This window comes from Garra rufa, chromosome 5 (genome assembly GCF_049309525.1).
Source record: "Garra rufa chromosome 5, GarRuf1.0, whole genome shotgun sequence".
Taxonomy (NCBI): domain Eukaryota; kingdom Metazoa; phylum Chordata; class Actinopteri; order Cypriniformes; family Cyprinidae; genus Garra; species Garra rufa.
In genome coordinates this window covers 53,262,054-53,406,232 of record NC_133365.1, presented here as the reverse complement: position 1 = coordinate 53,406,232, position 144,179 = coordinate 53,262,054, and the positions used below count along the sequence as shown (strand labels likewise).

Here is a 144,179-nt window from a genome sequence, read left to right as displayed (position 1 = left end):
CTCACAAATCCTTGCATAAACACAGTGTAGAGAAAGTTTAAATAAGAGATTGACTGTGGAGTATAGAGAGCTTCATTGATTATAATGGAACTTTGTGAGATTGAGATGAATTAAGATAAGTGACAGCTTTTAATTATTTTAGTTTGTAAATAGTTTGTAAATGAGATTGATTTGATGCAACAGTCAAATAAACAAGAAGTTAATATTAAGTAATTCACTTTCCTATTCAAAAAGATTTTTATTTTTACAAATGACATACTTTTAATAAAGTTGGAAAAATGCCATTACAAAGGTAAAAACAAAACTCTCCTGTAAATCAATTTATGGAGTAAATATCACATGTAATGGGAAGGCTAATTTTTGATTATTGATTAGAAGGTGCTCCTGAATTTTTGACTATGCTCCTAAATTTCTTTAAGTTAGGAGCACAAGTGCTCCTAAAAAGAAAAGTATAAGCGTAAAGCCCTGCTAATAGTGAAAATTACTGATAGCTGCACAAATAAGGCTAAGCAAAAATCCCCATTTCTGTTGTCACACAGTACATACCGTCGTTCTGATAAACCCAGATTGCTTCACACTGAACGTTAGGAAACTGCATTTGTTCTCTCCATCATGTCCTCAATGATATCATCCATAATATCAGTAATATTCATTGCTGAGAGAGGCAGCATGGCTCAGTAACTGTGGGTCATTAAGCAGCTTTCTCAGTTATTAAGCAGTGGAGTGGAAGAAAGTGTTAAAATAACATTAAGTTAACTAGATTTTGATCGCCATAAACGGTCCTTTTCTTTTTCCCTTTACCCTTTTGTGTTTGTCCTAATCTGCAACTGGGGCTAAAAGTCGACAAACACTGACTTCTGCAATAGCTGGAGGCTTTATTGGAGTCTTATGATGCAACCCAAACTGCAAGTGCCCTGAGATTACAGAGACTACAAAGGACTCACAGACAGAATTAGCACACGACGAGAGCTGTATCATTGCACTGTTGTGCAACACTGCTCAATGCATCTGTATCTAATTAGGAGAAATAATCAAGTGCTTTACTGTGCTTATGCTACGGCTGTGTACGATTTATATACTCAAGTACTTTAAAATTGACAACGCATCATAATAAAGAAAGTAATTTGAGATTTGCTTTCCGTTAAAACTATTATACTTACCATAAATCATACAGCACTGTGTTGAAGTCTTGTTCCCCAAGATACTGGCTCCTGTTTGAAGCCGATATGATTTTTTTGTTTTACCATCTTAAAAATAAAGGCAGTGATGCCATAGAAGAACCATTTTTGGTTCCCCAAAGAATTGTTCCTAAAAGAACCATTTTGTAGAAAAGGTTCCATGGATGTTCAAGGTTCTTCGTGGAACCATCAATGCCAATAAAGAACGTTTATTTGTAAGAGTGTACTGCAGAACACAATAGGTGATATTTAGGATAATATTCAAGTTGCTTTCCATAAAACCACAGTGACAAGTAATTGTCCAGCTCCAAAAAGGACAAAAGTAGTCGTGTGTTTTGTGAAGCTCCCAGCTTTGACTTGTACCAAAGTCCTTTTAAGACAAGTCATGTCACTCGGCGGCCATCTTTGAAACGCCTCTCAGGCATACAAGTGCAGCTCCTACCTGTTTGAATGGGGAAACATCAAATTCTCCAAAACTGTTCGCCAAACTTACGATTAAATTTCATATTTGAAATCTCCAAAGAAGTCCAACAAGAACTGCCTCATAAATATAGTTCCTTGTGCTTTAATGGCGTTAAAAAACGCTTATTTTTCCGGCTAGATGAGCCAGTGCGCATGCTCAGTACTGAACGCACGTCTTCGAGCGCCGACTGTTTCTATAGCAACCGGGACTTCTAACTGCAGCTGCAGTGACCACTGACTTTACTAATCAACGATTGGCTCTTTCACTAAGAAGGCGGAGCTTCGCGGCCATGATGACCGTTTCATTTTTCCCCATTCAAAACTACACGAGTAACATGTCTTTGGTATTCTATAGTCTTTGCTTGTACATAATCGTTCCTGTTGGTATGTAAGTGCTATGACAAGTCTCAGATTAGCTTAATGCAGTACACGTAGCAAGGTTTAAGTATATACTAAACAAAAAGAAAATGGACAGATTCGAAAAAGAATAGAGCAAGCTTTTTTTTGTTAATTGTATAATAAATTAAAAGAAAAAAATAGATATAAAGAGAAGATATAAAAAGAATAGAGAAGGCTTTTTTTTTAGAGAAGGCTTTTTTTAGGAATAGAAATTGAATAGAGAGTGCAAAAGTAAGAGGGTCAAATAAAGATGGAAGATATGTGTTTTTAGCTGATTCTTGAAGAGTTTATATCACCAAGAGGGAACATTTTTTTTATATACTTTATTATGTCTTTTAAATAAAAAGGAGAACATATTCAATACATTTTTAAAAAAAATTAATTTTTCTTTAAAGACATACATTTTCTTTTTAAAGTTATTCCTCATTTTTTCCTCTCAATTTCTCATCCATTTTTTCCCTTTGTGGTAATACCCACCACCCACATAATCACAAAATTATTAAAAAAACAAAAAAAAACAAAATCAAACCTCATTTACATACATAGACATCATAAAAAAATACAATAAAAATCACATATTCATATCAAATTCCTTGTGATCCTCAATTCCATATAATTTCAATAATGTATATATATATATATATATATATATTTTTTTTTTTTTTTCTCTTTTCTTTTCTTTTTTAGCACCAACTAATAATAGTATTTAATCCCAGAAGAGAGGGAACATTTAAGGTAAAAGTCTCTGAAAGTGGTTTTGTGCCTCTTTGGGATGGCACAATAATGCGCAAGTCACTTGCAGAATGTAAGCTTCTAGAGGGCACACAAGTCTGAAGTAATGAATTTAGGTAAAGGGGTGCAGAGCCTGTGGTGGTTTTGTAATCAAACATTAATGCATTTAATTTTTCTGACACGTTTGAGTTTAATCCATGTATGACGATGTAAAACAGCATGTTGCGTCCACCCACTCGCTCACAAGTGTACCACATACACACATCTACACCTCAGTCCCCAAACACACACGCAGTGTCACACATACACACATGCAAGAATCGTGGACATTGTTACTGTTGCCAAGGCAGCACCAGAGATAGTCGACTGCGTCCAAACAAAGACGACTGCCTTGTTTCTATGGAGACGGAAGATTGCTCTTTACTCACCCCCTGCTGTCTGGATGGGAGGTTATGTGTGGAAGAGGTTAAAGGCAGTTTGTAAACGATAACTTAACAAAACATCTACTGTACGCAATCAAAACTATGTGTGCAATACCAGTAAATGTGTTACACAATGATTCAGAAACTGTCTTAGGGTGTTTAATGGCTGTTGTGCTTGAAATGAAAGGAGGAAGTGGTGGAATAATTGATCAGTAATACTGTAAACTGTTCCAAGTCTGATGGAGGAAACAGATTGTGTGTCTGTTTATGAGTGAGGTCATATTTAACAATACTAATACTAAACATGTCTTTTAACATATGTGACCCTGGACCAGTCTTAAGTCGCTGGGGTTTGTAGCAATAGCCAAAAATACATTGTATGGGTCAAAATTATTGATTTTTCTTTTATGTCAGAAATCATTAGGAAATTAAGTAAAGATCATGTTCCATGAAGATTTTTTGTAAAATATCTACTGTAAACCTATCAAAATGTAATTTTTGCTTAGTAATATGTATTGTTAAGAACTTAATTTGGAGAACTTTAAAGGTGATTTTCTCAGTATTTTGAGTTTTTGCACCCTTAGATTTCAGATTTTCAAATAGATGTATCTCGGCAAAATATTGTCCTATCCTTACAAACCATACATCAATAGAAAGCTTATTTATTGAGCTTTCATATGATGTATATATCTCAGTTTTGTCAAATTTAACCTTATGACTGGTTTTGTGGTCCAGGGTCACATATGTGACCTTGCATGATGTTTGAAGGAATCAGAGAATTGGATTACGATTAGGGTTCGGTGTTGAGAACCAGTTGCAAATGTTCAAGATTTGACAAGATTGTGACCCTGGACCACAAAACCAGTCTTAAGTAGCACGGGTATATTTGTAGAAATAACCAATACATCGTGTGGGTCAAAATTATCAATTTTTCTTTTATGCCGAAAATCATTAGGATATTAAATAAAGATCATATTCCATGAAGATATTTTGTTACTGTTCTACCGTAAATGTATCAAAACTTAATTTTTGATTAGTAATATGCATTGCTAAGAACTTTTTCCTCAGTTGATTTTCTCATCATTTAGATTTTTTTTGCACCCTTAGATTCCAGATTTTCAAATAGTTGCATCTGAGCCAAATGTTGTCTTATCCTAACAAACCATACATCAATGGAAAGCTCATTTATTATTATTACAGAGATCTCAGTTAAAAATAAATGACCCTTATGACTGGTTTTGTGGTTCATCAATCCCTGTGTGCTGATTTGTGTTCATGATATTTAGCTGCAACACCGTTTTGCAAAAAAGACAAAAAAAAAATATGTCTTCATTTTTTCTATACCTCATTGAAATCAAAACTGGGAATCATTAAAATGCAGAATTGAAATCAGAATTACAAATTTTTACTCCTATTTATGGTTCTAACTACGGATTCACTTAATGTTTCAGATTCAGTGTTTTTTGAGGAAGCACCAGTTGTTAATTGAAATGAATCAGTTGTGCTAATTACTACTGAAATGTTAAAATGCAGTGTTTCAGGTATTCACAAACTGAAGTATGCAGGGGATCAGTGAAAACCTAATTAATTTATAAAAAATATTTTTATTTTAAAAATATTTAAAATTTTAATTTAAAAAAAATTCTTACGAAAAACAGATTAAATATTTCTTTAGTTTACCTGCATTTTATTTAACATTTTGTATTTTAAGGGGATTTTATTGTACTAAATTATATGAAATAGTGGAATCCATGATGACCTGTTATCAACTTCAATGTAAGGCCTGAAAGTTAAATTCAACTTAAACTGTCATAAATTTTGATGCTTTGGAGCACAGAGCTAAGTTTGTTCTCTTTCTCTTAAAGAAAAACACTTGGCAGACTACTGCTTAAGTGAAAAAAGTGAAACTTAAAAAGAAAAAAGTTTTTGTAAGTCGCTTTGGATAAAGTGTCTGAAAAATGCACAAAAATACTTTTATTATTTTATAAATTTTATATAAACTGATATCTTGAAATATACTAAAATGTTTTTAAAATGGATTTATTTCATGCCAAGTATACTATTTACATATTATGTACTTAATAATAAATACCCTGCAATTGTACTTTTAGTATACTACATTGGTAAATTTGAAGTCTCAAACTAATTTTGTACTAGATGCACTTTAATTGTGTGAAAGTAGTGCTGAAGTCCAACTAAAGATATACTTAAGTATATTTGATTGTGCTAAAGTGGAACTATTGCAAGTATACTTTAGGTACACTTTAAATATTTAGTATTTAAAGACCAATATTATTTAAAGATCATACAATCCTCATCAATAGTGACTCCAATAGTACTCCAAATAAAGTTTAATTATATTTTTTATATCAGTAGGTCTTGAGCAATATGCTAGTACATATGTTAATAGACTTGAAATATACTTAGTATGAAATAAATGCATTTAAATCGATTACTTTTTTTTACTAGGGTTGTGATTTTGTTTGGGCGCAGTACCAAACGCCTCCACTAGATGAAATTTGCTTTCCATTCATTTCCAATGCAGTCATTTTTGTCTGCAAACAGTACAAGTATGACTACTTTATCATGACCTTTTTGGATCATGTCCATGATTGTGTGTGTGTCCACGTGTTTACATAGCGAGTGCCGAAACCTGTACAAAGTTTTGTGCCATTTTGATGAAGGAAAAAACCCAAATACTAATGTTTCAATCAAAAATGTAATATTTAACATGTAAAATAAACAGGTTCTGAATCATCAATATCAAACCTGCTTTGTTGATGAGCCTTTGGGTTACCATCAGCTATTCTCTGTAATAAATTCGTGCATGATGCATTGGCATGCAATGTGGTTGTGCACGCATTTTGGTTGGCAATGACGCAGAGAGCGAATGATACAGCAAAAAAATGCAGTAAATCATGGAGCCCCCGAGGACTTAGGAAATTGCATCTGAAAGGTAGTAGAAGAGAGAGAGAGAGATCTGTAGGCACCAGCTCATCCGCCTACTGCCAGTCTGTTAAATCAAAACATCTCTGCGATGATGTGCTGCGATGCTTTCAGTCCGCCAAATTTTTTGCAAGCAATGTGTTGACTCACTCTTCACTATAACGCTCTGTAAACAACACACAGTAATTCAGGTTGCGATGTGTTTTTAAACAAGAGCAAGTGGCATCTTTCATCTTGAAATGCTGCCAGTCATCTATGAATAGATTTACTACATTGCGTCCAGCCTACACTAGGACTTGTAATACATGTGCTGGTGAAAACGAACAATGAAGATGCCATGTCCATAAATAGGCATTTGGCAAATCACCACATTGAAGCTTACTTGAACCGTTCACTCGAATGACTCACAAAGGACTTTGTGAACTACCATTCACAAAGCAACACTTTATCCCTTTATCCACATCTCTGCTGTTATTCTGTACTTAAATGGCATGTACATAAACTATAATAGGGTAATCTATTCTGATTTAATGGGCATAAGAAAAGACTAAAGTTGATACAGTGTATAAAGACAATCGCGACCCATGCAAATGAAGGAGGATTATGAGTGACCCTAATGCTGCATAAACAGCTCTGTCACTAAATAAAGCTGTAAACGTCAAGTTAGTGTGTTTCTTTGGTTTGCAAGCAATGCTTTAAGCTGACGTCATCAAAATGCATACCGCAGTACAGCAGGTTTTCCACCCTTCCTTCCTCTTCCTGAAGTACAAGAAAACAAGATAATTTCTCAAAATAACACTCAACTGCACCACAGTTTAATGCCACTGTAAACACTGTCATTTTAAACTGGAGTGAATTGGACAAATTAGAGAACGGTAATTCTAAAGATATTAAAAATTGCAATAAATAATGCTTTGACACGAGTTTCAGTCCCAGGGAATCTATGAACTGATAAAATCTATCCAAAAAATGCAATATGAGTGGCTTTGGATACAAGTTTCTGCCTAATGCATTCATGTACACTACCAGTCATTAAGTTTGGAATAATTAAGATTTAAGAACAATTTAATTTTTTTCTGCTGCAGTTATTTGATTAAAAAATACAGTAAAAGCAGTTATATTGTGAATTATTATTACCGTTTAGATTTTTTTCCCATTTTAATATTTTTTTAAATGTCATTTCTGTGAATGCAGAGCATGATCCCTCAGAAATCATTATGATATGGTGCTCAGTTATCATAAATTATTATTTGTGCTTAAATACTACAGTGGTTTTCAATGTTGAAAATGTTTTTGCTAAGTACATTTTTTGTAAAAACAGTGACGTTTGCAAGTTCAAAAGTACAGCATTTATTTGAAGTAGAAATCTTTTGTAACATCACAAATGTCTTTACTGTCACTTTTGATTATTTTAATGCATTGTTGCTGAATAGAAGCATACATTCAGTTGAATTAAATAATAGATTTCTTCCTTTTTTTGTAAGTCTTGCATACCCCCAACTCAGTTTTTCTCACTGATAATAATCAGGAATGTTTCTTGAGCAGAAAGTCAGCATATTAGAATGATTTCTGAAGGTTCATGTGACACTGAAGACACGAGTAATGATGCTAAAAATTCAGCTTTGCATCACAGGAATACATTATATTTTAAAATATGTGACCCTGGATGCAAAACCAGCCATAAGGGTCAATCTTTTGAAATTTAGATTAATAAATAAGCTTTGATGTACGGTTTTGTTAGGATAGGACTATATTTGACAGAGAATCTGAGAAATCTGGTATCTTGCAGTGCAAAAAAAAAATCTAAATACTGAGAAAATCAACTTTAAAGTTTTCCAAATGAAGTTCTTAGCAATGCATATTACTAATTAAGTTTTCATATATTTACAGTAGGAAATGTACAAAATATCTTCATGATCTTCAGTCAATATCCTAATCATTTTTGCCATAAGGAAAAATAATAATTTTGACCCATACAATGTATTTTTAACTATTGCTATAAATTCCTTGTTCTGCCATGGAACTCTAGATGGCACAGAGTTATACAACTTGGCACAAGCTGATTGGTTCACGTTGCGTACACAACCCTTAAATGGCTGGTAGCATTCACTTTGGCATTTCGCAGTGCGTTTTCGAGGTTCCTCTGAAACGCTCCACCTTCACCAGCTCCACTGACTTGACTTTTTCAATAACATTATTCCAAACTTCTGACATGTAGTGGAAAGTGAAAGTCGTGATGTATTGTCAAGTATGGTGACCCATACTCGAAATTGGTGGTCTGTATAAAACCCAAGTGCACAAACACAGCAGTGAGAAGTGAACAAACACACACACACACACACACACACACACACACACACACACACACACCCGAAGCAGTGGGCAGCCATTTCTCCAGTGCCCAGGAAGCAATTGGGGGTTCGGTGCCTTGCTCAAGGGCACCTCAGTCATTATCTGTGGTGCAGATAACGGAACTCTTTGGAATGTAAATACAAATGCGTCAAATTGTTGCCTTGGTAACGCAAGAGTAGACAGCCCCTCTTCTACTGTTATTGTCGTTTTGGACGCGATATGTATGTTTGAGTTTTTTATTTTTTCCCGGCACTGTTTTGAACTTTTCTTAATGCCCTTCTCTGCAAGACACTGCGCTATAATTTTAAAAACTTTTCGTTTCTCTTTGCACCCTCCAGCTGTTGTTGAATTTTTCTTTCTGTCCAAATATCAATATTAGAGCAAATGTTTCATCCACAGACCAAAGTGTCTCAGCCATTTATATTTATATTTACCGTATCTGCTTACTAAGCATCCGCTTAGCCATAGACAGAGCCATAGAGAAACTGGTAGCCAGGCAACAGCGTGGTGACGTCATGCACACGCATTTTACCAGCCCGGTTCAGCACGGTTGTCTAACCGTGCCGAGAATTCCGGGCCGGTTTGTAATCGTTCTGTGCCGTACCAGGCTCAGGTGGAAACACAACTGGAACTGTACCCAACCGTTCTAAGAACGGTTCAGCCCGATAGTGGAAAAGCGGCTATAGTATTGAAGGTGTTCTTTCACAATCCCCACCTTCAATTCCTGCCTGTGCGGGAATCGAACCGGCGACCTTCAGGTTACAAGCCCAACTCTCTAACTATTAGGCCAAACAGATCTTTTTATCCATAAAGAGCATCATTACTTCAACTGTGAAACTTGTTACAATTTAAAAAAAATGATTAGGTAACCTCTTCACCTTCTCTCCGTCTCTTAGGTAACGGAGCTGAACGAGGCCCTTTCCAACGAGGAGAGGAACCTGCTCTCTGTGGCCTACAAGAACGTAGTGGGCGCACGGCGTTCCTCCTGGCGCGTCATCTCCAGCATAGAGCAGAAGACCTCCGCCGATGGCAATGAGAAGAAAATCGAGATGGTCCGCGCCTACCGCGAGAAAATCGAGAAGGAGCTGGAGGCCGTGTGCCAAGACGTGCTCAACCTCCTCGACAACTTCCTGATCAAGAACTGCAGCGAGACCCAGCACGAGAGCAAAGTCTTCTACCTGAAGATGAAGGGCGACTACTACCGTTACCTGGCGGAGGTAGCCACAGGCGAAAAGAGAGCCACGGTGGTGGAGTCTTCTGAGAAATCCTACAGCGAAGCCCATGAGATCAGCAAAGAGCACATGCAGCCTACGCATCCTATCCGCCTGGGTCTGGCGCTCAATTACTCTGTCTTCTACTACGAGATCCAGAACGCACCCGAGCAGGCCTGCCATCTGGCCAAGACGGCTTTCGACGACGCGATCGCCGAACTGGACACCCTGAACGAGGACTCCTACAAAGACTCCACGCTCATCATGCAGCTCCTGCGAGACAACTTGACGCTCTGGACGAGCGATCAACAAGACGACGAGGGAGGCGAAGGCAACAACTAAGCGTCGAAGAAGAAAAGAGAAGATCTTTGAGACCCTTTTCCTCTCAGCCGTAACATAAAACACGCGTGCTCACACAACAAAGAAAAACAAAAAAAGTATAAGTTACATGAAAAATTCACAAAGGGGGCATGATGGAACTGTGTCAGCCACGTTTGCTGATTGCAAAGCAGCGCAGTTTTCTTTATTTTCCACAAAATTACAATTGAGAGAAAAATGCTAGTTATAAAGAATGGTATGAATCAAAAAAAAAAAGAAAAATTACGAAGTAGCTTAAAAGGAATAAACTAAACCTCTCTTTCTGTGACGTTTACTCAACACTTTGAGGAAAAAGCTTGTCGGTACGTCATTCGTTTCTAAATGGCTGAAGGGTTATGCTAAAACCCACTGGCATAGGGACTGTTCTTGTAGTGAAATACGAAGTGGAGCTGCTTATATTAATTTACATTGTGAGTAAAGAGTACTTTAAAGCGTCAAGGGAGGGCTTAAATGACAAAAAAAGTCAAAACTTGAATGTTATCGCCTCGCAAAAGTAGGTATTTGCAAACAGGCTGCTCTGGGCGTAAATGGTCGTGTTCTTGTCTGATATACAGTACCTTCATAGGGATTCTGAATTGCACCCACTAATGTTTGAAAGTCGTTTATGTCAAACTGGTTATCTGTGCCATTTATGATACACACCGTTAGTATGCATCTCACCTCAAACTACACAAAACTACTGTATTACAGTAATGTTGATTAGGTGTGCAAAAATAACACAGTTATGACTTCCCTGGTACATGCATTGCCTTTGCAATGCAAAGCTAAAACCGTTTTCCAATCGTTATTATTATCATTATTACGGATACCGTTTCAAAAAGGCTGACCCACACTGTATGAGAAAATTAGATTTATTTTATTGCACTGAAGAGTAGTTTTAAATATTATTGATACAAAGGCGTGAAATAAATGTGCGAAAAGAAAGTAAAACTAAAATGCCCAATGCCTCAAAAAATAAGACGACCACTCTAACGCAATGGCTAATAACTTGGTTTGATACACTCAATTAATATTACTGGTACCATAGACTGTTTTTGTTATTTATTTTGAGTTTTTGACAGTGCACTGGCATCAAATTGCTTTGGTTCAATTTTTGTTTTAATTGTCATGAAATACACTTGCCTATTATACTGTTTCTCAGTGTAGGACGATTACAGCTCCAATATTCTTGATAATACAATATTGTGCATGCTGGTGATGTATTTATATACCATAGCTCGACTTTATTAACTTTAAAAACTGTAGATGTTATGTATTCATATGAACAAGAAACAAAAAGAATTTAATCGGATTATTTTCTATTTATTACTTTCTATTGGATTGTTTCAATCTGTTATGATTTTTTTCTTATGTATGTATTTTTTTTCCTTGCTGAAGTACGCTATACCAAAACAGAGTGTGTTTACCATGAATTAATCTGTTATGGATGTTGCTGTAGTGACATGCGATTCTTGTATTTGGTTTTTAATAAACAATAAAAGGAAGCAAAAAGACAAAAAAAGAGAAAGAAAACACCACTTCTGGTGTTTTGTCATGGTAAATTATGATTACATTGTAAAACAATTAATGTTGTTCTTAAAATGACTTTCCTTTTCTGTGCTTTCTTCTGTCAGGTTCTACTGTGAGATATTTAAGATTTGCTGTAAAATCAGTGTTTGTTTTTTTCTGCTCTGAATGTGTTTCTGTAAGGGATTCACTCATGGAACATGACCTATTCTTATGATTTCTGTTTTCTTTCTTTTTCCTTGCCTACTGGTATCTTAAATGTGAGTCATGTAGCGGTTGCACAAAAGAAACATAATAATAATAATCATAATTAAAAAAATAAAACATGACTGTGCTCTTCTAACCACCATTTCAGTGCTGTCGTACATGACTGAATCTATTCCTGTTGACATCTTCAGAGAAAACATTATGTACTTATTTAATAAATACAAGTCCAATGGCACAGTGGTTAGTCTAGTAGTGAGATATAGTGAACAACACTGTTTGAGCTCCTGTTTCCCCTCCCGTTCGGTGCCATCCCGTGCCATCTCCTAGATGGCTGAAGGCTGTCTCTGCTAATGCTTTGCTTAATGCTAGCATCTGCCACACAGTTAAAGCCAACAGCTCTGCTTTAGTTTAAAGTTCATTCGGGTGAAACTGGTTTTCTTTAAAGGTATAGTTCACCCAAAAATTAAAATTCTGTCAGGATTACTCACCAAACCTGTACGAATTTCTTTCTTCTTCTGAACACAAAGGAAGATATTTCGAAGAATGTAGGGAACTGTATAGTTTCTGGTCCCCACTGACTTCCATAGTATTTGTTTCCAATGTTACCCACATTTATTCAAAATATATCTCAAAAGTAGGGCTGCAACTAACGATTATTTTGATAATCGATTAGTTGGTCGATTATTTTTTCGATTAATCGAGTAGTTGGCTTAAAAATTCTATGAAAACACAGTGCTTAACAATTTACAACAATTCACCTGTCGTAATAAAGAAAAAAGATTTTTGAAGAAAAACACACTAACAAGCATAAAATAGTGTTTCTGCTATTTATTCTGGCGTGGCGGTGTTTAGTGTCCACACAGTAAGGGTTAAGCTGGCCGCAAAGCCCCAGCTAAAGTAATTACCAGTAAGGAGATATTCAAATTATTTATTAATAAACTAGTTTTTTCTGAGTCAGTGTCGCAAAGATGAAGTTGACGATCCTAACTCGCCATCTGCTCACTGGATGTGCTTTTAAAGCCTAAATGCATTTTTATGGATTAAGCCTATAGCTAATAAAATAGTTTTGTTTTCAATTTGAATTATTTCCTTTTATAGTAGTGAAGTAATAATTTAAAGTACATTTATTACTCTTACATTTATGAGCAAAAATGAAAAAAACTTGAGAAGGCTAAATTAATCTGTCTGCCGCTGGCCGCTTGGTCGTTACTTTAAAAAACAAAAACTTGAATTTCACAAACAAAACGTATTCCAAATATATTTCTAAATTAATTTTATAAACTAAAGAAAGGAAAATAAATGTAATTACTTTGCTATTAAAAACAGCAGCTGTGCAATGGGGAAGAGAAAGAGAACTCGGGCCAGTAATTCTGATGAGCTGTCGAGGTTGTTGGGAATCTTTGCAACCAATGTTTGTTTAATAGCCTTTTTAACACTTATTTAGGCTACTTTCTTATTTAAATGTATTATTTCATTGATTTATTTTAGCGTTTTGTAGGCTGCTTGTTCACCGACGGAATTGCTAAAATAAACAAGCACGTTTGTTAATAATGTTTGAGCCTCATTTATTTATATTTATTACACGGCTCTTTGGAATGCTTGATTCTGATTGGTCAGTTGAGACATTTGCAGGTTCGTTCTTTTCAAATAATCACGCTCCAAAGTAATAACGCATAGCCGGTACTACTTGTATGTTTAAAAGCCCTCCGTGCCAACAAAGATTACCGTTTGGCGCCATCTTGTGACAAACACTGGACAACCACAATTAACAATGGAAAATTTCGACATTAATCTATTTAAATTGTCTTACTAACGTACATAGTTTGAAGGTTAGTCACGTGGTACTATATCGTTTCGCGGAAGGATAAAAATGTTAATTTAAAACAAATATGCCAATAAAAGGTTTCAAATTCATATTCATGTCCAGTTTTTTTCCTTATGTGGCAAGTAGCCGTGTAATAAGCGGGATAATGTACAGGCAGCCGATAGTTATCGCAGTTATCACACTGTCGGGGCTTATTTCTGCGATAACTACCGGCTGCCTGTACATTATCCCTTACATAAAACACCGCAAAAAAATCTGCCACTGTCACAGCCCTACAGTTCCTCCATAAATACGTGCACTACGTGTTTTGTATTTAAATCTAAATGTAACATTCAACGACAGATGTTTCAGCACAATGAATGTTCTTGTGCTGAGTATTAATTGTCTCCCTGTCTGTGTTCTGTGTTCCAGTCTGACGCTCATTCAGTAAAGATTTAAACTTAACACAGACTGTCAGGACGGACTTTTATGCACAAATGGAAATGCTTGTGTGAATGTGTGACATTTACAGACAATGATATGACCGTAAACTGAAAGTTTTCATGCTGACGATGCAAACGGATCTTAAAGCGCCTTAGGGCAAGCCATTATGCTTTAAGCTTCAAGTTTAAAATAAGGAATTCTCATGTTTTTGGCAGCTTGAATCATGTAACTGTCCTGCAGCATCTCAGTCTGTTTCCTCCACTATTTTTAGATGCATTTTGTCTATAGAAATGCGACATTCAGTGCTGTAATTTGACATGATCCTCTGAAGTTGCAGTGCACTGTGGGCGGACCCGATTCATCGATAATGAGAATCGTCGTCAACGAATTTCATTATCCATAATAATCGATTTTATCGATTAGTTGTTGCAGCCCTACTCAAAAAGTTAACAGAATTTTAATTTTTGATTGAACTATCCTTTTAACTTCATCTTTTTTCAAAGATATTTGAGAAGATGGGTATATACTGTATAGAGAGGGAGATAATCACATTTTAATGTTATTGGGGTTGCAAAGTGGTGGAAAATGTATGGAAACCTAACAGTGTTTTTTGAAAACTTACAGAAAATTTTGGAAATTTTTTGTAGACTTTTGGAAAGTTTCTTCCATTTGCAAGCATAAATGTTAATAATCATTGAGCATGCAAACGGAAGCTATGACTCTAAGGAAGCATATACACAATGCCGTTCCAACTAAAAACATCACATTATTAATGCACTTTAGCCCTTCAATTACATAACAATGGCGTTTTGGGGGCCTGAAAATACAAACTATTGAAAACGGATTTCAAAGTGCACACTTTTGGAAACAATACCATTAGAATCTAGCACATGCATGTTTCCTGTTAGTCTATAGGCATGTGCTAGTTATTCGTTTCCGAGGATGAACAGGGATCGTTTTTACAACAAAACTTTTCCATTTTGTAGTATATTGTAACTGCAACAAACACGTTTGTACTGATGGGGCGTAGCTACCTTATCAAAATGCATTAATATGGAAGGTACACCAGTTTGAATATGCTAATGATACACTAATTAAATGCTTTCTTTTTTAAACTCTGACATTTACTCAATGCATTTGCAAGAATATCACTGAATGGCAATTTCTTACACATAACTTGCTTGATATGGCAACAAACGGTTTGTGACCCTTTACCACAACTAGATATTTTATACATTTCCTACCATAAATATACCAAAACCTAATTTTCTATTAGTAAATATGCATTGCTAATAACTTAATATGGACAACTTTAAAGGCAATTTTCTCAGTGTTTTGATTTTTTTGCACCCTCAGATTTCAGATTTTCAAATAGTTGTATCTCGACCAAGTATCGTCCTATCCTAACAAAGCATACATGAATGGAAAGCGCATACATGTATAAATCTAACTTTCAAAAAATTGACCCTTTTGACTGGGTTTGTGGTCCAGGGTCACAAATACTATTGAAATGGCACCCAGGATAGCCGTACACAAGTATGCACCTCCAACTCTAGTCAAGTAAGCAATCTGCCTGAGTAAGATGGAGTCAGTAGGACAGACGTAAGCATGCTGCACTGAATCCTATACAGCACAAGCAAATATTGATTCAGTGAGGGGTTGATGAGTTTGTGTGAACATTATACCATCAGGCAAAGACAGCGAATGGGAAATCAATGTTTACGAACAAAAGACGCAAGGCCAGCGAGTCTGGCAAAGCCCGCAAGTAGCATGAGGATGCTTTATCTCTTTTTTCTAAACCCCCATTACTAATCAGAATATGATCAGGAAAAGCAAGCTTTATGCATAGACCTTGCACTAACAAAGCTATCCCTTGCACACTTTAAGATAATTAGGGATGGAAAAAATGAAATAATGTCAGCTAATGATGAACTACTACCGTCCCTGCTGAAAACAGACTTAATTTTATTGCAATTACTTTTGATTTTGTGGGATTCGCCCATATACATAACAATTTGGTCTAAATTCCTAATTTTTAAACATCTTATACCAAAACAACTATCGTTTTTGTATGTTACAAAAATTCAAATAATCTCAGAAGTACTAGGATAAAAGTAGTTTGGGTCTATATATAGAGTGTTTTCACCATACGTCATCAATCTGGAAGTTAGCCATTGCGGTGGCACTGAACGTAAACAATGCCATTCAACCGACTGGAACTTGTGCATGGGCTTGGCGAAAAAACAAAGAAATAAAAGCAATTCACTATGTCGGGATAAGAAACAAAAGAAAGAATTGTCGTGTCATCAGTCCGCAACAAAGGAGGCAGAGAGTACAGATATTTACCACCTATTATAGAGCTCAACAATATGGACTATTCTTTGCATTCATGTTCTAAAATGTCATTTGTGTGGAAATATTGCATTATTATTATTATATTTAGTCTTTAAAAGGCCGTTGACAGAGGCCAGAAACACTGAAGACGGACATAATACTGTAGAAAATACTGTAGCAGGCAGATCAATCTCACTGTCATTAGCTGCATTTCCGTTACCCTTTAAATTGCGTAAATTGAAATTGCGAATTAAAAATACGCCTAATGAAAACGCGTCAATTGCGCAAAAACTCCCATATATTGCAAAAACGTTTTTACACTTGCATGAGGTGGTTTTTCAGGCAATTCAAAAAAGGAATCTTTCGTAAAACAGCAATGGAAACGTTTTTTTTCCCCGCATTTACAGGTCACATTCGATTAAATAAAGCCAAAATCCCACAAAAATCCACTGCCATGACTTATCGCGAGAGGAAAAAAATTAAGTTTCAGTCGCATAACATCAGTTAATGGAACGCCTTAATTTCGCAATACTTTTTAATCGACATTTATAAAATAAAATAAAATCTGTAATGGAAACACAGCTACTGATGCACAAAATATTGGAAGGAACTCATAAATAATGAACTGGGGGTAGGAGTTTGTATGAATGTATCTCTGTGGGGAACTGTCTGTTTTCAGAAAAGTTTACATGGCGTTTTCTTTTCATGTAGTATCTGTATAATGCATTATAAAACAGTGTTAATAAGTGCAATGCAGCTTTGTGTAAAGTAACGAATGAAACACTATCGCTGCTTAGCATTGAGCCCTGTATTAATTTAGTTTGTCAAAATATACGTCTTTTCTGCTTACCAAGTCCTCTAGATATTTTAGCTGCTTTCTCATATTATTTCCGTGGTTTAGACATAATAAATTAGTAGAAAACGTCTTCGGTAGTACATTAACCGTGCAATCCATGCTGCTATTTACATTTGAGTATGGCCACAATGGCGCGCATCGGGGTAATAACCAAAACATGAAGTAGGTGCAAACCCGATCAAAATAGCATGCATTACCTTTTAATATATAGGCTACAACTGATTTATTCAGAAAGGACAAGCGAGTCATGAAATCATTAATTCAGATCATTCTTTAAAAACAATTTGTTCTAATGAACAGTTATTCCCAGCAAATTCAGCTGCTCACCCTGTCTCACCCTTATATTTTGTAATATTTATTTTAGTTTAACTTTTGTCCTGACGAATTTTAAAAGAGTCCATACCTAGGACAAAACGACGCGTACTTACCGTTTCAATCACGTTCGTCTCACTACCGAAGGCAAACGCTCGTTAAACGCCAATGAATTCCACCTGACCTACTCCTCGAGCGTAACTTGATGGACCAATCAAAATGGCGCAGCGGCGAACGCGCCATCTAATTGGATCATAGTTGCCATGCGGTTGCCGTGTTTTTGAATGTAGTCAGTAGTATGTTTTCGGAATTTACAGTATATTTATAGCATAATGATTTGTGTTTAACATTACTTTAAGAGACATTTTAATCTACAATGTAAATGATACACCTCAAATGCGAAATTTGAAGCTGGTATGTCTATAAAAAATACTAGTCTAGATTCTATTATACACACATCAGAAACATCAATTGCAGAGGGATTAAACTATTTATGCCAGAACACAATTTCATGGGCAATGGTTTCTCCTCTGTTTCTTGAGCAAGTAAAATCTCAGTTTGTTGTAGGTGAATAAAATGACTAATGTGTGTGAACCCCCCCCAAAAAAACAGCATATGCTGGTTTGGTAGGTTGTGATGCTGGTTTTAGCTGGTTTATGCTAGTCCTTAGCTGGTTTATGCTGGTCCTTAGCTGGTTTATGCTGGTCCTTACTCCTTAGCTGGTTTATGCTGGTCCTTGACCAGCAACATGATAAGCTGAGGACGTGGATAAACCAGCTGGTCCTTAGCTGGTCACCAGCTAGGGACCAGCATAAAACAGCAAAGGACCAGTTTAAACCAGCATCCCAGCATCAAAACCTACCTAACCAGCATATGCTGTTTTTTTTTTTCAACAGGGCTGCAAGATGTCTGTTAAAGATCACTTGATCTGGAAAGCATCTGCTGTGTACAAACATCTTACAGACATCTGTAACATGTCAGTTTTACATACATTCTAAATTAAAAACATCTTAGAGATATCTCATAGACGTATATTTGACATCTGATTGGAAATGCCAATAGACGTATTGCAGATGAGCAATAAAATCTTGCAGATGTAAATGCAGACATCAAATAGACATCTTGGAGATGTACATTGGATGTACATGGGAAAGCATTTTAACCATTGTTTAAATCCCAGAATTCCCAAAATGCAACTCAAAGTATACATTTTTTGTGTATGTACAGTAACAGTTGAACCTCAGACAAATCCTAAAACAGTCAAGCCTAAAGTCCCTTGTTTGCTAATCTACACAGAAGCCTCTTGATGTACCATGTTGAAATATTGGTTCCTTAGTGCATGGTTTCCATAAAGCATCTCTCAAATGTGCATATGATGAAATATTGCTAATCCATGAGGGTTAGAGGGTTATAATAAGATCTAGCACTCAGTCCTTCAAAAATTTATTTTTATGTTCTCCTTTGGCCAATGCACAGTGCTTTCTCCGTATTTAATATAATAGATAAATTACTCCCATATTGCTTTTATAACAATTTGGCAGTTGTATTAATATTATTGAAATGAGAGTTAGTGAGATGGAGTCTTAAGGGAGCTGGCCTACTTCTGCATTTCAGCTGACAGTTTGCGTGCACACGCATCTGATTCCTCCAATCAAACCTTCACTACCCATATCGCTCATATCACTACCCATATGTGACCCTGGACCACAAAACCAGTCATAAGGTAAAATTTTACAAAACTGAGATGTATACATCATATGAAAGCTCAATAAATAAGCTTTCTATTGATGTATGGTTTGTTAGGATAGGACAATATTTGGCCGAGATACATCTATTTGAAAATCTGGAATCTGAGGGTGCAAAAAAATCAAAATACTGAGAAAATCACCTTTAAAATTGTCCAAATTAAGCTCTTAACAATGCATATTACTAATCAGAAATTACATTTTGATATATTTACAATAGGAATTTTACAAAAAATCTTAATGAAACATGATCTTTACTTAATTTCCTAATGATTTTTGGCATAAAAGAAAAAACAATAATTTTGACCCATACCATGTATTTTTGGCTATTGCTACAAATATACCCCAGCGACTTAAGACTGGTTTTGTGGTCCAGGGTCACATATAAGATCGGACTGTTCTTTGGCTCAGAAACTGACAGTTGGCAATATAAGGAATGAATGCATGCAAAGATGAAAGCGGCAATAGATGGGTAAGAATGTAAAGCTTTTCAGAAGATCAGTGAAACCTACAGAGCAAATAATGACAAACAATTTCCTTCAGCTTAATGCCACTGGTTTATGCCAATGATGCTATGTCAGGCCACTTAAACTACACAAGGACAAGGTCTCAGTTGTTTCCGCATATAAACCTGGTGGTATACAGTGCCTTGCAAAAGTATTCATACCCCTTCATCTTTGTCACATTTTGTTTTGTTGCAGCATTATGTTAAACTGCTTAAAATTTGTTTTCCCCCACATCAATTTACACTCCATACACCATAATAATGACAAAGCAAAAAACTGATTTTCAAATTTTACAAATTTATTAAAAATAAAACACTGAAATAAGTACATTGCATAAGTATTCATACCCTTAACTATGTACTAAGTACATAGTTGAAGCTCCTTTACAGCCTCAAGTCTTTTTGGGTATGATGTGATCTGCATTTGGCAATTATCTGCCATTCTTAGCCTCACCTTTTCACCTCTCAAGCTCTGTCAGCTTGGATGGGGGCTGGCAGACATTTTCTAGAGTCCTAGTTGTTCCAATCGTCTTCCATAATGGATAATGCTTCTTTCAACCTTCAATGCAGCACATTTTTTCTGAACTCTTCCCTAGATCATGGCCTTAACACAAGTCTGTCACTGAGCTCTACAGGCAGTTATCTTGACCTCAGGACTTGGTTTTTGCTCTGATATGCATTTTCAGCTGTTAGACCTTTTCTTAAAGGTGTGTGCCTTTCTAAATCAAACTCATTCAAATGAATTTGCCACAGTTTAACTCCACTCCAAGTGTAGTAACATCTAGAAGCAATATGAATGCTCCTGAGCTAAATTTCGAGTGTCCCAGAAAGGGTATGAACACTTATGCAATGGGATCAGTTTTTTTTTCTAATAAATTTGCAAAGTTGTTACAAACCTGTTTTGTGCTTTGTCATAATGGTGTATGAGATGTAGATTGATGTGGGGAAAAAAGTAATTTAAAGCAGTTTAACATAATGCTGCAACAAAACAAAATGTGAAAAAAATGAAGGGGTGTGAATACTTTTGCAAGGCACTGTATGAGCATTTTAACCTCAACTTAAATTCATCCAGACTTTGTAGCCTAAAATTTATCAAGATGCACAGACATTTTTATGCATGCATATTTGTACTGTACCTATCCGAACAAATGGGAAAATAATTAATTGCTTTTATAACGTGTCATCCTTTTAATATACAAAATGAACATAAAATGAATTAAAGTTGGTAAATCTAAAATTACATAAACAGCACATTGCACTTTCAGTGGTCTGTTCACTCCTGTACTAAAGCAATCCCTGTTCAATACAGCTCATCAGCAAGCAGTAGTTTAAAACACTTTACAGGGTTAAAATGTCTGTCATTTGCTCACCACAAATGTGCAAAGTATAATATTAACATGAGGACTTTCCTAACAATGCCGAAACTTGCATACAGATGCTATTTCAGTAGATGAAGCTTACATGCATGACTACACTATCAAATGGATTGTGCATAAAACATTTCAAACAATGTCTATTACTTATTAAAAGGGTTTCTACCAGATTCCATCTCATCCCTGCTATTTTAAGGCACCTCTTACAGTTACAGTCAATACCCATATTGATTTTATGTTTAAATTCATGAAAGATATGACAAAATTGTTTCCTGTTGTGTAAGATATATATGACTTGGCATCTCACTTATATAATAAGCAAGTCCTCTCAGAATTTGCATGTTTTGTCTGATTTTAAATCGTGGAATTCTTCAGAATTGATCAAATGTGGCAACATATAATAATCAATAATTGTGATCAGACAGATGCATGCCAGATAATACAGACCAGAGATGTTTATTCCCATTTCTATCATGAGGATATTCAGGCATACAGCTCATGATAGGAAAGCTTTTATTACAGTCATTTAAAACATTACATAATGCCTCGCAGTACAAAACCCAAAGAGACCAATCTGAAGACACTCCCTGCTGTTCTACTGGCTGAGATGACTGATGTAAGGAAACCATGTTGTTACGCTTCCTGCAGTTAAACAGCATGGTGATGTCTGGTGAAATCTATCTGTATGATAAAGTCAAAATTAAGCCTTTTTTCTCATTTTCGAATGAAATAGGATATCCTTAAATTTATCCATCAGGAATTGATGTAAAGAAGTTTTCCAAATGAGAATGGAGTCAGATTGTTTTTTTTTTTTGTTAAAAAGCTGCAATATTGCAACCTAAAACAATGGCTGAAAAGCTACAGTTTTGGACTAGCTAAAATGCACAAGGTGACATAATCAGAAACAAAGTTTCAGGCAATGTATTGCATTCTGATTAAAAATATGAAAACAAACATTATTTGACTGTGTCTGAATGTAAATCTTTGCTAGTGGTTTAAAACTGCACGCGCAAGCTTTTAAAGCTTTTGAAGAAATGTCATAGTCATTATTCACCTCAAAATCAAAAGAAAAAAGCCATTTTTTGATTAAACGCCATCCATATTAGGACATAATTAAACACATACAAATAATTCAAGTAAAACGAATGCAACCAGGATTTACATGTAAACGAAATTATAGATGTTCTTTAACATTTTGGTTATTAAAAAAGGCTTAATTCTTCTTTAATTTAGCATTGAAAGTTTTTGATTTATGGGTGAAAATATGAGCATGTTTTCTAAAGATTGGTTGTGATTTACAAGTAAAAGGAGGATAAGAAAGTGAGTAGACAAGGATGAAAAAGAGTGATGTAAAAAATGAGATGGGAATGCAATATGGCAATCCATCCTCCTCCTACCTGCAGTTTACAAAGACTAGAAGTATCAAGATATTAATATGAAACCTGCTGAAGAAAACAAACACAAAGTACCATTTGATCTGCCTGTGTGTGTGTGTGTGTGTGTGTGTGTGTGTGTGTGTGTGTGTGTGTGTGTGTGTGTGTGTGTGTGTGTGTGTGTGTGTGTATTGTAGTGCTCAGGGTTTCTTTGTTGTGCTGGCAGTCACTGCGCTCCCTGTGTTAACAGGGATGTTGATTTCAGAGCCCTGGATGGCAGGTTTGGGCAGAGGAGCTTCAATGGTCAGGACGCCCTCAGGAGACAGAGACGAGGTGATCTTCTCAGAGTCGACACCAGAGGGCAGACTGCAACACAAGACAATCACATCACATTCAGGAAATCACAGCTCCAGACAAAAGGTCACAAAAGGTCAGCTTTAGACAGGCATCACATCAAGTTTTAAATCTCTTTGACTCATCTAGAGAATATTTTTGCATGTATTTCTTTAGGTCTAAAACCTCTAAATTAAAATAAAACAAGAACTATTTGAGTATGTTCTACAAAAGATGCTATTCCAGTTTTTCTACTTTAATATTTCATGTTCAACCAAATGTGTAACGTGCTGTTTTGTTATTAAAAAATGTAGGTTTACTCACAATTTCTAAGTGAAATTTGTTTCTAAACTTAATTTTGTCATTAAGTATCTGCCATTACTTATACAGATTTTGCAATGAATGCAAAAAAAGCAAAAATGCCATTAAAGAAATGGTTTTTAAAAAATGCAATTAAATACAATTTTAGTTTTTCAACTTCAAAATTTCTAGTTTAATTCTAATTTTGTCATTAAAAAGTATCTGCCATCACTTACACAGATTTTGCAATGAATGCAAAAAAGGGAATGCAATTAAATACAATCTCAGTTTTTCCACATCAATATTTCTTTTAATTCTATTTTTGTCATTAAAGTATCTGCCATCACTTTTTTTGCAATGAATGCAAAAAAATGCAAATATGCTATTTTTAAAAAATATATAAAAAATGCTATTAAATACAATTTTTAAATTAAAGTTTTTCCACTTTAAAATTTCATTTAATTCTAATTTTAGTCATTAAATTATCTTAATTCAAAAAAAATCGAAAAATGCAATTTAAAGATTATAAAAAAATATAATTAAATAGTTTTAGTTTTTCAATTTTAAAATTTCTTGTTTAATTCAGTGTTTAACTGGCCATTTCCTTGTACTTGTGAAATGTACTAGCAATTTCTGAGTGAAAATTTATTTCAGTGCATTTTTTAAAAGTACCAGCTATCACTTACACAAAATGTTCAATGAATGCAAAAAAAATAAATAAACTTACATTTTTTCTACTTCTAAAATTTCTTGTTTAATTTAATGTGTCATTGGCCATTTCTTTGTACTTCTGAAATGTATTCATAATTTCTGAGTCTGCCATACACTCGCATAAAAATATTTTGGAAGTTCAATTCAATGCTCTTGAAACCGAAGAGAAATTGACCACAGGTCCACGGAGAGTTTCAGCTTTTTCTAAAACAGATGTGAAATGTTATGTGATGCATGAATCATTGTTAAGAGCCGTTATCTTCCCTCCATCCCACCCTCTTAGTATTCTCAGGACACTGTGACTCTTGATCCTCCCTATCAAGTGTGCTTCAACTGCAGATCTCTGAAGCATCTCAGTACTTACGTGTATTTCCTGGTGAAACATCTGGACACAAAGCCATGTTCATCCTTCCTCTCTTCATGCTTGCCTGCACGCATACAGATCAGATGTGAACAAACACATGGAAAAGAAAAAACACAAATGAAATATCAGATTTGTTAAAACAGCAATGAGTAAATTAAAGTGAGAAGCTTATATTTGCAGTTATAATCTGGTTATATTTGCAGTTGTGATTAGTTTCACACATCTTTGCAGCTGGTTGAGATAATAATAACAGTTAAGCACAACGTTGACTGATGTTTGCCTCTAATGTGTCATGTTTAGGTTTCCTCTCTCTCTTAACCACTTCTTGAATGTGTAACTCAACATTTAACCTCGCCGTCCTTTGACTCTAAACTCTGGCTGACACCCGGCCGGGTAACCCAGCACCTGCTCTGTTTGTTTAGACAACATGACTGAAACCTCAGAAGACCCTCATCATCTGATAGACGGCCACACAGTGATGGATGTGATATGAGTGTCATTAAAAGAGTGCAGTCTAGGGTGTATTACTTCACAATATCCACATGAAACACTCCCTGTTTCACCATTTCACTTCTGATCTATTGCAGTTCCAACTGATATAAAAGTAAAAATGTAAGATAGAAAAAAGATGATGTTATATATAAAATAGCACAAAGCCGAGAACTTATTGTAAGTCTCAAGCTCTGGGCTCTGCATTCTGCACAAGCTGTTTTAACTGCATTGTGCTCTGGTTATGTAACATCTCAGGAATTTGTCAGGAAAATCAGCTCCCACCCTACACAAGATAAAAGTTCTCCCAGCATATGCTTGTTATTCAGCAGCCTTTTGTTTACTTCACTCTCGACCACCTCACTTCCTTAGGAAAGCCCATATCTTCCACATAAAGAAAAACATGCTTTGGTATATCATAATTATGAAATAAGACGTTAAAATACTGACACTGAAAGTCAAAATTACAAGAAATCATAATTATGAGACAAAAAGTTGAAATTATAGCATACTAAGACATTATGAGATAAAACTCAATTAGGACAAAAATTTAAAATTATGAGGTAAAGACATAACTGACACAAAAGTCACAATTATGTGACATTTATGAGACAAAGTCGTCGTTATAAAATAAAAATTTAAAATACACAAAAAGACTAAATTATAATTATGAGATAAGTTAAAATACTGACACAAAAAGTCAAAATTATGAGCTGCTAATTCAAAATTATGAGATAAAAAGTTGAAATTATGACATACTGTCATTATGAGATAAAACTCAATTGTGACAAAAAAGTATTAAAATTATGAGGTAAGGAAGTCATACTGAAACAAAAAGCTAAAATGATGAGATATGAAGTCATAATTACAAGATAAAAAGTTAAAATACTGACACAAAAAGTCTAAATTATGATACTAAGTCATAATTATGAGATAAACGTTAAAGTATTAACAAAGCACAAAAAGTCAAAATTATAAGATACTAAGTCATAATTATGAGACAAAAAGTTGAAATTATGACTTACTGTCATTATGAGATAAAACTCAATTGTGAAAAAAAATTTAAATCATGAGGTAAAAGTCATAATTGACACAAATAGGCAAAATTATGAGATAAAAGTTAAAATACTAACACTATGAAATATGAAGTCATAATTATGACATAAAAGTTATTTTTTAAATGACGATATTTTAAATTAAATTCGTTATTTTAAATTATGATTTACTGTTATTATGAGATAAAATCATGAGGTAAAAGTCATAATTATGAGATAAAAAGTTAAAATACTGATACAAAAAGTCAATATTATGAGATACTAGGCCTAAATCATAATTATAAGATTAAGAGCTAAAATGATGACACACTAAGTAAGTCATCATTATGAGATAAAACTCAATTATGACAAATAGATAAAATCAAGTCATAATTGACAAAAAAATTATAAGAAGTTATGAAATAAAAATTATTGAATCATTATGAAATTATGAGATACTAAGTCATATCTACGAGATAAAGGAGTTAAAATATTCACTCAAAAAGTCAACATTATGAGATACTAAGTCATAGTTATGAGATATAAAATCGAATAAAAACTAAAGAAGTCAAAATGCTGACAGACTTGTCAAATTGTAATACTGTCATAATTAGAAGAAACTCAATTATGACAAAAAGTTATGAGATACAAAGTCATACTTTTGATATGAGTTGGTAATATGATAAAAGTCGAAATTCTAAGATAAAAAAGTTCTGAAACAAAGCTGAAGTTTTTACATGAAAAGTTTAAATTATAATGTGACATACTAAATTATAATTATGACATTAAAGGTCATGACAGTCAAATCTTACGTCATACTTATGAATTTTATTTCATAGTTTTGACTTTTTTTATTATAATTTAGATTGTTTTATATATATCTCATATAAATGTGTATGTCGTAATTATGATTTTTCTTATAGAGTAAAAATGGGCTTCCATTGCTCCTGGACATTTCCCTTCCAAAAAAAAAACAACAACAACTAAGCAAATCAGCTCTAATTTACTTCCTAAAAGTGAAATATGAACTTTTATAGTAGTTTTTAAAAACTACAGTTCCCGCAAAAAGAATCTGGACACTGTTTTATGCTATTAAACACATCAAGATCTGTTCTCCTCAGCAAAAGGTTTACTTTTCTGCATCGTTCGAAGTCTCATTGTGTTTGAATCAACTGGTGTTTTGGTGACTCTATGAATCAGTTCACACAAGTGTTAAGAATCGCTTTAACTAGCAACATCGTCCACTAACTAACCACAAACAAACAAAATAGTGACCATCTTCAACACTACATCTATTACTTTAGCATGTCAAACTGAACAAGCCTATTTTTGTGAAATGCATATTTCTTTACAATAAATAACACTTGTTTTTACTCTTGAATCGACTTCATTTTCTAAATGAAAATTCTTTTTGGTCTAAATGCTGAAATTATGAAGCAAAGTGCTTACCAGTGATCTCCACCACCCCATCTTTGGTCTTCACCGTCAGCTCCTCTGGGGAGAAGTGATTGACATCCAGGCTGATCTTCCAGGCGTCCCCCATCTGCTTTATCTCAGACATTCCTGAGCTCAACTGTCGGGAAAGGGCCCGGCCGTAAGTCGGGGGATGCATCATGGTTGCGGGGGGTGAGATGGGCATCTGGGCCATCGGGCTCTGCATTAAGGAGGCCATTTCTGGAAATCCGAAGGACCGAATGTATCCAGGCCAGTGTGTGCTGGGGAAGGTGGGCATCTCCTCGGACAGGGCCGGCATCCCGAAGGTTTGATCGAAGAGCCGGCTTCCCTGGTACCAGTCGCGGAAAGGGTCCCAGGACGGGCCGTGCATGAAGGTGAAGGGAATGCGTCTCTCGGCCATGGCTGAAGTTTGTTCTTGCTCTGAAAGTTTTCCAGCAAGTGCTGCGTCCTGTTTGGGAGAGCTGAGATTTATAAGAAAGCATAGCCGACACTCCCCTTTCCACACTAATGTGACGCCCCCTCCCATCCAGATATTTATAGAAGTGACTAGAATGTCTATTCACGGACGGCCTCGCATGAGAATGGAATCCAAGGCAAAGGCCTTCCCAAAGTCGGCACCGTTCCTTTCCTGGATGGTTGATTTTGACCAACTGTCTCACAAACACATTCTGTTGTCGTGACACAGCAGCAGAGGAATTCGGAGATCGTTGTAAAGCACACAGAGCGAGTCAGCAGAAACCCTTCTGATAACACAAGAATACAGCAGGTGACCAAACATATGTGTGCTAATTTACAGGAGGAACACACAGAACACTAAACAGACGGAGAAATGAAAATACAAACAGGGTTGCACTGGAAAACACTCAATTTTGTACTTTTTATGTAGTTATCTAGTCAACTTCAGTAGGAGTAGGAAGACTATATAATATTGATGAGAATAATAAATGTACTGTATAATCTGTTATATTTACAAAAATTCTAAATCATCATTAAAACTAAACAATTACGTTGAGTTAAAAAAATAAATCAACCAAAAACAAAATTACATAAACATAAATGACTCAATTAAAATATAGAAATAAAGATATAGAGAAACACCGAGCTAGAAAAAGCTAAAATACTAATAATAAAAAAACTTTTTGAAAAATCTTTATGAATATAATACAATATATATAACTTTTACAGTAATGTAGTAATGTTAAAAGTAACACATTTGTAAAAAAGAGTGCATTTTAGTAAATAAAACTTATATATATATATATATATATATACACAAACACAAATACATTCAATGTCTTAAAATAAACTACAACTAAACACTAGAACTAAATCTGAAATAAAAAAATTATTTAAGTGTTAAAAAACTAAATGACATAAATAGAAATGACAAAGACCTACAACAAAATTAGTTCTAGAAAGATCTAGAAATAGCAAAAAACTATATTATTTACTTTTTTTTTTTATTGTTAACTGAAATAACATAAAATGTTAAATAAATATTTGTGTACATTTCTTGTTAAAATCTTTTAAAAAGAGACAAACACAAATGTTATAAATAGAAATGACAAAAACCTACAACAAAATGACTTACAATTACAATAAAAACATAAAAATAAAAACTCAATTAAAATATTAATGAAATCTATAATAGTATATAATATAATAACAATGCAGACAAAAAGAGAAATACAGAAAGAGCTAGGAAAAAAAAACATTTTAAATCATACTTCTAAGGACGTCTTGAGAGCATTGTAATTATTGGTAACTAAAAATAAAACTATATATATATATTTAATAAATCAAAAAAACTACAAACTACATAAAATAAAAATTACAAAAAACTATATAAACATTAAAAAATGAATAAAAGTTATTAAAGTGAAAACAAAAAATGAACAAAAAAAAAATCAATTATACTAAAATATCTTACATTACAGTGAACTATAGAGTAATGGCATGAGTGTATTAGTAGAACAGCAATCAGATGTTTAATTAAATCCTACAATAGTGTGTCAGCAGTTTCAATTCAGCCCTGCGGCACGTTCTGCATTAAACACAAACTGTAAATCTCCCGACTGCATGAACACGTCAGCGTTGCAGTACATGAGCATGCTTTCAATCCTGAATCGTGTGCGACGGCTCGCAAAAAATGCATTCCTGGAGGCCAGACACTATAGCGCTAGCAACGCCAGGGTCATGGGTTCAAATTTGAGGAAATGCATGAGCTAAACTATAAAATGTAAACCTTTAATGCAATGCAAGTCACATAGGATTAAATCTCTGTTAGATGCATTCATGTAAGTACACTGATTGTGGACAGACTATACAATATCTGGAGCTAGATATGAAGATATCAGGATTAATAAACTGTTACGTCTTTCTAGCATAAAAAAGGAACAAATTTTCACTAAAATGACTTAATTTACACACTTTTATCCAGACTTACAAATGGATAAAAGTGGTTTTAGCAGCTTTTACAGAGTTTGAAATGTCCAGTAAATAAAATTCTGGAAGGAAGTAATGGAAGGCATTTTAGAAATGACTAGAAATGTCATTTGAGGCGCTGGTTTAATGCCATAGAACTAAAAATACAACTGATCCATTTCCCCAGGTGATCGGCTGGAGTTTGTGAAAGAGCAGGAACCTTCCAGACATAAGTCCAGATCACATGAGTGTTTACTACAGCATCATTAACGCCATCTACTGTTCAAGACATTCAAAGCTAAAGATATAATTATAGAATTGCATACTGCCATATTATATCTGCAGCATATTGTGTAAAAATAGTACAAAATGAGCACTGTACAATATGCCATGTGCTTTTAGTCCATTCTAAGCACTAAAAATGTGTTATTTAAATACCATTATAGTTTTAAAGTATAATGTTTTGAATTTTGAATTGTTTTATTTTTGAATTTTCATTTTAAGCTGATTTTAAGTCATTTTATGAGCTTTTGTCCTTTTTTTAAATTCTATTGAAGATTTATTTATATTTTTGTTCATTCATTATAGTTTCTATCAATGTTTTGAAGTAGCTTTGATTGCTTTTGATTGATTACTATTTAGAATTTATTTTTATTTCAGTTTTAGTTTTCATTTATTTTTATACTTCTCAAGTTTTAATGTTTTAAACTAGCTTTTTTATTTTTCATTTTAAGCAGATTTTTAGTAATTTCATGAGATTTTGTCATTTTATTGCTTTTGTTCTTTTTTAAAATATTACTATTGAAGATTATTTTTTATTTCAGTTTGTTTATTTATTTATTAGTTAAACGCTATAATGGTTTCTATTAATGTTTTGAATTAGCTTTTATTTTTTTAAGTATTACTATTTAGAATTTATTTTTATTTCAGTTTAAGTTTTCATTTATTTTTATACTTCTATAGTTTTATCAAAATTTTAAATTAGCTTTTACTTTTATATGTTAAATTTTTGATTTAATCTGATTTGTATTATTTTTATGAGCCTTTTGACATTTTCAGTTTTATTAGGATTTATTAATTTGATTTAAAAAAAAATTATTTATACACTATTTTCCTTTTTAATTATTGTTTTGAATTAGCATTTTTTTATAATTCCAGCTGATTTCTTTTGTGATTTTTCTGTAATACTCTTATGAACTTTGGTCTTTTTTTTCTTTTTTGGTTTCTATTGTTAGGATTAATTCATTTTTATTTCAGTTTTAGTTTTTTTTTTCAATTAGTAATTTCAGTGCTTCAAGGCAAAAACTCAAACTTCAGATTTCAAATGTAAAGTTTTTCATCTAATAATTCTACAAAAACATTTTAATAGTTGTAGGTAATGATAGCAACCCTGACAAGACAAGAAAAGAAACTCAAAATCAAGAACAGGCCATGACGACGATCCATTTGCACATACTTTTATTATGTGTTTAATTATGACTGGTCACTAAATCTACTGACTTTATACAGTTGGGAAGTTAGAGTCGTATCAACTCACATAATTAAAACAACAGGTGTCTGCAAAATCAAATAACACTGAAAAAGGAAGACTGATGCCGATTCCTGCATCATAAGGTTAAAGTTCACTATAATCCGGCTCCTTTATTAGCTCTTTCCAGAACTCACAGGAAGATTGAGAAAGAAGAAGAAATCACTGATAAAGGCCAGTTCAGTCTCCGTTTGAAGGAGGGAATGAGAGAACAAATAGTACAATAAATTATAATAAATATTTGCAAAATGCAAACTCATAAAACAACAATAAGTCTTCTCAGTTCTGCAGTTAAAGTCAACACGAAACACATTTTATTCCCAAAATGTGATGCATTTCAGAGTGCAACCGCTTTTGAAAAAATTATTAGGAATTAATTGGATGATGAAGTTTCTTTGTATGGCAGAAAAAAAGTTGTTTCAGAGGCAAAAAATAATGAAGACAATTCTTTGGAATAATGTGCATCGATTAATCATTCAAAATAAGACCAGAAGCATCTATTAAGAAAGAATCAAGTCTGGGTTCATCATGTTGACTTTAAAGTATGCAGGAGCTTGTCATTGCAAACGATCCAAAATGTGCTTCCAACAAACTTTGCAAACAGAAACTGGTGCAACTCCTTATAAAAAATTTTATCTCAGAGCTCAAAATGTATAAATAACAAAATTAATTTGCAACGAATAATAAATAAATAGCATCACATAAATAAGTCAGCGAATAAATAGAATAAATATGCTGAAAAAGAAGTGTGCGTGTATATTTTTGCAGCCTGGTTTCAGGAAAAAGTGCACCTACACTAGAGACGGGAGTTTAAAAACGACAGATCAGAACTGTACATGGTGCCTATATAACACAGAGCTCTATTTATATGCACTAAACACAGCCAAAATAGAAGTGGAATACTGTATATAATAAGAAAGATCACATCTCCAAAATGGACTGGCATTATAGGTGCATCAGATATGGATTTTCCCAAGAGATTGGAGAGTAAAGGACTGAAACCCAGAAACGCAGCCTCTCCTCTGCATCATGCCAAGCTTTTCCACATACAAAGCCTTTATATAATCCGCTATATAACTTGGAATATACAGTGCATAGTTTACAGCCAAAACTTGCAGCGTAAATATTCAAACAGAAACATCCCGACATACGGTCATTATAATACAACTTTTTGAAAAATTAAAAAAAAAAAAAATTAAATACTAAATGGGTGAATCTCACAAAAACGGTCAGTCTTTTTTTTTTTTTTACTCAAAATTAAAAAATAAAAATTATATTTGCATAATTTCATAATTTAAGCTACCAACTGTCAATAGCCTAATATATATTAAAAATCTCACAAAAACTGGCAGTCATATTTTTTTTAAACAAAACTGAAAAAAATTAAATTCTATTTGCATAATACAAGTAAATAAAAAGCATGATTTTTAAAATATTTTTACAATTATTATATTATTCAGTAAAACACATTTAAACCAGTTTAATCTTTAAATTAAATTGATTAAATTTTAGCAAAAAAAATGAATTATCAAAATGAAGTGAGGTCAGAAAAATAATCTTGTTTTCCCCTTAAATTACGCTATTTTTTTTTTTTTATTGCACATTTTGGCTTTTGTTTCTTGTATTTTGATTTAATCTCTATTTTAATTCATAATATATGTGACCCTGAACCACAAAACCAGTCATAAGGGTCACATTTTTCATAAAAAAAAAAAAAATGAAATTATGCATCACCTATAAATAAATAAATAAGCTTTCCATAATAAAAGTAAATAAAAAGCATGATTTTTATATTTAATATTTATATTTAAATATAAATATAAGTATATATCATTATATTATTCAATTTAATTCAATAAAACACATTTAAACCAGTTTAATCCGTAAATTAAATTGATCAAATTTTAGCAAATCAAAATGACGTTTGATATTAAGTCTTGTTTTTAAAATTAAGTGAGGTCAGAAAAATCATCTTGTTTTCCCCTTAAATCTCATTAATTTTTCTGACCCCAGTGGCAATGTTTCTGGTTTTAAGCATAAACTCACTTCATTTTGATATTTTTTTCATTAAACATTTTGCATTTAGTTTCTTTCAAGTAATTGTGATTTGATTTAACCTGTATTTTAATTAATAATATATGTGTCAATTTTATGAAATTGAGATTTATGCATTACCTATAAATAAATAAATAAATAAATAAGCTTTCCATAATAAAAGTAAATAAAAAGCATGATTTTTAAATATTTAAAAAATATTTAAATATTTGAAAACTGTCAGGAGCCTAAATACAACATTGCATAAATATTATTAAATTATGAAATATAAATAATTTATAACAATTAAATGTAGTAAAAATAACAAGCAATAAGAAAAATAACAGAAATACATTGCAAATAAATAAATACATAAATATTTGTTTACTAGGGGTTAATGGAAATACAATCATAAATTATTTGTACGACATTTAATTTCTTGTATGACCTTTAATTTTATGAGATTCACCCAAATCATAGGCTACTGTAAAACCGAATTGTTTGTTCTTGCTTTCATTCATCATGTTGAATGAAGTCTCTTGATTTGGAGCTTGTTTCAGTCTCCATCACATTAGTCTCTCATTGTTAACCCAGTTTTTTGGTTATTTTTGCAGTGTGGAAGAATTTTCAGGAAAAAGTGCTCATCTCATCTTTGTTCTTCAGGCCTTTTTGTCTTTAAATAGAGACACTGGATCTATTTGTAACATAGAATGCGTTTTCATCCAAAGATGCTGACAGCATCAGTATATCTGTGCATCAAAAGAGTGTGTGTGTCAGCATCTTAGTGTTTGACGTTTAGTCAGCAAAACAAGCAGCTCATTTTAATCTGTACAGACTGGCTGCGTTTTACTGTGTAACGTCAAATATATTGTTTGCAATTCATTTCCTAAAATGATTTTGTTCAAACTGCACTCAAATCCACTCTTCAGGACTGTTTGCATGTCATTTCTTGTTCAGACAGCGTAGTTTATAACTGGAGTATCTACATAATCTACCATAGTGATAACTTAAGCATGATTATTATTGTTTTAAAAGTCACCGTGAAAAGAGAGAACAGAAAAATAAATTGTATGCATTGTTTATGCAGCTTAAACTATATAAAACATGAGTGGATTTGAGTCAGATATACCAAAAAATTTAATACAATAATAATGATTTTCACTTCCTGACTGAACAAAGCCTACGTTAAAGGTGAAGTGTGTGATTTCTGCATCACCAAATATAACTCTAAAAATAATAAGCAATAATAATAATAATAATAATAATAATAATAATAATAATAATAATAATAATAATAATAATAGAAAGTCCCGAAATACACTGCAAAAAAAATTGTGTGTGTTTTCCAGTACAAATATCTAAACATTCTGAAATTAAGATAATTTACTTGAGGAAAAAAATAAATAAATAAAAAAATAATAACCATAATTTTTTACATAATACAAGAAAAAAAAATCAAGCACAAAAAGGTCGCAAAATAATAATGTTTTCCCTTAAATATAGTATTAAATATATTAAATAGAGTCAAGTTATATTCAGATACAATAATAAATAAATAAACAGCAAAACAAAAATCGGAAGTCTTATTTTCCAGTTTAATCCTTAAATTAAATTTGAGCACATCTAATTTTTCATTACATTTATTTGAGAAGCAAATAAAATGATCTTGGTCTTGTTTTCTTAAAAATGTATTCAAATGAATTAATGTCAAAAAATAATCTTGTCTTCCTCAAAAAATACATGCATTTTTCTGACCCCACTGGCAAATAATTTTTCAGGTTTTAAGCATTTTTTATTAAACATTTAGCATTTTGTTTATTTTATCCTTTCAAGTAATTGTATCTTGATTTATGTTTATAAATTTATGTTTATGACCCTGCACCACAAAAACAGTCATAAGGGTCATTTTTTGTGAAATTAAGATCTATGCATCACCTATAAATAAATAAATAAGCTTTTTTTGATGTATGGTTTGTTAGAATAGGACAATATTTGGCCGAGATACATACAACTATTTAAAAACCTGGAATCTGAGGGTGCAAAAAAAATCTAAATATTGAGAAAATCGCCTTTAAAGTTGTCCAAATGAAGTTCTCATCAATGCATATGACTAATTAAAATTAACTTGTGAAATATTTATGGTAGGAAATTGACAAAATGTCATTATGGAACATGATCTTTACTTAATATCGGAATGATTTTTGGCATAAATGCAAAAAAAAATTATAAATAATTTAAATAAATAAATAAGCAAGCTTTTCTGATGTATGGTTTGTTAGAATAGGACAATATTTGGCCGGGATACAACTATTTAAAAATAGTGCAAAAAAAAAAAATCTAAATATTGAGAAAATCGCCTTTAAAGTTGTCCAAATGAAGTTCTTATCAATGCATATGACTTATTAAAATTAACTTGTGAAATGTTTACGGTAGGAAATTGACAAAATATCATTATGGAACATGATCTTTACTTAATATCGGAATGATTTTTGGCAGAAAAGAAAAAAATATTATAAATAATTTAAATAAATAAATAAGCAAGCTTTTCTGATGTATGGTTTGTTAGAATAGGACAATATTTGGCCGAGATACAACTATTTAGAAATACGAAATCAGAGGGTGCAAAAAAAAAAATCTAAATATTGAGAAAATCACCTTTAGAGTTGTCCAAATGAAGTTCTTAGCAATGCATATGACTAATCAAAAATTAACTTTTGATATATTTACGGTAGGAAATGTACAAAATATCTTCATGGAACATGATCTTAATATCCAAATGGTTTTTGGCATAAAAGAAAAAAAATTGACCCATGCAATGTATTTTCGTCTATTGCTACAAATATACCTGTGCTACTTGAGACTTATTTGTACTGGAAAACAAGACAAAAATACTAAGTAAGAAAATAATCTTCTCACTTCACCTTTAACATATTATTTTTGTTCAGTTTTTCCATCCTAACACGTACATATGGAGCGTCCTGTCACATAACCCGCCGGAAACCCTGATACCCGCTGCACGTTATATAGTGGTTGTCTCCAGCACAGATCCTGCGGTAGAAAGGGAACGTGGGCGTCCTGCACGTCTGAGATGTTTCTTTCTCTTCCCCCTCCGTACCTTCATTGGGTCTCAGAATCCAGGGCTGTCGTAGCTGCTTTGGCTGTAGTAACTGTGCGCGGGACTCTGGCTTCTGGAGCGACTCCGGCTGCGGCTGCGACTGCGGCTGTAGCTGCTGTAACTGCTGTAGCTGTAGTAACTGCGACTGCGGCTGCGGCTGCGACTGGAGCTGCTGTAACTGCTGGCCGAGCTGGAGGAGGACGGGCTCGGCCGATAGTACGGGATGGGACGCTTTCGTGCGCTGCGGAAAAGATGGAAGAGAGAGATCATGTAATACAGATACATAATAGCATGAAGTAAAATATTCATAAGCACTTTCATACCACTTTGACCACTCGACAGCATCAAATATGCGCTGTGCCATCATTTGGTTTATAGTTTATAAAGTAATATGTTGCAATGTGAAGCAAAACTCATTTTTTTGAGGTATTTCGTTATAAACTATGGTCACTTTGGTATAATTACTTTAATTGTTTTGCATGGTATAGTTTCTTGCTGATTCAAAGTAGTCTAAGTAGTTTACCAGGTAAGATAATAAAATATATTATTTACAAAGATCTAGTTTCTATTAAGTTACATTGTTACTTTGTATTTCTATTTATTACAGTACTGTACTGTTAGATTTATTATAATTATTTACTTTATTTAGTTATATTTTTTATTTTATATTTATTATTTATTCATTTTTACATTTTGTAGACTGGTTTTGAGTAGAATTTCCTTTTTTTTACCCATTTATTTACTTATTTTTTAAATCTATTTATTTATTTATTTATTTTTAACCTTACTTTGATCATTTGTTTATTTTTTACATTGCTTGTGCGGTTTTGAGTAAAAGCATTGTTTATTTAGCAATTTATTTTTTATTTTAATTTATTCTTTTTTGGTTTTAAAAGTTTTTGAGAATAATTTTTTTACTCATTACTTATTTTAATTAAATTTGTATTGTTTTATTCAGATTTTTTATATTATTGTTTATTTTACCTTTTGCACAGTTTTGAGTATAATTATTATTAATCTATTCCCTCAGTCATTTATTTATATATATTTTTTAACATTTTTTTTAACCTTTTGTAAACAGTTTTTAGTTAAATTATTAATTATTTACTAATTTACTGACTCTTTTCAATTTAATCTGTAGTGTGTTATTTGATATTATTAATTTTTTTAATCAATTTTTCATTTATTTTTAATCTTATTTTTGATCATGCATTTACGTTTTACAATGTTTACAGTTTTGAGTAGAAGTATTGTTTATTTAGCCATTTATTTACTTATTTCATATTTTTTAATCAGTTTTAACAGTTTTTGAGTATAATTGCTTATTTACTCATGTTTTAATTACATTTGTATTTGTTTTATTCAGATTTTTTTATATTATTGTTTATTTTTATCTTTTGTACAGTTTTGACTATAATTATTATGTATCTGTTAACTCAGTAATTCATTTTTACTTTTTATTATTTTTAATCTTAAATTATTAAAGTTAAATTATTAATTATTTATTGACTCTTTCCAATTACATCCGTAGTGTGTTATTTGATAGTATTTATTTTGATCTATTTATTTATCTTATTTTTCATCATTTTTTTTACAATGTTTACAGTTTTGAGTAGAAGTATTGTTTATTTAGCCATTTATTTTCTTATTTTAATCTATTCATATTTATGTTAATCAGTTTTAACAGTTTTTTGAGTATAATTGTTTATTTACTCATTTTAATTAAATTTGTATTCATTTTATTCAGATTTTTATATTATTATTTATTTTTACCATTAGTACAGTTAAGTATAATTATGATTTATCTATTAACTCAGTAATTTATTTTGACTTTTTATTATTTTTAATCTTATTTATTTATTTTTACATTTTGTACACTGTTTTTGAGTTAAATGATTAATTATTTACTAATTTATTTACTTATTTTAATCCATTTGTTGTTATTTTAATCTGATATTTTTTTTTTCTTTTATTATATCTTATTTTTATAACGTCTTTTTTACTTTTTGTACACTGTTTTGGAGTTGAATAATTAATTATTTACTAATTTATTTACTTATTTTAATCCATTTTTATTTTTGTTTAATCTTATTTTTATTTATGATATCTTATTTTTATAATTAATTTATTTTTACACTTTGTACACTGTTTTGGAGTATAATTGTTGTTTATTTACTTATTTAATTTTTTTTTTTTTTTCTTCTGATTTTGTTAACCATTTTCCCCAAAACTTTTCCCAGACTTCTGGACCAGCTAGAAACCATACAAAACCAGCTACTATCAACAGCAGGTTTCAGTTTTAGCATAATCCAACAAAACACTGTAATCTCAGTTTGCATTTTAATAAATATATCATCATGTTGTGGTCAAAATGGTGGAAGTGCCAGTGTGCTGCAGCGATGATTAGTTTCTGTAAGAAAATGTCTGGAAAAGATTGAGCTTTGGTTAGTGAGTGTTAACCGCATCATTATCATGTAAACAGACTGTAAACGCACATACAAGCTCTACCTTGAAAAAGAAACATCTGTTCTTAGACTATGTTAGACACACACTCCAGTAGCGTTCAGCGATTACAAAGAGTGAATGTTAGCTGGATCTGTGTTCCAGGTTAGCAGAGACACTAAAGCTAAAGAGAGAGATATAATTTTGGCTGAATCCTCAAGTAACATCACATATACTGTAACTTAAGTGAAGCCAATCATCCTTTGTGAAATAACTGTACTTGCAGATAATATATCAATGGAACAAAACACTACATAAAAGTACTAAATATTAGTATACTAAATATTTCTTAATATTATTATTTCTTTTTACCTTTTGCACAATTTTGAGTATAATTATATTACATTTAAATATATTACATTTAAAGATGTTTTACATGTACTTAATTGCAACTTCATCATTGCAAATATGTAATTTATAAATATAGTGAAATACAAGTTTCAGTAGAAATGACATTAAAGTATATTTTAGTTAACAAAAAATTCTTGTCATATCAAATAAAATATTATGTGGAAAATATTTAGTTTGTATTAAGTTTATGTTTATTGTTTATATGTTTACGTATTTTAATCAACTTTTTATTTATTTTAATCTGATTTTAATTTTTTAAATCTTATTTTTATAATATAATATTTTTAATATAATATAATAGTTCTGTTAGTTAGTTTAATATAATATAATAGTTCTGTTTTTTTTTTGTTTTTTTTTGCTTTTACAATTTGAGTTAGTTTTTCTAATATTGAAGTTATAATATAATATAATATTTATATTAATCTTGTCAGTACATTTAGAAATATTTTTCAAAATATTGAGAAAATCACCTTTAAAGTTGACCAAATGACGTTCTTAGCATTGCATATTACTAATCAAAAATTAAGTTTTGATATATTTACGGTAGGAAATTTACAAAATATCTTCATGGAATATGATCTTAATAATTTAATGAATTTTGGCATAAAAGAAAAATCTATAATTTTGACCCATGCTATGCATTTTTGACTAATGCACTCTTAAGGTCAACTAACTACATTTATTATACATTTAAACTATAATATATTGTAATAAATTATGAATATAAAAAAAAAATACCACTGAAACATTGATAAAATGGTTACATCTAACAATAAGATACATATTTAGATTGAATTCATGCTTATTTGAGTATCACATTGTCAGCTTTGCAACAACAAAATCTATGAATTCATTCTCCTGTATTATTCAGATGAATAGCACTGTTTCTCAATGCTTTTTTAGTAAACAGTGAAGCCAATTTTTAGTAAAAATGTAACAATATTGGATGGATGTTTTCGCTCATCGCAGTGCATTCTGGCTCTCAGTGTCAGTGAACTGTGTGGGATTGTTAGTGTTAATCTGTAAAAAGGCCTGAAAGAAGTCGTTTAGTGGTGAGAATGACAAAAGCAGAGAAAAAAGGAGTGAGACGGAAGCTAAAGAGACACAGATATAGTTGTACTCTTGGGATGCTGAACGAGCTTCAGGAGGAAACCAGGGGGTCCTGATGCATGGCAACAGTTACCACGGTAACCTTGCCTGCAGATCAGCATCATTCCGGTGTGAAGTCGTCAAGAAAACCTTCATATAGGAGAGAATGAGTTCAAATCCTGACCAATCAGAGCAGAGGGAAATAGAAGATGATTGATAATTTGCATGAGTATAGAAAAAATCGGTTTAAAATGCATGTTCATTCTAGTACACAGTCCATACTGAAAACCTGAAAATTGTGAAAAAAGTGAGGACAAGCCAAATACTTCAGATTAGCTCAAAAAGCAACTTTTAACTCAAATTCTTATGCTGATAATATAACTTGTGATAAAAAGGTTTGGATTTTGTGTTAGAAAAATCAATAGCAGACCTTTTGAGTCCACTGTAGGTTAAAGTCTGGCTATTTTTTTTTTTTCTTTTTTGCAGTAGTTCTAAAATAAGTTACTATTGGTGAAAACACTTAAAGAATGAGTGCAGAAATCCTGCAATACAGAGACTGGCCTGTAGGTGTCAGTGTTTCTTTAATTTGCATGGTCAATGCCAAGGCTGTTAACTAAAATAAAAACAATTTAACCACTTTTAACTTATTTGGTAATTGAAATAAAGCTGAAATAAATGAACAAAGGTGAAAACTGGAAATAAACTAAAAATAAACTAATGTGGCAGTACTAAAGTACTAAAATGACTGAAATAAAGCAAATTAAAGCTACATTGCAAAAATGCTTTTCTTAAGAATTTTTAGAGACTGGAAACAAGACAAAAATTCTAAATCAAGAAAGATTTTCTAGACAAGTAAAAATAATTGTCTTGTTTTCAGAAAAAAACAAGTCAAAATTAAGCAAAATAATCTGCCAATGGGGTAAGAAAAAGAATCTTGTTTTCTGTTTGAAATAAGATTATTTTGTTTATCCCATTGGCAGATTACTTGTTTTGTTCTGAGCAAAAACCCACTTGATTTTCACTTTGACTAAATTCGACAAGACAACAATGTTTACTTGTCTAGAAAATACTTCTTGATTTAAGTATTTAAATATTCTGGCTGGAAACGAGACAAAGAAAATCTAAGTAAAAACAGCATCTTTTTCACAGTAAATAGAAATATTTTTTAAGAACAATAAAAAATGTAAATAACACAATTACTGAAACTGAAATTAAAATGAAGAATGAAAATATATCAAAATAAAAAATACATTCAAAATATAAATAAATACTAAAGCAACACTTATTTATACACTTAGATTTAATATATTTGCTATAGATTACATACCTATTAAAATAATTAATAAAATGCATTCAGATCAGGGTTTTTATAGTTAATTAAAACTAAAACGAATACCATTTAAAAAAAAAGCTGTTGTTTGAAATAAAATTAATGTTAATTTAAATAAAATATATAAAAGGCAATAAAATGCAACAATTATCACTTTCATTTAGTTTAACTTGTAGTACTAAAATAACTAAAACTAAATATAAACAGAAATGAATAAAAACTATATACATATATAACATTAAAAATTACAAAATAAAATACTAAAACAAAAAAAATACTAAAATGTTTAAATTAAAGTAAAAACAAAACATTAAAATAAATGTAATTCAAAATAGTAACTATAACAACACTAGTATTAATGACATATAGCACTGATTCAATTAATGTGTCAATTAATTAATTAGGGCTAAAACGACTGTCCTTTACTAGTGACTCAACTGCTGTAACGTCAAAAGCAACAGGCAGGAAGAATAACTATCAATTAATTCCATACTAAACTTCTGATCTACTATAGTATAATGAACTATTTGCTTGAAATATGCCTGAAAAAAGAAAACTGTGTAGATGGTGTAGGTATGATGACATCTACTGGCAGAAGCAACCTGCAGTCAGACCTGAAAATGAAGAAATGAGCATGCATTCCCATACAAAACAATAACTGCACAAACTGAACTGCACTTCAGATAGAAATGGACAAAACTACAGACCTGGTGATCCTGCGAGCTTCCATAAAGCTGGGCGAGTCTCTCCGTCTCTTGCGGATGGGAGAATAGCTGCGTGAGCGACGGCGAGCTCGTTCCGCATCCGAGTGATGAGGACTGTCTCTCTCCCTGCAGACACACAGACAGACACAAAGCATGCTGGGATTGAGCCGATTTGGCCTTGACAGTGTGAGGACGCTCTGTTGATCATGGCATGCATGTCCTTCAGCACTGCAAAAAATGCTTTTCTTACTAAGATTTTTTGTCCTGTTTCCAGCCAAAATATCTACAAATTCTTAAATCAAGAAGGATTTTCTAGATGAGTAAAAATTAATGTCTTATTTTCAGGAAAAAAAACAGTCAAAATTAAGTTTGTTTTTGCTTGAAACAAGCAAAATAATCTGCCAATGCGGTAAGAAAAATAATCTTGTTTTCTGTTTTTTTCTTACCCCATTGGCAGATTATTTTGCTTGTTCTAAGAAAAAATCACTGAATTTTGGCTTGTTTTTTCTGAAAACAAGAAAATGATTTTTATTCGTCTAGAAAATCCTTCTTGATCTAAGAATTTGTAGATATTTTGGCTGGAAACAAGACAAAAAAAATCTAAGTAATAAAAGCATTTTTTTTCAGTGAGATGACTGGATTTGTTTGATGGAGACTGTAGAAAGATCCCTTCAGGTGCATCTGACCTTCACTTATTTTAGGGACTTTTTAGGAAAGGTTTTGTTCTTGTTTTAAGCATAAAATATACTGAGGTTTATGAACGTCACTTGGTTTAAAAAATTGTAGGAAATCATTTTCGAACACAAGCAAAATAAAGTATAAATTCTTGTTTTCTAAAAAAACAAACAAACAAAAAAAAAGCTTTTTAGCATAACACAAAATTATATGCTAATGGGGTTTAGAAAAATAAGCGTCAAAGGGAAAACCTGATTATTTAACTTTTTTTTGTTTCAAGCAAAAATTAATTTAATTTGTAATGTTTTTTATTTCTATGAAATGCATCAAAATTGAGTTTATGCGTACACTGCAAACGTAGTATTTTTATCTTGTTTCTAGTCAAAATATTTTAAAATTCTTAAATTAAGATGCATTTAGAAAAGCAAAATGACATAAGATATTTAATATTGTTTTTAGCAAAATGCACTTAATGTAGTTTTTTCCCCCTGGAAGCACAGTAAAATGATCTGCCAGTGGGTTAAGAATTTTGTGTTTTACTTACCCCACTAGCAGATTTTATTTTAAGCAAACTGCACTTAATTAGGTTTTCCCCCTGGAAACAATACTAAATATCTTATGTCATTTTGCTTTTCTAAATGCATCTTAATTTAAGAATTTTTAGATATCTTGACTAGAAAGACAAAAATACTAAGTTAGATAAGCCTTTTTTGTGCAACACACACACACACACACACACACACACACAAAAAATTTGCCAATGGAGTCAAAAACTATTTTTCTAACCTCATTGGCACATATTTTTTCTTATTTTAGACAAAATCTCACGTTTGAGAAAATCTATCAAATTAAGTGAGTTTATGCGTTAAAACAAGAAAAAAAAACTGCCAAGGTCAGAAAAATAAAATCAGTCTAGTTCCCTTTGAATTAAGCTCTCTGGCACATATGTGACCCTGGACCACAAAACCAGTCTTAAGTCGCTGGGGTATATTTGTAGCAATAGCCAAAAATACATTGTATGGGTCAAAATTATTGATTTTTCTTTTATGTCAAAAATCATTAGGAAGTTAAGTAAAGATCATGTTCCATGAAGATTTTTTGTAAAATTCCTACTGTAAATATATCAAAATTTAATTTTTGATTAGTAATATGCATTGCTAAGAACCTAATTTGGACAACTTTAAAGGTGATTTTCTCAGTATTTTGACTTTTTGCACCATTAGATTCCAGATTTTCAAATAGATGTATATTGTCCTATCCTAACAAACCATATATCAATAGAAAGCTTATTTATTGAGCTTTCATATGATGTATATATCTCAGTTTTGTAAAATTTAACCTTATGACTGGTTTTGTGGTCCAGGGTCACATATTTCTTGTTTTAAACATAATCTTGTTTTCCGTTTGAAATATTTTTTTGCTTATCCTATTGGCAGACTATTTCGCTTGTTCTAAGCAAAAACTCACTTATTTTTTCTGAAAACAAGAAAATTATTTTCACTTGTCTAGAAAATTCTTCTTGATTTAAGAATTTGTAGATATCTGGGCTCAAAACAAGACAAAACAACATCTAAGTAAGAAAAGCATTTTTTGCAGAGAAGCCTATGTCCTGTATGATGTGTGTGTACCTGGAGTTGTTCTGTCGGACGTGTGGCGATTTGTTCTTGCTGGATCCGTGTTCTCTAGAATGAGCTCGAGACGATGATCTCCCGCTGCTCCAGGAGCTGCTGCGCTGTCGGGCCGTCCCGTGACTCTTGCTCTTCTTCTTTTTAGATGTGTGTTTGTGCCGACCCGGTGACACAGAGGAACTCCGGTGACGATTCTGTCTGCATCCGCGATGATGCCGCTTAGACGAATGAGATCCTTTTGTTCTATGTGAGAAATGTTTTTTAGCATTTGAGACTTAAAAGAGGAGAGAGTATAGCGCTATACACTAAAAGTTGTAAAAAAAAAAAAAAAATCATGCACACTGAAGCTAGGATAGGTGTGGTATGTGTTGGATATGGTTCATTATTAAATTTCCCCTTTATATAAATATATTTATATAACTACTATTGTGATTATATCATTATTATTTATTATTATTGTTAATAATAGTGATATTACTGTTGCTTTCATTAAAAAATATCATCACAAAATATTACCGTTACATCACAGTCTCTATTATTGTTATTATTACTATTATTATTTATATATCACCATCTTTAGTATTATTGTTGTTGTTATTATCATTATTATTATTATTACTGTTATTATTGATATTACTGTTACTGTCATCACAAAATATCATCGTTATCATCATCGACTATTTCAAATTATGGTTATTTCTATTATTTCTAAACATGCTAATACTACTTATAACATTACTATTATTCAGATTGTCATTTTTGCTCATTTTCATTTATTATCATTGCTGTTTTTGTTGTTGGTATTGTTTTTTGTTTGCACTCCAAAAAAAAAAAAAAAAAAAGTTGAGCAGTTCAGATAATTTGATGTTAAAGGATTAGTTCACTTTCATAACAACAATGCACAGATAATGTACTCACCCCCTTGTCATCCAAGATCTTCATGTCTTTCTTTCCTCAGTCGTAAAGAAATTGTGTTTCTTTGAGGAAAACATTTCAGGATTTCTCTCTATATAATGGATGTGGATGGCGCCCTGAAGTTTGAACGTCCAAAATGCAGCTTAAATGCAGCTTCAAAAGGCTCTAAACGATCCCAGTCGAGGAGGAAGAGTCTTATCTAGCGAAACGATCGGTTATTTTCAAAACAAATTGACAATTTATATACTTTTTAACCTCAAATGCTCGTTTTGTCTCATCTCATGCAAAGTGTGTGTGATTCAGGTAAATACAGTTAGGGTACGTCTAAAAACTCCCATCTCGTTTATGTCTTCAATGTCAAAATTGTCTTAAATGTTGTTTGTACCTTTTTTTGTAAAAGGAGTTTCTTTGTATGTTCACTCTGTAAACACTATGTTGGTACTTTTGCAGCGATCTAAGGCGATTTTGAAGTTAGGGAAGAAAACGAGATGGGACTTTTTAGACGTACCCTAACTGCATTTACCCGAATCACACAGAGTTCGCATGAGCTGCGCAGAGATGAGACAAGACGAGCATTTGAGGTTAAAAAGTATATAAATTGTTAATTTGTTTCGAAAATAACCGATCGTTTCGCTAGATAAGACCCTTCCTCCTCGACTGGGATCGTTTAGAGCCTTTTGAAGCTGCATTTAAACTGCATTTCGGAAGTTCAAACTTCAGGGCGCCATCCATATCGATTATAAAGAGAGAAATACTGAAATGTTTTCCTAAAAAAAAACATAATTTCTTTACGACTGAGGAAAGAAAGACATGAACATCTTGGATGACAAGGGGGTGAGTACATTATCTGTGCATTGTTGTTATGAAAGTGAACTAATCCTTTAATGGTGCAGAAAATTCAGCTTTGATCACAGGAATAAATCACATTTTAACATTTATTGTACATTTTAAAGTGTAATAAAATTTCAGAATTTTTACTGTATTTTAGATCAAATAAACCTTAGGATTAGCCTTAGTGAGCAGAAGAGACTTCTTTCAAAAACATAAAAATAATAATTCTTATATAACTTCTGAGCAGTAGTGCATGGGTCAAAGAAGAAAAAGGGTTTAATCAAGTGTTTTAATGCTTTAAATTGTTGTTGTTGTTTTTTTTTTCAAATAAAATATTTAAATGTTTTCTATTTCATTTAAATGCATCTTTGTTTTTGTTTCTCTGAGCAAAAAATAAATATCATACATTTTTCCCAAATTTACACTAAAATGTCAGGCATATTTACAACAAAAGTTATGACATATTAAAAAGACAAATTACTTTCACCCCAAATTAGTTGTAATTCTACATTTTTAAAATGTGCCACTATCCTAGGTTTTGCCCATTTGTCAGTAAGAATTTTTATACTCATTTAAGGCGAGACACTGCAGGTGAATAGGGTAAAAAACAAACAAACTAATAGTTATCCCCTTACTTACCCAGTTAATTGATAACACTGATAATTGCAAACATTTTTTTGTATTACAAGGTTTCTGAAATGTTAGGTTTAAATATGCAAATGAGGCATTATTTAATGAAATATGCGCTAATTTGCATACATTTCTAGAACAAAAATCTAAACACTAAATGAAGTCAGTTTCAAAATTCTTGTTTAATTTTTTTTGACATATTAGAGTCAAAAGTTTTTACAGAGGGAATTTTGGGTCATGATATAATTCAGAAAATACTTAGAACAGACAGGAAACACTATATTTTTTAACCATTTTTGGGGGAATAAAATCAAGCGAATTATATATGAACAAATCCCTCTGTAAAAACCTTCCGAATATAGACATTAATAAAAAAGTAAAGTTTGGTGTGTAAGTGTTACTGAAGTGGAGATTTCTGGCTCAGTGTAGAAGAAAAATCTAATTTTGAGAGATTTAAAAATATGCACTGTAATTAAAATCAATTGACACAAATAGATAAAGTGCTATAAAAGAAACACTTTACAGTGTCTTCTGAATGTTTTCTTTCCACTAGTCTGAAAAAACAGTCAATCTTGATAGGTGCATGAACAAAACAGCGTTTTTTGCCTGCAGTGTCTCCCCTTAAAACACAATAAATTTGAATACACTCCCTTATTCTTTAATATATTTTAATATGTACAAGTCAGAATAAGCATGTTTGAATTTTTACATAAATATCGTGTTACACTGAATGACAATGTAAACTGATTTGAACCAAATTTTTACATTTTATTCTCCAAAAACGTATTTGAAAAACCTTAAAAGTAGACACTTTACTTACATTCAATGAGCTTTCTATGCACATAAAATCCCTTTTGTAAATTTCTTTTGACGTGGCCATAATTTAACCCGCAAACATCTGCATAAACTATAAATATTAATGTTCTTACTTCTTTTCTTCTCCTTTTTTTAACAGCCAAAACCTATTAAAGACATGTTTGTGTCATAATGCACCCCATAACCAAAGTAAAGTAATAATAAATCATATTTTGCATAACGTCAACAAAACCTATTTTTAAGACAATAAACATGTTTTTAATTGAGAATACAACCACATTATTACCTCAAAATCTTTTGTACTTTAATGCAATAAGTTCAATTTAAAAAGTATTACATGTAATGTTTTTTTTTTGTAATAATTTTGTAATTTATAACTTTATTTCTTATTGAAATAGGATTGGATATACAGTACTAAAGTTCCTTTTTTAAAACCTAAAACCTATCAAGGACATGGTTTATAGTTGAGAATACCATCACATTACTACCACATTTTACTTTAATGCAAAAAAGATCAATTAAAACATTTTTTTGTAATAATTTTAGAATTATAACTTAGTTTCTTATTGAAATAGGATGTTGCAGTGGGATATACAGTACTAAAGTTACTTTTTTTAACAGCCAAAGTCAAAGACATGTTTGTGTTGTAATGTAACATAATTTCAACCAAAAAGAATTTTCGCCAAAACTTATCTGAAACCTTAAAAGTAGACACTTTACTTACATTCAATGAGCTTTCTATGCACATAAAATCCCTTTTGTAAATTTCTTTTGACGTGGCCATAATTTAACCCGCAAACATCTGCATAAACTATAAATATTAATGTTCTTACTTCTTTTCTTCTCCTTTTTTTAACAGCCAAAACCTATTAAAGACATGTTTGTGTCATAATGCACCCCATAACCAAAGTAAAGTAATAATAAATCATATTTTGCATAACGTCAACAAAACCTATTTTTAAGACAATAAACATGTTTTTAATTGAGAATACAACCACATTATTACCTCAAAATCTTTTGTACTTTAATGCAATAAGTTCAATTTAAAAAGTATTACATGTAATGTTTTTTTTTTGTAATAATTTTATAATTTATAACTTTATTTCTTATTGAAATGGGATTGGATATACAGTACTAAAGTTCCTTTTTTAATACCTAAAACCTATAAAGGACATGGTTTATAGTTGAGAATACCATCGCATTACTACCACATTTTACTTTAATGCAAAAAAGATCAATTAAAACATTTTTTTGTAATAATTTTAGAATTATAACTTAGTTTCTTATTGAAATAGGATGTTGCAGTGGGATATACAGTACTAAAGTTACTTTTTTTAACAGCCAAAGTCAAAGACATGTTTGTGTTGTAATGTAACATCATTTCAACCAAAAAGAATTTTCGCCAAAACTTATCTGAAACCTTAAAAGTAGACACTTTACTTACATTCCATGTGCTTTCTATGCACATAAAATCCCTTTTGTAAATTTCTTTTGACGTGGCCATAATTTAACCCGCAAACATCTGCATAAACTATAAATATTAATGTTCTTACTTCTTTTCTTCTCCTTTTTTTAACAGCCAAAACCTATTAAAGACATGTTTGTGTCATAATGCACCCCATAACCAAAGTAAAGTAATAATAAATCATATTTTGCATAACGTCAACAAAACCTATTTTTAAGACAATAAACATGTTTTTAATTGAGAATACAACCACATTATTACCTCAAAATCTTTTGTACTTTAATGCAATAAGTTCAATTTAAAAAGTATTACATGTAATGTTTTTTTTTTGTAATAATTTTATAATTTATAACTTTATTTCTTATTGAAATAGGATTGGATATACAGTACTAAAGTTCCTTTTTTAATACCTAAAACCTATCAAGGACATGGTTTATAGTTGAGAATACCATCACATTACTACCACATTTTACTTTAATGCAAAAAAGATCAATTAAAACATTTTTTTGTAATAATTTTAGAATTATAACTTAGTTTCTTAATGAAATAGGATGTTGCAGTGGGATATACAGTACTAAAGTTACTTTTTTTAACAGCCAAAGTCAAAGACATGTTTGTGTTGTAATGTAACATCATTTCAACCAAAAAAAATTTTCTCCAAAACTTATCTGAAACCTTAAAAGTAGACACTTTACTTACATTCCATGTGCTTTCTATGGACATAAAATCACTTTGGTAAATTTTGACTTAGTGTCTTTAACCTGCATACATCTGTATAAACTATAAATATTAAAGTTCTTACTTCTTCTGGTTCTTGGTTTTGTTGTGTGGCTCGGTGTCGCTGCTATGCGCAGGCGAATGCGACGTCTTCTCTCGGACCCTCGGCCTCCCGCCACGTCTCCCCGATGACTCTGAGAGCGGTTTGCCCATCGCCGGCCTGTCGTCTGCGCAGCCGTCCTCTCCCGTCTGCGCCACGGTTCCTCCAGGGCTCTTGGGACGGTCAGCGTGGTGTTTAGCACCTCTTACATGAGGCGACGTGTGCATCTGTGCACTCGAAGGAGACGGAGCCATAGACCGAAGCTTCTGTAGATCAATTACAACCAACAAACCAAAGGGAAAAAAGAAACAAATGTGAAAAAAAAAAAAAGAAAAAAAAAACAGAAAGAGAAGATTGAAATTAGAGTCTTTTTCCTCCTGGGTGGAAGAGCGTTATCGTGTACTTGGCAAAAGAATATCTAAAAGAAAGTGCTAGGATTGTTCTCTGGCTTATAGACAGTCCTCTATTGTGCAGCGCATGCAATACTCGGCATGCAAAACCATAATGATTTGAAAAGAATAGTCCCGAAAGAAAATCGAAACAAAAAGGGAGAGAGGGAAAATATGCCAAACTCTGAAAGAAAAAAAGTTTAGAGAGAATAAAAGAGCGACAGAGACTGGAGAATATACAGTAGAAGAGGAAGAGGACTTTTTCAATTTCAGAAAGAGCTACAAACAAAAAAGGTGAAAAAGAAAACTAGAAAATAAAAAAATAAAAAAGACAACTTGACGGAACATCACAGAAATGGAAGGAACGAAATAAAGATTCACAAGAATAGATTCAATCGAATTAGAAAACAACTGGTCTTCTACTCAATAGAACTTGCTTGTGGAATTGTTTTGTCCTGCAGACAATTGCTGAGATGTGAACAGCGACCCATTTCCTGTTTTAATAGCTTTTTTTAAAAGGTTATTCTGTTTTTCAACTCCCTTTTGGTTAACATCCACTTACCAATAAAGTGGTATTCCCTCCTTTAGTAGGTAAGGTATGAAGAGAAGGGAAAAGTGGGGCAACATAAGTGCATCATTAGATTCACAAAATGCAAGAGAAAAAGACACAACACCCTTCCCTGGATAGTGAGTATGAAACAATGCATGAAAATCAAACCAAAGAGAGAAAAAGACACACAAAAGAAATCAAAATCAAACGGATCTCACAGTGTGCGGGGCTGGAAACGCCAACAGTCTGAGCGCATTTTAACAGCGACTCACTCTTCGGTTCAGTTTTAAAGCTTTATGAGTGACTTTTAATGTGTTACGGATGAATGCTCTCGGTTCAACAGTTTCTCAGTAAAAACCTTTAACTGAACGTGCATTATGGATTATCCATCAAAGTTGAATTAAAGGCCCCATGAAATGGCTCGACGGGTTGTTTTTATTTTTTGTAATCATTTTATAATGTATAACTTTATTTCTTATTGAAATAGGATTGGATATACAGTAATAAAGTTCCTTTTTAATACTCAAAACCTATCAAGGACATGGTTTTTAGTTGAGAATACCAGCGCATTACTACTACACTTTACTTTAATGCAAAAAGATCAATTAAAACATTTTTTTGTAATAATTTTATAAATTGTAACTTAGTTTCTTATTGAAATAGGATGTTGTAGTGGGATATATAGTACTAAAATCAAAGCAATAAAAAGTCACATTTTACATAAAGTCGACAAAACCAGTTGTTAAGACAATAAATATGTTTTTAATTGAGAATATAAGTGCATTTTATCCTAAAATCTTCTTTACTTTAATGCAAAAAATGCAAAAAATAAATAAATAAATAAATGTATTTCTTATTGAAATAGAACAGTAGTAGGATATACAGTACTAAAGTTCCTTTTTTAATACCCAAACCTATCAAGGACATGGTTTTTAGTTGAGAATACCAGCACATTACTACCACATTTTACTTTAATACAAAATTGTTTTTGTAATAATTTTATAATTTATAACTTAATTTCTTAATAAAATAGAACGTTGCAGTGGGATATAACATACTAAACGTACTTATTTAACAGCCAAAACCTATCAAAGACATGCATTTTATCCCAAAATCTTCTTTACTTTAATGCAAAAAGTTCAGTTTAAAAAGTATTACATGTAATTCATTTTTTGTAATAATTTTATACTTACTTAATAAAACATTGCAGTGGGATATAACGTACTAAAGTTACTTTTTTAACAGCCAAAATCCTACCAAAGACATGTTTGTGTCGTAATGCACCCCATAACCAAAGGAAAGTAATAACAAATAATATTTTGCATGATATCAACAAAACCTATTTTAAGACAATTAACATGTTTTTAATTGAGAATATAAGTGCATTTTATCCCAACATCTTCTTTACATTAATGCAAGAAGTTCAATTAAAAAAATGACATGTAACGTTTTTTTTTTATAGTTTTATAATTTATAACTTTTATTATTGAAATAAGCCATTTCAGTGGGATATACAGTACTAAAGTTACCTTTTTAACAGCCAAAATAATCAAAATAATTTCACAATGAAAAGTGATCCCAAAATCCTCAGCCCTTTAATGTTGTATGCATATGTTCTGATTTTGGGGTGTAATATAATGTGAAATGTGACCCTGGACCACAAAACCAGTCATAAGGGTAAATTTTTTGAAACTGAGATATATACATCATCTGAAAGTTAAAGAAAATAAGCTTTGATTGCTGTATGGTTTGTTAGGATAGGGCAATATTTGGCTGAGATGAAAAAATCTGGAATCTGAGGGTGCAAAAAATTCAAAATATTGAGAAAAGCACCATTAAAGTTGTCCAAATGAAGTTCTTAGCAATGCATATGACACATTTTGATATATTTACCGTAGGAAATTTACAAAATATCTTCATGGAACATAATCTTTATTTAATATCCTAATGATTTTTGGCATTAAAAGAAAAATATATAATTTTGACCCATACAATGTATTGTTGGCTATTGCTAAAAATATACCTGTGCTGCTTAAGACTGGTTTTGTGGTCTGTATATGTAGTAATTCATATACCATAAATATATTTAATTCTAAATATTAGTATGTAAATTACATTAGCATGTTAATATAGTATAATATTTAGTCTTTCTGCCTAAATATTTCATGTTTTTTTTTTCTTTTCTTTTCTTTCGATTCAGTGTGTTACTTGCTGGTTCTTTGAAATTCTTAGTGAAATTTACAAGCAATTTCTGAGTGAAAATTAATTTGGATTTCATGGGGTCTTTAAGAAAGACTGTATAGTTGAGATTGAGGCTAAAATATGTAAATATGTCTACATGTTAAACTATTCATCCATTTATTTTTCATTACCATCGGCAGGGAAGGATTTTTGAGCGACCTCAAACACTAACTTAACCAGAAATATTATATAAAAACAAACAAACAAACAAACAAAAAATAACACAACTGAACGTAACCCCAGATACTTCAGAAACAGCCCTTGTTTATCGAAAAAATAAAAAGGAGGGGAAGTGACCAAATCATATGACACGTACCATTTCACCAAAGACAAAAGGAATGCGGCACAGACAGGAAATGCATTCTACCGAGAAAAACAAAATAAAAATATAGAGAAACCAAATAAAACGCAGACAAGAGATGGACCTGTGGGGAGGGCAGTGTACTGAAGACTGAAGCATGAAAGCAAAGGTAGATTTCAGATTGAAACGAAAAGAAAAAAAGAAAAGAATGAAAAGAGAGCAAACAGTTCTAAAAGGAAAACAATGGAAAAACAACCCGCCAACCTTTGGTTCTCCTCAGATTAAACAAAGAGAAAAAGAGAGAGAGAGACACTGATGTCAAGCTAGGGTGCTTGTCACATTCTCCACGTGCGTAGGCAGAGCGTTACCTACCTTCCGCTTCAATCAGTGACACGTATGCAATATCAACAAAACAAAGGAAGAAAAAGGAAAAACAAAAAGGAGAAAGGAAAATTCTCCGCAGCGAAATGGGAAAAAGACAATGAATTCTTTTAGTATCCAGGCTAAGATAATTGGTCCACAGACTAAAGGAGACAATTCCAACAAAACGGAGCAAAACGGAAAACGAAAAGAGAGTGGACATACAAAAGGAGAACTCAAAAACGACAAAGAACCCAAAACCAAACTCAATCAGAAAGAAGAAACTCCCAAAGCAGTCTACAATGAATTGCTGTCTTTTTCGCTTGGACACATGTGCAGCCACATTTTATCGGACGTTGAGGAGCGTTAGGGTGTGCGACAAAATCTCAACAGATCCAATTTGCTAGAAGGAACGGAAATATATATATATATATGTATATATCGATGGCCATGCATGCGCAATGTGGTTTCATGGGAAAAGAGAAAGCATGTCGGGACAACGGACAGCACAGATGAACGGGTGAAGGGAGAGGGGTGTTGGGTGGAGGGTGGTCACTTCTAGGATGGACGACTAACATCTCAAAGGGACCCCAGTCACGTTCGTTAAGCAATTGAGTGCTCGTTTGTTGGCACTGGCTAAAACTCATAAAACAGTTTTTGTTGTTGCTCTCAGCAATTGTCAAAAGTCTTTCACATTCGCTTAGGAACTGAATCCAAATGGCTTGGGTCCCTTTTCGTGTAACGACTTTACTAAATGACCCTAGTTAGTGTAGTTTGCTGTCGGCTCATGTTTACACAGCGTCCGTTTGTCCCTGTCAAACATCTAGACGTACATTACACCACTCAAATGTTGACAGGAAGGAAACAAACACCTAGTTGCACTATATGTATACTTAGAGAAATATATCAAGTGCTAGTGGAAAGTGAGCATTAGAAACCATGTCAATGAAAACCGTCTGAAATCACCAATGGCACTGAACCGGCTCTTGTCAGTGGAGATTTGTCAGCCGTTAACCCAAGAGAGAATTCATGAATCTGTAGTCTGTTGTGACCAAAGATATCCATGCTGCATTAACAGGCCCTTTTTTGAGCAATTTCTGTTGTTTTGGCAGGAAAGTTTGGGGGAATGTTGCAGAATTACACTCTTATCGGCATTTACAAGCAGTCAAGTAAGCAACCTACATCAGCATTTTCACATATTGGAGAGGTCAATATGAATAAATGGTACATTTTCACCAAATCTAATTAATATAGTTATTAAATAATATAGTTAACATCATTGGGCTCTGACTGCTTGACATTATAGGGTTCAAAATAAATAAAATGAACAAATAAATTGTGTTTTTGGATGTAATAATCTAGTCACAGAAAAACAATTATCTAAATTATCTAAAAACATATTTGTTCATTAGATTTTTTATTGTACTTGTAAGCAATAATAAAATATATATATATATATATGTGTGTGTGTGTGTGTGTGTGTGTGTGTGTGTGTGTGTATATATATATATATATATATATATATATATATATATATATATATATACACATATACATATACATATACATATATATAATTATATATTATTATAATTAAAACTATATGAGGCCATGAACAATGAACAAAAACATCATGTTTTATAGTTAAAATAACAAAAATATATCCAGACACATAATGTGTTCATTTTTCATTTTACCAACAATAAAGTTAATGTATATTGGTCAAATGTATGAAAAAATAACAATTATAATATTAATTAAATATGTATTAAATGATTTGAGATGAACTATTATAATATTTTAATAATAAAAATGTATTGGTTATTATTGTTTATACTAACAATAATAATAATAATTCATAATAATTCCTTTTCTGAAGCACATTTTTTATTTTTTATATTATTATAATTAAATAACAATTATTTATTGGTCATTAAAAAAAGTAATAATAATAATAATAATAATAATAATGTGTTACTGTATTTGTAAACTCCTAATCTTTTTACCCATTTGTTTTTAAATAAATATTATAATAATAAAAAAATAATAACTTACTGATTATTTTTATACTACTACTGCTACTGCTACAAATTTGATTGTAATTGTACTTTCCTAATCTAAAACATACTCCATAAACTGAAAAATACAATAAGCTATTAATAAAAGACTATTGAATAAATAAGCTTTCCATTGATGTATGGTTTGTTAGGGTAGGATAATATTTGGCTGAAATACTATTTGAAAATCTGGAATCTGAAGGTGCAAAAAAAAAATCAAATCATTGAGAAAATAGCCTTTAAAGTTGTCCAAATGAAGCTCTTAGCAATGCATTTTACAAATCAAAAATTAAGTTTTGATATATTTATGGTAGAAGATGTACAAAATCATCATGGAACATGATCTCTACTTAATATCCAATAATTTTCACCCATATAATGTTTTGTTGTCTATTGACCTTTCCAAGATGGTTGTGCTGATGAAAAATCCAGATCAGCCAAATGCAGCATCCACAAATTTCTTATCTGTGATTGTAACATTCAGACTCATTCATCCTCTCAGCAGAACCAGGAATGACAGCTGATTGGCTAAAAGCGTCTGAGGGATTGGCCAATGAAAATCATCGGCTCATGACACCTTTCTTGCTTAACAGTTCTTCACCTTACATTACAGAAAATGATCAATAATAAGAGACGATCTGATTGCAGGTCACAGATCGTCGGCTCTTTGAACACCTGATACACATCTGGAAAAGGGTGGCTACGGTAAAACTGAGCAGAAAATGAGAGTTTCAACTGTATTGACAAGAAAAACTAGTAGACATACCCATTTAATCTACTCGGTCCAGTTCCAAATCATATGAGTGCTTTTTACACAAACAAGACAGAAAAGTTTGGGCATTTATTTGTGGGAAGAGATCATGTGAATTCATAGAGGTCAAGAAATCAACAAAACAGAGGGATGAATTGAGCAACTGAAAGGAAAGAGAAAGAGAGCATGAGAACTTCTGAAAAACTGCATGCAAACCGTCCCAGATACAGTAATTGTGACCAGATGAACAAGAGTATCTCCAAACGCTTAATCATTTACATCTTGTAGCAGTATTAGACACTGCTTGACTGTATAAATACATACAAAATATCATGCATATTTAAAGAAGAAGTTCATCTCCAGAACAAAAAGTTACAGATAATTTACTCACCCCCTTGTCATCCAAGATGTTCATGTCTTTTTTTTTTTTCCAGTCGTAAAGAAATTATGTTTTCTCAGGAAAACATTTCAGGATTTCTCTCCATATAGTGGACTTATATGGTGTCCGCGAGTTGGAACTTTTAAAATGCAGTTTAAATGCAGCTTCAAAGGGCTCTAAACGATCCCAGCGGAGGAACAAGGGTCTTAGCTTGCGGAACGATCGATTATTTTCGAAAAAAAAATTGAGAATTTATATACTTTTTAACCTCAAATGCTCATCTTGTCTAGCTCTGCATGTACTCTGTGTATTCTGGTTCAAGACAGTTAGGGTATGTCCAAAAACTCTCATCTCATTTTCTCCTCCAACTTCAAAATTGTCCTACATCGCTGGTTTAACTTTTATTGTAAAGAGTGTTTGATCTTCTTTGCAGGTTCAATTTGTACACACTGGGTAAGTATTTAGGACGATTTTAAAGTTGGAGGAGAAAATGAGATGGGAGTTTTTCGACATACCCTAACACAATGTTGGGGGTAGTAACGCATTACAAGAAACGTTACGTAATCAGATTACTTTTTCCAAGTAAATAGTAAAGTAACACATTACTTTTTAACTCACAAGAAAATATCTTTTAAGAGTTACTTATTCAAATAAGTAATGCTGGTTACTTTTTTTTTTTCCTTTATTGATTGAAACCTCTGCTGTCCCTATGTTGAGAAAAATTTAACATTTATTAATTAATCTTTATTAATTCAGACAGACTCAGTATTCCTTAAAATGATTAAAAAGAGTGAAATGCAACTCAGAATACACTGTAAAAAAAACTATTTGTTGAGTAAACTTAAAATTATTTGTTACCCTGCTGCCTTAAAATTTTAAGTTCAGTCAGCTCAAATAAGTTTAGTCAACCTGAAATTTTAAGTTGTACGAAGAGACAACTTATATATTTGAGTTAACTTAAAAAATTGGTTTGTTAAACTGAAAAGCTGGGTAAGTTACCTGGCTGCCTTAAAATTTTAAGTTCAGTCAGCTCAAATAAGTTTAGTTAACTTGAAATTTTAATTTGTACTAAGAGACAACTTATATATTTGAGTTAACTTAAAAAATTGGATTGTTCAACTTAAAAGCTGGATAAGTTACGTGGCTGCCTTCAAATTTTCCAGTTGAATCAACTCAAATATCTAAGTTGTCACTTAGTACAACTTAACATTTTAAGCTGACTCAACTTTGAGTTGACTGAACTTAAAATTATAAGGCTGCCAGGAAACAAATTATTTTAAGTTGATTCAACAAATAGTTTTTACAGTGTATGATGCAAACCTGCAATAATTAAATATGTTAAATAGTATCAAATTATCCTTTATGTTTTTAATCCCATTTTATTAACCAGTGTCTTGTCTGCTGGCCTTTGATGATCCAATTCAACCAAAAAAAAAAAAAACTACTCAAGATGAACTAATATTTGTTCTATTTTATAAATTGCGGAAGAGTGTTGAACTTTCTTCTCATGTGTTCTACTTTTGGTGTGTTCATTTGCCAAAAATATAACTTTTTATATTGAAAACAAACAAGCAAGCCCTGCCTAGATTTAGAAAGTAACGCAATAGTATGCACAATGCATTACTTTCCATAAAAAGTAACTAAGTAAGGTAATTAGTTACTTTTTTGGAGAATAACGCGATATTATAATGCATTACTTTTAAAAGTAACTTTCCCTAACACATCTGTCTTGAACCGGAATACACAGAGTACAGACAGAGCTAGACAAGATTAGCATTTGAGGTTAAAAAGTATATAAATCATCAATTTTTTTTAGAAAATAACTGATCGTTTTACTAGATAAGACCCTTTTTCCTCAGCAGGGTTTGTTTAGAGTCCTTTGAAGCTGCATTTAAACTGTATTTTGGAAGTTTAAACTCAGGGGCACCACTAAAGTCCACTATATGGAGAGAAAACATAATTTCTTTACAACTGAAGAAAGAAGACATGAACATCTTGGATGACAACAGGGTGAGTACATTATCTGTAAATTTTTGTTCTGGAAGTGAACTTCTTTAAATTACATTTACATTGTTGTCATTCCTTTCAGCACAAATGCAATTATTGTGGTGTCATTACTGTATAAAAGATGAACGCTGCAATTCATTCCTCCTCACTATCTCTGAATATACTGCTCTGAAATGCTGTGGTATACAATAAAATGTACAAGAAAAAAAAACCCTGCAAAACAATATTTGATTTATATCTGAATAGCGGTAACACTTACAATAAGATCTCTTTTGTTAACATTAGTTAATGCATTAGTTGCATGAACTAACAATGAACAATATATATTTTAATCATTATCATTTAATCATTTTTATTCTTTGTTAATGTTAGTTAATAGAAATACAACTATTTATTGTTTATGTTAGTTCACAGTGCCTTAAAGGAATAGTTCACCCAAAATGAAATTTTACTCACCATTAGGCCTTCCAAGATGTAGATGAGTTTCTTTATCAGATTTGGAGAAATTTAGCATTAAATCACTTGCTCACCAATGGATCCTCTGCAGTGAATGGGTGCCGTCAGAATGAGAGTCCAAACAGCTGATGAAAACACCACAATAATCCACAAGTAATCCACACCCCTCCAGTCCATCAATTAACATCTTGAAAAGCCAAATGCTGCGTGTTTATTAAAAAAATAAATCCATCATTAATGTGTTTTTCACTTTTAAACTGTTGCACCTAGTTAAGTTCTCCAACCATAATATTCCTTTTCTAGTCAAAAAAGTAATCTAATCTGAATCAGGAGTGAAATCTCTACAGATCGAGCACCTTTTACAAGCAAAAACAGTCCAAAATAGCTCTAAACAAATATGTGGGTGGATTTTGATGTGAGAAGACAAGAGATAGACTTTTCTACTGGAGAAAGCATTATAATGGATTATGGACCCATATTTTAAGCAGAAGCAATAGTTTAAAGTTACGGCGAGACACTGCAGGTGAATAAGGTGAAAAAAGTAACTAATAGTTATCACCTTACTTAGTTAATTGATTACACTGATAATTGCAAACATTTTTTGTATTACAAGTTTTCTAAAATGTTAGGTTTAAATATGCAAATGAGGTAGTATTTACAGAATTATGCAGTAATTTGCATACATTTCTACAAAAATCTAAACACTGGATGAAGTCTTGTTTAATATTTTGACATATTAGAGTCAAATATTTTTACATAGGGAATTTTGGGTATCTCATTTTGTCATTCCATAATTCAGAAAAAAATTAGAAAAGACAGAAAACTATGCCATTTTTACCATTTTGGGGGGAATAAAATGTTGTATAAAATCAAGCAAATTATATATGTGACCCTGGACCACAAAACCAGTCATAAGGTTAAATTTTACAAAACTGAGATATATACATCATATGAAAGCTCAATAAATAAGGTATGTATGGTTTGTTAGGATAGGACAATATTTGGCTGCGATACATCTATTTGAAAATCTGAAATCTAAGGGTGCAAAAAATCAAAATACTGGGAAAATCACCTTTAAAGTTGTCCAAATTAAGTTCTTAGCAATGCATATAACTAATCAAAAATTACATTTTGATAGGTTTACAGTAGGAATTTTACAAAAAAATCTTCATGGAACATGATCTTTACCTAATTTTCTAATGATATTTGACATAAAAGAAAAATCAATAATTTTGACCCATACAATGTATTTTTGGCTATTGCTACGACTTAAGACTGGTTTTGTGGTCCAGGGTCACATATGAACAAATCCCTCTGTAAAAACACTCAGAATAGAGACAGGAATAAAAATGTAAAGTTTGGTGTGTGTAAGTGCTACTGAAGTGGAGATTTATGGCTCAGTGTAGGAGAAAAAACTCATTTTGAGAAAACAGCCTTTAAAAATATGGATTGTAATTGAAATCTACTGACACAAATGGATAAAGTGCTATAAAAGAAACACTTAACAGTGTCTTCTGGGTGTTTTCTTTCCACTAGTCTGAAAAGACACTTTATGAAACAACAAAAAGCCCAAAATCTCAAACTTGACAGGTGCATGAAAAAACAGTGTTTTTGCCTACAGTGTCTCCCCTTAAAACTTCCCTAATATTGGATTTGTTTCCTACAAACATGAAGCTTTTCTTTTCACAAGATGTTAATTGATAGACTGGAGTGGTGTGGATGTTTTTATCAGCTGTTTGAACTCATTTGAACTCCTTCTGATGGCACCCATTCACATTGTTCATTGTTAGTTCATGCTAGCTAATTAAGTGAACTTATGTTAACAAATGAAGCAAAGGTGTTACCAAAATATCTATTATTAATCTGGTTGAGGCTTCAAATGTCTCTTTCATGGGAGATTTTTCAACACCAGCCATTGGATTATTAGCGATAAATGCTTTATGTGAAAATATTAGATTATTAGATGTTATATGTAAAATAATAATATGTTGCAAGATGCCATAACCGTCAGTTTATGTCTTCGGGATGAAAGCTGGTGCTTCAGTGAAAACCCACATGTTCAACAACTGGTTGTATTTTAGCTTCCTCTGTAAGAAAAGGCTTTTAAACAGATCCTCAACATTTCCATTCTCTTTCTAGAACTGAAAAAGTCAACATGGCTTGTATGTGAAATAAAGCATGACATTATTACAGAAGGATAATGATGGACATCTGTCTCGACAAAACAAAAACCCTTCCCAACAAACACAAAAATGGCTTGAGAACAGAAAAACTCACGAGATGGAGCCAAAGGGGGAAAAGAGATATATAGAGTCAGTTCACACTGATATGACTGAATCAGTTGGACGTGTTTGTCTGTGTGTTTGTGGGATTATTAGTGTGAACGGCAGAGAACAGATGAAGGTAAAATAGAGGAGATTACATACATCGTTCCCTTTATTCCCCTCCGTGTGATTGGCTCCCGAATCTTTGCCGTTGCGAACACGGATGCCGTGGTTCCCATTCTGCCACGTGATTGGATGGTCAGCGCTGGGGGACGGCGGAGGGCTGTGGCTGGAGTGACTTCCTTCCTGTTTTTGCCTGTCGTTCCTGCACTTTGCATTTGATCTGGTTTGAGAGGGCACATTAAAATGCATTGATTTCAACACGCTCTCTTTTCTTCACTAAAATTGAAAAATTTACTTAAAGACTTATTAAAATGAAATGTTTCATGCTTTAAACAATAACAAATATTTGTCAATGGGGTATGTCTTCCCATCTAATTAAGTTAAAGCCCTCAGGGTATAGTCAGGAATATAAATGTAAAGTTTGGTGTGTGTAAGTGCTGCTGAAGTGGAGATTTTTGGCTCAGTGTAGGGGAAAAAACTAATTTTGAGAAAACAGCCTTCAAAAATATGCATTGTAATTGAAATCTATTGACACAAATGGATACAGTGCTATAAAAGATACACTTAGCAGTGTTTTGTGGATTGTTTTCTTTCCACTAGTCATAAAAAACACTACGAAAAACCAAAAAGCCCTAAATCTCAAACTTGATAGGTGCATGAAAAAAATGCATTTTTGCCTGCAGTGTCTGCCCTTAAAGAAGTTCACTTCCAAAACAAAAAACTACAGATAATTTACCCCCTTGTCATCCAAGATGTTCATGTCTTTCAGGTTTTTAGTGGACTTCTATGGTGCCCCCGAGGTTGAACTTCCAAAATGCAGTTTAAATGCAGCTTCAAAGGGCTCTAAATGATCCCAGCCAAGGAAGAATGGTCTTATCTAGCGAAATGATTATTTTTTTTTAATTACAATTTATATACTTTTTAACCTCAAATGCTTGTCTTGTCTAGCTCTGTCGGTTCAAGACAGTTAGGGTATGTCGGAAAACTCCCATCTCATTTTCTCCTCCAACTTTAAAATTGCCCTACATCGCTGTTTTACCTTTTTTTGTAAAGGGTGGTTGATCTTCTTTGCATGTTCACTTTGTAAACACTTGGTTTGTACTTCTACAGGGATGTAAGACAATTTTGAAGTAGGGGGAGAAAATGAGATGGGAGATTTTTGACATACCCTAACTGTCTTAAACTGGAATATACAGAGAACACATAGACCTAGACAAGATGAGCATTTGAGATTTAAAAAAGTATATACATTCTTTTTTAGAAATTAACAGATTGTTTTAATAGATAAGACCCTTCTTCCTCAACTGGGATCGTTTAGAGCCCTTTGAAGCTGCATTTAAACTGCATTTTGGAAGTTCAAACTCGGGGTCACCGTAGAAGTCCATTATATGAAGAGAAATCCTGAAATGTTTTCCTCAAAAAACAGAATTTCTTTATGACTGACGACAGAAAGACATGAACATCTTCGATGACAAGGAGGTGAGTAAATTATCTGTACATTTTTGTTCTGGAAGTAAACTTCTCCTTTATCCACGTTAACAGAAGAAAAAGCCATAGTCATAATAAATGACGACGAATCTCCTTCAAAGAGAGTAGGAGGCTTTTCTGCCATTGTGATTCATTCCCTTTCTGTGATGACAGTGGTGACTAATGCCACATTACAACAGTCTTATTGTAGTAACCATGGCATTTTGGCAGAAACTATGTTCACCATGGTACATGTTTGTTAGAGGAGGTTTGTCGGAGGGCCTGAGAAATGGAGATAAGAGGCCGAATATAAGACGCACCTGCTGGGTGATTTGGAGACGCTGGCGGTGGAGGAGACGGATCCGCTGCGGGAACTACAGCAGCTGCCTCTGTGTTGAGAACTCCTGCTGGGAGACTCCACTGAACACCTGCAGGACACACACACACAAACACACGTCACACCACACACACTCCACCCACACCGCTTCATCACACACCTCACAGTCCGTTTCATCATTCTGATTCATTCCTTTCATAAACAATCCATGCACACGGCCTACATAGACATGTTGAGTGTTGTGGGTATTGCTAAGATGTTTCAACTGGTTTACTAGATGGTTACTATGGTGTGTGGTTGCCAGGGTGTTGCTACGGTATGTGTTCCTAATATGTGGTTGCCAGTGCTTGGTACTTGGTACGAAATGATTAGTCTATAATTTAAATGGTAGGTTTATTTTAACAGTGAGAGACCGAATAACAACAGAAAAAACTAGAAAAACGCATTTAAAAATGATTTGCATTTTAATTAATTAAATAAGTATTTGATCGCCTATCAATCAGTAAGACTTCTAGCTCCCAGGTGTCTTTTATACGGTTCACAAACTGAGATTAGGAGCACTCTCTTAAAGGGAGTGGTCTTAATCTCAGCTTGTTACCTGCATAAAAGACACCTGTCCACAGAAGCAATCAATCAATCTGATTCCAAACTCTCCACCATCGCCAAGACCAAAGTCCAAGGATGTCAGGGACAGGATTGTAGACCTACACAAGGCTGGAACTGGCTAAATCTGAAGCTTGCCAATGAACATCTGAATGATTCAGAGGAGAACTGGGTGAAGGTGTTGTGGTCAAAAGAGACTAAAATCAAGCTCTTTGGCATTAATTCAACTCGCCGTGTTTGGAGGAAGAGGAATGTTGCCTATGACCCCAAGAACACCATCCCCACCGTCAAAAGTGGCTCAAGTAGAAGCACACAAAGTTCCTAGAGTGGCCTAGACAGTCTCCAGATGTTAATCCCATAAAAATGGTTACTATGATGTGTGGTTGCCATGGTCCTGCTATGTGGTTTCTAAAATGTTTTGAGAAATTGTCAGTGCTTGGTACTTGGTACAGTGAGGGGGAAAAAAATATTTCATCCCCTGCTGATTTTGCATGTTTGCCCACTGACAAAAAAATTATCAGTCTATAATTTTGTAAGAGACTGAATAACAACAAAAAATCCAGAAAAATGCATTTCTAAAAAGTTAGAAATTGATTTGCATTTTAATGAGTGAAGTAAGTATTTGATCCCCTATCAATCAGCAAGATTTCTAGCTCCCAGGTGTCTTTTATACAGGTAAGCAGCTGCGATTAGGACCACTTTCTTAAAGGGAGTGCTCCTAATCTCAGCTTGTAACCAGTATAAAAGACACCTGTCCACAGAAGCAATCAATCAATCAGATTCCAAACTCTCCACCATGTCCAAGACCAAAGAGCTGTCCAAGGATGTCAGGGACAAGGTTGTAGACCTACACAAGGCTGGAATGGGCTACAAGACCATCGCCAAGCAGTTTGGTGAGAAGGTGACAACAGTTGCTGCGATTATTCGCAAATAGAAGAAACACAAAATAACTGGTAATCTCGCTCAGTCTGGGGCTCCATCCAAGATCTCACCTTGTGGAGTTACAATGTTCAGGAGAACATTGAGGAATCAGCCCATAACTATACTGCCCTCCAAAGGCAAAGCGCAGTAACTACACATTGGGACAAAATTGAGTTAAGGTTTAAAATGGACTTTGTGACAGCTGTTTTGTCTTGTGACAAAGTCTCCTGGTTCAATTTTGTCCTGTTTCAGAGAAACGTTCAGAGAAACAAGAGTGTCAACATGTTTGACTAGCTGTTGTAAAAACTTTAAAGGCATTTTTCTCAGTTTCAGTGTTCGCGTAGTTACTGCACTTTGCCTTTGGAGGGCAGTATACAGGACGATCTTGTCAATGATCTCAAGGCAGCTGGGACCATAGTCACCAAGAAAACAATTGTGACCCTGGACCACAAAACCAGTCTTAAGTCGCTGGGGTATATTTGTAGCAATAGACAAAAATACATTGTATGGGTCAAAATTATTGATTTTTATTTTATGTCAAAAATCATTAGGAAATTAAGTAAAGATCATGTTCCATGAAGATTTTTTGTAAAATTCCTACTGTAAACCTATCAAAATGTAATTTTTCATTAGTAATATGCATTGTTAAGAGCTTAATTTGGACAAATTTAAAGGTGATTTTCTCAGTATTTTGATTTTTTTGCACCCTCAGATTCCAGATTTTCAAAAAGATGTATCTCAACCAAATATTGTCCTATCCTAACAAACCATATATCAATAGAAAGCTTATTTATTGAGCTTTCATATGATGTATATATCTCAGTTTTGTAAAATTTTACCTTATGACTGGTTTTGTGGTCCAGGGTCACAATTGGTAACACACTACGCCATAAAGGACTGAAATCCTGCAGCGCTCACAAGAAAGCGCATGTACAGGTCCATCTGAAGTTTGCCAATTAAAAAAACGGATGTTTTGCAACCAAGTACTAAGTCATGTTTTGCGAAGGGGTCAAATACTTATTTCACTCATTAAAATGCTAATTAATTTGTAACTTTTTTTAAATGCATTTTTCTGGATTTTTTTCACTGTTGAAATAAACCTACCATTAAATTTATAGGCTGATTTCTTGTCAGTGGGCAAACATACAAAATCAGCAGGGGATCAAACTGTAAGGTATTCTAGATTGTTGCTGCGTGCATGCTTGCTATCCCAAGTGAAAAATCACAACTCTGATTGCTTAGAAAATTAACATCTTTAAATCATAAAACTCAGTGCATTGCACTTTTATTGTCAGACTGAGGCATGAAAACATTTCTGAACATTTAAGCCTTTCAGAAAAGCAAACAGCAGAATAAATGCCACTCACCTCTTCTTCTGTTTGTTCTTGTCTTTGAGTTTGTTTTTGGGGCTCCCAGATCTGAAATGAGAAAACACACACACACCTAACTAAACTAGAATTGAATATGTGTGGAAAGTTTTAAAATCAAGCATGATCAAAAGTTTGTCATAAAACAGTTGTGTTTATAAGCTACAGCTGTTTTAGTAAATATCTGATAGTCAGTTTTGCTCGAGACAATACAATCTCAGAAAAAAGGTACAAAATGTGTCACTGGGGCAGTATGTTTTCAATAAGCGTCATAAGGGGCTTTTTTTTTTTTTAATTGAGATATATACATCATACGGATCAACGCTGAATAAATAAGCTATCCATTGATTTATGGTTTGTTAAAATAGGAAAATATTTGGCCGAAATACAACTATTTGAAAATCTGGAATCTGAGGGTGCAAAACAAATCTAAATATTGAGAAAATTGCCTTCAAAGTTATCCAAATGAAGTTCTTAGCAATGCATATTATTAACCCAAAATTAAGTTTTAATATATTTACAGTAGGAAATTGACTAAATATCTTTATATAATAAGTTTATGTTAACTTAATATCCTAATGATTTTTGCCATAAAAGAAAAATCAATAATTTTGACCCATACAATGTATTTTTGGCTATTGCTACAAATATACCCAATGTATAACATTATACCCAAGGTATAATATATTTAAGGTACTACTATGCACTCTTTAGGGGTAAATAAAGTGCAAAGGTGTACCTTTTTCAAAGCTGACAGCTTTTTGTGCCTTTTCTTTTTTGACAGTGTAGACGTCTATGATCAGAACTGCATATTGTGCCTTGTTTTGAGATGTCTGTGAAATTATCAATAATTATTACTTTTATGGTATTTTCTTCAGTGTTTTTCGTACAACCGTTCAAAGAGACTGCAGACTGTTATCGAACCAGTGCTGTCTATTTTTGATTTCTTTGCCCTTAAACAGCTCATACAAGCAAAATAAACGGTGGCTGGTCACTTTACACAGCTCTTGAACAAACTGTGGATGTTGGCCTCGCAAAACTAATATGAATCTAGTACAGTTCCCAGAGCAGTGTTTACCTGTGTCTCCTCTTCCTCCTTGAGCCAGATGTGGACCTGAGACAGAGGAAATTTTGGGTTAGATATTAGATTCTGACCACTAGAAAACGGCTGCGGTTTAGATTTCTTTTTAGATTTCTACATTCACCATTTGTACACTGAAGTCATGCTTAAAAATGTCTGAATGACATGCATTAGAAACTGGAATATCAAAGAAAGAGTCATTTATTGTAAACAAAGATGCACAAACACAATTTTTTAAACAAAGCTTTTATAGAAAAATAAATACATTTGCTCAGTTTGATAAAACAATAGATTGAGTGTTGAGTTGTGTTGATTTAATAATTAAAGGAAAATTGACTTCATACATGCACAAAAAACAACAACAACAACAAATAAACACTAGCTGATGAAAAGGCAATATGACCCTGAGCCACAAAACTAGTCTTAAGTAGCACAGGTGTTAAAATTATTGATTTTTCTTTTATGCCAAAAATCATTAGGATATTAAGTAAAGATCACGTTCTATGAAGATATGTTGTAAATTGATCACAACTTAATTTTTTATTAGTAACATGCATTGCTAAGAGCTTAATTTGAACAACTTTTAAGGCACTTTTCTGAATATTTACATTTTTTTCACCCTCAGATTCCAGATTTTTTTCAGTTGTATCTCAGCCAAATATTGTCCTATCCCAACAAACCATGCATCAATGGAAAGCTTATTTATTCTAATTTAAAAAAAATGCCAATTATGATGGGTTTTGTAGTCCAGGGTCACACACAATAAATATTAGCAAAAATAATTGTTACATTAAAATTAAGGTTACATTAATGTAGAGAAAAGATGCTGCAGCATTTACATTTCATTCATTTTTAAATGTGATTTACAGTTTTTTACAGACGCTAGGACACATTTCTCAATGCTTAGGTCACTTTTGCAAAACTCTTCACACAATTCTCCTAACCGACTTTCAGCTTGGCAAAGCAGTTCATTTCACATTCAAAATGCACTACAACTACCAAAACACTTTATTCAGGTCTCAAATAAACTCATTCTTCCAGAACACTAGTAAAGGTTGACAGCCGACAAACACACTTTGTCACCCACAAAAAAATGACCTAAAAAACACTAACAACATGTAGCATTACACAGTGTTTTCTTGTATAAAACAAGGACACATCTCTGTTTATAATTGCAATATATATTGTTTATAACTGCAATATATGTTACTGGAATGAATCAGACATGATGCAGAATTTGTCAATATTTTATGTGGTTTATTTATTTTTATTTGGGTCCATGTTTACATCACAATACAAACCTATTCAGTAGTTCTCTTCTTTTGTAATGAAATTGAAAGAGTAACACCTGTGTAGATGTTCATCTACAATGAGAATCAGCTGTGGCTGGTTAAACTGCATTTTTAGATTTGAAATATGTTTCAATAAAATATTGCTGTTGAATTTTGCTGTCTTATTCAGTCTTGCATAATGTTATTGTTTTGAACATAAGTTTAACAGTTTTGAAAAACAGTATGTAAGCACGTGCAAAATGTCCTGTACGTACAAAGATTTTTGGCAGTTGTTGTGTCTGAGTGAGAAAAGAATTCATGAAATTTGAGAGATGTAGTCATTGAATGCATTTTGTGCCAAAACAATGATAATTGATCCTCAGTTTAGCCCACATAGACTTCTGTTGTGCTCACTGTGTGAAGAGTTTTGCAAAAGTGACCTAAGTATTAAGAAATGTGTCCTAGCGTCTGTAAAAAACTGTAAATAAACATATTTTTGGAGGGAGGTTGCCTTAGTCGAAAGATTTTGGGTCAATAACACAGAATAACCACATATTCTGTACCACAGTTTTCCCTTTAAACAGCTTTGCTGGTTCCATACTGAAGGGAGAAACTGACTCACTTTCTATGCTCAATTTCTAACTCTCTTTCACACTTTTTCCCCTTGGCTCACACACAGTCTGACAGTATTGAAGCTGCTGTAATAAGACATTGACACAAGAATCCACCATGTTTCCATAGTGTGTTCGCTATTATATACACCGACACAAACAGATACACATGCACTCAAGCATCTGTCAGTCCTGTCATGTTTTCTTGATATGGGAAAAGGGTAAGAAAGAAGAAAGCTGTGATAAAGCTGTCAGGGTTACATGAGATGAATAAAAATGATCTGTACTGTACTGTACTGAGAAAATGGCATTGAACTGGAGGAATATGCAGGATTTTTCAGTATCCACATTGAGTGTGTTATATATATATATATATATATATATATATATATATATATATATATATATATATATATATGCACAAGCCAAAGTGCATGAAGTAGAAACTGTATAAACACTTAAGACGCCGTATGAAACTGTATCAGCCTGTGAGCCGGAAATTCAGAATAAATTATTCATTCAGCAGATGCTTTTATCCACAGTGACTACCATTACATACAAGCTTTACGTTTTATCAGTATGTGTTCCCTGGGAATTGAACACATGACCTTGGTATTGCTAGAGCATTGCTAACTCTATGTCAAGACCACTATACAGAGACTCATATACTGCTATGTGAAAAACCACCTTATGAATTTTAATAGAGTAGAGGTCATGACAAGAGAAACCTGCATCCTGCATAGTGATACACATATATATATACACACACACTAAGTGTAATAATAGAAAGACAGACAGAAACTGAAGCATCTAAAATGCTGAGACGTGCATTTATCAGTATTTTGACAAGGATGTTTTTTTTTTTCAAAATGCTGCAGATATTTCTGACATAACACTAACATGAATATTTGATGAATGCAGAAAGGTTTTTGTGTAAAGCTATTTTTGGACACTGAGCTGAGTTTGCTCTAATCCTTGATGCTTCTGGTCGAAATACAAATGCTAATATTAAAATATTAACAAGAACAGTTTAAATCTGCCCAAGCTACTCTTCTACTGCTTTGTCAAAGACTAAAATTAGAATCTGAGACCTTTTGTTCAGAATACAAAAGTGCCACCTCCTAAAGTATACTGCTACCTAGTATACATAACAAGTATGTAAAACAATGTGTTTCACTGTTGTCACCTATTGCATGTTCAATTTAATCTAAAATGCAAATGTAATCAGTGTTAAATGATCAGTGAATGATGTGCATCTGTGTGTTGAATAACCACACTCACACACACACACACACACACACACACACACACACACACACACACACACACACATATACCTGTCTCTTTTGTGTTTCTTTCCGCTCTTCTTCCTTTTGTCTCTGCGGGTTGGAGATGGGCTGTCAGCTCTGTTGGTCACACAAACACAACAACAATACTGATGGATGAAATATCACACAAGTACATACCATTATTTTCTTGCATTTAAGTGTTTCTCACTAAAGTGTGTCATGCATTACTACTACTGTTTATAACGACAGTTAGTGACTAAAAAAAATTAAGTCAAGTGAGAGATCACACTGGCACTACAGTGCATTGCATAGAATACCTAAATGCATGCAATATATACTATGCATGCAATACTATGCATAGTATATACTGGCTGCTGGGTGAACTGATTTTTCTGCACATGACGATACACTGTATTAATTCACAAAAGGCAAACTGACCGACTGTGTCTTCTTGCCTTCTTCTTTTTCCTCTTCTTTGGCCGAGGGGAAGGTGAACTGCTGGATTTCCTCTTGGATCTAGAGTAGAAGACAAAAAATGCGGTGTTGGATATATAGTGTTGGGAAAAGTTATAAGTGTTTTACATTATTAATAAATTTTACATTAATATAAGTCATCCAATCTGTAACATTGTTACTCACATGCTTTGTTTTCAGGTCACATATAATAGTGCGAGTACCCAGAGAGGATTTAAGCAGTATTTTTATTTTGATGTTCTTTTCCAAATCTTAAATAAATCTTGACATATAAACTTTTGGATATATGTGTTTCTCTCATTGTAAAATAAACATGTAGAATTACCCATGTTTGCTCCATGTTTCAAATTTAATAATACACTGTAAAACGTTGTCACCAGTTTCAACTTAAAAACATAAGTTCAGCAGCTGCCTTAACATTTTAAATTAAATCAACATAAAACTACTCATAAAGCAACTCGTAAGTTAAATCAACTTTAAAGCACAAGTCATTTAAACTAATTTTATTGTCGTGAGTTGAAATAACTTAAATTTTTAAGTTGATTTAACTTAAAATTTTAAGGCAGCCGATGAACTTCAGTTTTCAGTTTTCGTACTGAATCAATTTTTGCCACTATATGAGTACATTATCCTGAATATAAATAGTCACATAAATATTAAGTTAATTTCTAAGGGATGTTTATGTAAAAAGCTAGATGTAACCAAGGAGGGCAGAGCTTAGCGAAAGATCAATAATGCTTAAAATAATAACTTCCTCTAGAATTTCTCTCACTGGGTTTGTAGGTCAGATTGAGCTCAAAGGAAACACTCTGTGTTCTTCCTTTCTCAGCGTTTTACCTGCAGTCATCGTAGGCAGTTGTATCTTGCTCATAATATTCTCCATCCCAATTATAGCCTTCCTCATAGCCGTCAATGTACGCAGCATTTTCCACATGATCTTCATCCCCGTGAGGAACCAGCCTGACCCTGCACATGCAAGAGGTAGAGGTCATTGCCTGGTTTTATTACCATTTTACCCTTATACTTTAATGTATGTCAATCTCCTTCTTCTGCTCTTGATAAAAAACCTGCACCCACAAGCTAGGGAAGTCTATGTGTATGGCTGAAAAACACATTTAGCCTATATGCAGCACAGAATCAATTTTATTTTTCCTAAGGGATTTACAAGAAATAACCTCTAAGCAATAACATTTTCCTCTGAGTGAAGTCAGCATCTATTAATTTGCCCTACCAGTAATTTAGAAAACAAATATGAAATGATTATTTCTCAGAAACAGAATAAAGGTGATTATACAGTATGATGTGATAATGAAACTTCACAGAATTCCTGCCAAGGCACTAACAGATCTATTTTCTTGCCACATTCACTTTTTATAATCTCTCTCCCTCATTATAAAGCCTTATCTTATCCTCATTATCCTTCCTAACACGTGTCTTGATGAATTAAAATGAGCATTTCACTACTAAAGATGATCCTATCTAAAGCTGTAATGATCAGTTACTTCATTACTGTGGTAAATGTCACCATCCTGCTACTGCAAAAGTGCTTTCATAAACAGCCTAACAGTCCTATGATGTAAAAGAATGGTTAAAAGACAACATAAGGGTTCCGTGATAGAATAGAGGGTTAAATTACAACATACTGTATGCACCCTAAGGGTTAAATGACAACATAAGGTCACTGTGATGAGGGTTAAATGATAATACACGCATTCTATGACAGAAGAAAAGGGTTAAATGACAACTATAAGGGTGCTACGATGGAACAGAAGGGTTAAATGACAACATAAAGGATCTGTGATGAAACAGAAGGATTAAATCATAATATATGCAATCTGAGAAAGAAGAGAACGGGAAGAACATACTATAAGGGTTTCTATGATAGAAATGAAGGGTTAAATGGCAACAAAAGGACCCTGTAATAAAACAGAAGCGTTAAATGACAATATAAGGGTTCTGTGACAGAACAAAGGATTAAATGATAATATACTGTAAGGGCCCTATGATGGAATAAGGGTTAAATAACAACATAAGTTTCCTATGATTGAACAAGGGTTAAATGACAATATAAGGGTCATAGTAACATAACAGAAGGATTAAAAACGAAAACATAAGACTCATATGAAAGAACAGAAGGGTTAAATGACAACATTAACGCCCTGTGTAAAAAAGAAGGGTGAATTTAAGGGTTTATGTGATGGTTTATTTATGGATGGACAATTTAAGGGTTCTATGATGGAACAGAAAGGTTACATGACAAATACTCTAAGGGTTCTGTTATGGAACAGAAGAGTTAAATGATGACATAAGGGCCATATGACAAAACAGAGGAGTTAAAAGAAACTATATAAGGGTTCTGTGACAGAACAGAAGCTTTAAATGACAACATAAGGATCCTCTGATGAAACAGAAGGGTTAATTGACAATATAATGGTTCTATGACAGAACAGAAGGGTTGAATGACAATACAAGGGTTTGATTTGACTGAACATAAGGGTTAAATGACAACATATTGTAAGGGTCTATGATAGAACAAGGGTTAACAGACAACATATTATAAGGGTCTATGATAGAACAAGGATTAAATAACAATATAAGGGTTCCATGACAGAACAGAGGGTTTAAATGACAACATAAGGATCTTTTGATGAAACAGAAGGGTTAATTGACAATATACAGGTTCTATGATAGAACAGAAGGTTTAAATAACAACACACTGCAAGGGTCTATGATGGAACAAGGGTTAATTAACAATATGGGTTATTTTGGGTTATTTATATGATGGACAAGGGTTAAATAACAATATGGGTTATGTTTTGTAACTGAACAGAAGGGTTAAATGACAACATAAGAGTCCTATGATGGAACAGAAGGGTTAAACGACAACAAAAGGATCTTCTGATTACACAGAAGAATGTATTTACAATATAAGGGTTTTATGACCGAAAAGAAGGGTTAAAAGACAACATAAGACTCCTATGATAGAAAATAAGGCTTAAATCACAACTTACTGTAAGGGTTTATGATGGAACAAGGGTTAAATGACAATATGAGGGTTATGTGACTGAACAGAAGGGTTAAATGACAACATACTGCAAGGGTCTAAGATGAAACAAGGGTTAAATGACAATATAAGGGTGATGTGACTGAACAGAAGGGTTACATGACAACATGAGACTCCTATGATTGAACTGAAGGGTTAAATGACAACATACTGCAAGGGTCTATGATGGAACAAGGGTTAAATGACAACATAAGGATCCTTTGATGTAACAGAAGGGTTAATTGACAATATACAGGTTCTATGATAGAACAGAATGTTTAAATAACAACATACTGCAAGGGTCTATGATGGAACAAAGGGTTAAATAACAATATGGGTTATGTTTTGTAACTGAACAGAAGGGTTAAATGACAACATAAGAGTCCTATGATGGAACAAAAGGGTTAAACGACAACGTAAGGATCTTCTGATTACACAGAAGGATGTATTTACAATATAAGGGTTTTATGACCGAACAGAAGGGTTAAAAGACAACATAAGACTCCTATGATGGAAAATAAGGGTTAAATCACAACTTACTGTAAGGGTTTATGATGGAACAAGGGTTAAATGACAATATGAGGGTTATGTGACTGAACAGAAGGGTTAAATGACAACATTCTGTAAGGGTCTAATATGAAACAAGGGTTAAATGACACTATATGGGTGATGTGACTGAACAAAAGGGTTACATGACAACATAAGACTCCTGTGATTGAACTGAAGGGTTAAATGACAACAAAAGCCTCGTTCAGACTGTCAGCCCAAATCCGATTTTGTCTAGATCTGGATGGAATCAGATTTGAATAACTGACTGTCCACACAGTCATATCGCAACTGTTCAAATCCGATTTGTGTGTCCATAAGCGTTCTTTCGTTTTACGGAATGTGCGTTGGTTTCTATGGCAATGCCGTTGCGTTATTATGCCAACGCTAAAAACAATAACAGCATTACAGTTTGCAATATAGATGCTGTCTTGCGATATGACAATGTTGCCGTCGCGCTGGATTATATTTCGTCTTCTAAAGCAGCGGCAGAAACGCAGGAAGCTGGAATGTGCGACTTTATTCTGTGCTGCCGTCTCTGCTGGTATCAAAACTCAAAGAGGTGCGTATACTAGCTGTATATTGTCTTTTCCCGCTTGATTTGCAGTTCGCAACACAAGTTTGTTTCTGCAAAGACTTTTGTTATGTTTTCCACAAAAACGTCTGACGTGTTTACGTTTTATGTGGCATGAAAACGTGAAAAAGCAGAAATCCGATTTGAATAGGATTCCAAACCACATACGAATGAAGCTCGAAACGGATTTGACCAAATCAGATTTCATGTAGTTCGTTGCTGTTCAGACTACCTAAATATGATCGGATTTCAATCGGATTTGCATACAAATCGGATTTGGGCTGACAGTTTGAACGAGGCTATACTGCAAGGGTCTATGATGGAACAAGGGTTAAATGACAATATAATGGCTCCATGACAGAACAGAAGAGTTAAATGACAACATAAGGTTCCTCTAAGAAACAGAAGGGTTATTTGAATATATATAGGTTCTATGACAGAAATAAAGGGTTAAAAGACAGCATAAGACTCAAGGAACAGAAATGTTAAATGACAAAAGAAGAGTTTTATGATGGAACAGAAGGAGAAATGTTGTGTTGCATGAGCTATAATGGGTCAGACTCTGAGTTCTTGTGGACAGAACAGCTAGAACAGGATGTTAGGTTTAAGATGAAAAGGTTTTTTATTAGATTGGTCTCTGGGTGAAGAAGGTGATAAACGGTCACTGAGGTTTCCTCTGGGCTGTGCAACGGCATTAACACAGGGTCATTTGTGACCTGTAAAAAGCATTAAATCATGATTATCTCCTTCTTCTGCTCCTGACAAAGGACCTGCACCCACAAGCTAAGAAAATGTGTATGTGCACGGCTGAAACAAACCCATTCAGCCTATATGCAGCAGAACGAAACATTTTATTTCTGAACCTATTTTAACATGACCTCATGTAAGACAACATTACGACTTGTCTTTATGCTAAGCAACAAAACTACCTTTCCATTATCCTCTATGACAACATAAGAATATAAAAAAGACCATATTTTATTTTGATGCACAAGTGCTAAAAAGTTCCTGCATTTGTCGTTTGGTAGAAAATAAGAGTAGGCACTTCCCAAAGATTCATTTTAGCAAATTTAGTTTGTTCAGACAGTTCATGTAAATGCACGAGAAATAAAAATGATTCATTTCAATCCCTGCTTAGCATTATTTAGCTAATTGGTTTTCCAGCCAGTTACATAAATTAGAGTGTTTCTAGTTCTAGTAATTGTATTTAATGTGCATTTATCTATTAAATATGCAATATCTATGCAGTGGCACTGAGATCTGTGTTATGGATGGTTCTATCAGTGCTGGTCAGCATTATCATTAATCACAGTAATACAATGTCACACACAAACGCTATCCGATACTGCCTCTACAGGAAACACACACTATATTCAATTACGTGTGGAAAATAAGATCAGAGCGGATCAATCGTTTGCTCGTGTACTAGTCTGACAAACATCAAGTGTGATTGACTTACGGTGGACGTGGGTGCAAGCCTTCTCGAGTTATCACACCCTCCTTCTCCATCAGCATCTGCCGAAACGTTCCAACCTTCTGCCGAATTTCTTCTTCAGAATACCTGCAAACAAAAATGACCTCCTCAATAAAACATGCTTTAAAGCATCATTCAGCTAGGTGAAAAAATCCCTGCAAACACTAAAGTAACCACCTAGAAAAACTTTTGCATTGGTCACCAATCAGAAAGTGTAAAAGTCTAGTTTTAATCTTGCCTCCTTCAGAAATGTGCTGAAAATGTGTAAATAAACACAGCATGAAAACATTCAGCCCTGCCAAGCGTTTGGATATTAAAAGGGCCATTCTCATTTTCTCCGGAGCGCATCCATCAGGAAACGAGATTACCGTAGTGTGTGTGGGACTGTCATGCCACACAGTTTGCCTGTAATGTGATTTCTAATGCACACAGCTGACTGCAGGGGGCGCCGGACCAGAGAAACACTCTTTATATTCACTCAATGTCACCATGCAGAAATCTGTGGGTGGCAAAGGTGACTTGAGAGAGTCAGCACACTTAAATGACAGTGCACTTGATAACATTTGAACCCATACTGTGCAAAAAGATTGAACTGAACTTCAAAAGCGAGTTGGCTATGTAGGCACGTTGAGACATCAAATGTCCCAAAACGTCCCAACTTTTTGAACAAATGTGCGCAATAGCCACAAATACATTGTATGGGTCAAAATTATATATATTTTTTTCTTTTATGCCAAAAATAATTTGGATTTGAAGTAAAGATCATCAAGTGATCATCAGGTTTAGTGGTCCAGGGTCACATTTGATAAAACATACAGTAAAAACTACAATATTTCAAAATATTATTACAATATCTAATAATTGTTTTCCATTTGAATATATTTTAAAATGTAATTTATTTCTGTGAGTAAAAGCGGAAAATCAGTATCTTCGGTGTCACATGATCCTTTAGAATTCATTCTAATATGCTGATTTGCAGCTTAGATATGATCAATTATTGTTGGTGCTCAATTATTAATAATGTATATTAGAATTATCAATGTTTTTACAGCTTTTTGTGGAAACTCTGATTATTTTTTCCAGGATTATTTGATGAATAAAAGGTTCAAAAGAACAGCATTAAATGCAATAGATGTCTTTTTTCAATCCATTTAATATGGCCTTGCTTAATAAAACTATTAATTTCTTTTTATATCATGGTTCCCACAAAAAATATAAAGAAGCACACCTGTTATAAAAAAAAAATAATAATAACTGTAGCAAATCAGATTATTAGAATGATTTCTGAAGAACCATGTGACACTACAGACTGAAGTAATAATGCTGAAAATTCAGGTTTGCATCACAGAAATAAATTATATTTTTTATATGTGTGTGTGCTGATTTTTAATCAGCCATTACTTCAGTTTTCAGTGCCACACGATTCTTCAGAAATCATTCTAATATACGGATTAATTAGTTATTATCAATGTTGAAAACATATTTGTTTGTTTTTTTGGAACCTTGATTCTTTTTTCAGGATTCTTGATGAATTAAAGGTTAAAAAGAACCGCATTTATTCAAAACAGAAATCTTTTCTAACAATAGGAGTCTTTGCTATCACTTTTATCAATTGAACACATCCTTGGTGAATAAGAGTATTAACTTCTTTCAAAAAAGAAAGAATAAAAATGTTCTGACCCCAAACTTTTAAATGGTAGTTTATATTGTTACAAAAGATTTATATTTCAAATAAACGCTGTTCTTTTCAACTTTCTATTTGTTAAAGAATCCTGGGGGGGTTACCACAAAATATAAAGCAGCACAACTGTTTTCAACACTGATTATAAATCAGCATATTAGAATGATTTTTGAAGGGTCATGTGAAACTGAAGACTGGAGTAATAATGCTGAAAATTCAGCTTTGATGACAGAAATAAATGATATATTTAAATATATTCAAATAGATAAACAGTTCATTTAAATTGTAATAATATTTCACAATTTTTTGATCAAATAAATGCAGCCTTGGTGAGCAGAAGAGACAAAAATATCAAAAACTATTTGACTGGCAGTGTAAATGTAGTGTAAATAATGACTATTTTCCCCAATATTCGTGTATGCGGTGCATTTTTATGCATAACAGCAGCTTACCGAAATTCCACCAATGAATTCAACTTTGAGTAAAATCTTGTGCATTTCACAATGCTCCATTTTAGTCAGCATGCTTAGTTTAGGCAGCAGACAAAAGCGCAGCTCACTAGGTTTCACACATAGGGCAAAACAGAACATAATGCTTATGTTGACATGTGCTGATGTAAGTCATGTGAAAGGGTCTTAACACAGCGGCACATGAAACCTGCACCTGCTGCTGTCTGGTTAAAGTAGACTGGTGTAACCAGGGGCAACCATTATGCATTCAGTACAGCTGGTAATGTATGGCATCACAATAGCAGGTTTTATCAGCCTCTGCCCAGAGCAGCTGCACACAGCGGCACATGAGGAAGATGATGTGCGTGTTTGTGAAGAAGTCAAACTTAGCTGCTATAAAACCTTGCGCTGGAGGGGCTGGAGATAATGCTGCTTTATCAAACCCATTCCGACATATGCACGAATATCTATGCCTTTTTCGTGGTGTATGAGACAAGGACAGTGGGCTGAAAACACATTTTACTTTTTTATACTGAGCTCATGATGATGATTTAAAAATCCACACATGCAATTAACAGTTTTGCATTTTCAAATTCTATTTATTTTGCACATTTATTAAGCCATTTCCCCTTGAGGAGTTTTTGCACATTGAGCATTGCACATTGCTTGCTATTTCACTTTCTGTATAGAAAAATAAGACCCTCCATGTGCTCATGTTAAACATCTGCCATGCATGACCTGCAGGGGGCTCTAGCCATGTTTGGAAAGAGCATCTAACACATAAACATTCACGCACACCTACATCCTTGCCACAATGGATAAGGCCTTATTAAGCCAATTAGACAATAATGACAAGAGCAAAGTCGCCATCATTAGCAAAAGACTCCTGGGACATTAATGCACCTTCTGTCTGTTTTGTTTAACCGTGAATCGATAGCGCTGATTAACCTCGTTTAATAGCACATACTCCCCTGTGCATCTAATAAAGCCGAAGGTTCAATGCAGAGCATATAGAGATGGATTATAGAAGACGCAGGACAAACCGGAAGTGCAGCTTATTGATCATTAATATCAATACTGATGGTGCAGACTGTACTGACAAATTGCCAACTCATGCATATTTTATTTCAGTGAAAGATGCTGGTTTTATTGTTGAACAAGGCTTTTATTGTTAACTTTACTTGCTATGTCGGAATTGTTGAATTATTCTGCTAACAAGGAACGTTTTTTAGAATGTTCAGGCAAGGTTCTCTATTTGAACAGTTATCAGCATTTTTTTAAATGTTACTACTTGTTTTAATTTTCAGAAAACATTCAAAAGTAACATTCTCAGAATGTTTGCAAAATTACAAATGTTTCTTTTATAGCACTTTATCTATTTTTGTCAGTAGATTTCAATTTCAATAAATATATTTAAGGCCATTTTCTCAAAATAAGATTTTTCTCCTATACTGAGCCATAAATCTCCATTTCAGTAGCACTTACACACACCTTTACATTTTTATTCCTGTCTATATCCTGAAGGTTTTTACAGAGGGATTTGTTCATATATAATTTGCTTGATTTTATACATTTTATTCCCCCAAAATCATTGAAAAATATATTTTTTCTGTCTGTTCTAAGTATTTTCAGAATTTTGGAGTGACAAAATGAGATACTCAAAATCCCTTCTGTAACAACATTTGACTCTAATATGCCAAAAAAATTCAACAAGAATTTAGAAACTGACATCATCCAGTGTTTAGATTTTTGTAGACGGAAATGTATGCAAATTAGCACATATTTCATTACATAATGGATCATTTGCAAAATAAAACCTAACGTTTTAGAAAACTTGTAATACAAAAAATGTTTCTGGGTATCAACTGGGTAAGTAAGGTGAGAACTTTTTTTTACCCTATTCACCTGCTGTGTTTCGCCTTAAATGTTCAGAGTACATTCAGAAATGACATTTTCATAACTTGATGAGAACATATTTTTGTTAGCTGATAACTTCTGAAAGTTTAATCAGATGAATTCACAAATTAATCATTAAATGTAATTCTAAAACAGTTTACTGAAAAGAACTGGCTCCAAATATTCTCGGAGTACACAACTGGATATGGAGAATAAATGCTGAAAGTGTTATTTCACATTTTGTTGTTGTTGTTTTTTTTAAGAGAAAAACCTGTTTAAAACTGTTCAATAGTTTCTGAAATGCATCAACAGCATGTTTTTTCTTAGAATTACCTGAAAAATAAATGTCAGATATTATGCTTTGGAATATGTAGTGAAAGAAAAGTAAACTTCATAAATATGAATTTATTAATTATTCATCTCTCATGCAACTGCACACAATATGTGGCTGTGAAAAATTACAACCAATTGCAACTTAAGTATAAGTGTGTCTTGCCATATTATTTAGATGAACATAATACTCAAACTTTTACTACTTAAACTATGGTGATATGAAGTAATCAACATTTCATACACTAACAGTCAACAGGTTTTGCTCACCAAGCCTGCATTTATTCGATCTAAAGTATAGCAAAAACAGTAAAATTGTAAAATATTTTTACTATTAAAAATCACTAGTTTCTATTTGAATATATTTTAAAATGTAATTTATTCCTGTGATTTCAAAGCTGAATTTTTAGCATCATTACTCCAGTCACATGACCCTTCAGAAATCATTCTAACATTCCGATTTGCTGCTTAAAAGCATTTATTATTATTATTATGTTAAAAATAGCTGAATATCATTTTTTTCAGGTTTCTTTGATGAATAGAGAGTTCAGGAAAAAAGACATTTATCCATAACATTAGACATTAAAAATGTCTTTATCATCCCTTTCGCTAAATAAAAGTACTAATTTCTATAGTTTATTACTTTTACAAAAATAAAACATAAAAATAAATAAATTATACTGACTCTAAACTTTTAAATGGAATAGTGTAATGATACAAAAAAAAATTTCAGATAAATGCTGATCTTTGGATCTTTGTATTCAATTTTTGTATCATTTTTTTGTATTCAAAGAATCCTGAAAAAATTTACTCAACTGTTTTAAATATTGATAATAATAATAAATGTTTCTTGAACAGCAAATACAGCAAATTAGAATGATTTCTGAAGGATCATGTGACACTGAAGACTGGAGTAATGATGCTGAAAATTCAGATTTGATCACAGGAATAAATTACATTTTAAAATATATTCAAATAGAAAGTAGTTATTTTAAATAGTAAAAATATTTCACAATATTACTGCTTTTGCTGTATTTTGGATGGAATAAATGCAGACTTGGTGAGCAAAAGAAACTTCTTTAAAAAACATAAAAATTTCGACTGGTAGTGTAAATCACTAAATTCATTCCTCTGCCCGAAAACCTGACAATGCATGTCCAAAAATGCCTTTTTCATCAAAAAAAAAAAAAAAAAAAAAACACACTCCACCTTTGCTCTCAATGATAAATTGCATGTACTTGCATGAAAACCAAGAAAAAGCCTAAAGCCTAAAAAGCAAATGTAAGACTTGACTTTAAATAAGTGTTTATTAACCGTGGCATGAGTTAATCCAAATGGTCGGTGGTTTACAGTAAGGTTAAGTGCTAAGGTTCAATACAAAGGTTCACATGGAGACCTCATGCATATTTATGAGCCTCACACCTGTCTGGGAATCCGGTTACACAACGAACAGCATCTTTCCTTACTGGAGTCCATCTATGTATCCGTCCATGCATTGACCTGAGTCTCAGCACGCTTCTCCAGGGAACGTGTCAATTATACATGAAGCCTCATCGTTGTCTCCATCTGTCCGTCCCTGTCTTTCTGGCAGTGGACGGGTCTGATCCCGGAGGTGGGGGCAGATGGAGGCGTCAGGCCGCTGGCGTAGCCGACGGCGGTGGAGCGATTAACCGGAGTAGCGCTCCAACAGTAACACACCACTAATTGGTTCCTGCTGGGGTGAAAATGCCAGACGACCAACTACTGCTGGATTTTTTCACCTGTTTTATCATCCGACAGGTGCAAACCCACAAGCCCAGTCGCTCAGAATAGAACAGCGCACCTCTGCTCAACAAGAAGCGCAAACGCTCACAGGCCGGATTTTGTTTACACTACACATTTCTAAAACGAAATTCAGTGGAGCTATTACATAAATAAATTCATGAAGTGAAAGACCTTAAAGGAAAAGTTCACTTCCAGAACAAAAATGTACAGATAATTGATTCACCCGCTTGTCATCCAAGATGTTCAAGTCTTTCTTTCTTCAGGTGTGAAGAAATTATGTTTTTTGATTTCTCTCCATATATACTCTTTAAAATAAAGGTTCCAAAAGGGCGTTTTGGCAGTGATTCCAAAGAAAAAACATTTTTGGTTCCACAAACAACCTTTAAGTGAACAGTTCCTAAAAGAACCAATTTGAAGAACATTCAAAAAATCTTAAGAATCTTTTTTGACAATAAAGAACTTTTATTGCATTTGAAATGTCCCATGAATGTTCAAGGTTCTTCATCGAACCATTGATGCCTATAAAGAACCTTTATTTTATTTTTAAGAGTATAGTGGACTTCTATGGTTTGAACTTCCAAAATGCAGTTTAAATGCAGCTTCGAAGGGCTCTAAATGAACCCAGCCAAGGGATAAGGGTCTTATCTAGTGAAATGAACGGTTATTTTCTAAAAAGAAAATACTATTTATATACTTTTTAACCTCAAATGCTCATCTTGTCTAGCTCTGTGTCAACTCTGTGTATTGAGAAAGTTAGGGTATGTCAAAAAACTCCCATCTCATTTTCTCCTCCAACTTTAAAATTGTCTTTCATCGTTGCAAAAGTATGACCTAGTGTTTACAAACTGAACATGCAAAGAAGATCAAATGGCCTATACGAAAAAAAAGGTAAAACAGTGATGTAGGACAATTTTGAAGTTGGAGGAGAAATTTAATTTTTCGACATACCCCAACTGTCATGAACCGGAATACACAGAGTTCAAGACAAGCATTTGAGAATTAAAATATAACCGATCGTTTTACTAGATAAGACCCTTCTTCCTTGGCTGGGATTGTTTAGAGCTCTTTGAAGCTGCATTGAAAATGCATTTTGGAAGTTCAAACTCGCAGGCACCATAGTAGTCCACTATATGGAGAGAAATCCTGAAATGGTTTCATCCAAAAACATAATTTCTTTACGACGGTGAGTAAATTATCTGTACATTTTTGTTCTGGAAGTGAACTTTTCTTTTAACTTGAAGTAATAAAATAATTAAAACGTATCAAAAAAATGTATAAAAAGAAATGCGCTTCATCCACCTGCCTATTTAATCAAGCTAAAATGAGCTGGGAGGGTAAGAATGTGTGTGTGTGTGTGTGTGTGTGTGTGTGTGTGTGTGTGTGTGTGTGTGTGTGTGTGTGTGTGTGTACCTGGTATTCATCACGTTGTGGGGACCAAATGTCCCCACAAGGATAGTGATACCAGTAGATTTTGACCTTGTGGGGATATTTCTCAGGTCCCCATGAGGAAACAGGCTTATAAATCATGCACAATGAGTTTTTTTGATGAAGTAAAAGTGTGCACAATCTCCTGTGAGGGCTAGGTTTAGGTGTAGGGTAGGTGTAGGGCCATAGAAAGTACGGTTTGTACAGTATGAAAACCATTACGCCTATGGAATGTCCCCATAAAACATGTAAACCCAACATGTGTGTGTGTGTGTGTGTGTGTGTGTGTGTGTGTGTGTGTGTGTGTGTGTGTGTGTGTGTGTGTGTGTGTGTGTGTGTGTGTGTGTGTGTGTGTGTGTGTTGGGGAAGGCTGTATAGAAGAGGTTACGGGGTTAAAGACTTTACTGGGGGAGTGTCGCATTGGTTTATATACATACAGCATCAGAGAAAAGCCTCTAGTCACCATTATAACAGCAGCCGTCCAGTTTAATTCCTCGTCGCTCTCTGAGAAACACCCCTGCAATTATCCTGCACAATCTCTCCTATATCTGATTCATAAAGACAAGGTATTAGCTTAAAGAGACAGTACACCTAAAAATGAGCACTGTGTCATCATTTATTCACCCTCATGTCATTCCAAACCTATGACTGTCTTTCATGTATTGATGTCAAAATCAGACACTGCTTTCTTTACACTGCTAGTCAAAAGTTTTGGACAGTCAGAAGTCTTTTCTGCACATCAAGCCTGCTTTTATTTGATCCACAGTACAGCAAAAACTAGTAAAATTTTGAAATATTTTTACTATTTAAAATAACTGTTTTCAATTTTAACATATTTTAAAATGTATTTTGGATTTTTTAGCGTCATTACTTCACTCAGTCACGTGATCCTTCAGAAATCATTCTACTGTTCTGATTTGCTGCTCAAAAACATTCATTATTAGTATTATTATGTTGAAAACAGATGAGTGGAATTTTTCAGGTTTCTTTGATGAATAGAAAGTTCAGAAGAACAGCATTTATCTAAAATAATTTTTTTATAACATTATAAATGTCTTTATCTTATCGCTTTTGATCAATCTGAAGCATCCTTGCTAAATAAAAGTATTAATTTATATACTTTATATACGTCAACAGCCAATCAGCATATTGATTTCTGAAGAATCATGTGACACTGAAGGCTTGAGTAATGATGCTGAAAATTCAGCTTTGATCACAGAAATAAATTACATTTTAAAATATATTCAAATAGAAAGCAGTTATTTCAAATAGTAAAAATATTTCACAATAATACTGCTTTTGCTGCATTTTGGATCAAATAAATGCAGGCTTGGTGAGCAAAAAAACTAATCTTACTGTCCAAAAATCTTTGACTGGTACTGTATAACAAAATAGAGCAAGCTAGAAGTTAAACTTTTGTTATATATGACAATTTTATAAAGATTATTAGAGTACATTTTATAAGAATTTTTTTTTCTTTTTCAGTCTTTCTACTTCAAAATGTCTTGCTTACTTTGAATAAGTTACATGCTGTTTCTTTGTAATGAATTGTAAAATTTATTAGCAATTTCTGAATGAAAATTGTCTCTACAGCAAACCTTTTGAGTGTAGCATTTATTTATTGTACCGTAAGTCAACTGGTTTGAACAAATGTAACTAAAACTGACATTAAAATCTATTTGGTAACAATATCTAGAAGTAAAAACTTGAGTTTGCAACTGTTTAAGATGCACAATGTTTTTCTGTTAACATGTTTGGATATATTTATTCTTGTTTGTACACTATGCTTGACTCTACAGCCTCTCAAATCTCATTATGCTCATTCAAACCTGATCATGAGATGCACATTAAGTCAAAGCTGCAGCGATGCATCTTCATGAGTCACGTTTGAATATGCATAAATGCAAATGAGATTTTTCAGCAAAAAAATATTCCTCACACAAAACTATGGTATGATTTGTAACCAGTGCACGAGTCATGCTGCCTGCTGTTATGTTGCTTTTTAGTCATTGCATGCAAAACAGCTTGAAGGATTCTTCAAAATCTCATTTGCGTTGCACGGAATGAAGTCACGCGGGTTTGGATCGGCATGAAGGTGACTGTGAGTAAATGATGACAGAATGTTATTTTTGGCTGAACTGTCCGTTTAAAAAGCCTCAAGGAAGACGTGGCAGACTCTTGTACAAACAGAGATAAGCAGAGGACGTGTGGCCGCTGAAGCATGTTCAACACAAGAAAACCAGATCTTCTGCAAACGCTACACGGAGCTTGTCTGACTTTCACAGAGCTGCACGCTGTCTGCCGCTACTCGCACTGGGACGAACATATGGAGAGCCAACATCCTTAAGCAGAGCACAATTAGTCATCATGTAGAGTGTGTGTGTGTGTGTGTGTGTGTGTGTGTGTGTGTGTGTGTGTGTGTGTGTGTGTGTGTGTGCGTGTGCTGCCAGATGGCCGATCCACTACCCTCCTCCCTCTCCAACATCCTTCTCCACAACATCGTCATCAATCTAATAACTATTGCTCAAAGCTCCTAACAAGTAAAAGTCCATTTCTACAAATAAGAGAATGCAGAGAATGCAAACCCTTATGAAAAGAAGTTTATTCAAGTGTGCTATTAGTATACTGCTTTTAAACTAAAAAATAGGAAAGTATACTTTCAGTCTACTTTTTATGTACTTCTCAGAAATGTGCTTTATATACCTAAAATGGCATTTTTGTATACCTGACTTATACTTAGAAAAGTCTCAATACTGTATATTTGAGCTATACTTGTGCTCTGAGAATCGTGTGTTTTCATTGTTATATGTGACCCTGGACCACAAAACCAGTCATAAGGTTAAATTTTACAAAACTGAAAAAGCTGAAAGAAAGCTGAATAAATAAGCTTTCTATTGATGTATGGTTTGTTAGGAGAGGACAATATTTGGCCGAGATACAACTATTTGGAAATCTGGAATCTGAGGGTGCAAAAAAATCAAAATGCTGAGAAAATCACCTTTAAAGTTCTTCAAATTAAGTTCTTAACAATGCATATTACTAATCAAAAATTACATTTTTATATATTTATAGTAGGAATTTTACAAAAAAAATCTTCATGGAACATGATCTTTACTTAATTTCCTAATGATTTTTGGCATAAAAGAAAAAACAATAATTTTGACCCATACAATGTATTTTTGGCTATTGCTACAAATATACCCCAGCGACTTAAGACTGGTTTTGTGGTCCAGGGTCACATATGCTAGGGGTGCTATTACACATCTTCTGAACAGACTTTCCAAAACACAAGTGAAGAAGAAACTGAAACAACAGATGCTTCCACATGTAATCTAACACAATCATCAGACATAAAACAGCATCAAAACCATACATATCTACAACTGATTAATGTTATGAAATAATGTCGACCCATGAAGAGGTAATAATGATAGTCAAGCTTTGGGGTGTTGATCAACTCCATCTACATTTTGATGATCACAAATAGTTGTTTTTTATTTGCTTTTTGTTTAAAATGTTGTTTAATTATTTATATTTCATGTATGAAACTTACCCACATTCAAGTGTTTATAAAAAAGAATACACAGTTTGCAGTTTAGTTTTTGATAAGCATTGGTTCTATTCTATTCTATTCTATTCTATTCTATTCTATTCTATTCTATTCTATTCTATTCTATTCTATTCTATTCTATTCTATCTCACTCAAAAATAAAAATTCTGTATACTTACACTCATGTAATTCTAAATAATGCTGAAATAAAATTAAATACTCTACCAGTCAAAAGTATTTTTTTTTTTATGTTTTAAAAAAAAATTAAATTGAAAAAGTAAAATTATTGGTAACACTTTATAATAATTAGTTGTGAAGTACTACAATTTCTAAAACTGGAATAAAATAAATTAAAGATAAATAAAAATATTTAAACAGATGCACTAAAATAAATAAAACTAAAATAAAAATATATGCATTTCTATCATGAATAGTCTTTTTTTAGCTTTTTGTTCAAAATGTTGTTTAATTATTTATATTTTATGTATGAAACGTACCCACATTCAAGTGTTGAAGCTAGAAGCTAGAATAAAACGGTTTCTTCTGCTCACCAAGCCTGCATTTATTTGATCCAAAATACAAAAATAGTAAATTTAGAAATATTTTTCCTATTTAAAATAACTGTGTTCTATTTGAATATATTTGAAAATGTAATTTATTTCTGTGATCAAATCTACATTTTCAGCATCATTCAGCATCATCCAGTCTTCAGTATCACATGATTCTTCAGAAACAAATCAAAATATATTATATAATATCAAAATATTATCAAAATTGACTCTTTTTTAGGATACTTTGATGAATAGACAGATCTAAAGATTTTTTAGACATTTATCTGAAATAAAATGCTTTTGTAACATTATACACTACATCATTCAAAAGCTTAGAGTCAGTATTTTTTTACGGGAAATAAATTATCAAAATTAATACTTTTTTTTAGCAAGGATGCTTTAAAGTGTTTAAAAGTGGTGATAAAGATTTATAATTTTACAAAAGATTTCTATTTTAGATAACTGCTGTTCTTTTGAACTTTCTATTTACCAAAGAAACCTGAAAAAAAATCTATTCAGCTGTTTTTAACATAATATCAATAAATGTTTTTGAGCAGCAAATCAGCATATTAGAATGATTTCTTAAGGATCATGTGACACTGAAGACTGGCGTAATGATGCTAAAAATTCAGCTTTAAAATCACAGGAATAAATTACATTTTAAAATATATTCAAATAGAAAACAGTTATTTTAAATAGGAAAAATATTTTACATTTTTACAGTTTTTGCTGTACTTTGGATCAAATAAATGCAGTCTTGGTGAGCAGAAGAGACTTAATTAAAAAACATTAAAAATCTTACTGTTCAGAAACTTTTGACTGGTAGTGTATAAATATTGGATGCAAAATGAAATAAACTAAATAAAGTACTAAAAAATACAAAAACTTCAAAGTTCAATGGAAACAAAAACATGACAAACAATAAAATCACACAACAAAATGACTAAAACTTAAACAAAAAAAATAGTGAAATATAAAAATAAAAGCTAATTTTAAATATTAATAAATACTAGAATGTAAATAATATTAAAATCACTTTCGTTTTGTCTGTAGAACACAATAAAAGGCTATTACAATTATTAATATTTCTTAATAATTTGATTAATTACTTAGCACCTTAATCTAATACAAATTTTATTGTTGTTTGTTATTGTCATATATCATATATTCACTTTTCTTGTCATTACTTGTTTTGTATATAATGTTTGGCAATACTGAATATAGAAATATTTAACAAAGCAAAAAATTAAATGTCCATTTTTGTTTGAACTATCCATTCAATAACATTAAGGACATCTTTTTCCTTCAGACTTCAGACTTATTTTCTGTATCAAACAGACAGATTGGTGTCATCCTCCCACTACACTCTTAAAAATAAAGGTGCTTTAAAAGGTACTTCACAGCAGTGCCATAGAAGAACCATTTTTGGTTTCACAAACAACTATTCAGTCAAAGGTTCTTTAAAGAACCCTCTCTTTCTTACCTTTTTATAATCTGAAGAACCTTCTTTCACCACAAAGAGGCTTTTGTGAAACAGAAAGGTTCTTCTATGGCATCGTGAAGCACCTTTATTTTTTAGAGTGTAGTAAACTAAGGTTAATAGTGTAGTACACTAATTCAGAAGATGACTGGATTGACCAATCAGATGACCAGACTGAAACGATCCATTTAACAGCTGATAAACCAAACATGCTTTCCTCTATTTCTCTGATGTATGTTGATGAATGGAGGCAGAAATTCAGGCCCACTCAGCACCTCATTCACTAAGCATTTAAGCACGTTAGCAGATTTCTAATCCCGAACTCAAGCAAATCTTTCATCAGCTTTTGTGCGCTGAGCCGGTTCCCCCGCGGCACTGTTTGTGTGCTTTATCACCATCATTCATTCTGCCTCAAGGTCACACAGCTGCTGTTTAATTAGAGACAGTCAGAGCTGCTTCAGAAGGCCATCAGACGCAGCCTAAGCGCAGACGTCTGCAGGACGTGCAGATTAGAGCAGATGTCAGTCATGCCACAAATCCTCCATCACATCACAAATACTGTCGTATTACAGGCTGTTTGCTTTACTGCTTCCTGCTGCGATGTGGAACGCAGAATTGCATTGAGAATGACTTTTTAATTCTAATTTTTGTTACCAAATTTGAGTTAAATTTGAAATGATGTGGCAAGCATGTAGGGTTATTAGAGGTAACTAAAACTAAAATGTAAACAATTAAAAAAAATTTTAAATGTAATGTAAACAAAATAACATTTACAACCCTTGTAAACATTTCTGAAATAAAATTATTAATTCAAATTAATAAAATAAAAAAATATTAAAATAAAAATATTATTAAATCTATGATATTCAATATATAAAAATATGTTATATTATTTTATATTATTTTAAAATATTAAAATATTATTTTACTGTAGTTTAACTTGATGTACTAAAATAACTAATACTAACTGAAATAAAAAATGAATAAAAAACTATATAGAAATATAAAAAAACAAACAAAAAAATACTAAAAATGTTTAAAAAATTACAAAATATTTAAATAATGTTTTTATTTATTTTAAGTTGGTGTACTAAAATAACTAAAACTAACTGAAATAAAAAATGAATAAAAGTATATAGAGCTATAAAACAAAAACTACTAAAAAACTAATTTACATTTAAATATTTTTTTTAATTTAGTTTAACTTGGACCCATTCTCCCTTGTTACATCAACCAGCTAGATGTACATTATCCCTTACAAAGCACACAAAACACACATACATATACACACACACACACACATAAATATGATCCTGTAAGTGACTCACCCCTGTTCTTCCATCATCTCCTGAAGCTCCATGCATTTTAGCTCTACCCTCCTCTTCCTCTCATGGTCCAGAATCTCACGGTGAGCCTTCTTCACCAGGACGGGCTCAGGCGGGACATTTTCTTCCTCCTCCGGCTCCTCATTAGTTTTTGGACGTGTGGCCGTGGGGGTCTCAGGCTGCAGCGGGACCCCGTTAGCAGCATCCTCAGGGGAGGGAACCCTCGCCCCATCGTACATGGCCACGGCACTCTAACAGACAAACACAGAGACAGCAAGACATGAGTACAACTAAAGGCATTAACAAAAACATTTTCATTAATTGCATTAAAATAAATGCAGCAGCATTTCTAAATTTTCTTTTAGTTTTAATTGATGTTCTAAAACTAAATAAACTAAACTAAGGTGGCCGAGAGAGCTCAATGCGCTGCAACTTAAGAAAACACATGCAAACAGAAAAAACGACAACAAATTAAAAAAAAACACCTTCATCAGTTTGACAACACAGGTGCTGCAAATCCTCGCAATGCAAACAAAAAAATTGCTGCAAACACAAAAAAAGCGCCGCAAACACAAAAAAGTGCTGCAAACACAAAAAAAGCGCCGCAAACAAAAAAATTGCTGCAAACACAAAAAAAGCACCGCAAACACAAAAAAAGCACCGCAAACACAAAAAAAGTGCTGCAAACACAAAAAAAGCGCTGCAAACACAAAAAAAGCGCTGCAAACACAAAAAAAGTGCTGCGAACACAAAAAAGTGCTGCAAACACAAAAAAAGTGCTGCAAACACAAAAAAACCACCGCAAACACAAAAAAGTGCTGCAAACACAAAAAAAGCACCGCAAACACAAAAAAGTGCTGCAAACACAAAAAAGCGCTGCAAACACAAAAAAAGCGCTGCAAACACAAAAAAAGCGCTGCAAACACAAAAAAAGTGCTGCGAACACAAAAAAGTGCTGCAAACACAAAAAAGTGCTGCAAACACAAAAAAGCACTGCAAACACAAAAAAAGTGCTGCAAACACAAAAAAAGTGCTGCAAACACAAAAAAGTGCTGCAAACACAAAAAAGCGCTGCAAACACAAAAAAAGTGCTGCAAACACAAAAAAAGCGCTGCAAACACAAAAAAAGTGCTGCAAACACAAAAAAGCGCCGCAAACACAAAAAAGTGCCGCAAACACAAAAAAAGTGCTGCAAACACAAAAAAAAGTGCTGCAAACACAAAAAAAGCGCCGCAAACACAAAAAAGTGCTGCAAACACAAAAAAAGTGCTGCAAACACAAAAAAGCGCCGCAAACACAAAAAAAGTGCTGCAAACACAAAAAAAAGTGCTGCAAACACAAAAAAAGCGCCGCAAACACAAAAAAAGTGCTGCAAACACAAAAAAAGTGCTGCAAACACAAAAAAAAGTGCTGCAAACACAAAAAAAGTGCCGCAAACACAAAAAAAGTGCCGCAAACACAAAAAAGGTCCCCCTGAAACATTTCCGTTGTGCTCCGTGCTATTTGCAGCGCTTTTTTTGTGTTTGCAGCGCGTTTCCGTATTTGTGTTTGCGTTGCGAGGATTTGCAGCACCTGTGTTGTCAAACTGATGAAGATGTTTTTTTTTTAATTTGTTGTCATTCTTTCTGTTTGCATGTGTTTTCTTAAGTTGCAGTGCGTTGAGCTCTCTCGGCCACCGTACTACACTGAATGAATAACAATTTATTAAAAAAGTAATAAAAACTACATAATATAAATGTCAAAGACACATAACAAAATTATTACAATATTTTTAAATTAAATCTAAATTATAAAATATTTTCTTGAATTATTTTTTTAATTATAAAAACTTTAAAGTGACAAAATACAAATATAACAAATAAACAATTGAAATAAATAAAACCTACAGGACATCACTGACCAGGGTTATTATAGCTGACTACAACTAAAGGCTTTAACAAAAACATTTTCATTAATTGCAATAAAATAAATGTTAACTGCAATAATATAAAAAATAATCATAAATAATTATTTCAGCAACATGTTTTAAATTTTCAATCAGTTTTAATTGATGTTCTCAAACTAAATAAACTAAACTGAATGAATAACAATTTATAAAATGTCAAAGACACAAAACAAAATTATTACAATATTTTTAAATTAAATATAAATAAAATATTTTTTCTATTTATTTTTTAATTATTGAAACTTTAAAGTGAAAAATACAAATATATATACATGAACAATTGAATTAAATAAAAACTACATAGACATGTTTAGAAAAAATAGCTTAAACTAACATAAAAATGATAAAAATGATAATGAAAAATATAAAAAATTGTTTAAAATATGGATAAAAGATACTAAAAAACATACAGCACAAGTTGAGAATTATTATTATATATTTTTATAGCTTATATTTGATTAATTTGAACTTGATACAAATAGATAAAATAACGTTAAACAAATAAGTTAATAAAATACATTAACATTCAAAGGTTTGGGTTCAGTAATTTATTAAAGAAATTAATACTTCATAAATATGCATATGCATAAATTGATCAAAAGTGTCAGTAAAACATTTCTAAAATAAAATAAAAAGATTTATATTCCAAATAAATGCTGTATCTTATAAAATAAAATGAATCATATTTATAAAAGATCATGTGACTGAAGACTGGAGTAATAAATTACAGTTTATAACATATTCATATAGAAAAGAGTTATTATAAACTGTAATAATATTTAACAATATTACATCATTTTACTGTATTTTTTAGCTTATAAATGCAGCCTTGGTGAGCTGAAGACATTTTCAAGAACAATCAAAAAATCTTCCCAGCCTCAATCTTTTAAACAACAGTCTATAATCAATGCAAAAACTGTGATTAAATAATTTATCAAATCAACGCACCACCACATTCAGACCTCACTGTCATTACGAGGATGACAGTAACTATAAATAAATAAGACGTGACTGTTTTTGGTGCTGATAATAACAACACAAGCAGCAACAGAGATATGCAGGCTTTCATTTTTGCCCATATCTTCTGTACAGGACACAAACTGCAATTGCATACACACATAAATTAGGAGCAATTATCTCTTTTCAATGTAAGTTGGGTTTTTATAGCTTACATTCAAAAATGTAAGCTCTATTTAATGTTACAGGAAGCATGAGCTCACAGGGATCTCGATATTGGACACGTACAATGACTCAAAGGCCGCTCTCTGCTGATTGAATAACACAGTCCATTGTCACATTAACATCCGGCCCATCCACAAAGAAGATACTCTCACCTAAATGAATTGGTATAATAAATGGCAGTCGCTTTTGCTGAGCTGATTGAATCATATTGGCTGCTGGCAATATACCACAAAAAAATGAGAAAGGGAGAGAAGCGTCTGGATGATGGTCTCGCATTTCAAAATAGAGACTCGGTTCAACACATTCACTTCATCACTGTCACCGCAAACTCTCACATGATATTTCACTGCATGAGCTCGCTGCCGCAGCCTCACTTTTACATGCTGTTTATTTGGATGTTATATAAAATAAACGGTTGTTTTTTGTAGTAATATACATAACAATATTATGTTGCAGAATCTGCAAAATGCCATTTATTTTACCAAAATAAGAGGGATCATACAAAATGCATCTTATTTTTTATTTAGTACTGACCTGAATAAAATATTTCACATAAAAGATGTTTACATATAGTCCACAAGAGAAAATAATAGTTGAATTCATAAAAATGACCCTGTTAATTCACAGCTGTGTTTTTGTTTTTTTTTGCTTAGTGATAGTTTTCACGAGTCCCCTGTTTGTCCTGAACAGTTAAACTTCCTGCTGTACTTCAGAAAAATCCTATAGTTTCCACAAATTCTTTGGTTTTCCAGCATTTTTGCATATTTGAACAATTTCCCCAGAAGGAAAAACCATGCATTAAGGGGGTGAAAACTTTTGAAAACTTTTTGAATTTGAAGATCAGGGCAAATATAACTTATTTTGTCTTGTGGAACACATGTATGCATCTTGTGTAACTTCTGAAGGCCAGTACTAAATGGGAAAAAAATGAGCCAAATGTAGCTTACACATCTCTATTCTGTTCAAATGTTTTCACCCCCTGGCTCTTAATGCATGGTTTTTCCTTCTGGAGCATCAGTGAGTGTTTGAACCTTCTGTAATAGCTTCAGACGAGTCCCTCGGTTGTCCTCAGTGTGAAAAGATGGATCTCAAAATCATACAATCATTGCTGGAAAGGGTTAAAATACACAAAAATGCTGAAAAACCAAAGAATTTGTGGGACCTGAAGTATTTCTCTGAAGAAAAGCAGGCAGTTTAACTGTTCAGGACAAACAAGGCACTATCACTCTCACTAAACAAAAACACAGCTGTGATCATTCAGGTAACCATTTTTCTATCGAAATATATAAATTATATCATTGTTTTGATCCATTAGAAGAGACAACCGAGGTACAGAGTGAAGAGTGTAAAATATCCTTTTTTCTCTTCTTGTTTTGTAATCACAGTCAGAGCTTGGTGGCTAAAAGGTTTCGATTACAGATGCTTGTTTTCCAGCATGGACTGATGATAGAGGGTGGCGTTCTTCGTGTTGTTTAGCACACTGTGGATTGTGGGTAAAGTCACGAAGCAGCATAGAGCTGAACAGGTGGCGGAACAGCGGGAGGAATCATCACTGAATTCATTACACGCTAAATCTTTGCCTCAGATCTCTGCGACTTGAATACTTATTCTCCCCATAAGTCTCTGAATTATTTTCCTTTTTATATTCATTGTGTCTTCTGACATGTGACCTTTGATGGCTATAAAAGCAATTACACAGGACATGAAGCAGCATACTGTGCTAATTCATTCACTTCTCTCGTTCTAAATGATATTTAAGTGCTAATCTCTATTAAAGCATGTACAAATGAGCTTAATATAGATTGGTCTTTGGTGTAAATTACAGAGAAAATGCTACACACTAACCTGAGAGCTGTACATTTAACTTCATTGTCACTAACATGAATAAATTCCTTCGAAACCTACAAATAAAATACTACCTAACATATATCACTAAGGTGGTTTTCATCCAAAACTGTATATATTAAAACGACGTAGTCAAAGAAATGACTTACATTCATCAAGGATGCATTCAATTGGACAAAAGTGGTAGTAAAGACTTTTATAATGTTGCAAAAGATTTTTATTTTAAATAAGAGCTGTTCTTTTATATTTTCTATTCATTAAAGAATCCTAAAAAATAAATGTATCATGGTTTATGAAGAGATAATAAGAGATAATAATAATCAGAAAGGTTTCTTGAGGAGCAAATCAGCATATTAGAATGATTTCTGCAGGATCATGTGACATTGAAGACTGAAGTAATAATGCTGAAAATGCAGCTTTGATCACAAGAATAAATTACATTTTAAAATATATTGACATTGTAAACACTTATTTTAAATTGTAATAATATTTCGCAATATTACTGATCATACTGAATTTTTAATCAAATAAATGCAGCCTTGGTGAGCAAAATAGTCTTCTTTCAAAACTTAAAAACCCCCAAATCCCCAAACTTTTGAACAGTGCTAGACTATATGCATATGTATGTGTATATACATATAAATCTTCATTTTTGGATTATTAGAGGAAAACCGTAGCACAGATGTCTTCCCGCACAAGCAGTGTACTGCTAACTCTCTCTCCCGAGTATAATTAAAAACTTGTGGTCTTGTTTTGTTCCCATAGTCTCTACTTTATTGTAATTTGTGCTGACACCTTTTACTGAGTTCAACAAAACAAAAAATACTGCTTACTTTTGAGGCAAAACTGGGCAATTAAGTTCTTTAAATGCAGCGACTGTCAAATTACCACCGGTAAAAACTTTAAACAGCACAAGCTAGTTCACAAGTATCAGCATTTCCCTGTGATTCCTGGAGACTTGCAGTGCAATTTAAGTTTTAGAACTCAAGAATGACTAAACAAGAGACTGATATGAGTGAAAATATGCTGAGTATGAAGGCAACAATGTATATTTAACTAGATTAATTTGCTAAGAGACCATACGAATCTCTTCAAAATCAAAGCTGCATTTATTTGAAAAAAGAAATACAGTGAAAACAGTAATATTGTGAAATATTATTACAATTTAAAATAACTGTTTTCTATGTAAATATACCGCAAAATTTAATTTATTCCTGTGATGCACTGCTGAATTTTCAGCATCATTACTCCAGTCCTCAGTGTCACATGATGAGAAATCAGGCAATAATTGAAACTGCTTATGAAAACAATTTGAGAAAAAAGAAGAAACACTTGAAATATTAGGCTACTTAATACAGTTGAAGTCAAAAGTTTACATGCACTTTGCAGAATCTGCATAATGTTAATTGACAACTAAGGGACTCATATTCAACCATTACAGAAGGTTCAAATGTTCACTGATGCTCCAGAAGGAAAAGCAATGCATTAAGAGCCGGGGTGAACACTTTTGGAATTCACGATGCAATAAATTGAATTTGAAGATTAAGGTAAATTTAACTTATTTTGTCTTTTGGGAAACATGTAGGTATCTTCTGCAGCTTCTGAAGGGCAGTACTATATAACAATATGATAATTTAAGCAAAATAAGAAAAATGTACACATTTTCATTCTGTTCAAAAGTTTTCACCCCCAGCTCTTAATGCATTGTTTTTTCCTTCTGGAGCATCAGTGAGTGTTTGAACCTTCTGTAATAGTTGCATATGAGTCTCTCAGTTGTCCTCAGAGTGAAAAGATGGATCTCAAAATCAGTCATTGTTGGAAAGGGTGCACAAAAATGCTGAAAAGTCATAGAATTTGTGAGAATTTAGCAGATTCACAATAGTAAATTGTATATTTATCACATTAGAAGCTGAAACATGTGCTATTAATAGAATGGATACTGCGGTCAAATTGCACCTCCTACTAAAATCCAGCTCTAAAGTGACCTGCTGACCTCCAGGGACTAAATCAGTGTCAATGTGAACATCCCTGCAGCACACAATATGCATCAGATAGTGGGCGGCTGGTCAACAAAGATGAAGACCACAACACCAGTCACTTTCTAAACCCAGTGGGTGTTGAAAAACTCACAGAGAGTGCTAGTGACCTGTAATGCTCAATCTTATTCTGCTTTTTCATGCCTACGGTTTGTTTCCAGGATAAATGACAAGATCATCTCAAAATACTCTGCTGTACATAACGCACATGACTAAGGCTGAGCCCGGCTTCCTTCAAAAAGCTTTACATTTTTATTTGCAGTTGTTAAATTAACATTGCATACTTTGTGTAAAACACTTAAACATTTGATTAAACATTGCATAAATAATGATAAAAAATAGGTATCAACTTACAAATGAGAAATGCAAGAAGCATTTTTTACATTGTACTTTTATATTATCTAAGTACAACCTTAAAGTGTTTTGGCTTTTTCCCCAAAAATAAACTTAATTTTAATTTATGACTATGAATCATTACAATGATGATTAATGGCCTTAAATAGAAATGTTAAAAATGTAACAGCTGCTACTTTCGATTCTCCATTCACCTGCTTTTCTGCACAAGTTCTGCCGCATTAAATCCCCCGCTCCAGCTCTCATTAGTGCAATCTTGCGTCATTCTTCAAGGCCTCCTGAAGAGCTCTGAAGGTCTTTCTAACCTTAATCTACACAGCCTATTTTTCACTCACTGCACTAATTAAGCCTTCGCAACCAGCAGCTAGGATACTAACTAGCTAAAACAAGCGCAAGCCGTCCATCCCAGTGTGGATAAAACGGCTGAAAGTGGTGCATTTATTTCGGTGCACCCGATGAGAGTGAGTTAGAATAGAGTTACTCCAGAGACCGTCACAGCGCTCGCCGCCTGTCAGACGAGACCGGCCTGGAATAAATCTACAAACTGCAGAAACAGCAAAGAGACAGAAGGGTGCTAGTGTGTGCATATGTTTTTAAGATACAGTCTGTGCAGACATTCACTCCCTTCAAAAGAGCTTTCCTTCTTCCTTCCACCAAAAATTCTTTCAATAATAACACACGGGTTTAAACCAGAATTTAAAGGGATAGTTCTCAGAAAAATTTAAATTCTGTTGTCATTTCCAGCTTATGTGAACATTGGAAAATATTATTTCTGAAAGTTTAAACATTCAAACAGTCCATGTATTTGTTTATTTAAATGTGTATTTATTTCATTGTTTCTTCTTGGTAATGCATATATTAGAGGAACATTCTATTCTATCATTCAGAAAATGTTATGAAAATGTTACATTTGAATATTCTCTCAAAATGTAAAACACATTAAAACCAATTTTTTTAATATATTTAAATAACTTTTTTTTTGGTTTTGCAAACAGGAACATTCCAATGTATCATTTTTAAAAAAGTTTATGAAAATATTATTTTCGTTCAAAACATCCCGTTTTTAAAAATATTGACTTTAAAAACAAAGAATGTTTCGTCTTGGTTATATGAATGTTACAAGAAGAACATTCCATTCTATCATTTTGAAAACGTTATGAGAACATTACAATTTCTGAAAGTTTAAACATTTATACAATCCATGTATTTATTCATTTGAATATTTATTTATTTACAATGTTTCTTGGTTATGCGAACATTAGAGGAACATTCCATTCTATCATATAGAAAATGTTATGAAATTGTTACATTTCAATATTCTCTCAAAATCTTATATTTAAATAACTTTTTCTTGGTTTGCACACAGGAACATTCCATTTTGTCATAGTAAAAATGTTTATGAAAATGTTATTTCTGTTCAAAACATCCATTTTTTTCAATTTGAATTTAAAAAGAATGTTTCTTCTTGGTTATGTGAATGTTACAAGAACATTCCATTCTATCATTTAAAAAAATATATATTCTCTAAACATTTAAAACACATTAAAAACTTTTTTTATATATATTTAAATAGCTTTTCCTTGGTTTTTGCAAACAGGAAGAATGTTTTATTATTTTTAAAATGGTTATTTTTTTTTATTTGAATTTAAAAACAAAAAATGTTTCTTCTTGGTTATGTGAAAATGATCATTAATTTCTATCATTTTGAAAACGTTATGAGAATGTTACATTTAATTTTATGTTTGTTTGTTTCACTAATGTTAGGTGAACATGAAATTCCATCAATTTGAAAAAGGCATTTCTGAAAGTTTTTTAAATGCTCCATTTTATAAACATTTTTTAAACATTCAAAACATCCTGTTTTTAAAAAAATTTGATTTGAAAACAGAGAATGTTTCTTGCTTATGTGAACATTACAAGAACATTATATTATATTATATTGAAAACGATATGAGAATGTTACATTCAATTTTTTTTTTTTTGTTTCACTAATGTTAAATGAACATCAAATTCTATCATTTTGGAAAAGGCATTTCTGAACGTTTTAGAAATGCTCTATTTTATCATTTTTAAATGCTTATGAAAATGTTATTGCTGAATGTTTTTAAACATTCAAAACATCCTGTTTTTTTACTTATCAAGAATGTTTCTTTTTTTGTTTGGTGAACGTTAAAGGAACATTCCATCCTATCATAAAAACATTATGAGAATGTTAAAAATTTTGATGGTCTCTCAACACAGGTAGAATTTAAATTTTTGGATGAAATATTTCTTAAGTATACTTTATCTATACATTTTGACTTCACTAATAAGTTAAAGGCTGAAAAGGCAAAAAAAAAAAAAAATACTGTTCTGTTGCTGCATCAGTAATGAACACAGCAAAAGCCCTGGAGAACTAAAGAAGGAATAGAGCAGGATCTGGTAGACTGAAACGATGGACAGGAGAAGACAATCAGTTTTGCTGCATTAGTTGCTTCAGACAGAGGGTTGGGATCTGCTGAGCTTTCAGTAAGTGACAGTGTGAGCCACTGGGATTCGCTGTATTACATTCAGACTCAACCACTTTAACTGATTTCACCTCAGAAGGGATCACCTGTGCACCTGAGAGTTAGTAACACCATCGACAGGCCGCTTGCCCAGAAATCCTCAAGAGAACTTAAACAGCTTCTGCTTTTTTCTAAGGCTGCGTTTATTTGGTTCTCTCTACATTCAGCGGATTTCCTCTTACTGTCAAACATACACTCCTCCGGCATTATTTTAATTATCCATTATTAACTGCTGCTTTCCCCAGGCAAGTGTCGAGAACAAACATCATCCGCTTCAAAGTTAATTTCATTAAGCATCACTGCACTATTTCACACTGGAAAATAGCTCTGCTCTAAAATTGTAGCGAGCCTACATGACAGTCGCCTATTAATTAAAGCAGAATCCTCATTAAAATGAAATCTCATGTGAAGTCTCACCAAGGCTGCATTTATTTGATCAGAAAAAAAGTAAAAAAAAATCATGAAATATTATTATATGTGACCCTGGACCACAAAACCAGTCATAAGGTTAAATTTTTACAAAACTGAGATATATACATCATATGAAAGCTCAATAAATAAGCTTTCTATTGATGTATGGTTTGTTAAGATAGGACAATATTTGGCCAAGATACATCTATTTGAAAATCTGGAATCTGAGGGTGCAAAAAAATCAAAATACTGAGAAAATCACCTTTAAAGTTGTTCAAATTAAGTTCTTAGCAATGCATATTACTAATCAAAAATTACATTTCGATAGGTTTACAGTAGGAATTTTACAAAAAATCTTCATGGAACATGATCTTTACTTAATTTCCTAATGATTTTTGACAGAAAAGAAAAACCAATAATTTTGACCCATACAATGTATTTTTGGCTATTGCTACAAATATACCCCAGTGACTTAAGACTGGTTTTGTGGTCCAGGGTCACATATTTTAAAATAGCAGGTTTCTATGTGAATATATTTTAAAATGTAATTTATAGCTGTGATGCAAAGCTGAATTTTTAGCATTATTAATTCAGTCTTCTGTATCACATGATCTTTTAGAAATCGTTCTAATATGCTGATTTGCTGCTCAAGAAACACAGTTTTTATCACATTTTTTTTTTAATGTTTCATTCCTTCATTCATTAATTTCTTCGCTTATTTATTGTGGAAACTGTGAAACATTTTTCAGAAGGAAACACAATGCATTAAGAGCCGGGGGAGAAAACTTTTGGAATTAGAAGATCAGGATAAATTTAACTTATTTTGTCCTCTGGGAAACTATCTTTTGTAGCTTCTGAGGACAGTACTAAACGAAAAAAAAAAAGATGTTTAGGCAAAATAAGAAAAATGTATGCAATCTTCATTTTGTTCAAAAGTTTTCACCCCCCAGCTCTTAATGCATCGTGTTTCCTTCTGAAGCATCAGCGAGTGTTTAAACCTTCTGTAATAGTTGCATATGAGTCCCTCAGTTGTCCTCAGTGTGAAAAGATGGATCTCAAAATCATAGTCATTGTTGGAAAGGGTTCGAATACACAAAAATACTGAAAAACCAAATAATCTGTGGGACTTGAACAGCAGGTAGTTTAACTGTTTAAAACAAACAAGGGACTAATAAACAACTATGTCACTAAACAAAAAAACAATATCAGGTCAGTACTAAATAAAAAATGACATGCACTTTGTATGATCCCTCTTATTTTGGTAAAATCCTTAACATTTTGCATAGGTGTATGAAAACTTTTGACCTCAACTGTAGACAAATGTCACTATGGGGATTTTACATTTGCTATAAGAGTAACATATATGACAATATCACCTTTAAATTTCCATATGGCATCTAGCATTTTTACTATGGATTCTAGTATTGTCTCATTTATGCATGATGCTGCCTTAGAATTGGTTCTCTTATATTATTAGTTATATTATAGAAAGCATAGTGTTTGTGTCGGAAGCATTCCTTGTGATCCCTCAAAATGCTGTCTAAGTAGGCAGCTCACTAGGTTTTGAAACACAGCTATTGTTTAGGCTGTTGAAAGCAGTGCATTAATAAATAATGAAGATCAACGGTGCCCAGGAGAGCTTAAAATTGATCTTTGTGAGAGAAACCCCCATTCAAAATACTCCAGATGAATATCTCTACTGATCTTCAGCCCTCAGGACACACTGTATATAACCGCATACATCTATATAACCACAGAAGACCCTCAACGCTTCCAGTTAACAGCAGCAAAGTGTGTTACGCTGTCAATAGTTTCATTTCAGACACAAGACTTCTGCCATTTACTCTGAAGAGCGTGAGAAGCTCATTCGGGTGAAACCGAATCAGGTTGATTTCAGTGGCGTGGCCTTTAAAGACGGGTCGATCTCACAGAATGAAGCGAATGAAAGACCCCGAGATTGAGCGCCTTTTTTTCCCAGAGGGCAGCTGTCCTCCTCCAAATGATCTTAAGCTTTATTGCCTTTCTTAAAGAGAGAGCCGACACAGCGAAAGGCCGGCATTTTGTCATTTTCTCTTTAAGGGCTCTCTTTAGCTTTGGGGAAACAAAATGAAAAAGGACACAAAACTAGTTCTAGAAGTTTTCCATTCACAGAACCTGAAATAACCTTCCGCGCCATTATCTGAGGATGGAAGAACGTTGTTCTTAAAGGAGAATAATTCTCCAGCCTATTCTCCACAGCTGATGGAGTTACGGAGAACCAAACTCTTCACTTTTTCCCCTCAGGGCTGTTTTTTTCCTACGGCTCAGAGGAGACAAAAATTGGGTGTCGGTGTCGCCTCATGCACTTAAAAGACCAAAAAATATGGCTAACGCACTACAAACGAATCATAATGTTCAGAAAAAATGTGCTTCTATAAATACTACAGAGCACAAAGATGATTTTATATCTGTAAAGTCGAAGATTCAAACCTTGTGAACAAATTTAATCAGGTTAGTGTTCATTCACAGAAATATTAGACTTTAGCCATCAAGTTATCATAATGAAATCTGAAAATTTTACATTTATAGCTGTGCACGTGATTAACTAAAGACAAAAAAAAAAACAATATAACAGTTTTCCCTTATTTAGTATATTCATAATAATAATAATAACAATTATTAACAATAATAACCACAATAATTTAATATGACTATAATAGTATTGTTAACAATAATAATTATGACAGTGGTGATAGCCTCGACTAATAATAATAATAATAATAATAATAATAATACTATAAAGGTTTATTATTATTATTATTATTATTATTAAATTAAAAAATAATTAAAGACATATTACTTTTGAAATAATACTAAAAGTATTAAATGTATAAAATACTAAAACTAAAAGTAATTGATAATAATATTTTAATACATTTAATGATGTAATTAAAAGTATTTAATACATTCAATAACAAATAAATAAATTATACATTATTATTGCAATAATACTATACTACTATGTATTATTTATTATGTATTTTATCATTTTTATTATTATAATTATTTTCTTGTATATTATTGTTTTTATTATTATTATATTCATTATAAAATGTACATAAACATAAACATTTAAAATAAGCAATAATACTAAAAGTATGAAATGTATAAAAAAATAAAAATAAAAATGATTTAAAATAATAATAATAATAAATAATAAAATAATAATAAATAAGTATTTAATGAATTTATATATATATAAATATATATATAATATATAAATATAATATATTTAATATAAATATATAATATTTTAATTATATTTATATATAATATAAATATAATATATAAATATATTTATATAAATAAAAGTTATAATTTATATCATATTTCTTAAGTGAGAAAACATGAAACATTTCCCCGATGTGTGGACAATTACAGTGTTTATTTGCTCATCATTTGATGCATTACTCGTAATCACTAGCCAGTTGGCAAACATGCTTGTGAAATCAAACAGCACAGCAGAATTGGATGTAGAATTGGATTTTATGCACCATTTTACTCGTGTTATGAACTAATAAAACTGACCTGGTTAAGTCACACTATGAGGTTTGTGCTGAAGTTGTGCTACTGTTTGGTGAACTTCAGTCATGCCAGCAGTTAAGGGCAAAATTGCACAATTTCTCAAGCTCAAGCTGTGAGAAACCTTCCTAAAAAGAGGACTGGGAAGCATCATATACTGCCTTCGGTCCATGCTAAAATAGATTATTCTGCTAGAAGTTACACACACACACACACACACACACACACATACAGCAGGCAGAGCAAGTTAAAGGGCGTCCTGTTGACTTTCTAGTGTGTAAATTCGCCCTGTGTGTATTTTTCAGAGATAGCAGGGTAATTGTTTCAGCTTCAGGTCCAGAGAGTCTGAGCTCTGCAAACAAACATTCATCATATCCACAACACATTGACCTAGAGCATCAATTCTACCTGCTGAAACACACACACACACACACACACACACACACACACACACACACACACACACACACACAATGTGAATAAATCAGCGGTTTTGCTGGTAGAAAACCTTCTTTAGAGTCTGCTGGACTAGATAGAGAATGCCAAAATGAACTGAAAGTCACTGCTTATGAACACTGTGTTTACATCAGTCAATTAAAACGATGGCTGATAGACCTAAAGACTATAATAAATGCAAGGCCACAAACACACACTCTAGCGAATGCATCACTTATCACATTATACAGCACAGGACAGCATGCAAAGTGCATAATATCACTGCAAAAACACAAAATGACCATTTATCAACACCAAATACTTGATACAAATAGCTATGCTATTCAAGGTAATATGAAGGTTGCTAAATCTCTCTTTTGCTGTTACTTTATGTCTCACAGGGTTGGAAAATACCATAATCAATAAGAAAACTGCTTTGTTGTTGTAAAGAGAGCCAATAAAATCAGCAGTGCTAAAGAAACTCCCATAGTGCCAACGAAACTAAATTTAGCTCTGCAGGATTGAAGTGAAGTGTGTATTTGTTATTTTAACACTTGCCTTAATGTGTCCTGAGATCTTGAGAAAAACCTAGAACGACACTTGCTCTTCACTGAGAGACTTCTAAGATAATCACATTTATTTCAGGAAGATAGCACTCGCATAATGCGTTTTGGTGATAATAAATACAGTTGAAGTCAAAAGTTTTCATGCCCCTTTCAAATGCATGTTATTTTTTATTTAGTACTGACTTGAATAAGCTATTTCACATTAAAGATGTTTACATATAGTCCACAAGAGAAAATACTAGGTGAATTTATCAAATTGACCCCATTCAAAGGTTTACATACACTTGATTCTTAATACTGTGTTGTTACCTACATTTTTGTTCGGTGATAGTTGTTCATGAGTCCCTTGTTTGTCCTGAACAGTTAAACTGCCTGCTGTTCTTTAGTAAAATCCTTCAGGTCCCACAAATTCTTTGGTTTTCCAGCATTTTTGTGTATTTGAACCCTTTCCAACAATGACTGTATGATTTTAAGATCTGTCTTTTCACACTGAGAGACTCATATGCAACTATTACAGAAGGTTCAAACACTCACTGATGCTCCAGAAGGAAAAACCTTGCATTACACATCTCAATCTTGCATGTACACATCTCAATTCTGTTCAAAAGTTTTCACCCCTTGGTACTTAATGCATGTTTTTTCCTTCTGGAGCATCGGTGAGTGTTTGAACCTTCTGTAATAGTTGCATATAAGTCTCTCAGTTGTCCTCAGTGTGAAAAGATGGATCTCAAAATCATACAGTCATTGTTGGAAAGGGCTCAAATACACAAAAATGCTGAAAAACCAAAGAATTAGTGGGACCTGAAGGATTTTTCTGAAGAACAGCAGGCAGTTGAACTGTTCAGGACAAACAAGGGACTCATGAACAACTATCACTAAACAAAAAAAACAAAAAAACACACAGCCGTGGATCATTCAGGTAACAACACAGTATTAAGAATCAAGGAGGTTAAAACCTTTGAATGGGGTCATTTTTTATAAATTCAGCTATTTAATCTTTTGTGGACTATATGTAAACATCTTTTATGTGAAATATCTTATTCAGGTAATTACTAAATAAACAATAACATGCATTTTGTATGATTCCTCTTATTTTGGTAAAATAACATTTTGCAAAATACATTTGACCTCAACTATTTTCCATGGAATTCTATTGTAAAATGTAATTTATTCCTGTGATCAAAGCTGAATTTTCAGCATCATTACTCATTCTTCAGTCTCACATGATCCTTCAGAAATCATTCTAATATGCTGATATGAATACTGCTGCTCAAGAAACATTATCATTATCAATGTTGAAAACAGTTTTGTGCAAACCGTGATACGCTTTCTTCAGGATTCTTTGATGAATAGAAAGCTCAAAAGAACAGCATATATTTGAAATTAAAATCATTGCAACATTATAAATGTCTTTCATGCTACCTTGACCTTGACCTTGACCTTGACCTTCAATGTCATTTTTGATCAATTTATTGCATCCTTGCTGTGACGACCCATGTGTGTCATCCCTGAGTTGAACTGGAATTGCGCCGCCTTCCAAAGGAGCTTTTGGTGGGCGTTTATCGAGGACACCTGCTGTTGGTTTCCGGTCTTTTCCTTTAAAAAGGCCTTATGACAATTTCTGTATAGTTCTCTTTTGTTAATAAATTTCGCATATTTTTGGCGCTTCTGTGTGTGTCCCCGTCTTTGCTACGTCCTTTTGAGCCATGGGGCGTAACACTTGCTCTATAAATTATCTTTTGAACAGCAATCTCATCATTTCAGACAATACAAAAGAAAACAGTCAATCAATTCAAAATTAAAGCGTCTTCAAAATCAACATCCTAACTGAAATGAACCTCATACGTGACTGATTTAAAACATGGTTTTGGAAAAGAAAACACTGCTCACAATTTCTTTGGAAAATATTTGTTTAAAGGCTGGTATAAGTATGAATCAAATTTTCAGATTTATTCTTTTGGAGGCTTGTTTTCACCATGAAAACTGAAAAAAAAAAAAGTTAACTGCAACTTTTTATCTCACAGTTCACAATTTTTTTCTCAGAAGTGCAAGTTTATATCTAACAATTCCGAGTTTATATCTTGCATTTCTGACCTTTTTTCTCAGAACTGCGAGAAAAAAAGTCTGAATTGTGAGATAGGAAAGTTGCAATTACCTGTTTTATTTTTTTATTCTGTGGTGAAAACAAGTCTTGATACATTGCTACACATTATGAATGTATTGTTGTTTTGTAGCGATAATGTATAAACTTTTCCAGATCGACCTACAACATATGCCAAAATCTAACTGCACCACAATCCATTATGAGTTGCATCTGTTGTGTGCATCATCACTAGTGCTCCAAATCAGTCACTTACAAGCTTAGTAGCCAACAAGGCAGCACACTAGATTTTTGAAGAGCTTTATTTGTGCAAGTCATACAGGATATAAAGCATCTGCTGTAACTCACATAACTATGACTGATCTCACACAAACACACATAATTGAGTCATTTTTCAGAGCAAAAGCTGAATGTGATTTCTCTGGAGTACGAGGGTTATGGCTTTGGCCGCCACTTCAACATAATGAGTCCAACCACACTCATCCTCACAGGCCAGATGTCCCTCCTTTCACACATAAACACACACACAGATCTGGGTCACATCGTCCATTAGCATACTTTGAAGAACAAAGTTTGTAAACAAGAGCTGTGAAGGGAGCAAAAGAGAGGGAGAATGATGAATAAACGCAAAAAAGCAGAAGCGAAGAGTGTCTTTTGACTCCCACTGGTTTATTTAGACGTGTGTCTTTAGTGGAAGAACAGATTTGAACACAGCAGACTATTGCATTGGAAGCGTCTGCAAACAAGTAGCAATTCACGGCTCCGTTCCAAACCCTAGTGAGAAGTTGGCATTAGTATTAGGTGATATATCATATCATTTTTTTTTTTTGCAGAAATATCATGATTCACGATTTTATCACGATTCTTTGTCATGTTGGTTTTACTACAAGATGTCTGAGCAGAACAGCCAAACTAGTTTCCCTATTATAAAACCAAAACCCAAAAGTAACAAAATATAAAATAAAAAGAATGGCATTTAGGCCAAAGTGGGCGAACATAAAACTCATTAAAGCCATTATTTGATCTTTGTTATTAAAAATAATAACAAAGATAGGCTACATGTTACAAATACACATAATATACAAATAGAACAAACCGTGCTTTAATTTTCAGGTACGGTAGGTGTATTTATTAGTAGCATTCAGGAAATTGAATTAACAAATATAAAAATAAAACTCTTATTAAAGCAACTGTATTAAAGTTCTTCAGTCAAGAGCTGTAAGTGATTTTTCTTTGTGTTTTGTTTTGTTTTCATACCATCAGCCAAAAATGATGATTCTGTCATTTGTTCACTTTCAAGGTTTTTTGAGCATAAAACATGTTGAACATAAAACTTATTTTGAATAATGTGAGTCAAACAGTTGCTGGTCGCCATATTTAAATATTTTTCCATAATATCAAAGTGCTACACTGCAAAAAATGCTTTTCTAGCTTAGATTTTTTGTCTTGTTTCCAGCCAAAATATCTAAAAATTCTTAAATCGAGAAGAATTTTCTAGATGAGTAAAAATTATTGTCTAGTTTTCAGAAAAAAAGGTCAAAATTAAATGCATTTTTGCTTGAAACAAGCAAAATAATCTGCCAATGGGGTAAGAAAAATAATCTTGTTTTCTGTTTGAAATAAGATTTTTTTTTTCACCCCATTGGCAGATTATTTTACTTGTTCTAAGCAAAAACTCACTTAATTTTGACTATTTTTTTCTGAAAAAAAGAAAATAATTTTTACTTGTCTAGAAAATCCTTCTTGATTTAAGAATTTTTAGATATTTTGGCTGGAAACAAGACGAAAAATCTAAGCTAGAAAAGCATTTTTTGCAGTGTACTGTTATCCACATTCTTCAAAATATATATATTTCTGTGTTCAGCACAAGAAAACAATTAATAGAGATTTGGGACAACATGTGAGTGACTACATTTTTGGGTGAACTGTCCCTTTAATGACAATCGGCAGCATGTTTAGTTCTGTCGCTTTAAGAGCTGCACACATCCGCTTTTCTCTCAACTGTTTCCTTTTATTTTAGACATAACCAACTGTGTTTATATGTAATCCTTGTGTGTTTTTGACAGTATTAGCAAATTAAGATGTGAAAGACAGCTTAGTCCAGTAATCAGGAGCTGTTTGACAGGCTTTTAGCACACACTTTAGTTTAAAGGGCAGACACTGCAGGCAAAAATGTTGTTTTTTCATGCACCTGTCAGATTTGAGATTTTGGGCTTTTTGGTTTTTTATAAAGTGTTTTTTCAGACTATTAGAAAGAATACATCAAGTGTTTCTTTTATAGCACTTTATCTATTTGTGTCAATAGATTTCAATTACAATACATATTTTTAAAGGCCGTTTTCTCAAATTGAGTTATTTCTCCTACCCTGAGCCATAAATCTCCACTTTAGTAGCACTTACACACACCAGACTTGGCATTTTTATTCCTGTCTATATCCTGAAGGTTTTTACAGAGGGATTTGTTTATATATAATTTGCTTGATTTTATACATCATTTTATTCCTCAAAAAATTGTTAAAAAATATAGTGTTTCCTGTCTGTTCTAAGTATTTTCTGAATTATGGAGTGACAAAATGAGATACCCAAAATCCCCTCTGTAAAACCTTTTGACTCTAATATGCCAAAAAAATTAAACGAGGATTTTGAAACGTTTGAAATTTTAATAGATTTTTGTTCTAGAAATGTATGCAAATTAGCACATTTTTCATTAAATAATGCCTCATTAGCATATTTAAACCTAACATTTTAGAAAACTTGTAATACAAAAACAGTTTGCAATTATCAATGTAATCAATCAACTGGGTAAGTTAGGACATAACTATTAGTTCATTTTTTTACCCTATTCACCAGCAGTGTCTTGCCTTAAAGTGTATGCCAGAACAGCGCACAGACGAAATAACATTATTTTACAGACAAGGCTTTGAAGCACATGCAAATAATGTTCTTTTGTGGAGACATTTCAATCAACACCTAGTAGTAGGTATGAAATAGTATCACTATTTTAGGCAGTTTAGCTTGTGAAAGGTTGCATGAGATGTCGCCTTAGGATTTAGCATCAGAATGAATAATAATTAAATCAACCTTTATATCAAGTCCCAAATGCCATCTAGGTAGGCAGATCTCTTCCCGTTTGGAACGGAGCCCATGCATGTGTTGCTCAGGCCTGCTGATAATTGAACATTACGCTTGATTGACTCCATGTTCAGAGTCATAAAACTCAAGCGATGCCGGTATCCATTTTCAACCTTAAAATCAAGTGATACAAAACAGCTAAACACACAAATCTCAGACGGGTTACACAGACGAATAGAGCTAGAGAAGATGGAGGCAGAAATCAATGAGCGAGGAGAAAGCGGTGGTGGAAGGAGCAGAAGCAATCTGAAAGAAAATAGAGGAGGAAATGCGTCGTCTTTCTGTTTCTACTCCCACAGCTGTATTTTTACTGTAGTTTTAATGGAATATTGAACTATTTTACAACGTATGTGGGTGAGAGATGTGAGAGAATGAGCTGAGAGATGCTGCAAATAAACCCATTGCATACTGTGTACTATTTCAAACTAATAGAGGATGTCAAAGGGTTGCTACTGTTAACTGAAACAATTAAAAATCATTTTTAAATATTGAAATAAAGCTTAAATATAAAATATTATACATTTTGTCTTGGCAACAAACTATGAAATATTGCTTGATACTTTTCATTCTTTTCATCACTTGAAATAAAATAAAATTAGTTCAAGTGCTAACATTTCTAAAACTGAGATAAACTAAATTAAGGATAAATACAAATATAAAAAACTGAAATATTTATAACTTAATGTACTAAAATAAATAAACTAAAATTAGCTAAAATGAAAACTTTAGCTGAAAAATAAAAAAATAAAACAAAATTATTGGTAACAATTTACAATAATTACTTGAAGTACTAAAATTTCTAAAACTGAAATAAAATCAATGAAGGATAAATAGAAATATTAATAAAATATACACATAAATATTTAACTTGATGTAATAAAATCAATAAAGATAAAATAAAAAATAATTCAAACTATATAATGATTTTTAGATAAATCTAGATAAAATAATAATATAATAATAAAATAAAAGGAAAAAAATTGGTAGCTGAAAAATAAATAAATAAAATACAATTATTGGTAACACTAAACACACTAAAATTTCTAAAACTGAAATAAAATAAATTAAGAATAAATAGAAATACTAAAAAATGTAAAATATGTAACTTGATGTATTAAAATAAATAAAAATAAATTAATGCAAGTTTTATAGAAATATAACAAAAATAAAATTTTTTATTTAAATTAAAACTAGCTGAAATAAAATGAATAACAAAAAAGTACAATTATTGGTAACACTTTACAATAATTAGTTGAAGTACTAAAATGACTAAAACTGAAATAAAATAAATTAAGAATAAATAGAAATACTAAAAAAATAAACAAATATGTAACTTGATGTACTAAAATAAATAAAACTAAAATAAAAAAATTATTCAAACTATATAGAAATATATTAAAAAATTAAAATGAAAATAAAAACTAGCTGAAATACAATAAATAACAAAAAAAGTAAAACTATTGGTAACACTTTACAATTAGTTGAAGTGCTAAAATTACTAAAACTGAAATAAAATAAATTAAGAATAAATAGAAATACTAAAAAATATAAACAAATATGTAACATGACGTACAAAAATAAATAAAACTACATTAAAAAAATTTATGCAAACTATATAGAAATATAAAAAAATGAACATTAAAATGAAAATAAAAACTAGCTGAAATAAAAAAAAATAAATAAAATAAAAAAGTAAAATTAATAATTAGATGAAGTACTAAAATTTCTAAAACTGAAATAAAATAAATCAAGTCTAAACAGAAATACAGAAAAAATAAACAAATATGTAACTTGATGTATTAAAAAAATGCAAACTATATAGAAATGTAAAAAAAAGAAAATTAAAATGAAAATAAAAACTAGCTGAAATAAAATAAATAAAAAAGTAAAATTATTTGTAACACTTTACATAATTAACTGAAGTACTAAAATGACTAAAACTGAAATAAAAAAAAATAGTAAAAGCTCAGAATGAACCCAGCATGAGAGAGAAATACAAGAGGACAACAGAAATGGGGCAAGAGAGAGAGACACATTCAAAAAAAAAAAAAAAAAACAGAGCGAGCAGACAAAAAAGATGAAGAGCAAAGCAGAACGGCAACAACGTACTCATTATAGCAGCTCATTAAGAGTCTCCGCTAATGAAACATTCATGAATTCACATGTTCATATGATCAGAATAAGCGAGGAGGAACATGCTAATCACGTTTGGCACTGGGAGCTCATGCATGACGCTCCGCTGCGATTGGTCGGATTATATGTAGAGTCTCCGCCCACGCCGCCGTTTCCTCCTCGATTTAGAACAGAAAGCCAGTAATTATCTTCATCAGCACTTCACAGACTCTTCAGGATGGATTTCACATCAGGTGGGAAGATAATTAGAGCTGTTTGCCAAGTCAACCATCACTAGAAGTACTGCTCATATTTAGGGTTAGTGATCTGAACAAGAGTGCTGCTATTCAATTCTGTGCTACTAAAAATAAATGCTATCTGCATCTTATTTGCACAATTGTCACCTGGGAGACAATAACATTGTCTGGAAGCAATACAGAATAGTGCAGAATCTGCTCACCAAGACTGCATTTATTTGATTAAAAATACAGTAAAAATGCAAAAAATTAGAGGAACTGTTATCGATGTGAATATTTGTTCAAATGTAATTTATTCCTGTGATCAAATCTGTATTTTCACCATCATTACTCCAGTCTTTAGTGCCACATAATATGCTGATTTGCTGCTCAAGAAAAATTTAGGATTATTATAAATGTTGAAAACTGTTGTGCTATCCAGTACTTTTATGGAAACTGTGATACTTTTTATTTTATTTTATTTTTCAAGATTATTTGATGACAGCTACAGTATTTATTTGAAATGCCTTTACTGTCACTATTCATTAATTGAATGCATCCTTGATAGAAAGATCAGTTGATGTACTAAAATTACTAAAACAGAAAAAATATATATAATAAAATAATACAAACTATATATATAGAAATGAGTAAAAAAATAAATTAAAACTGACATTTGCTTTCATTTTTATTTTTATTCTTTCCATTACTTGAAATAAAACAAAATTAGTTGAAGTACTAACATTTCTAAAACTGAAATAAAATACATGTATAGAAATATTGCAAAAAAATATAAACAATGTATGTAATAAAAAATGTAATAAAATAAAAAAATATATGCAAACTATATAAAATATATAAAAAAAATATATAATAAAAATGACAAACGTACATACGAAAATTAGTAAAACTTTAGCTCAAATAAAAATGTAAACTTTAGCTGAAAAAAAAGAATAAATTAAGGATAAATAGAAATATTAATAAAAAGATGTACTAAAATAAAACTAAAATAAAAAATATGCAAACTATAGAGATAAAAAAAAATGACAAACATACATAAGAAAATTAGTAACACTTTAGCTCAAATTAAAATTAAAATTAAAACTTTAGCTGAAATAAAAATAAATGAATAAAAAAAAATAGAAAACAGAAACCAAAATTATTGGTAACACTTTACAATAATTAGTTGAAGTACTAAAATGTCTAAAACCGAAATAAAATAAAAAATTAAAGTAAAAAAAATTCTAAAACTGAAATAAAATAAATTAAGGATAAAAAGAAGCATTAAAAAATATAAACAGATCTACTAAAATAAATAAAACAAATATATATATATATATATATATGGATATGGATATATGTAGATATATAAAAAATATATAGATATATAAAAAAAATAATAAAAATGACAAACATACATAAAAAATTTGTACATTAACTCAAATGAAATTAAAATTTTAGCTGAAATATTTTTTTTAAATAAAATAGAAAAGGTAATAATAATAATTAGTTTAAGTACTAATATTTCTAAAAAAGAGATAAAATAAATACGTAATTTTAGTACTTCAACTGTTCTTTCTAGGAAGGATGCATTAAATTAATCAGCAGTGACTATAAAGGCATTTACAATGTAACAAAATATTTCAATTTCAAATAAATGCTGTTTTCTTTAACTTTACGTTGATCAAAGAATCCTGAAAAATTTAAATACTGATTGATTTAATGCATCCTTGCTATAAAGCAAGAAAATAAAATTGTCTATAATTTCTCTATAGATGTCAGTATTTTGTCCTGTCCTGTTCTGTTTTCCTAGTGTTTTTCCCCCTCTGTTTCCAGTACTTTTGGTTTGTCCCATTTGCTCCCCCTTTTGGTTTAGTGTTTTTGGTTCCATCCATGCCCATATTTGTATTTCCCCCTCGTTATCCTGTTATCTCGTTTGTAGCCACGCCTTGTGTTCTGTGTATTTATTTAAGTCTGTGTCTGATCACTCCCAGCTGTCCGTCGTTGATGTTACATGTCCTCGGTTTATGCTCCTGGTTTTTGTTTGTTTGTTTGTATCATTTTCAGTGTTTTGTTTAATAAACTTTGTTTATATTCATTTATTCCGGTTCTCCTCCTCCATCTCCACTCCTCAACCCGCCTGACTGTGACAATAGACAAATTGATTTGCAGCAATCCTTTCAAGATGAGCCTTAAGATATTGAATTTTTTTTATGTTTCAAGAATCAAGGCTGCTGAAAAAGAATGTGTCTGCCGTTGTGCTCCACAAACATGAGGGGAATGACATGAGTAATGGAGGGATTGTGGGTTGGATTACATTTAGGGTTTTGGTGTCTTATAGTGAAATGCTGGTGCAGACGGCTGTCTTTGTGTATCCACGGCAACAGCAGGATTCTTTTGTAACATGTGCCTGGTCTCTGACAGGAAGTTCAAGGACAACAGCGCTGCACCGACCCGAGCGCCTGACAAAAGCGGAGCATGATGATGGTGTTGTGACTGTTGACCGCTGAGCGAGAAAAACACAACAGCTCACACATGAGGATAAAATAAAATAAAATAAAAATCCTTGGCACTCAATAGAAAATTTCTAAGGGAAAAAACATATGCTTTACATTGGCAATGATGTATTAAATTGATCAAAAGAGTGCACTTTGTGTGCATTTTTTATGCAAAGTATCCAGTAAAACAGATCTGTGTGTATTGTTATATTTAACAAATATAATTACAATTTTAAAATTCATTTAAAAATCAAAATATAAAAATTAAACCTAATGAAACTACTAACCATGAGAGACCATGCTTTATATTAATTTTGAACCAATTAGATTTTGAATGCATAAAATAAAATAAAATAAAATAAAATTAAATTTAGTATAAATACTATTAAAAATATATATATATATAAAAACATTTTCATGCAAACAAAAGGTAAAGCAAAGGTAATCTAAGGAACTGATAAGGATCAATTTTTATCACAAAAGATTAAAAAAATAAAAAATAAAAATTCTATTCTGAATCAATTATCTTTTGTATAAATATTGAATTTATTCACTTTTAATAAAAAATGTGAAATGTAAATATTATCTTGGACTATTTATCTATTTATAAATAATAAAATAAAATAAAATAATTTAAAATAAAATAAAATGTACATTTAAATTGGCAAGCAAAATGGATGCATTGGACAACTGTTTTCAATATTGATAATAAGACATAAGACAATATATGATTTCTGTCTCAAAAAATTATGTTCTTTCGAACTGCAAGTTCATCAAAGAATCCTAAAACAAACTGTATTACAGTTTCCACAAAAATATATAGCAGCACAACTGTTTTCAACATTGATAATAATCGGAAATGTTTCTTGAGCAGCAAAACAGCATATTAGAATGATTTCTGAAGGATCATGTGACACTGAAGACCGGAGTAATGATGCTGAAAATTCAGCTTTGATCACAGGAATAAATTACATTTTAATGTATATGCACATAGAAAACTGTTATTTTAAATTGCAATAATTTTTCACGATATGACCATTTTTTACTGTATTTTTGATTTATTAAATGCAAACAGTGATGGGATGGAGTATCCATTAGATGTTACTTTCTTTTTCTCTGCTGACAGAGAAGTTGATGAACTGAAATAATGATGATCTAGCAGATAAACAAGTTGAAAAAATTGATTTATAAAAGAACCTCCTCAAAAGGTTCTCCAAGTTTGGCATTCTGAAGAACCCTAAATATTCTGCTAATCATCTATGAAAGAAGTCATACAGGTTTGTAAAGACGTAAATGCTGACGGAATTGTCTGGGTGAACTCTTTAAATGTATTAGATAATTTAATATTATGTGAGCTCACGTTCCATCCCAGCTGCTTGTCATTAGTAAGAATGATGTGCATGTATAAAGATTCAGTCGGCATATGAAGAGAAAAGGACAGTGATAATAAAAACTGATGAGACAGATGGAGGCGAGCCAAAGGGAGAAGGAGAGAGCATTGTCATGTGAAATGAGCAGAGAGAGAGAGATACTGATAGAGAGATCAATCAGCGGACAGGTGAAAGCTGTTGACAGCTTATTTCCGGCTCTCTCCGCTCTGACCCTCAGCATCCGTGATGCGGAAAACAACAATACAGCATCTCTCTCTCTTTGTCTCTCGCTTCTGCTAGAGCTAATATAACATCCCCCAAGAAGAAATAAGTGAGTGAAGCAGAATGAACGACAAAACAGACTATTAAATATGTGGCGGGTGAAGGCTTTTCCATCCCAACTAAAATTTGCAACCTGTTCTGCTACAGTGATGTGATGCATTTTTAGTAAAACATGACATTGAATAAGCCAAAAATGCAGGATGGGTTTTAGGAAAGTTTAGATTTTTTTTTTTAAACGTTTTTGAAAGAAGTCTCTTCTGCTCATAAAGGCTGCACTTATTTGATAAAAATACAGTAAAAACAGCAAAATTATGAAATATTTTTCCAATTTAAAATAAATATTTTCTATAGCAATATGTTGTAAAATGTAATCTATTCCTGTCATCAAAGCTGAATTTTTCAGCATCATTATCATTTGTGACATGTCTATGATAGCGCCTTAGTGCCACATTGAAAAAAATAATAATAATAATAAGATTATGAGAATAAAGTCGTAATATTTTGAGAATAAAGTCGAAATATTACAATAAAGTTGAAATTTTTTGAGAATAAAGTCTAAATATTTCGATAATAAAGTCGAAATATTTCGACAATAAAGTCGAAATATTTCAACAAAAAAGCCAAAATTTTCAGAATAATTTCGAAATGTTTCAACAATAAAGTCAAAATTATAAGAATAAAGCCATAATGTTTTAAGAGTAAAGTGTTTTGAGAATAAAGTCAAAATATTACGAGAATAGTCTAAATATTTTGAGAATAAAGTCGAAATTACGAGAATAAAGTCAAAATATTTTGAAAATAAAGTTGAAATATTTCAACAAAAAAGCCAAAATTATGAGAACAATTTCTAAATGTTTTGGGAATAAAGTCAAAATTATCAGTCAAAGTGTTTCAAGAATAAAGTCGAAATATTTTGACAATAAAGCCAAAATTAGGAGAATAAATTCAAAATGTTCTGAGAATAAAATCACAATTATAAGAATAAAGTCAAAATGTTTCAAGAATAAAGTGTTTTGAGAATAAAGTCAAAATATTACGAGGAATAAAGTTTACATTTTTCAACAAAAAAGCCAAAATTATGAGAAAAATTTCAAAATGTTTCAAGAATAAAGTCAAAATTATGAGACTATAGTCAAAGTGTTTCAAGAATAAAGTCGAAATATTTTGACAATAAAGCCAAAATTAGGGGAATAAATTCAAAATGTTCTGAGAATAAAGTCACAATTATAAGTATAAAGTAAAAATGTTTCAAGAATAAAGTGTTTTGAGAATAAAGTCAAAATATTACGAGAATAAAGTTTAAATTTTTCAACAAAAAAAGCCAAAATTACAGTATGAGAAAAATTTCGAAATGTTTCGGGAATAAAGCCAAAATTATCAGACTAAAGTCAAAGTGTTTCAAGAATAAAGTCGAAATATTTTGACAATAAAGCCAAAATTAGGAGAATAAATTCGAAATGTTCTGAAAAAAAGTCAAAATTATAAGAATAAAGTCAAAATGTTTCAAGAATAAAGTCAAAATATTTTAAGAATAAAGTCAACATTATGTGAATTAATTCGTAGCAATTACGAGATTAAAGTTATAATATACTGAGAGTATATTTTAGCCTGTTTTACGAATTTATTTATATTCTACGAACTAATGACTGTAATCTCATAATTTTAGATTTTTTTTTAACGTGGCACTAAAATGCTTTTGTACATTTCTGATTATTATCACTTTCATTTAAGTCACATATGGGCACACCAGACCCACCCAGCAGAGAAAAAGCAAATAAACTGTCTTTTATATCCCATCCCCCGTTTCCACGTCTGAATGAGTGATGACTTATTCTCAGCTCTGTTTCATAATCCCAGCACAGTTGTGATGTGATGCTGATGAGATTATATCTGTGCACTCGATGAAAGGGTGTCAAATCTTAAATAGCATTTGCTTTATGCGCTATCCGTCTGTATTAGTATATCTAGACAAAATGAGAAACAAGATGAAAACATTTTTACTCATAAATTGCTAGGACATTTAATAAAGCAAAGGCAAGTAAGACACTGAACCAAATGAGAAAGACTGAAACTTAGTTTTCTTGTAAAACAATTTAATAATTTTTACAGCACTTGCATATGAAACATGCGCTCATATGATTAGATCTACAAATGTTATATAATTAGGATCCACACATATAGAAGGACTTTTTAAAGGGACAGTTCACCCAAAAATCATCAGTCATCATTTACTCATTTCATGTCGTTTCAAATCTGTATGACCTTCTTCTAAATAAACACAGATAACAAATTTAGGTTGTAAAATTATTATTTTTTTTTTTGGCTGTGATTATAACATTTTTTTTTATTAATTAAATGTTACAAAAATGTTCTTATAACATTCTACTAATGTTACTTTTATTCAAAATGTAACATTATTTGAATGCTTATTTTTAACATTCTAAGAATATTAAAATGTAACATTCTTAGAATGTTAAAACATTCGAAGAATTTTAAAAATGAGCATTCAAATAATATTTCTATGTCATGAAAATTAAATTTATACATCATGAACAAATCTGAAAGCTGAATAAGTAAGCTTTCCGTTGATGTATAGTTTGTTAGGATAGGACAATATTTAGCCAAGGTACAACTATTTGAAAATCTGGAATCTCAGGGTGCCAAAAAATTAAATACTGAAAAATTAGGTTTTTTTATATTCACGGTAGGAAATTTAAAAAAATATCTTCATGGAACATGATCTTTAATTAATATCCTAATGATTTTTGCCATAAAAGAAAAATTGAAAATTTTGACCCATACAATGTATTTTTGGCTATTGCTACAAATACACCCGTGCTACATAAGACTGGTTTTTCGTGGTCCAGGGTCACTTATATGTTCCATAAATATTACATTAGGAACATTTCGTCCTAACATTTTATATAACATTTAAATAAACAATGGAAAAGAGGATATTTTGGCTGTGGAGCTGTTTTAGCTCATAGATGCTGAAGGAAGTTTAATTTCATTGAACTGTCCCTTAAAGTCACCAACCAGCTCTTTTTAAATGGCTCTACTGATCTAAACCAGTCTAAACCAGAATGGAAAATCATGCCGGTCTGAGCTGGTCTTTTGAGCAGGGACGTCAGATCCTTGATTAAGAAGCTTTGGGAGGACATAAATCAGAAATAATCTCTAGTGTAAGAAGCAAATCTATGTCAGATCTATGTAAAGCCTTTTATTCTAGTCATTACTGAGCTGCCGAAGTACAAAAAGCAGCCGTACACTCATTTCTTCACCCGGGAGGATCGCAAGCACTTTAACTGTTGACGTGTCATGGACAACTAACTACTAGAGCTCACTGCGGAGTGTATTACAGACACTCACTGCAGCTCTAACCTTTAGATTGATACAGAAAAACCTTCACTCCTCCTAATGAGAGAAGCTAGTGGAGCAGTTCAGATAAATAAAGCATCTTTAGCTGCCAGTGAATCAGTGGGAATACAGTCGTACAGAACCACAGCACCTCGAGGGATCTGTTTTACTGCATAAACTGAAGAAACTGATGGATGAAAATATGATAAAAGCATGAAAGACCCGCACCAACTGGACAAAAAAGCCTTAACAACTGCATAACACCTCCTTAGCAACTGCCCAGTACACCTGGCATCTGCATAGCAACTCCCTAGCATCTGTCCAGAAAATATCAGCGACCACATAACTCCCAAGCAACCACCAAGTACACCTAGAAACTGCATAGCAACTCCCTATCAACTGTCCATAACATCCTGGCAACTGCATAACAATTTCTTAGCAACTGCCTGGAACACCTGGCAACTACATAGCAACTCCCTAGCAACTGCCAAGAAAACCTTAGCAACTTCATAACAACTTAGACCTAGTACCCTATAGTAAATGCACTGCACCCTAGTATCTAGCAACTGCCATAGAAAACCCAAGCAATTGCCCAGAATACCCCAGTTACTGCATAGCAACTTCACAGAACACACTAGAACTGCATCACAATCCCTAGAAACTACCCAGGACAACCTAGCAACTGCATTTCCCTAGCAACTACCCAGAACACCCTAGCAACTGTTTTTCCTTAGCAACTTTACAGAACATCCTTCAAACTGCATTTCCCTAGCATCTTCCCAGTGCACCCTAGCAACTGCATATGAACTTCCCAGGACAACCTAGCAACTGCTATTCTCTTGCTACTACCCAGAACACTCTTGAAACTGCATTTTCCTAGCATCTTCCCAGTGCACCCTAGCAACTGCATAGGAACTTCCCAGGACAACCTAGCAACTGCCATTCTCTAGCTACTACCCAGAACACCCTAGCAACAGCATAGCAACTCTCCAGCAACTTCCCAAAACACCCTAACAAATGCACAGCAATTCCTTAGCAACTTCCCATGATAACCTAACAACTGTATTTCCCTAGCAACTACTCATAACACCCTAGCAACTGCATAGCAACTCCCAAGCAGCTTCCCAGAACACCTTAGCATAGCAACTGCATAGCAATTCCCTAGTAACTACCCAGGACAACGTAACAGCTGCATTTCCCTAGCAACTACCCAGAACACCCTAGCAACTGCATTTCTCTACCAACTTCACAGAATACTCTAGCAACTCCTCAGAACACCCTAACAACCACATTTCCCTAGCAAATTCCCAGAACACCCTAGCAACTGCCCAGGACACTATAGTAACTGCACTTCCTTAATAACTTCCATGAACAGCCTAGCAGCAGCACAGCAACTCCCTAGCAACTTCCCAGTATACCCTAGCATCTGCCCAGGACACCCTAGTAACTTAATTTCCCTAGCAACTTCCTAGAACAACCTAGCAACTGCCCAGGGCACCCTAGTGGATAGAAACTCCCTAGCAACTTCCAAGTATACCCTAGCAACTGCCCAGGACACCCTAGTAACTTCATTCCCTTAATAACTTCCCAGAACACCCTAGCAACTAACTGCCCAGGACACCCTAGTTACTGCATTCCCTTAATAACTTCCCAGAACACCCTAGCAACTGCATAGCAACTCCCTAGCAACTTCCCAAACCTCCTAGAACACCATATTAATTGTACTGTAACTCCACAGCAAGTGTCAAGACCAGCTTACTAACTGCATAACTCCATAACAACTGCTTAGAACACTCTAGAAACTGCATAGCAACACCTTAGCAAACACCTAGGCAACCATAAAGCAACATCCTTGCAACCACACCAGTACCTAAACATGCTCTTCACTCCACTGTGTGTTCTGGAGAAATTATGTCTATGACATTTGAGTGTTATGAATTATTGATCATGATGAAACAAGACACTGAGTGTATGTTCACATTTACACATCACCTCTGATTCTGACACAATGCATACTGCATACTACCTACTAAAACAATATATACTGCACAGTTTGTTTTTAAACAAGACAAATTAATAATGCATTTCTTTGTAAAGTAGTGTGCAAAGTAGTACGGTAGTATTTCAGTAGTTGCCAAGGCAAGACTTTTTAAATGTTTCTTGTAATATTTATTTTTAATATTTATTTCAGCTTTATTCCATTAATAAAAAATATTGTAATAGTTTGTAATGATAACAACACTGGCTAGCATGCAGTCACATACTGCTAGAGTCTCCATCAGTCTAATTCACAGTTTGGTTCCCTGGGAGAATTTCTGTGACCAGTCTGTTTGAGAATCACTTCTTGCCCATGATCCTTTGGGAATTCTGCAGTCTGCTGATCCGGATCACAGGGAAAAGTGAACAGGGAAAAGTCAAACTGTGCTACTGGGACACAGCTGCTCGCCTTTCCACTGAGCATGGAGCAGAGAGGGCTTTCCTCCATTAATATCCACCTGACCTACATACTGCACGAGAAACCACAAAACTGACCACAAACACCAGCCACATGCCTCCACACATCTGACGATTCAGTGCTGGCCACAAAAACAGAAAAATTGGTAAGTGTTTCTACTTTGAACCCTGGCTAAGGAGCTTGTGCAAATACAATTTGTTTGTGTATTAGACAACATAACATTCTGTAGTTTATTTACTAATGGTTTAAGGTCATTTGGTGATTTCAGTCATCATACAGTAACCAGCAACAACCAGCCCTTTCTCTTTCCCATGGAAGACATGCGATACGATACTAAACAGTCTGCATTAGTGCACGCCTCTATTTGATTGTCACGTCATTGTTTGTAATTTATTCAGCCTTTTCGCTTATTTTCGTTTTATGCTTTTTCGGACGAAAAATTTCGGTTGCTGAACATTTGGTGCATCCCTACTGCAAACATATTATGATCATTTTTAGGAGGTGCAATATTGCCGAAAAATGTAATCCCAATATTTACTAGGAATTTTTTCGACAACGATAATTAAATGATATTTTGCTGAATGTCTGTTATTGTGCTGGTACCTTGGCTGATTTAGGCCTGTCATGGATGAATAAATATGACACTGAAACCACCAGTAATTGGTGGCAAGTCCCTCTCTTAATGAGTGATTCACTGAATCATTCATTCATACAATTCATTCAAAACAGCTGATTCGTTTAGAAACAAAGTGATGGTATAATAATGGATCATTGAATCCTTGAGTCAAATAATTTAAAAAGATCAGATTACTGTCTATGATTTTGTGTCACCTAAAGCACCTCCATCAATTTTCTGTATTTTTCTCCCTTCACTAACTCTCAGGTTGGTTTCCAGGTTGGCTGCGTTGGTCTCCGGGGAGGAACACACAGCAATAGTAGGCACTTTTACCCTGACGGAAAGAGCAGCAGGCATGAAATTTCCCTTGATATTCCATGACTGGATCTCAGCCGCTCTTTCTCACACACGCGTTTTGTGGCATTTAATTGATGCAGGTGGTGGAAGACTTGTGGAATACAAATGAACAGCGGGTGAAGGTTTGGTTTGAAGTAGTGGGGACTAACTAACTAACATGACCCTATTTTCTTCAATAGTGTGACAAGTGTCTTCAATGCTGCTTTTTTATAAAAGGCAATGTTCCAGGATGTAGCAGTGTGGCGTGACAAAACACTAAATCACTTTTTTCTTACATTATATTGTATTTTACAGTCAAGTGAGCTGAATAATCAAATACGCTCTCTTTATAAAATAAAGCAACATTGTGAAAATTATAATGATTTTTCATTTTTATTTTTGGGCCATTAATCTCTTAAAGAGCAAGACTAGTCTTGCAACTCATAAGCATGAAATCATTAAAACAGAAATGTTTTAATATTATCTCTGTATTCACAGCCAGCAGCAAAAAATGGCATTATTTTTGGTTTGATTCATTTCTGTGAATCAATTTCAATGAACCAATTCTGATTTCAGATTCATTGTTATGTCAAAAATATTCAAAATGAATAATTACTCAATCCCTGATATGTGTTTAATGGTTTAGCTAAAATATACACTACTGTTTAAAGGTGAAGTGAATTTTTGTAATGTTTTTGAAATGTTTTGCTCACCTAGCCTGAATTGATTTGACCAAAAATACTGCAAAAATAGCAAAAAATTAAGAAGTATTATTACAATTTTAAATAACTGTTTTCTATTTGAATATATTGTAAAATGTAATTTATTCCTGTGATCAAAGCTGAATTTTTAGCATCACAAAATCCTTCAGAAATCATTCTAATATGCTCATTTGCTGCATGTTAAAACGTTTAATATTTTAGTTTTCAAGGTTTTTTGATGAATAGAAAGGTCAAAAGAACAGCATTCATTTGAAATATAAATCTTGTAACATTATACATGTCCTTACTGTCACTTTTAACCAATGTAATGCATACTTTAAATTAAACAATTTCTTAAAAGAATTTAAAGATTCTTGTACTGTTTGGTTCCTATTATTGAAAGAAAATCCTTTAAGCCATTTCAAATGCAAAAACAAAGATTAAGGCAAAAAATATTGAAATCTTCAACAGCGATCACTTGCATTTCTCTTTTTGCTTATCTGTTGAAAATTCAGCTTTGCATCACAGAAATAAATTACATTTTATGATATATTCACAAAGGCAGCGCTGATTTGAAATTGCAATAATATTTCACAATATTGCTGTTTTTGTTGTCATTTTTGATCAAATAAATGCAGCTTTAGTAAGCAGAAGCGACTTCAAAAACATTAAAAATCTAAGTGAGCCAAAAATTTAAATGGTAAATATTTACAGTGAAAAGTGACCAAAAAATCATTACTCCACTCTTCAGCGTCACATAATCCTTCAGAAATCATTCTAATATGCTGATTTGCTGCTCAAATGTTGAAAAACGGCATAATATTTTGGTTTTCGTTTTATTAATAGAAAGTTAATAGAAATCTTGTAACATTATAAACTGTCACTTTAAATCAATATAATGTATCCTTGTGTAATAAAACCATAAATTTCTTTACATTTCTTTTGAATCTACTGGGTTAAAATGGCTGTACTGTTTGGTTCCTATTATTGAAAGAAAATCCTTTAAGCCATTTCAAATGCACGAACAAAGATGAAGACAAAAAATATTGAAATCTTCAACAGCGATCGCTTGCTTTTCTCTTCTCACTTATCTTTTGAAAACAACACACAACATCCACCAAATGATTTAACACTCCTACAAAACGCTAGACACGCGGATGTGCGTATGCATAATCGCCCATGCATGCGTGCATTCTGCATGTCAGCTGTGAGTGTATTGTGACAGATATCAGAGACTGTGAGAGCGAGACAGCAAGGTTATGTTATTCACCAGCCGTGAGCGCAGCTCACATGAAGTCATCTCCATTTGCTGCAAAAGGTCAGACAGCCCATCTCTCCACCCTAAGGCATATGGACGCAAAATTTGCTCTCTGCGTCCATTTCCGCCAGCTGTTGACCTCTCTTTCTGTCTCTCAGCATGGATGGATGATCATCATGCAGTCAGTGTTCTAGCAGGTTCCTTTCAAATAATCATATCATCACAGCCTTCACAAGTCCTGCTCGACTGCCTTTGCTTTACACAATACAAGAGATTTCTTTGGGAGAAGATCAAAGCATGCAATGCATGCAAGCCATTTTACAAAAACAATGCAACATACACTGCCGCTCAAAAGTTTGGGACGGTATGATTTTTAATGCTTTTTAAAGGAGATCTTTTTGCTCATCGAGGCATTTATTAAAAATACAGAAAACAATGTAATATTAATGCATTTAAAATATTAGTTTTACATTTATATTATATTTTGAAATATAATTTATTTCCGTGATGCAAAGCTGAATTTTCAGCATCATTACTCCAGTATTCAGTGTCACATGATCCTTCAGAAATCATTCTAACATGCTGATTTATTATCAGTGTTGGAATTTTTTCTTTGCAACCTGTGATTCTTTTTCAAGATTCTTTGATAAGTACAACATTAAAAAGAACAGCATTTAAGTAAAATAGAAAATGTTTATAAAAACCTCATTCAAAGTTTGGGGTCAGTACATTTTTTCCTTCTTACTCCCTTTGAAAAAAAAATGACTACACTGTAAAAAATTTACCAGTTTCAACTTAAAAACTAAAGTTTAGCAGCTGCATTAAATTTTTAAGTTAAATCAACTTTAAAGTATAAGTAAATTTAACTAATTTTATTGTCATGAGTTGCAATTAATAGTAGTTTTAAGTTGATTTAACTTAAATTTTTAAGGCAGCTACTGAACTATTTAAGTTGAAACTGTTTTTTTTTTATTTAGCAAGGATGTGTTAAATTGATAAAAAAGGATAGTAAAGAAAGTTAGAAAAGATTTCTATTTGGAATAAATGCTGTTCTTTTTATTCATCAAAGAATCCCGTAAAAAGTATCAAAGGTTCCAAAAAATATTAAGCAGTTTCCAACACTGATGATAAAAGTAATAAATCAGCATATTACAATGATTTCTGAAGGATCGTGTGACACTGAAGACCGGAGTAATGGCTGATAAAAAATATAACTTTGCATCACAGAAATAAATTGTATTTTAAAGTATATTAAACAAAAAAAAAACTGTTATTTTAAAATGCAATAAGGAGAAAATTCCTCAGTATTTTAGGAAATTTATATCCTAGTTTATTCCTAAAAGTTGACCAATTTTTTATTTTAAAATGTGTACATTTGAATAGTTTTATTCAGCAGTGATCCATTAAATTGATCAAAAGTGACAGTAAGACATTTAAAATGTTACAAAACATTTCTATTTCAAATAAATGCTGAACTTTCTATTCATCAAAGTATCTTGAAAAAATAAATGCATCACCATCTGCACAAAAATATGAAGCATCACGGCTGTTTTCAACATTGATAATAATAATGAATGTTTCTTGAGCAGCAAATTAGCATTAGAATGATTTCTGAAGGATTATGTGACAATGAAGACTGCAGTAATGCTGAAAAAATCAGCTTTGCATCACAGAAATAAATTACATTTTACAATATATTCACAAAGGAAACACTGGTTTTAAATTGCAATAATATTTCACAATATTGCTGTTTTTATTGTAATTTTTGATCAAATAAATGCAGCTTTAGACATATTATATTATATTATATTATATTAAAAAAAAGGTGATTCCTTTTTCTTTTCAGGATTATTTGATGCATAGAAAGATCCAAAGAACAGCATTTATCTAAAATAAAAAAGCTTTTGCAACATTATAAACTATACATTTCAAAAGCTTGGAGTGAGTATATATATTTATTATTATTTTTATTTTAGCAAGGGTGCTTTGAATTGATCCATTTCAGATAAATGTGGTTCTTCTGAACTTTCTATTGATCAAAGAAACCTGAAAAAGTTCCACTCAGCTGTTTTTAACCTAATAATAATCAGAATATTAGAATGATTTTTGAAGGATCATGTGACTGCAGTGATGAAGCTAAAAATTCAGCTTTGATCACAGGAATAATTTAGATTTTTAAATATATTTAAATAGAAAACAATTATTTTAAATAATTGCTGTTTTTGCTGTCCTTTAGATCAAATGAATGCAGGCTTGGTGAGCAGAACAGACTAAAAACCTTTCCTGGTAGTGTATAGGTATTCACGAACATAATACAACCCTATTATGAAATAATAATAATAAATAAATCGGCAACAACATGTTGGTGAAATATCAGTATTTCTGCATTTATTATTAAATGATCTTCACACAATTATAGATAAACACAACCTGGTTTAAGTAATAACACACAAATAAGTGTACTTTTCATTGACACTGCAGGTTAAAAAATGTTTTAAATTGCAATTATATTGTCAATATTTTGACTGTAGTCCGGATGGAAAAAGTAAGTGAACCTCTAAATTGAAGACAATTATGTACTAATAGCCAATTGTGATGCTGTGGCATAACCTAAAGCAGGTTGTGCTGTCAAGAAAACCAAGAAATATTGATAAACTGAAACAGATTTGTGGGAAGGGATGGTCCAAAATTGATCTGAGGTCTTATAAGACTCCACATAAAACGTTTGCTAAAGGTTTTGCTCCTAAAGGAGCATCTATAAGGAGTCAACCATTTGACTTTAACCTGCAAACGTGCATCAAAATGCCTCAGAAGCGTGTCTCTCTTTCTCCTGAACTCAGTGTCAGTGGGATCATGTGTTTGTTATCGAGCTTTGAGAACAGAACAGTAAGTGCCCTCATCTCTGCCTTCATCCTGCAGCATGTGATACTCAGAAACGCCAAACCAAAGCCATTTCTGTTGAAGAGAGATCATTTTCTCTATACAGCAAGATTCTGATCAAAACGAAGCACCTCTTTTGTCTTTTCATTTGTTTCCGAACATAGTAATAATCATAAGATCCATTCTATGAAGGGCACTTGGATTTCTCTGAATGGTGTCATTAACTTCAATCATGGGACATGAGTAATACGCCATCTGACAGCACACACACATGATAAACTTCAAATTATGTCATTTCCTCTATCTATATGTGAGATCAGACAGTGCTGATATCACTGGAGCTGTTCTAGAAACTAGATACATTATACATTTTAATAAAATAAGAAAGACCATACAAAATGCATGTTATTTTTTATTTAGTACTGTCCTGAGAAAGATATTTTACATAGAAGATGTTTACATATAGTCCACAGGACAAAACTGCTGAAATTATTATAATAACCCTCTTCAAAAGTTTGGGAACCCCTTGCAGAATCTGTGAAAATGTGAATAATTTTAACAAAATTAGAGAGATCATACAAAATGCATGTTATTTTTAATTTAGCACTGTCCTGAGAAAAATATGTCACATAAAATATGTTTGCTTATTGTCCACGGGACAAAAAAAATGCTGAAATTATTCAAATAACCTTCAAAAGTTTGGGAACCACTTGCAGAATCTGTGAAAATCTAAATAGTTTTAACAAAATAAGAGAAATCGTACAAAAAGCAGGTTATTTTTTATATGAGTACCCTTGCATAAAGAGACGGGGGCGAAAACTTTTGGAATTTGAAGATCTAGGTAAATTGTACTTAATTTGTCTCCTGGGAAATATGCAAATCTATTCTGTTGCTTCTGAAGGGCAGTACTAAATTGGGAGAAAAAAATATAATAGCTGCATATGAGTCTTTCAGTTGTCCTCAGTGTGAAAAGATCTCAAAATCATGCAGTCATTGTTGGAAAGGGTTGCAAAAGATGCTGGAAAACTGAAGAATCTACAGAACCTGGAGGATTTTTCTGAAGAACAGTGCTCAGTTTAACTGTCCAGGTCAAACAAGGGACTCATAAACAACCATCACAAAACAAAAAACATTCATAGATCATCCAGGTTACCACACACATTATAAAGAACCAAGGGTTCCCAAATTTTCATTTCAGCTATTTTTTGGTCTTGTGGACTATATGTAAACATATTTTAAGTAAAATATCTTACCCAGGACAGTACAAAAAAAAAAAAAAAAAAATTACATGCATTTTGTATGATCTCTCTTATTTCGTTAACATTATTGACATTTTCTGCAAATAATATATGCCACTATATATACCAAATCTAAGCAATGGTGGGTGGAGTTACTTAAAACAGTCTTTGCCAACAAGATTGACTATTTAACCTCTGTTTGAACAGACACTCCCATAAAATAAAAGTGTAGGAGTGAGTGTGAAGAGTGTGTTTATCTGTCAGTCTGTACTGCACAAGGCATGTTTGTTCATTTTATTGTCTTCTCTCTATAACTATTCAGCAACAGAATAAATTATAAATGCCACTGTTCTTTTATAGCCAGAGATAATGAGCAGTCATGTGATCTGATCGTCTAATTAGGAGCAGGACTGGCGTATACGGTGAGGCTTGTTGCATTACAGATGGTTTCTGTTGAGTACCATCTGTGATGTAAATGCAGCACCTTTGAGTGTGTGTGTGTGTGTGTGTGTGTGTGTGAGTGTGTGTGTGTGTGTGTGTGTGTGTGTGTGTGTGTGTGTGTGTGTGTGTGTGTGTGTGTGTGTGTGTGTGTGTGTGTGTGTGTGAGTGTGTGTGTGTGTGTGTGTGTGTGTGTGTGTGTGTGTGTACCTGGTATTCATCACGTTGTGGGGACCAAATGTCCCCACAAGGATAGGAATACCAGTAGATTTTGACCTTGTGGGGACATTTCTCAGGTCCCCATGAGGAAACAGGCTTATAAATCATGCACAATGAGTTTTTTTGAGGAAGTAAAAGTGTGCACAATCTCCTGTGAGGGCTAGGTTTAGGTGTAGGGTAGGTGTAGGGCAATAGAAAGTACGGTTTGTACAGTATAAAAACCATTATGCCTATGGAATGTCCCCATAAAACATGTAAACCCAACAAGTGTGTGTGTGTGTGTGTGTGTGTGTGTGTGTGTGTGTGTGTGTGTGTACCTGGTATTCATCACGTTGTGGGAACCAAATGTCCCCACAAGGATAGGAATACCAGTAGATTTTGACCTTGTGGGGACATTTCTCAGGTCCCCATGAGGAAACAGGCTTATAAATCATGCACAATGAGTTTTTTTGAGGAAGTAAAAGTGTGCACAATCTCCTGTGAGGGCTAGGTTTAGGTGTAGGGTAGGTGTAGGGCCATAGAAAGTACGGTTTGTACAGTATAAAAACCATTACGCCTATGGAATGTCCCCATAAAACATGTAAACCCAACAAGTGTGTGTGTGTGTGTGTGTGTGTGTGTGTGTGTGTGTGTGTGTGTGTGTGTGTGTGTGTGTGTGTGTGTGTGTGTGTGTGTGTGTGTGTGTGTGTGTGTGAATACCTTATACAAAAGCAGAAATATCTCCAGAGAGAGAGGAGGAAAGTTCAATGCTGCTGTAAGAGCTGTCTTGAGCTGTCAGTCAAAGTCTCTCTCTCTCTCTCTCTCTCTCTCTCTCTCACACACACACACACACACACACACACAGTGTGAACAAAAAAACTGCACTGCAGCTGCCCACATACTTTAATAAGCGGAAGGTTCAATACAATTTAAATAAGTTTTTGCTTAAACCAAGAAAAAGAAATATCTGCAAATGAGGTAAAAAATCGTATTTAACCTTTGAATTAAATATATTTAATCATATATTTAAAATCAAGTAAATGTAGCTTGATTTTTACAGTTAAAGTCTACAATCAAAAAGTTATTATTTAAAAGGTTTTATAAAGGCAGCATTACTTACAAAAATGACTAATGGTTATTTAAGCTCAATTATCAGAATTTGTGGCATAATGTTGATTAGCACAATTAAAAAAATAATAATAATGCTAAAAATAAGGGACTGACAATAAAATTTAGTTTGTTTATAATTTAGTGCCATGCCAACAACCCCAGCAAGAAACAAGCAAAAAATGTTTTGTTTCCAGGGAGGAAAAAAATAAATTAAGTGCAGTTTGCTTAAAAAAAGACTTATCTTACTTAGTACTTTGTCTTGTTTCTAGTCGAAATACCTAAAATAAAATAAAAAAAATTAAGTGCAGTTTGCTTAAAAAAGGCCTTTTTCTTACTTAGTATTTTTGTCTTGTTTTTTGTCTTGGAAACAAGTATCAAGTAAAGTACAAGTAAATCAAAAGTATTTTACTAAGTAAGATAAGGCTTTTTTGCAGTGCAGTGAAAGATCATTGATTTTTGTTCACAGTAAAATTATTAGAAAAACAAATATATATATTTTTCTTACTCAGTATTTTTCAGGGTGAATATCTATAAATTCTTAAATTAATACAAGATACAGAAAAATTACTAAAATGTTAAAGTATTAAGTACATTTTTGTTTCAAACCATGAGAAAAATCTTTGGAAGTGAGACCAGAAAAATAATCTTGCTTTAAAAAAAAATGTTAAATCTTACTAGGTTTTGTCTTGTTTCCGGCCAAAATATCAAAAAATTCTTAAATCAAGAAGGATTTTCAAGACGACTAAAAATTATCTTCTTGTTTTCTGAAGAAGAAAAAAACAAGTCAAAATGAAGTGAGTTTTTGCTTAGAACAAGCAAAATAATCTGCCAATGGGGTAAGAAAACTAATCTTGTTTTTTTTTCTTACCCCATTGGCAGATTATTTAGCTTGTTTCAAGCAAAAATGCACTTAATTCTGACTTGTTTTTTCAGAAAACAATACAATAATTTTTAGTCGTCCAGAAAATCCTTCTTGATTTAAGAATTTTCAGATATTTTGGCTGGAAACAAGACAAAAAATCTAAGAAAAGCATTTTTGCAGTGTTCGAATTAAGTACATTTTTCTGACCCCAATGACAGATATTTTTTCTTGTCTTAAGCATAAACCATTAAACCAATTTTGCTATATATATTTCTGATATATATATCAGAAAATGTCTTTAACTGAATGAAAAAAGTGATGACAAAATAATTATACTCATTATATCACTTTTGAAGTAGAGTATTTTACTGTTTAAAGATCAGCCCCTCTTTCTTACATTTTAAGTACCTAATTGTAATCCAGATTATTAATTTTAGATAAAAAGGGGTACAGATGGAAATTAATTATTGTGGTAATCAATGTTATATCACAAATCCTGTTGTTTTAACTTAACTTTGAACACAGACAAGACAGAGAGCCGTCTTAGACGGTGCGCAGCAGAAGGGCTGCCATGCCTCTTATTGTATCTGGAAACCTGATTCGCTCCACACCACCTGATCTATGTGTGTGTGTGTGTGTGTGTGTGTGTGTGTGTGTGTGTGTGTGTGTGTGTGTGTGTGTGTGTGTGTGTGTGTGAACTCTCTTGAGCTCCTGAGACAGACACGCTACTCCATTATTCAGAGGAAGAGACTGCAGATGTACAGATCTCTGATCACACACAGAGGATGGAAAAATCAGGAATGCGATTGCTTCAATATCTCAACTGTTTCTCCGATGGAGAGCTGGATTTTGCTAGCTAAAAATTTCAGTAATCTTACATGCATCTCCTATAGAATTTCAGAAGAGATCTCAATAATGTGCTCAGATTTGCCTCTGCAAAAATTATTTTCTTACTCTGTATTTTTCAGGGATGCACTGAAATGAAAATTCTTGGCAGAAGCCGAAGCCAAACAAAATGAAACGTTGGGCCGAAGGCCGATTATCGAACACCGTTTTCTGTGGTTCTTCCCCCATGTACTGTATTTTGCCAAATGTTTTCGACATTGCATAAATTAAATAGCCAAAATGTGCTTTTTACAGTTTTGTCTTGCTTTTCAAAAAATAAATCAATTGTAAAACAACAGTTTACTTAACACTAAACATTTTTAACATTCTAGTAGACATTATAGCCTTCCAACACAGCACAATTTAACTTAAAATGAATACGTTAGTAAAGTAATATTCTTAGGCCATTTTTAAGACCCCCTTCTTGAATCAGGCATGTGTTTTTAATGCACAAATAAATAGCCTTGCTGAGCAAAGGAGAATGTTAGAATAAATGTATTACTAGAGCTGTTGTAATGATTGTTATCATTATTTTTGTCTTACTTTTTGATTTTATTTTATAGATCAACAGTAAAATTACAATACTAACATTTATGAATGTTGACTTGTATTTTAGTGGAAACCCACAAGAAGACCTCAGTACTACTTTTTGCTGACCGCAGCAGATTTATGAATGATTCTCATCAGGCAGATTTTCCTCACACTTTGGACTCTGAACCCTGGCTAAGGAGCTCGTGCAGAGCTGTTAGAATAAATAGAATTTGTGTGTGTATCAGACAACATAACATTCTGTAGTTTATTTACTGATACATTAAGGCCATTTGGTGATTTCAGTCATCATACAGTAACCAGCAACAACCAGCCCTTTCTCTTCTCATGGACTATATGCAATGCGGTACATGTGCTTGTAATGATTTTTGCGTCTTTCTCAGACAGTTTTAAATGCTTCCACACTGTCCACATTTGTTGCATTAGTGCGCGCCTCTATTTGATCATGTCACGTGATCATGTTATCATTTATTCGCCCTTTTTCACTTATTTGGCCGAACATCAATTTTTTTGTGTGCTATTTTCATCTGAATAATTTCGGTTGCTGAACATTCGGTGCATTCCTAATATTTTTGCATAAAACAAGAAAAAAAAAAAAATTCAACAAGCTAAAAAAAATCCCTTTGAATTCTATATCTTATATAGACTTAATATCTTATTTCATTTTGCTCCTCAAGTAAATGTATCTTGATTTTAGAATATTTCGATATTTGTACTGGAAAAATCAGAAAATAGGCAGAAAATCATTTTTTCAGTAAAAGTCTAAAAGTCATTATTTAAAAGAATTTATAAAAGCTGCATTACCTACAAAAAATGGCTAAAGGTTATTTGTAATTTTTTTTTTTTTTTTTTTTTGCAATAACGCACACTTATGAATAATGCAAAATAACACCAGGAGCATGAATTAAGATTGTAAATAAGATCTACTTTGATGTTACATTGACTTTGCATTACATTGATGTTGCAGACGCTCTAAAAAGAGACATTAAAGCAACTGTGAATTTAAAAGATGCCGAAGAACGAAAGGTTGGGAAGGAAGTGCATGAGATGTGCTCCAAACACACAGAAATGTCTATGTCCTCTGCTGTCCCTGTAACAAATGCATGAGCAGCAAAGCTTCAAACATACGGCTTCCATCTCCCCTCACCTCTTCAATAATGCCCTTTCATCTGCTCCCTACATCCAGACCAGACCAGAGACACAGTGAAAGCACAACCAACAGTGATGAACCAATCGTTATTCTGAATCATTCTGCTTCACAAAAACCAGTCTGAGAGAGATGGGTCATGGTTACATCTGGTATGATAATTGTGCCATCCTTTACTCATCCAAATCTGTATGCATTTATCTCTGTCGAACACAAAATAAGATATTTTAGTAAATGAATGAATGAATGAACACATTCAAAACATCTTGTGCTCTGCAGAGGAAATAAAAGCAATTTAAGAAAGTGAATAAACATTTCATGACGTCAAACCACATGCTGTCAGAGCAGATCAGACGACGCTGCTTTACTAATGAACTTGGTCTTTGATGTGACTCAAATGAATCCATTTATATTCTGATTTCAATAGAATTTTACATATTCAGTCTGACATGTCCTTTGAACTCAGATGAGTGCAGATACGAGGCGTCCAGATTACCCAGAATACCAGCACGACTGAGACGACCGCACACTCCTGCTTAAAGGAAAATACTGTCTTTATTTACACATATCCTTCCAAACCCATTTGACTTTATTTCTTTGTGGTTATTTCTTGTGCTAATTGCCATATAAATATAATGCAACAACAAAAATGAGAATTGGGGCCATTAAGATGCAAAAACGACCAAAGCGTGTCTTCTACACTATTTTTCACATTTTTACAAAGTCATATGATAGAAATTGTAATAATTTTGCTTAAAGTCTTCTCTATCCACTGTAAAACAACCAAACGTCTGGCATGCACTGCAAAAAAAATGCTTTTCTTTGATTTTTTTGTCTTGTTTCCAGCCAAAATATCTAAAAATTCTTAAATCAAGAAGGATTTTCTAGACGAGTAAAAATTACTGTCTTGTTTTCAGGAAAAAAAATAGTCAAAATTAAGTGTGTTTTTGCTTGAAACAAGCAAAATAATCTGCCAATGGGGTAAAAAAAATAATCTTGTTTTCTGTTTGAAATAAGTTTTTTTTTCTTACCCCATTGGCAGATTATTTTGCTTGTTCTAAGCGAAAACTCACTGAATTTTGACTTGTTTTTGCTGAAAACAAGGCATTTTTTTACTCGTCTAGAAAATCCTTCTTGATTTAAGAATTTTTAGATATTTTGGCTGGAAACAAGACAAAAAAATCTAAGTAAGAAAAGCATTTTTTGCAGTGTGAAGCGTGATTCACTGACTAATTACTTATAATAAATAATAAAAGCAATGCATGACTTCAGAAGGTTTGGAATTTAATGCATGAGTCATGAGTCTTATGATTTATGTTACTCTTTTTTTTTTAAAGCCTCCTACCATTATGAAATATCTGCAAAATTCTACAGGTCTACATGCAATTCTGCAAATTCTTCTGCCGTTCTAAGAGCGACGTCGCTGTGAAATTCTAAAAATAAATAGACACGAATAGACCGGAAAAAAAGAGACAGAAGCATGCTGACGGTACACATTCCCATTTAGCATTAAACACAGTCTAGTGTGTGGTTAGAGGACAGACATATGCTGGAAAACACACACGCGTTAACCAGTCCCCCGAGGATCCGTGTGCCCTTCAGGGGAACGATGGATGGGAGAATTAGGATGGCAGGAGGAGACACATTTGATAAAATGGAGGCTGAGAGAAAAGAGGAGAATGGAGTGAGAGAGAGACCGAGTTGACTTAAGGACTCCCGGATTTAAACGCAGCGCCCTAAGAGCATAATGGCACTTGATTTTGCTGGCATTCATACATTAAAAGTGTGTATTTTTGTACTTCATCTTAACGCAGTTTTAAGAACACATTCAAAAAAGATTGGAATTGGTGAAACATCTACACCGTAAAAACCTAAGTTCTGATAATATTATTTGTATTGGTTACATGTTTTGCAATAAATCATTTTTTTTTTTTGATTATTTAGTACAGACCTGAATAAGATATTTCACATAAAAGATGTTTACATCTCGTCCACAAGAGAAAATAATAGCTAAATTTATAAAAATGACCCTGTTCAAAAGTTTACATCCCCTTAATTCTTCATACCATGTTGTTACCGGAACGATCCACAGCTGTTTTTTTGTTTTTCGTTTGGTGATAGTTGTTTAAGAGTTCCTTGTTTGTCCTCAACAGTTCAACTGCCTGCTGTTCTTCAGAAAATCTTCAGGTCACACAAATTCTTTGGTTTTTCAGCATTTTTGTGTATTTGATCCCTTTCATACAATGACTGGATGATTTTGAGATCCATCTTTTCACAGTGAGGACAACTGAGGGACCCATATGCAACTATTACAGAAGGTTCAAATGGTCACAATGCTCCAGAAGAACAAAACATGCATTAAGAGCCGGAGGGTGAAAACTTTTGGAATTTGAAGACTGGGGTAAATTTAACTTTTGTTGTCTTCTGGGCAGCATGTAACTATCTTCTGTAGCCTCTAAAGGGCAGTCCTAAATGAAAAAATATATAATATTTAGGCAAAATAAGAAATATGTACACATCTCCATTATGTTCAAAAGTTTCACCCTCATATATTTTTTATAACAACTTTTTTCTCTTGTAGCCTATGTGAAATCTCATTTTCTGATCAGTACTAAATAATCAATACTTCATGCACTTTGTACGATCACTCTTGTTTTGGTAAAATAATTTACATTTTGCAGATTCTGAAAGGGGGGTGTAAACTTTTGACCTCAACAGTCAAACAGTTACTTTTAAAATAGGTTTTCTTTTTCCCTGCATAATGATTTAGTTACATTATGGTCTAAAATATCAATGTATCTGCAACTTCTATAATTAAACGCTTTGTTTTACAAAAAAGCTTTACAGCTGTGCACAAACCATTTGTTGCAATCAATATATAAATCAGTTTTATTTTATGTATGCATTAAAGTGTTTGCATTTCAGATGCTGTCAATATGTTGATATTTTGTTTATGCATAAAAACTATAAATATTAATAACATCACGTGGTCCCTAGGGGGCACAAACAGACTGTTTCAACTCCATCATTTGATTTGATAATAATGCAAACAATTGCAGCCTCTATTTGAAAAAAACAAACAAACAGTATGAGTGTTTTGTGTGCAGTGTCGTGTGAGTCAATCATCACTTTTACTATTACTTTTACTCATAGGGTTAGAGGCTTGCTCAAATCATTACCTTAAACTTCAGTTCATAACATCTGTATTTTAATCCATCAAAATCAAATCACCATATTGTGTCAAATGAGACTCATATACAAAGCTATTAGACTATTTCTACCTGCACTCTCAAGAAAAAAGGTACAAAAGCTGTCACTAAAGATGTCACCCTTTCAAAAGCCATGCCTTTATACCTTCATTCACCCCTAAAGGGTGCATATTAGTAGCTTAAATGCACATATTTGTATCTGAAGTGTACATATTAGCATCTAAATGGCACATATTAGTAACTTTTGAAAGGTTACCGCCCTAGTGACAGCTTTTGTACCTTTTTTTTGACAGCGCTGGAACATCAAATGAATGTGAAAAATCTCACAGTCGCACACACTGAAGGATGCAATTTTTACTTGGACCAATAAGAAACCATCTAGCAACCACTCAGAACACCCTAGCAACACCCCGGCAACCAGAGTACTCTCACAACCACTTGGCACAACACTCAAAACAATTTAGGATTATGCCAATGAGTTTCGCACAGAAAAGCACCACTCACGTTTTCTATGAATCACGAGAATTATGAGAGCCTCTCAGTTTATATGCACACACACAGACACACAACTGATTTGAATGAATTTTCTGTCCCACAGCTGCAGCCCAAAATCAACCAGGCAAACACTGACAGTCTGTATATCTTTAAAGTCTTCATATTCTTACATTTCTCTGGCAAAAAGGTAATGGTTTTTACCGTTTACTAATTATTGAAAACACAATTCCAGCACACATATAAAAGCTTTAGCATCTTAACAGTGTTTACTGCGTCCATATACAATGCTTTAATGAGCTTTAAAGTGCTAAAAACCATCAAACAACAGTTTTGCAGCATGCATGTCATTGCTACAGGCGCTGAATGAAACTAAGCATTCATTGAGAAGTATTTACCTTTATAACTCTTTACCTTGACACGTCTATTCACTAAACCTTCTCCAACCAGCCTGCATGCTGAAATAAATCTACATTACTAGGGATATGCAGACTAAAACGGCACCCTGGGAAATTATTGACAACCAGCCGCGGATAACTAACTCCCCTCCATTAAGTGAACACATTTGTCTCTTTCTGAACAACCAGCAGCCAGTGACCCCTGAATAAAGAGGGTGTAGAGCTCTTCAGGTAAGGGTAAACGGAGCACAGAAACCCTCACACGCCTCACAGAGGTGTTAATGGCTAAAACACAGACTATTCTCATCCCTACAGCGTTACTATTCAAAATCAAAGCATAGGAAGAAATACTAAGGTTTTAGTAGCACTTTGCATGTCCATATTAAACAACAATAATGCATAAATATGAGAAGCTGCACAAGGTAATTAGACATTTACTTAGCATTATACTGCAAAATTACTAAACATGCATCAACATTAAATACACAGCTTACTGGGAGCATTCTCATAGCTTTCTACGACGTTTTTTAAAAGTTATATTAATGTCAGGACAAAATGTTCTTAAACTAATGGGTGCAGTAATGGAACATTTCTATAACTTTATTAATATTTGATATATGTAACCCTGGACAACAAAACCAGCGTTAAGTAGCAATATATATATTTGCAGCAATAGCAAAAAAATACATTGTATGCATTGCATTTTTCTTTTATGCCAAAAATCATTAGGATATTAAGTAAAGATAAATTGTAAATGGTAAATTTCCTACCATTAATATATCAAAACCTAATTTTTGATTAGTAATATGCATGCCTAAGAACATACAATTTCAAAGGTGATTTTCTCAATATTTAGATTTTTTTTTTGCACCCTCAGATTCCTCAGATTGTATTTTGGCCAAAGAAAAGCATATTTATTTAGCTGATGTATAAATCTCAATTTCAAAGAAATTAACCCTTATGACTGGTTTTGTGGTCCAGGGTCACATATGTTCTCATAAGATTGAGAGAAAACATTTTGCATAGTAAAGGGACGTTCCTAAAACTTTATTAATATTTGATAAATGTGACCCTGGACAACAAAACCAGTGTTAAGTAACACGGGTATATTGTATGCATGGTATGTTTCCTTTATGCCAAAAATCATTTGATCTTTAAGTTAAGATCATGTTCCATGAAGATATTTTGAAAATTTCCTACCGTAAATATATCAAAACTTAATTTCTGATTACTAATATGCATTGCTAAGAACTTCATTTGGACAACTTTAAAAGTGATTTTCTTAATATCTGGGTTTTTTCCACACTCAAGATTCCTCAGATTGTATCTTGGCCAAATATTGTCCTATCCTAACAAACCACACACCAATGAAAAGCGTATTTATTCACCTTTATGACTGGTTTTGTGGTCCAGGGTCATATATGTTCTCAACGTTGAGAGAAAACGTTTTGAGAACATCCTTTGAACATCTTTGTGATGTTATTTGTACTTAAACGTTCTAAGAAACGTTTTTTGTAACTTTTGAACAACTAAACGTTATCAGCATATTAAAAAATAACGTTATATTTAGGGTGAAAATAAAGTTAGTAGAAGGTTATTGGGAACGATTTTGCCTTTAAAAACTGTGTATATAACCTCAATTTGTTACCTAAGAATATACAGATATAATCTAGACACCTTCTTGATGTATTTTACCAAATTCACTCTTTAGTTTTAAACACACATGAACCATAACTCCGTCATAATTCCTCGTGCTGCTTCTCTATGGCTCGGATCAGATTTCTAATGATGATTAGCGACATAAACCATCACAGAACCGTTGTTTGATTAAAATCTCGAGCAATTATGTTAATTAAACCAATACATCTTACAAAAAGCATATACACCAATATACATCCATTATGAGATTAAGCAATAAAGCTGATCGTTCATTCCAAACATGTCGAAAACATATCGAACAGCGATTTGTCAGACCAGAGCGGTTTAAACAGAAAATATTCACATTAAATGCCATTTGTGTGTGTTTGTGTGCAATTACACAGACAATTAAACAATGTAAAGAACAAAAGAATCGGCGTGTTGAAAATAATCGCGTTTAATCACATTAAGAGCTTGTAGCGATTCTGCTGTTGTGTGTTTGGTGTTCACACATATTCCGTTATTTAAGCGCTATTATTGCGTATATTTGATAGGAAGCGGTATATAATCTTACCGGTTGGTCGTGTGGATGTAGATGAGGCTGGCTGAAGCGCTTCTGCGGCGGTCTGCTGTGTTTTTCTAGGAGGGTCGGGAGCTGTCCTCCGCTCGCGGTGCTGAACGTTCAGTGTTTGGTGCTGGACAGCGGCAGCAGCCCAAGAGCCGAGAACGGGACGATTTGAGTCGAACTGCATCAGACGCAGCGCCCTCCAGCGCTCAGGAGGAGCAACCGTGGCGTACTGCAATACTCACTCATTTCAAAACGACTAATTTGATCACATTAAAACAGTAGGAAACCAAAACAGCTAAATGAAGTATTAACAATAACTATAATTTATAAAACAGCAATTTACAGGTATTTAACAAATGTAAGGAAAACAGGGATAAGCATGTAAGTGTGAATTCACTAGCGACACCTGGTGATGTAGTTTTAACACAGGAACATTTCTTTGTTATTTGCATAAAAAAATCTTTTCTTTTTATCAATGTACAGTCGTGGCCAAAAGTTTTGAGAATGACACAAATATTAGTTTTCACAAAGTTTGCTGCTAAACTGCTTTTAGATCTTTCTTTCAGTTGTTTCTGTGATGTACTGAAATATAATTACAAGCACTTCATACGTTTCAAAGGCTTTTATCGACAATTACATGACATTTATGCAAAGAGTCAGTATTTGCAGTGTTGGCCCTTCTTTTTCAGGACCTCTGCAATTGGACTGGGCATGCTCTCAATCAACTTCTGGGCCGAATCCTGACTGATAGCAACCCATTCTTTCATAATCACTTCTTGGAGTTTGTCAGAATTAGTGGGTTTTTGTTTGTCCACCCGCCTCTTGAGGATTGACCACAAGTTTTAAGATCTGGGGAGTTTCCAGGCCATGGACCCAAAATTTCAACATTTTGGTCCCCGAGCCACTTAGTTATCACTTTAGCCTTATGGCACACTGCTCCATCGTGCTGGAAAATGCATTGTTCTTCACCAAACTGTTGTTGGATTGTTGGAAGAAGTTGCTGTTGGAGGGTGTTTTGGTTCCATTCTTTATTCATGGCTGTGTTTTTGGGCAAAATTGTGAGTGAGCCAACTCCCTTGGATGAGAAGCAACCCCACACATGAATGGTCTCAGGATGCTTTACTGTTGGCATGACACAGGACTGATGGTAGCGCTCACCTTTTCTTCTCCGGACAAGCCTTTTTCCAGATGCCCCAAACAATCGGAAAGAGGCTTCATCGGAGAATATGACTTTGGCCCAGTCCTCAGCAGTCCATTCGCCATACTTTTTGCAGAAGATCAATCTGTCCCTGATGTTTTTTTTTGGAGAGAAGTGGTTTCTTTGCTGCCCTTCTTGACACCAGGCCATCTTCCAAAAGTCTTGGCCTCACTGTGTGTTCAGATGCGCTCACACCTGGCTGCTGCCATTCCTGAGAAAGCTCTGCACTGGTGGCACTCCGATCCCGCAGCTCAATCCTCTTTAGGAGACGATCCTGGCGCTTGCTGGACTCTCTTGGACGCCCTGAAACCTTCTTAACAATGCAGTGGAAAGTTTTTTTTTCGGGATTAAGTTAATTTTCATGGCAAAGAAGGACTATGCAATTCATCTGATCACTCTTCATAACATTCTGGAGTATATGCAAATTGCTATTATAAAAACTTAAGCAGCAACTTTTCCAATTTCCAATATTTATGTAATTCTCAAAACTTTTGGCCACGACTGTAGTTTTTACCTAATTTTGTTATTATTATATAAAAGGGTGCATCTCATAAAATATATATTCTTA

At 32.9% G+C, this 144,179-nt stretch overlaps 4 protein-coding genes across 4 annotated transcripts in view; 1 reads left to right on the top strand and 3 right to left on the bottom strand.

Annotated features, from left to right (window-relative positions):
* Positions 1-8,353, bottom strand: part of LOC141334919 (scavenger receptor cysteine-rich domain-containing group B protein) — a 25,744-nt gene extending 17,391 nt beyond the window's left edge. Inside the window, exons 1-2 of the mRNA XM_073840145.1 lie at positions 8,297-8,353; positions 6,845-6,898 (exon numbers count right to left, since the gene is read on the bottom strand). Coding sequence (XP_073696246.1) covers positions 6,845-6,898; positions 8,297-8,353 — 111 coding nt within the window. The remainder of the gene's footprint in view (positions 1-6,844; positions 6,899-8,296) is intronic.
* A 22-nt stretch (positions 8,354-8,375) lies between these two features.
* Positions 8,376-10,070, top strand: LOC141334918 (14-3-3 protein gamma-B-like). Its single transcript, XM_073840144.1, has 2 exons — positions 8,376-8,387; positions 9,388-10,070. Exons 1-2 carry the CDS (start codon positions 8,376-8,378, stop codon positions 10,042-10,044), a joined length of 669 nt encoding a protein of 222 aa, XP_073696245.1. The 3' UTR covers positions 10,045-10,070.
* An 11,551-nt stretch (positions 10,071-21,621) lies between these two features.
* LOC141335401 (heat shock protein beta-1-like) lies at positions 21,622-27,683 on the bottom strand. The gene is made up of 3 exons (XM_073840850.1): positions 27,220-27,683; positions 24,248-24,311; positions 21,622-22,905 (listed from the first exon to the last, which is right to left on the bottom strand). The coding sequence occupies exons 1-3, from the start codon at positions 27,623-27,625 to the stop codon at positions 22,740-22,742; spliced, it is 636 nt and encodes a 211-aa protein (XP_073696951.1). The 5' UTR covers positions 27,626-27,683; the 3' UTR covers positions 21,622-22,739.
* A 7,469-nt stretch (positions 27,684-35,152) lies between these two features.
* LOC141334917 (uncharacterized) lies at positions 35,153-91,705 on the bottom strand. The gene is made up of 13 exons (XM_073840142.1): positions 91,470-91,705; positions 77,001-77,102; positions 72,216-72,344; positions 71,343-71,420; positions 70,953-70,994; positions 67,731-67,766; positions 66,653-66,703; positions 63,745-63,852; positions 61,997-62,177; positions 50,065-50,345; positions 44,606-44,848; positions 42,306-42,428; positions 35,153-36,567 (listed from the first exon to the last, which is right to left on the bottom strand). The coding sequence occupies exons 1-13, from the start codon at positions 91,703-91,705 to the stop codon at positions 36,339-36,341; spliced, it is 1,839 nt and encodes a 612-aa protein (XP_073696243.1). The 3' UTR covers positions 35,153-36,338.
* Positions 91,706-144,179: the final 52,474 nt, after the last annotated feature.

What these genes read in the sequence shown, in the direction of transcription:
- LOC141334917 (XM_073840142.1), bottom strand. Translation starts at nt 91,705, where the DNA reads ATGTACGATGGGGCGAGGGTTCCCTCCCCTGAGGATGCTGCTAACGGG. An exon ending in ACTGCCTACGATGACTGCAG is followed by an intron (nt 71,421 to 72,215) that starts GTAAAACGCTGA and finishes CTTCTACTCTAG; the next exon opens with ATCCAAGAGGAAATCCAGCA. An exon ending in AGGGGAATAAAGGGAACGAT is followed by an intron (nt 50,346 to 61,996) that starts GTATGTAATCTC and finishes ATTGATCTACAG; the next exon opens with AAGCTTCGGTCTATGGCTCC.
- LOC141335401 (XM_073840850.1), bottom strand. Translation starts at nt 27,625, where the DNA reads ATGGCCGAGAGACGCATTCCCTTCACCTTCATGCACGGCCCGTCCTGG. An exon ending in TGGGGTGGTGGAGATCACTG is followed by an intron (nt 24,312 to 27,219) that starts GTAAGCACTTTG and finishes GTATGCGTGCAG; the next exon opens with GCAAGCATGAAGAGAGGAAG. An exon ending in TGTTTCACCAGGAAATACAC is followed by an intron (nt 22,906 to 24,247) that starts GTAAGTACTGAG and finishes CTTGTGTTGCAG; the next exon opens with TCTGCCCTCTGGTGTCGACT.